The sequence below is a fragment of the Felis catus genome, chromosome E1, assembly GCF_018350175.1.
Source record: "Felis catus isolate Fca126 chromosome E1, F.catus_Fca126_mat1.0, whole genome shotgun sequence".
Lineage (NCBI taxonomy): Eukaryota > Metazoa > Chordata > Mammalia > Carnivora > Felidae > Felis > Felis catus.
Genome location: NC_058381.1, coordinates 6,294,543 through 6,438,721, shown reverse-complemented (window position 1 = coordinate 6,438,721; position 144,179 = coordinate 6,294,543). Strand labels below are relative to the sequence as shown.

The following is a 144,179-nucleotide window of genomic DNA, read 5'->3' as shown; positions in this document are numbered from 1 at the left end:
TGGATCTTGGACTTCCCAGCCTCTAAGGGTGTAAGAGATAAATTTCTGTTGTTCAAGCCACCCAACCATGGTAATATATTATGGCAGTCCAAGTTGAGCAATATTGTCTATAAGTATCTCTGCAATCAGTGAGTAAATGGGAGTCAGAGGATTGTAACCCATGCCCCCTCAGTCCTCCATGACTCATGCCCCACCCCGTGTAAGAAGGACCTATAATCCTCCACTCAACGCCTAACCAGATATTTTCAAGAGCTCCCCAGGGAGAATCATAGCGATCCAGAAGAATGTCATCACACGTTCTTCTACGCCAGACTCCCTCCCTTGCCAAGCAGCTTTCAAAGCTGTGCCACACCACTGTCCCCGTAGCCAAGACACTGAAGTTCGTGCAGAGGATGATAGTCCCCCCTCTGTTCCCAAAGCTACAAAACACCGAGTGCCAACACGAGGCTGAGATCCCTGTAGCCTCCACTGATTCATGGGATACAACTGGGGAGAAACACATGCTCTGGTCATGCCTTTCTCACCTGGGATCCTAAGAAGTTCTATTTGTGCCTTAGGGCTCACTGGGGTCCTTCAGCACCTGCCTGCAGCCTTGTTCGTCTTCATTGAACTCAGACCCCACACCACATCTACCCAGATGTGTTTCAGGTGAGCAAACATCTGTGGGAAGCGAGTTACCCCCACACCAATTTGCCATTTGTGTCCCAAGTCCCTGGTGCCAAGCTCCATGTAGAATAAAAGGCCCAACATCCCTGGGTTCTGGGGCTCTGTTCATGTCTAGCCTTGAGCTACATACGGGGGGCTTTCTGGTGTATGGAAAAGAGCATGCTGAAAATGGCCCTTTTCCCTGTGAGGAAGGCACGTGTGTCTGTGTGTATGCAAGAGCCTCTGGGGCTAGAATCAAGATACATGTCTTCACTGTGCCGCTGCCAGTAAACGTCTGACTAGCACCCCTAAGCGTGACATTTGTTTGTTCGAATGTCACACAATTCCTGGTCCTTGTGGGAGCACAGCAGTGCCGGGCCACTGAGCAGCTGAGGACTCCCAAGCTTGGCAGCCTCTGGGGCATGCTGTACCGTGGCAAGCAGACAGGGCTCCCAGAGCAGAGCGCGTGGCTCTATGGCTGCCCGCGTATGCGCCACGCATGCACGCGTGCGTGCACGCGAGGGCAGGTGAGAGGCACTTTGTCCTCTGTAGACACTTCCATTTCTTCTATGTAATTTAAACCCCCCACGCCATGCTATGCACAATCTTGTCCTGAGGACTTGATTTTCTTTCATGTGGTTCTTTGTGCTAACGAGATTAAATCAGTTCCAATAGGTACTGGTTTAATGGAGATGATAAACTTTTATTGAACTTGAGCACATTAAAATGAAATGTAAGCAATAGGTGATTTTGGCATTCTCCTGGGGTCTCTTCCAATTTGAATAAAGCCAGCATGCCTTCTCTGGAAAATAACAACTCCTAGCCCGGCTCACTTTATGTGCTTAATTAAAATCTATTTTTGTGGTATGAAAAGGAGCTAAACAATGTAATGTTTCTTCTCTTCCGTAGAAGTCCAAAGAAGCTATGTTTTCAACCAGGAGAGCAGAGATGGACGAGTCCTTTCTTAAAAACAGACCTCTACATTTCACACAAAGAGCAGGTAATGTGCTGTTTTACAGCGGCCTGTCTGCTAATCTGTGATCTGTTTTGTCTGTGAATGGGATTATCATGGTGGTTTATTGAAAAAGAGCCAAAAACGATGTAAAGTAAACTGTTTACACAAAGCCACCGGGCTGAAAAATCCAAACTGAGACTCATTTCAGGTCTTAACGAAAATAAACTTTATTATAGTTTCAACTGGACGGTGAAACCTTCAAGGGTCCGTTCAGTGTGCTGAATGTCGGACACGAGACCGTGGCTCTCCGCAGAAGTTATGAAACTGTAAATGTCGTGGTTAACCTCTGAAAGGTTGCCTTTCTCTGCGGCCCTCTGCTTGGATTTTACTCTGGCCAGGATTTCAGCCAGGCTCCTCGGCCAGGCGTCTGTCACTGTGTCTGCCAGTCCCGTAAGTCAAGAGAGGGAGGTTTGGCTCTCCAGCATGGCAGGGGGTAGACGGGGAACTGTCAGTAACCCTTAGCCTTACTCCTCAGGGAAGACATCTTTATGTTTCTGGGATGCATGTGTAGGGGGGGCGGGTGCTGGCAGGGATACACCTGGCCTTTTTCGACCCCCATGGTGGCCTTCTAGTCCAAAAGGGTCAAAGTGATTTTTTTATTAATGTCCACTCTTGACCTTGGTGCATCTTAAATTCTAATCCAGGGCCAAAACATTTCATAAGACATGCTTTGATCTGCTAGAAAACAGACAAAAGACCAAAAGAATAGAAATATCCACCAAGGAAGCCTGACTTGAACACATTGTTTTGTCTCCTTGTGAGTTCTGTAGCAGGAAACCAGACAGAGAGTTCCCGTCCACGTTCACCATATCCACAGAAGTAACTTCAGAGATCACTTCTGTAGTGTGCAGATCAGAGGCTCATGGGAATGTTTCTGGACCTTCTTTTTTTTTTTTTTTTTTTTTTTTTTTTCTTGAGCCTGCTTAATTTTTCCCAGAATTGTCTTCTGGAGCCTTTTGGACTACAAAAAGCCGGTGTCCTTTTGACCTGATACCAATCATCTCTTAACTAACTTCCTTCTTTCCTTCCTTCCTTCCCGCCTTCCTTCCTTCCTTCCTTCCTTCCTTCCTTCCTTCCTTCCTTCCTTTCTTCCCGCCTTCCTTCCTTCCTTCCTTCCTTCCTTCCTTCCTGCCTGCCTGCCTTCCTTCCTTCCTTCCTTCCTTTCTTCCCGCCTTCCTTCCTTCCTTCCTTCCTTCCTTCCTGCCTGCCTTCCTTCCTTCTTTCCTTCCTTCCTTCCTTCCTTCCTTCCTTCCTTCCTTCCTTCCTTCTTTCCCTCATTCACTGGAAGCACTCAGTGTGTGCCAAGTACTGTGTTAGACATGAGTGATACAAAGTAAGATGGTGCTCCTGACCTCAAGGGCTTTCAGGCTAGTTGAGTGACAGGTGGAAAAACAGGTAATTATAATACAGAATGATATATGGTTAAGTAAAGGAACTAAGTATTACAGGAAGACAGGTGCTTCTTGGTCTCCATCTAAGCTCTTCCTTTTCCTCTGACCCTCTGGTGCTGAAGATCCTTTGAATTCTGCACTGGGTCCTCTCTTCTCCTCCACCTGCAGTCTTCCCCTGGACATCTTCCCCCTAACACTCCTCTATCAACAGCTCAGTCCCAGAGCTTTGAACACTTATATGTTGAGGACTACTTTTCTGTCTCCAGTCCTAACCTCTCCCCAGAGCTCCACATTCTTATGGCCTTCTGCCTATTTGACCAGCTCCACCTGAATGATTAAAGAGGCATCTCAAGCTTATGCACAGTCACTCCTGACCTCTGCCTTCCCACAATGCCTGCCCCTCCCCACTCCCCCACTTTCACCATCTGCCCAGTTGGTCTACAAAAAGCCCAGGAGGCAGCCTTGACTCTTCCTTTTCTTCCCCACTCCACACCCAAGCCCCACTGCTTCCATCTCCAAAGGCATCTGAATCTGTCCACTGTCTCTGTGTCCACTGCAAAAATCTACCTTCAATACTCATTGTATCTTGCCTGCATTCCTACAATAGTCTACCCATTTTCCCACTTCCAATCTGTTTTCCTCACTGAAGTCTGTATGCTCTTTTTAAACCCCAACTGGTATAACTCCCCTACTTAAAATCCTTCAAAGGGATGGGACTTCACTTCTGACAGCGATAGCATAACAGGGACTAGATTTACTCTCCAGGATGAAATAACTAAAGTATGATACAAAATATGTGCAACAGTTATCTTCAAAACACTAGGCATGAGGCAATGAAGGATAGTGACAGCTGAGACAAGAAACAAGGTAAAGCCATTTGATTGCCCCAGCTTAATGTCTGCAGAGAATTTCCAGGCCGTGGCGTTGGGACAGGGAAGGCGAAAGCTTGGTAGTCTTGCTGAGTTGAGGAGACATTACTAGGCGTCCAGGAGGCGAAGGAAGCCAGGGCTCAGGGAGGAGCACTGGAAAGGAGAGGGAACTCCAGAGAGAAGCAGAGCATCCTACCTGTGTTTTGAGCTGTGTGCTGCTCAGTGCATACCTGTGAGAAAACTAACTGAGGCAAGGGGAGAAAGAAACACTTGAAAAGATTCGAGAGAAAAATACCTCAGAAGTCACACAAGAATAACTTCTCTTCCAACCACCAGAGTAAAAGAAAGCCTGAAGATGGGTCTCATACCTTGTCTATAGCTTCCTCCTTGAAAACAAACACACAAAACTCCCTCTCAGAGAAACAAAGCCCTAGAAAAAACAAGTTAAACTCAAAATAATAAAGACAAGAACAAAAGTCAATTAAATATAAAACAGAAAATACAACAGAGAATACAAATGAGATCAACAGCTGGTTATTTGTGAAGGTCAATAAATGTGATAAACCTTCTGGCCTGACCCATGGGGGTCGTGGGTGGGGGAAGCATTGGTAGAGATGTGCACATTGGCAATATCAAAAATAAGAGTTGTGACATCACTACAGATTCTACAGATGTTAAAAGCATTGTTTCTTATGAACAACTTCATGTCAATAAACTTGAAACTTAGAAGAAATGGACGAATTCCTTAAAAGATGTAAGACCAACAACACTTGCTCAAAAGGAAATAGGTTACCTGACCACATAACTCTGTATTTTTTAAAAATTGATTTTGTAGTTAAAACCTTCTAATGAAGGAAACTTCAGGTACAGGTGGCTTCACTAGTAAATTCTACCAAATATTAGGAAGAAAGAACACTCATTTGAGCAAACTCTTAAAGAAAACTGAAGAGAAGGAATGTTTCTCAAACCATTCTATTAGGTCAGCATTACTCTGATACCAAATCTAGAAGAAGATGTTACAAGAAAACTATGTAGGTACAAATTTTCTAAACAAAATCTTAGCAAATTTAATCTAACGATATATAAAAAGGATAATAAATCATGATCAGGTAGGGATTACTCCAGGAATGTAATTTTGGCTTAACATTCAAAACAATCAATTAACAGACTAAAAAAAAAAAATCAAAAAACAAACGATCATTTAAAAAGACCAAGAGGAAACATTTGACAAAAGACAGCAGCTATTCCTTATAAAAACTCTCAGTAAAATAAGACTAGAAGGGAACTTTCTTAACCGGATAAAAAACATTTATAAAAAACCTACAAGCCACACACACGTACATACTGTAGAGATGCAAATAATCCTATTTACATAAATTACTAGAAAATGCAAACTAATCTATAGTTACAGAAAGGAAATCAGTGGTTGCAATGAGAGAAGTTTCTGAATGGGAGATTATAAAGGATCACACACAATCGTGAGGGATAAAATCCCTTATCAAGATGATTATCTTCAGCATGATGATAATTTCCTAGGTGCATACATGTCGAAATTTATCAGATTGTACACTTAACACATGTTCAATTTGTTGCATATTAATTATACCTCCTTCAAGCCATTCTAAAAATCCTCCAAAGGTTTTCCATTGCTTTTAGAACAAAATCCAAAGTGGTCTTACGGTCTGTTTCTGGTCCGTTTATTTAGCAGAGTGCCTGGGACACAGTAGCAGCTCAACTAATGAGTTTCCTTTCCCCTCCCCAGTTCCAGCCACAGGGATGGGAACCGCATGGGGAAAAGCATTCCCATGAAAGGGCACGGAATATTCAGAGTATCGGGACAAAATGGGAAAATGTTAGGAGCCCAGTGGGGACAAATGGAAGTCAGACCTGAAAATGCACTTTGGCACCAAGTTGTAGAGAAACTGAGTGACTTGCCATTCTGGATTTCCGTCTGTGAATAACAGCCAGCTATAAAGGAGAGCTGGGGTGGGCTGGGGGAAATTTAGGCTGGAGAGATCTGCAATTGACAAGAATAACCCTAGTAACTACATGAATAGAGAAGTAAAGGGAGGTGAGGGCTGGGGAAGATCAGAAGCACAGGGAAGAGTTAGATTGTTTAAAAACTGTTTAGACACCAGAGATGACGAAGGAGAGAGGTATACCTTCTATCTGGCACCCAAGACCCTCACCTCCAGCTATGTGTTCTGCCTTAGTCATCACCACCTACCTCTTAGGAGATCCCCAAATAACCCTCAGCATCAAAGCCAAGACTGGGAATTAGAACGGAGCTCTTTACCATTGGTTGAAGACAAAATCAAAATAGCAGATCGAGAAAACATTTGAATGGTCATGAACTTTTGGTATAATTTTTCATACCCAGGGGTTACAGATGAGAACCATGGAGAACTCCAATTCTCTGATTAAGGAGAAAGAGAAAGGGGTGAAATGTTTAAAATCCCCAAGGCTACCAAGACACAAAACAAGAGAATTGGCAGCGAAGGTCCGAGTAGTCAAGCCTCGTAAAGAACAAGTGGATAAACTGGTTAATAAGCGACTTAGCACGGGAACAAAAAAACTGTGGGGTTGAAGGTTATGACTCAGGCTTTCCTAGCAACCCCGTTAAACAGGGACATTCCTTAATGACGGGTTCAAATTCAACAAGAAGCTAACTGATAAACCTGGACGTGGCTCACTCTTCCAGAGCAGAAAAAGCGAACCAAAGAGAAGCTCTCGTGACAAATAAATAAAGACACGACTTTGCTGGAATGTACTCCCAAAGGAACTACAAGGGAGACTAAAGTTTTATAAGACTTGCCCATCACAGACTGCTTCCTTTCCTTCAAGGTGGGACTGGTATGTCGGACTAGCTACCACCGGAAGACCTCTGACCTGAGCGAAGCAAGAGAATCACAGGCGAAGCTGGATACAGATACCGATGGCCTGGAGACGCTGATTTCGTAGGTCTGGACTAGATCCGGACGAGGGAATTCTAAATGAGTCCCTCTGCTTATGTGGATACACTGCCAGGTTTGAGAATCAAACAGGGAGCCTCTGCATGGGGAGAGTAAACCAAATGTTGTAAAGGATAGCCTGACTCTTCTTCTCCACACACTTGCCCGAAGAAACAGAATACGCACTGACCTTGCAGATGTGATTCTAAATATATATGATGACATACGTTAAAGGAAGACAGCTTTTTAATGTACATTTTTAATGTAGGCACGGGGCACCTGGGTGGCTCAGTCGGTTGGTTGAGCGTTCAACTCTTGGTTTCAGCTCAGGTCATAATCTCATGGTTCGGGAGTTTGTGCCCCACGTTGGGCTCTGCACCGACAGTGTGGGGCCTGCTTGGGATTCTCTTTCTCCCTCTCTCTCTGCCCCTCCCCTGCTCACTCTTTGTCTCTCTCAAAATAAATAAACTTAAAAATTTTTTTTTATTTAAAAAAACGTTTATCTATTATTAAGAGACAGAGAGAAACAGACCGTGAGCAGGGGAAGGGCAGAGAGAGAGGGAGACACAGAATCGGAAGCAGGTTCGAGGCTCTGAGCTATCAGCACAGAGCCTGACACAGGGTTCAAACTCACAAACCGCAAGATCATGACCTGAGCCGCAGTTGGATGCTGAACCGACTGAGCCACCCAAGCGCCACCGCCCCCCCAAAATTTTTTTTAATGCAGGCATATTTAGATATCAGTTAAAGATTTTTTAAAATTATTTTTAATGTTTATTTATTTTTGAGAGAGAGGGAGAGAGCACGCACACGTGGGCGCCAGCAGGGGAGGGGCAGAGAAAGAGGGAGACAGAGGATCCCAAGTAGAGAGCCCGATGTGGCATTCAAACACATGAACTATGAGATCATGACCTGAGCCAAAGTCAGATGCTTAACCGACTGAACCACCCAGGCGCCCCTAGATATAAGTTAAGAACACCTTTCCCTTTTCTTTCACTCTTAGAAATAGGTTATGATATGAGAAAGCTTTGACTTTGAGACTTGGAGGAACAGGGGGTGCAAAGGGAAGTTCAAGGGAGAGCATTTCCAAGCTCTGTCCCAAAGAGAAGGAGAGAGATGGCTTGGAAAAGAGACCCTCGCCCACTGGGTCTGGTGAGGGGCTGAAGGGAGGCCCCTTGGAACACTGACCCGTGCTTCCCACGGTTGGGAAGACCAACACGGAAAAGGTAAAACAGCCTGCGTGTCCGGGAAGTGACTGTCCTCTTCCCCAATGGAAGGGAATCAGATGTCGGTCCTAAATGGGAATGTTGTCCTAGACTCATTCCAAATCCTATCCGACAAGACCCCTTGAAAATGCAGTGAACCCAACAGAGCAAGTTCCGTGGAGTGAACAGCCAGAAGTCTAAGGGCTGAGTGTGGAGTCCCAGCCGAACGAGACGCCCAGGGGGCCAAGCAGCAGCAAAGTCCGGGGAGGGCTCAGAAAAGCACCAGCTCTAATCCCTGTCAGGTACAAAGACAGCAAAGCCGTCTTGTGACAGGATCAGTCAAGTCAGATGTGTGAGTATTCATTTTCTCTTCCCCTCTTCCTGTCTGGCAAGGTACGTGAACTCGTGTTGGTTAGAGGGCGGTTGAGGTGAACCACGAATAAAGAAAAATGGCTGACGATACCTCCCCCCTTGGTGTCAGTCAGCCCGTCTGATTTGGGAGAGCGAGTTTGGGAAAGATACAACGCCAAGTCAGGTTTGGAGTCTTGATTACTGCACGGGCATTTTAGTAACTGAACTCAGACTGGCATGGGAGCTATAGTGCCCAACCTTGGGTCTTGCTATTCTCCTCCAAAGGCAAGGGCAATTTTGAAGGGATCATCAGGGATAAAATAAAGATGCTCTTTGATTTCGCCTCACTGATTGGTCATGTTCAATGTACAAGTTTATTGTACATCCTCCCTGAACCTTTTACCCCTCCTCCCTTTAAGAAAAACAAAGATAAGGGGGTGCCTGGGTGGCTCAGTCAATTAATCGTCCAACTTGGGCTCCATCATGGTCTCACACTTCCTAAGTTCGAGCCCTGCGTCGGGCTCTCTGCTGTCAGCACAGAGCCTGCGTGCGATCCTCTGTCCCTCTCTCTCTGTCTCAAAAATAAATAAAACATTAAAAAAGAAAAAAGAAAACAAACACAAAAATCATTTGTGGCTCACCATCCACCTCATCTCACGGTTAGAAATCCTTTAGCTTGTACATATGGCCCTGATTCCAAAGCTTCTCTAAGCAAATCAGAAACATAAACAGAACAATGCAAAAAGACAAAGGAGAAGAGATAGGGGACCAGAGAGCTTTCCAAAGGCAAAGGACGGGGTCACTTTCCAAAAAGAGAATGTATGTTTTAAGGGGACCTGGGATTTTCATCGGTTAAGGTGAGACACAGACATGGAAATGAAGAATTTTTTGTAGTCACAGATCCCTAGAAACAGGAGGCCCAGCACGCAGGGCCACACTCAGTCAGCAAAGAGAAAGAGGGGAGGGGTTAAGAGCCATATGGTGGCTTCTGTGGGAAAGAGTGTGAAGCAGTGTGATCTGGCTTATGATGGCTAGTTTGAATCATGTCAGCTGACTCTGGAGCACAGGGGATGGCATGAGAAAACAGTGGCCTTGAAGGTAAAAGCCCCCCTTCCCATTCAAGGGGTGGCTAGGGGTTTGCATTTGGAAGGTGCACTTGAGGGCAAGTTGTTTACCATCTCTAGGAATTGGCTAGCCCTGAAGCAGGGGAGGGGTCTCTCCGGGGTCAGCAAAGCCCCAAGATGTCAAAGCGTCAAAAAGGAGAAAAGAAAGGGACACGGTAATACAACCTGAGACACCATATGACAGAGTCAAATGTTGCAAAGAGGTCAAGGAAGCTGGATCCTAAAACCAGGTGTCAGATTTTCCGGCTGAGTGGCCACTGTGAGCACTTTTAGGAAGCAGTGTGGACACAGTGCTCAAGGCAGAAGGGATAAAGAAGAAAGTTGGTGGTTAAGAAACAGTATCAGGGGCAGAGGGCGCCTGGGTGGCTCAGTCGGTTGAGCATCCGACCTCGGCTCAGGTCATGATCTCACGGTTTGTGGGTTCGAGCCCTGCGTCGGGCTCTGGGCTGACAGCTCAGAATCTGGAGCCTGCTTCACATTCTGTGTCTCCCTCTCTCTGCCCCTCCCCAGCTCGCACACACACACCCTCTCTCTCAAAATAGATAAATAAACTTAAAAAATAAGAAGTATTGGACGCTTAGAGTACTCTGCGTGTATACATAACACTGAAAGAAAGCAAGAAAAGCAGTAAGATAGTAGGATAAGAGAAAAGTGATTTTGTTTTGTTAGACTTGTTTTTGTCTTAGCAGACAAGGGATATAAATTTGCTTGGAGGCAGAAGAGAAGAAACCGGGATAGAGAGAGAGAGAGAGAAAGAGCTGTAAGAGGTTGGCCCGGACTCCCAAGGAACTTCAACCGGCTTCGATTTCTAACAGCGTGCAAGTGGACGTCGGGGCTCACAGTGAGATGATGCACGACTCCAGCCTCTGGCCGCAGACACCTTTGTGAGTGGAGATTGCAATCAACTGGCCCAGACGCAGGGCACTGACACTGCACAGGGCCCAACACGGCTCCTTGAGAACTTTTATCAAAGGTTGTCCTTCAGTGTCTGGTTTCCTACAGTCTTGGGCCCAGAAGCCTCCACAGATTAGACAGAAGACCTTGATTTTCCTCTGCCATGGGAAGGGAACATCAGTGTCTTTATCCATTTTTTTTTTTTTCTGTGTCAAGAATATGTTTATAGAGGTCAAGCTCTTAGTAATCACATCATCCAGAAAAAAAAAAAAATCAATTCGTTTACAACAATGAGGATGTTTTGGCAAAACCATACTGGTGGAATTAAGGGAGCTGCCTTCCAGAACCCCAGCTCCAACAGACTGACTTCTTAGAAGACAGAGTCTTATATTCGTCCTTGTAGCCAACTTCTGATTGATAAATACACCCTCCCTCCCCAGCAGAGTATTGATACTCCATTATACCCCACTGCAAAAATATAAAGTCACTTCTCGATTAACACACATTAAATCAGCAAGTCTAGGTAAGAAACAAGTCTTGTTTGTTCAATCAAGCGTCCTATAAAGATTCACTGTCTCTTTCGTCAAGAAACCACACCGAGCCTGAGGGGAAAGACGGTAAGAAATCTCCTTTGGAATAGGCTCCTACAATTTATGCAAAGCATGTGCCAATGTCATTTCTTTTAAAACTCTGTGGGCCGGTCATTAATACCATGGTCTCCGTTTTACAGAGGAGAAACCTGTAATTTGGAGTTTACGTGATTTGCAGGAAGGCACAGGGCTGGGACATCGTAGCTGGGATCCAGGTGTGAATGGAGGGAACTGGATTAGGAGGTCTTTCCAGAAACACCCTTCCTCAGCTCTTTCACCACGAGGAGAGTCAGTGTGGGGAGAAATGGGAAACGGGCTTGTGAGCTTAACTTCTAATGCTGAGGGCTCTGCTACGATAGGCCTCAGCTCGCACATGTGTGCACACACACACAAACATGCATACGTATACATGCACATGCACACATACACACACACATGCATGCACAGGCACACGTACACAGAGATGTGCACACACACACACATGCATACACATGCACACACAAACACAGGTGTATGGTTATGCTCTCACCTGCACACTGGGCCTCTTCACACATGGGCCTCTGGTGGAAATGGCCCCTAACACCTGCAACCTGACATAGCTAGGTCCAATTGTCTTCTTCTCGGAGGAGATAGAAAAGAGTATGGAAGGGGCATTTCCTTCCTTCACCCATTAAAATTAGGACACCAAGTCAGATCCTCTGACTCAGATCCTGGCTTTTTCAACACGGAAGACAAAAAGAAGTGGCATGTGGGGCCTCTGGTGTCAGGAAATTAACAATCAAGAGAGAGAACAATCCCCCAAAAGGGAGCCCAACAAAGGGGGTCCCAGTCTCTAAACCACATGCTTTAGAGAAAGGAGAGCTCACTTTAGCCTTGACTTGTCGAGAAGGCCTCTGGAAGAGGGCAGGTTTACATTGGTGTGTGGCTCAAACCGACAGAGAGTGCTCATTCACCCTGTTAGGACCTCACCTTCACCAAAAAAGGAAACAGCCACCATGGCCGGCTGCCCACCCTTCATCGGATCTCACTGGAGCTGCGGGAGAGACCCTCCCTTCCCAGGGAGCCCCGATGTATTAGCAGCAAGGAAATTTTAAGTTGGAAGGAACTCTTCTCCTGGGGAAAACTAACCATGACCGAGTCTGGCACAGGGCTAGGCTGAAGCTCTACACATCCAGAGCCCTAATCATCTGCAGGCGTTTTAGGAACCGGTCCTGTGCACTGGATGGTTCTCAGGAAATCAACGGGGAGAGACTCTTTCTCCTCCCCAGGGACCCTTTGCCCTGTTCAAATTTGCCCTGACTAATCGTCTTAGTAGGTGTTGGGTCAGAGTCAGCTAGGGGTCTGACTAAGGTCACTTACTGGCTTTGTTTACACTGCTAATTTTATCATTGCTTGGAAGGCTAATGGTATTATTTATACTTTAACTATGATAAATGTCTAGTTAAAGCAGGGTTGGGGCAAGTTAAAGACCAATACAACAAATCCAAAACTTTTTACACAGGAAATATTAATATTTTTGAGCTCCCCAATCTTTCCAGAATCTTGTACTTGACAAGGAAAAACGGTCCTTCCAGCCCAAAGCTCCTCATGTTCTAGTCTCGGGACAACCAACATCAAAACCCCTGGCCCGTGTCTGGCCGATGGCGCCGATCGAGGCTTGAGAGCTTCTGATGAACCAGCTCCACGGACGATGCGAAGAGCTGGAGAAGTAAGGGTTCAAGGCAATGGCTGGAAAGCCAGTTGTCAGCTACATTTCAGAGCCATCTGTTCCTGTTTAAGGCTTCGAGGGAGGCTTGGACTCTTAACAATCTGTGCAATAGAACAGAGCCTGTCAAGATTTCATGTGCACATAAGTGACCTGGGATCTTGTGAAAATACAGATTCTGTTTCAAGATGTCTACGGTGGGGCCTGAGACGCTGCCTTTTTACAAACTCCCAGGTGATGCTATGCTACTGCTCCACGGGCCACACTTTGAGTAGCAAATCAAAGAGAGCACTGCGGGGTCAGGGGACGATTCAATACATGAGCGGGCATTGGCTTGGGGGCGTCTCCTCAGCTGGACGCACAGGGTTTGCCTTTCCACTCTCTCCAACAAAATGCACTTCTCGATGCTTTCTGAGCGAGCTGCCTAATTTCCCTTCTGCAACAGAGTGCTCACGTTATTCCCAATTATAGACTAGTTTCCTCCTGGCCAATGTGAGTCCGAGAACTGTTTTTTTTAAGTTTATTTATTTTGAGAGAGAGAGAGAGAAACATGAGCAGGGGAGAGGCAGAGAGAGAGAGAGGGAGACAGAGAATCCCAACACAGAGCCCCACATGGGGCTCAAACTCACAAACCATGAGATCATGACCTGAGCTCAAATCAAGAGTCAGACACTCAACCGAGACGCGCAGGCCCCCCTGAATCCTAGAATTTCTGCTCCACCTTCAAGATCTATCTTGAATTTGTGTTGGCATGGGATGAACCAGCTCCCAACTTGGGTGAGGTTTTGCGAGGGGTTTCCCCCCCTTTTTTTCTCTTTATAACTAGAAGTTTGCACCTTAGGCCACCTTTATCCAACGTGTTCCCCACCCCTGCCTCTGGTAACCACCAGTCTGATCTCTTTGTAGGCATCTGTTTATTTTTTCTTTGATATTCCACATATAAGTGAGACCATAGAGTATTTGTCTCTCTTTGTCTGACTTATATAAGTATAATGCCCTCAAGGTTCATCCGTATTGTCACAAAGGGCAAGATTTCCTCATTTTTGATGGCTGAATAATATTTCACTGTATGTATATATAGATATACACTTACATGTTGTGTCTATATATATATATCTATATTGTCACAAATGGCAAGATTTCCTCATTTTTAATGGCTGAATAATATTCCACTACATATATGTATATATGTACATATATAGATAGATATAGATATATATCATGACTTCTTTATCTATTCTTCCATCAAAGGACACTTAAGCTGTCCCAATGTCTTGGCTATCATTTTTTTGGGAAATAATAATTCCAATAGGCATGAGATGATAGATAGCGCGTTGTGGTTTTTATTTGCATTTCCCTAGTGATTAGTGATGTCGAGTTGGGTGAGGTTTTATAACTGCCCTCCCACCTCCCTGTCCAAGTTAACAGGTGAGAGAACTGTAAAGTGGCAGGGCCAGAGTCCTATCTCCAGCCTAGTTCGTGGACAATTATGACTTAAACACAATTTCAAGGTAAAGTGAGATGAGCTGCTGGCTACGTGAACCGTGAAGCCATTGATGCTAAAGGTATTCTGGGTGGTGCGAATGGTCACTGGGGGCTAATGAGAGAGAGTGGAGGAGGGGGCAAATAGGGGTGCTGAGGTTTGGCAACAGGTTTGGGTGCCTGCCATTTAAACCAACTGGGAACTGGTGTGCTGCCTTCTTAGCGGCTGGGCAAACCTCCCAAACTCTGCACCTGAGGGGTGAGGACTGAGCCAAACCCTCCCTCACCCTGCACCTGCCACAAATCTATGCCAAAGTACAGCCCTCTACTTGGACACAATCAAATCCTGCCAGCCCTACTGAAATCCCAAATCTGTGTCTCTTTATTCAAGTATTCTTTGTGACCCTCAGCAGACTCCTCAACTTACCCTGGTCAGGTGCCCAGGATAAGACCATTCATCTTATGTAACCTGAAGCCCATATTATATGATCCTATTTGGGGAGAGAGGAGAGATACTCCCAGGGAGTTTTCTCCTCTGTCTACAGCCTTCGTTGATGAAGGAGGTGGAAACAAGGCAGGGCTCCGAGATGGGGGCCCTGGGCTGCTGGTGGGGAGGTTTGTGGAGATTTAAAGGCCTCAGCCTGCGTGCAGCCTTTCTCCCTCTTCTCTTGTGACCCTGTGGTTCAGCACGGAGTCCCCAACCCCTCTGGAAAGGCTGCCCTCCCTCGCCTTAGGCCCTGAACTCCTCTTCCAGGCTCTCCATTGCTGACCATGGAAAAAATACCTCACAGATCAAGAGAACAATGAATCGGGAAGTGCTAAGTGGTGGCTGTGTGTGTGTGTGTGAAGTTCATCGTAGCCTGTTCTGAAGAACCCGCACACCCTTTGAGCCCACACTCGCAGGGACTGATTGGCCCGGTGCTGTCCTGGCCTGAGGGGAGTTGTAGTTAAAATTCCAGACCTCTGCTGTGCTAACTCACTTGGGAACCCCATTACTAACACCAGATTCTGGGGGTAGAAGACTGTTTCCAATTCCTGCTGGATTATAAAGCAGCCACTATCGGGGACTCCCAGGAAGCAGCTGCAGTCTGGTAATGGCTTAGGTCATGAGAGCTTTTGGAACCACAGAGCCCTGGGAATTGATACGCACCCTAGGCTTTCTCGGAGATGTGTTATGTCTAATTGTAAGTCCTCCTGCTGCCCCAAATGCCAGACCAGTGGAGGAGATGGTTGTTTGCTCTGGCCTCTTGGGAGGTCCCTCATGCCTCCTTGGTGACCTAAGCACGAGAACCCTCGTGTATTTCACTTACATGAGTCACCATTTGGGCAAAAGAAGACATCTCTTCAGAATATAGAAGCAAACCCACTAAGAATCCAAATTAATCATAGAACATGTATTTGTTCCTTAGTGTTCAGTAGGAAAGTAAACATAAGCCAGAGAACTGCATGACAGTAGGTACTCTGCTTTGTTGAGAATCACGGAAAATAGTCTGGCCAGGATGCTCACGAAAATCAGTCAAAATGCAAAAGTCGATTCCACAGCAAAATGATAAATTCAGCATCGGGCTGCCCACATCCTTTACATTTTCCACAGTCAAATCGTGTCAGCCCCACTGAAATCCTAAATCTATGTCTCTCTATTCAAGTGTTATTTGTGACCCTTGACAAACTGGCATGCCTGGTTCCATTCTCATTGTGATTTTTTGGATGTCTGAATACTCGAGTAAATGGGACCTTTTCCCTGTGACGTTTTCCTAATGTGATTGCTTTATTATAATGGTGTTGAGATTAAAAAAATTTTTTTAATGTTTACTTTTGAGACAGAGAGGAAGGGGCAGAGAGAGAGAGGGAGACACAGAATCCGAAACAGGCTCCAGACTCTGAGCTGTCAGCAGAGCCCAATGTGGGGCTCAAACTCATGAACCGAACCATGAGATCATGACCTGAGCCAAAGTCGGACACTCAACCAACTGAGCCACCCAGGCACCCCATGGTGTTGAGATGTTATAACTGACCACATTACTGTGGTTTCTTGTCAAGTCTCAAATTTTTTAAGTGTGTCTATGATTCCTTACATTTTGGTAGTCAGGTAGATTTATTATTATTAATGTATTAGTTAAGACACTGAGGTTCAGAGAGATTGGGTGGTTTTCCAATATACTACTAGAAAGTGACAGAATGTGGGGCAGTCTTTATACTAGAGGGGTCATCAATCCCTTGAAAGTTTGAAAAGAATTTGCCCATAAAAGCGTCTAGAATTGACACATTTATTACTGGTAAGATGTTGACTTTTTTCAATTTGTCTCTTGATTAAATATTTACTTGAGATTTTCTACTTCAGTAAACTTTTCTAATTTATATTTTTCTAAAGTTTGCAAACTTACTAGCTTCGGGCTTTGTAAACATTTTCATAATATTTTATCTATTTGATATCTGTGATTATACATCTCTTCTAATACCTAAAGTTATGTTTTTGAATGATCTCGGTTTTTTTAATCAGACAAGCTGAACTTTTTTTAACTATTTATTATTGTATTATTTATAAATCCCATTCCATTAATTTCTGTTTTTAGGCTATTTATAAGTATTTCATTTTTACTGTTTCATTTTTCCTATCCTACTCTTATTTTTTTCTCATTTTCTTTTATTATTTTTCCTTTTCCCATTTCTTGAGTCAGACTCTTTTTTTTTTCATTTTGCTTTGTCTACAAATGAAGGTATAGCATTACGATTTTTTTTTAATAACGTTCTGTTAGCCACTGCCTATACGTTGTACTTTGTACTGTTCACATTATCACTGCTTTCTAAATACAGTTTAACTGAAGGATTAATGTTTCCTTTCTTCCAAGAACTACTGAGGGCAGTGAACTAACATTTCCAGATGACAGGGATTATTTTATTATTACATGTTGGTTATTTATTTCTAGTTTTATAGATTTGTAATAAGAATGCAGAGTTCATACAATTTCTGTTTAACAGACAGCATGTTGTCACCTTATCACATAGCGTAGCATATTAAAACCACTTTATTGGTAGTATTTAAATTCTCTCCATATCCTTTTCCCCCTTTTATTTGATTTACTGATGACTACAAGAGATATGCTAATGACTCACAAGTAGCTATGTATGGCAATTGTTCCTGCAAACTTGAAACAGTTTTTTGATTCATCTATTTTAATGTATCGGAGGCCCAAATATCCACGATATAAAATATTTTTCTTGTGGACTATAATCATCAATAACAAAAATATTTGTCTGAGGTGTTTTTTGCCTTAAATTCCACTTTTATGTTAATATCAAGTGTTTTTACTTGGCTTGTATTTACATAATTTGTTTTATCACTGCCTTTATGCTTACAGTTTTATTTTAAATTATTCTATTCCAATAATTTTCAGAGGCGAATAGTGCTAAAGGGCTTAGTTTTTTTGTTTTTTTGTTTTTTTTTTTTACTCAACCTCTCTCTTACTCCTTTAAGTCCCCAGAAGCAACTCTTTCAAAGGGTTCCAGCCTTAATGGCCGTTGTCATTTAATCTAAACTTCTGAGTACTAGAAATTCTTTTATCAATTTCAGACACTAACTGCTGGTTCCCTATTATATCGCTCACTTACACCCTCTTTTCCCTTTTCTTCATTCTCCCAATATAGTTACGTTTCAATTTTTTGTTAAATCCGTATCTAGTGTTTTTATTATTAGAACTACAGAAATGCTGTTGACCATTAAACAGATCTTGTACAAATTTTGGTTATTCCTCAAGTTAATAATTGCTTCCATTTTTTTGCTTGTTTATTTCTGCCAGGCCCTCTGGTTATCTGCCCGTCCAGGAACACTTGTGAAACAAAATTTCACAGCTTGAGTTTTTTGAATCACCAAGTGATGTGAATTTGAATGGTAAATCCACAGGAGTGCCGGCTTGTGGTTCGGCTTGTGGTTCGGTGCTGCCTCCCAGAGCCAAGGTGACTTTCCTTGCAGTCCCTGGGGGTGGAGACTGTCATAGGTTCACTTCTGTCACCCTCCCTGTAAGGATGTGACACTATAGTGAAAGGTCTCCTACTAGACTTTCTACCTTAGGTAAGTCCTAGGTTTGAATTTTGTCCTGCCCCGCCCCTCCTTTCCCACCCCATAGATACAGATTTACCTACCACCCTCCTTTGCTGTTGAAATCATTTGTCTTTGGTTCTGCTTTTCACCTTCACATAGTACGGTAAACATGTTTATATGTATATGTGTGTACACTTACATATACATATTATATACATACTGTGTGTGGTATGTGTATGTGTGTGTGCATAAGTATAGAATCGCGGACTGGACATGTACCAAATTCCTGGTAATATTTGTCTCTGAAGAAGAAGGAAGAATGAGAATAGCTGTTTTAGTAATTCAGGCCTGACAAGGACCACTAATCAGTATCAGCAGGAATAAAGAAGATGTAAATATAAGGACTATTTGAAAGAAATAACTTGTAGGACTTGATGGTACTTCACACAAGAAATGAAGAGGGGCGCCTGGGTGGCGCAGTCGGTTAAGCGTCCGACTTCAGCCAGGTCATGATCTCGCGGTCCGTGAGTTCGTGCCCCACGTCGGGCTCTGGGCTGATGGCTCAGAGCCTAGAGCCTGGAGCCTGTTTCCGATTCTGTGTCTCCCTCTCTCTCTGCCCCTCCCCCGTTCATGCTCTGTCCCCAAAAAAATAAACGTTGAAAAAAAAAATTTTTTTTTTAAAAAAGAAATGAAGAAAGCAGCGTTTCTAGCTTGCAGATTGAGAGAGATAATCGTGATGCCTTTTGTTGATACTAAAAATTTGGGAATGGACCTGATATTATGGTTTAAAAAAATTTTTTTTATGTTTGTTTATTTTTGAGACAGAGTGAAACAGAGCACGAGTGGGGGAGGGGCAGAGAGAGAGAGAGAGGGAGGGAGACCCAGAATCCCAAGCAGGCTCCAGGCTCTGAGCTGTCAGCACACAGCTTGACGTGGGGCCAGAACCCACAAACTGTGACATCATGACCTGAGCTGAAATCAGACGCTTAACTGACTGAGCCACTCAGGCGCCCCAGAATGGACCTGATTTTAGAAAAATAATCAAGAATTTAGATACATTTAAATTTGAGTTACACCATTCAGTCAAGAAATCTTTTTAGAAAAACAGTATTATGTTAGTTTCACGTGTAAAACATAGTGATCTGACATTTATATACATTATGAAATGATCGCCACGATAAGCTGTTACCGTCTGTCACCATACAAAACTATTACAGTATTACTGACTATATATTCCCTATGCTGTATTGTACATGCCTGTGACTTATTTCTTTTGTAATTGGAAGTTGGTACCTCTTAATCCCCTTCCCCTATTTCATCCAGCCCCCTACATCCCCCCACTCTGGCAACCACCAGTTTGTTCTCTGTATTTATGAATCTGTTTGTTTTGTTTTGTTTGTTCATTTGTTTTTTTAGATTCCACATATAAGTGAAAACATATGGTATTTGTCAGTCTCTGTCTGACTTATTTTACTTAGTATAATACCCTCTAGGTCCATCCATGTTGTCACAAATGGCAAGATTTCATTAAAAAAAATTTTTTTTAACATTTATTCATTTTTGAGAGACAGACAGAGTGTGAGTAGGGGAGGGGCAGAGAGAGAGGGAGACATAGAATCGGAAGCAGGCTCCAGGCTCCGAGCTGTCAGCAGAGCCCGACGCGGGGCTCGAACTCACGAGCTGCGAGATCATGACCTGGGCTGAAGTTGGACACTCAACTGAGTGGGCCACCCAGGCGCCCCAAGATTTCATTCTTTTTTAATGGATGACTGATATCCATTGTAAGTATACACCATATATTTTTTTTTAATTTTTTTTTCAACGTTTATTTTATTTTTGGGACAGAGAGAGACAGAGCACGAACGGGGAAGGGGCAGAGAGAGAGGGAGACACAGAATCGGAAACAGGCTCCAGGCTCCAGGCTCCGAGCCATCAGCCCAGAGCCCGACGCGGGGCTCGAACTCCCGGACCGCGAGATCGTGACCTGGCTGAAGTCGGACACTCAACCGACTGTGCCACCCAGGCGCCCCTACACCATATATTTTTTACCCATTTGTCTATCAATGGGCACTTAGGTGGCTTCCATATCTTGGCTATTATAGATAATGTTGCAATAAACGCAGGGGTGCATATATCTTTTTAAATTAGTATTTTTGTTTTTTCAAATAAATACCCAGAAATGAAATTGCTGGATTGTATGGCAGTTCTATTTTAACTTTTTGAGGAACCTCAAATTTTTAATTTTTGAGGAACCCCCATACTATTTTCCAGAGTGGCTGCACCAATTTACATTCCCCCCAACTGTGCATGAGGGTTCCCATTTCTCCATATCCTCTCCAATATTTATGATTTCTTGTCTTTTTTTTATACTAGCCATTCTGTCTGGTGTGAGGTGATATCTCATTGTGGTTTTGCTTTGCATTTCCCTGGGGGTTAGTCATGTTGATCATCTTTTCATGTGTCTGTAGGCATTTGTATGTCTTCTTTGGAAAATATCTATTTAGGTCCTCTGCCTACTTTTTAATTGGATTGTTCGGGGGTTTTTTTGTGTTTTGTTTTTGTTTCTTTACTCAATTGTATGAGCTCTTTATATATTTTCAATATTAACCCCTTATCAGATATCATTTGCAAATATCTTCTCCCACTCAGTAGGTTGCCTTTTTGTTTTTGCTAATGGTTTCCTTCACTGTGCAAAAGCTTTTAAGTATGATGTAATCTAATTTGGTTTTTTTGTTTGTTTGTTTTTCTGCTTTTTTGCCCTTGTCTGAAGAAGCAAATCCCTCCCAAGAAAATATTGCCAAGTCCAAGACTTTATAGCCTATGTTTTCTTTTAGTTTTATGGTTTCAGGTCTCACATTTAGGTATTTAATCCATTTTGAGTTACTTTTTTATACAGCATAAGAAAGTGGTCCAGTTTTCACAACACCATTTGTTGAAGAGACTGTCTTTTCTTCATTGTAATTCTTGCCTTCCTTGTCACAGATTAATTGACCACATAAACACGTTTGTTTCCGGGCTTTCTATCCCGTTCCATTGATCTCTGTGTCTGTTTTTGCTCCAGTACCACACTATTTGGGTTACTATAGCTTTGTAGTATAGCTTAAAATCAGGAAGGATACTTCCAGCTTTTTTCTTCTTTTTTAAGATCACTTTGGCTATTCAGGGCCTTTTGTGGATCCATACAAATTTTAGGATTATTTGTTCTGGTTCTGTGAAAACTGTCGTTGGTGTTTTGATAGGAATTGCATTGAATCTACAGATTGCTTTCAGTAGAATGGGCATTTTAACAATGTTCATTCTTCTGATCCATGAATGTGAAATATCTTTCTACTTATTTTTGTCATCTTCAATTTCTTTCATTGGTGCCTTACAGTATTCAGAGTACAGGTCTTTCACATCCTTGGCATGTTTATACCTAGGTATGTGATTCCTTCTGATTCAATTATAAATGGAAATGTTTTCTTAGTTTCTCTTTCTGATAGTGAATTATTAGCATATAGAAACGCTACAGATTTCTGTTTAGTAATTTTGCATCTCACAACTTTACTGAATTCATTTATTTAGTTCTAATGTTTTTTGGTAGAGTCCTTAGGGTTTTCTACATACAGCATCATGCCATATGCAAATAGTGACAGTGTGACTTCTTTCTTACCAATTTGGGTGCCTTCTATTTCTTTTTCTTATCTGATTGCTGTGGCTAGGACTTCCAGTACAATGTTGAACAAAAGTGGCAAAAGTGGGCATCTTTGTCTTTTCCTGATCTTAGAGGAAAAGCTTTCAGTCTTTCACCACTGAGTATGATGTTACCTGTGGGTTTGTCATTTATGGCTTTTATTATTTTGCATGTTTACTCTATACCCACTTAATTGAGAGTTTTTATTGTAAATGGGTGTTGAATTTTTCGAATGCTTTTTTGGTATCTATTAAGATGATCATACAGTTTTTATCCTTCATTTTGTTAATATGGTATACATTGCATTGACTGATTTGTAGATATTGACCATCTTTTCATCCCTACAATAAATCCCATTTGATTGTGGTGTTTGATCCTTTTAATGTATTGTTGAATTTGGTTTGCTAATATTCCATTGAGGATTTTTGCATCTGTGTTCCTCAGGGATATTGGCTTGAAATTTTCTTTTTTTGTAATGTCTTTGTCTGGTTTTGGTATCAGGGTAATGCTCAGCCTGTAGAATGAATTTGGAAGCATTCCTTCCTCTTCAATCTTTTGGAATAGTTTGAGAAGGATAAGTATGAACTCTTCTTTAAATGTTTGGTAGAATTCGCTTAGAAAGTATAGTCTTAGGGGTGCCTGGGTGGCTCAGTTGGTTAAGAGTCCAACTCATGATTTCAGCTCAGGTCATGATCTCATGGTTTGTGAGTTTAAGCCCCATGTTGGGGTCTGCACACTGACAGGGTGTGGCCTGCTTGGGATTCTCTCCCTCTCCCTCCCTCTCTACCCCTCCCCTGCTTGCATGTGCTTTCTCTCTCTCTCTCTCAAAATAAACTAAAAAAAAAAAAAAGTCTAGTCCTGGACTTTTGTCTCCTGGTAGTTTTTATTTATTTTTTTAGCATTTATTTTTTGTTAATTTTTCGTTTATTTTTGAGAGAGAGAGAGAGAGACAGAGTGAGCATGAGGGGGGAAGGGGCAGGGAGAAGGGGGCAGAGGGTTCAAAGCAGGTTCCACACTAACAGCAGTGAGCCCGATACAGGGCTTGAACTCATGAACCATGAAATCATTACCTGAGCTGAAGTCAGATACTCAACCAACTGAGCTACCCATCTTGGTAGTTTTTGAAGTACTGATTCAATTTCATTACTAGTAATCAGTCTGTTCAGATTTTTTATTTCTTCTTGATTCAGTCTTGGAAGACTGCAGGTTTCTAGAAACTTATCCATTTCTTCTAGGTTGTCCATTATTAGCATATAATTGTTTGTAGCAGTCTCTTACCTTCGTATTTCTTTGTTGTCAGCTGTAACTTCTCATCTTTCAGTTCTGACTTTATTTGGGCCCTCCTTTTTTTTCTTATGTATCTTGCTAAAGGTTATTTTATCTTTTCAAAAAAACGGCTCTTAGCTTCACTGATCTTTTCTAGTTTTGTTTTGTTTTAGTTTCTATTTAATTTCCACTCTGATCTTTATTGTTTCCTTCCTTATACTAACTTTGCAGCTTTGTTCTTTTTCTAGAACTCCTAAAGAGTGTAAGACATAAAAGAACTAGAAACCTTTGCTCTCTTTGCTTGGGATTTGATGAGTTTCTTTAGGGTTATGTTTGGAGTCATTTCTTTGTATTTTTTGTGTATCTATTATAGGTTTTTGATTTGTGGTGACCATGAGGTTCATATACAACACCGTATGTGTATGGCAGTCTACTTTAAGTTAATGGTCACTTAAGTTTGAACACATTCTAAAAGCAGTACAGGAGAGCTGGCAGACTGTAAGAACTGAGACTTTTTTTTAAAGCATTGATAGCACAAACTCACTTGATCTGAGACCCAACATAGAAGCAGCGGATGCAGAAGTGGGCCGATGTGAAGATTTACTGACTAATTTTAGGTCGTGTGCCCACAGAGGCAGGGATCTGTAGCAACTTTCTCCAGTAATGGACACACTGGTGGGCACCATTTTTCTTACTCTATATGTACCTACCTGGCCTGACACTGGTGGGTGTCACTTCTGACACGCTCCATCTACTTTACTAGCGCTGCTCACCCTGCCCTGGTGTTTCCCTGTGGACCCGCTCTGCTCAACGCACCTGCCCCAGCAGGCACCTCTCCAAAAAAACTCCTATCCCGCCACACCTGGTGGGCAGTCTTAGCCTGGACTGGCACTGGACTGGTGCCCCTGGCGGAAGAGCTGTTCTGCTGGCCTTCAGGTCATTTTCGGAGAGAGATGTTCCATATATAGTTGTGGTTTTGGTGTGTCCGTGGGAGAAGGTGAACACAGGGTGTTCCTACTCCGCCATCTTGTTCCCAACCCAACAAATCCTGATGAGCACCAATGTATACTCAGGGCCTAGCACAGTTTTCCTGAAATTATTAATGGAATGGTCAAGGGTATAAGGTACTAGGTGGGTGGCTGGGCACACAGAAGTGAACCAGGAAGGTCTATACTCATGGTCTATACTCATGGACTTTTGGAGCTTAAGAGAATAGAAACAGCTATTATTAGGATGCATATAGATGTGCTGGATCCCAAGGTTCCTGTAGAGTCCACTAACGGGGGGAGGTGGCCCGTTTGGATAGGCTCAAGGAAGGCTTCGGTGTGGAAGACCCCATTAAACAGAAGTTGAAGGAGACACAATCTGCCCCACCTGGTCAGAGGCTCTCTGGAAAAGACTGAAGCCTTGACCTAAGCAAAGCAGGTGGGAGAAATGGCCACCAGGTAAAGGAAACACCTGTATGAAGACCCGGGGGCAAAAGAGAGCAGGCAGGTTCCTGGACCTGAGAGTGCTGGGTAGAGCTGCAGTGGGGAAGACACAGAGGACAAGGACAGAATGAGCTGCTCTGGAACCTTGACTCAGCTTTTCCTGGGGCACACCAGACTTGGGTTGGGTAGAGGGTCCCTGCCAAATATAGCAGCACTTGAATGTCTGTCTGGATGATGATTTATAGAATGAAGCTCAGCCCTCCTGAGGTCAGAGTCCCTGTGAATAACAAAATGTTTTGTCCCACTGTGCGAACACTATGCTGGACGTGTTCTAAAGCTGTCGTTGCCTTGTCAAAATGATGGGAGAGGAAAAGAGCAAAGGAGGAAAAACAGCTGGAGTCAGTTACGCTTAAGATACATATAGTTTGGAAATAAATTATCTGTCAAAGTGTGTTTTGTTTCTTGCTTATTCCAACATGTTTGAAAATGTTTGAATTGTTTGGTCGAGGCCAGAATTCTCTAAGGATCAGGCTTTCACTTTACTGCATGTGTCTGTTAATACTTAGCGGCCCTTTTCTGCTTGGCCTCCGATGGTCTGCATCAAATAAAGTAAGTGACTAACCTAAGCCATGATTGGTGGAGGCCCTAGGTCACCAAAATAAACTAGCACAACTGCCATGTATCCAACAGCAAATACTGCTTGCTTCACCTTCAGAGACAACGCAGAATCTTACAATTTCACATCACCTTCCTGTTACTACTGGGGTCACCATTAACTATCGCTCAGATTATTACAGCGTCTTCCTAAGTCGTCTCCCTGCTTCTCTGCCCTTGGGTCCCCCATGGTCTGACCTCAGCTCAGCAATCAGAGATTTATTTAAAAAGTCAATCAGATCCTATCCCTTCTCTGCTTATAACCCTCCTTAGGGCTCTTCAGAGAAATAGAACCAACAGGATATGTGCATTCATAGAGACTTACTTTAAGCAATTGGCTCATATGATTGTAGAGGCTGACAAACCCAAAATCTGCAGGGTGGGCCAGCAGGTTAGAGACTCAGGGAGAGCCAGTGTTGCAAGTCCAAAAGCCATCTGCTGGCAAAATAGTCTTTTGTTCTATTCAAGCCTTCGACTGATTGGATGAGGCCCACCCACATTATGAAGTACAATCTGCTTCACTCAATGTCCAACAATTAAAACGTAAACCTCATCCAAAAACACCCTCAAGAAAACATCAAGAGTAATGGCTGATAACACATGTGGGCCCTGTGGCCCAGCCAAGTTGACAGACACAATTAACCATGACTTCTCCTAACAATGGCTCCTCATGGCTGGTTATTAGCCCTGGCTGCACATTAGAATCACCTAGAGGGCTTTAACAACCACTGATCACTGGGTCGCAACTTCAGAGAGTCTGGAGATCATGGGGATTTTTAAAAGCTCTGCAGGCAGTTTTAATGTGCAGAAAAGTTTGAGAACAATTGTCCTACATAATTGGTGCCTTTCAATATTATGACCTCCTACTCTCTTCCTCAATGGTTTGCCTGCAGCCACACTGGCCTATTCTTTGAATCCTCTTAACACAATACACACACACACACACACACACACACACACACACACACACACACTATCCTTCAGAGCGCTTCTCAAATGACATCTTAACTCAGATCTTTCTTCACCACCCCATATAACACAGCAACCCCACTTCCTACCCTGGTTTATTTTTCTCCATTATGCTATTACCACCGAAAACACTATTACATTTACTTCTTTAATTTTTTTAAATATTTATTTATTTTTGAGAGGTGGAGAGAGAGAGTGTGAGCAGGGGAGGGGCAGAGAGAGGGAGACACAGAATCCAAAGCAGGCTCCAGGCTCTGAGCTGTCAGCATAGAGCCCAGTGGGAGACTCAAACTCACAAACTGTGAGATCATGACCTGAGCCCAAGTCGGATGCTTAACCGACTAAGCCACCCAGGTAACCCTACAGTTACTTCTTTATTGTTTTTATGTCTGTGTCTCTTCTGCTAGAATTGAAGTTCCACGAGGAGAGAGACTATGTTTGTTCTACTCATTGCTAAATCCCTATGGCTGAGAACAATGCCTGGTATCTAGCAGGGGGCTCAGTAAATATTTGTTGAATAAACAAATGAGTGATGGATAATGTGTAAATGTTCTTCCATCATAATTCAACTTTCAAATGTCCTAGAACATCTCACTGTTATGCATTTGAGCCCATTTTTGCTATCCCCAGTGGAGAGTTTCTCACATAGGGCAGGTCGAAACATTCAGGTTCTTTGGACAGGTCAATAATTTGGTTCCAGTCAAAATAAGATGCCGTGCCTTCACAGGGAGTAGAATGGTGGTTACCAGGGATGGGATGGAGGGGGAAATGGGGAGATGCTGACCAAAAGACAAAGCTGTATTTATGCAAGATGAACATATTCTGGAGATCCAGAATACGGCCTGATAACTACAGTTAACAATACTGTATTACACGCTTGAAATGTGCTAAGAAGGCAGACCTGAACTGCTCTCACCAGAAAAAAAAAGAAAGAAAGCAAATGGTAACCGTGTGGGGTGATGGTTATGTTAATTAGCTTTATCGTGGGGGACCAGCTCACAGTGTACTTGCGTATAAAAACATCATGTTGTACACCTTAAATAAACACAATTCTTACTTGTCAATTTCCTCTGATTAAAGCTGAGGGGGGGGAAAAAAGAAAAAGAAAAAGATGCCCTGCTTTCAAACCCGAATCCTCAGCTAGACCCCTATTTTAAGCAGAGGCAGGGGCTGGATCAGAGAGGGGTGACTTCTTTATTTCGGTTACAGTTAAGGAGCGCTGTCTTCGTTAGCCCTAAAGGCATACATTCCCATTATGTAAAAAAACAAAACAAAACAAATCACTTGTGGAGACCTAAACTAACCAGCAGCTACATTTTCACTTTACTCCATCCAGTGTTGGGAGACCCCCCTACTGAGTGGGTGTGGCTGCTATGCTGACCCAGGAACCCAGCTCGCTCTCAGAGCTGAGAATCTCCCAAAGGCAAGATCCTCCAGTTCTGCAACTTTATCTCCCTGGAGAAGGCTCTCACTGGACATTTGTTAAATTTACAAGTCACACTATTTAATTACTTCAAAAGCTCTCAGGAGAGCGTTGGAAAAAAACTAATCTAAGGCCACCAGTTACGGCCAGAACTAGAGCTTTAACAGAAGTCTCTGGACTGTGTCAGGTTTTTCCCCCTGCCTCTTCACAACACAAAGGAAACTTCTAGGCTCAGGGAATTCCAGAGCCCCCCCCCGCCCCGCCATCTCCTTTTCAGTTTATCCTGGGAGCATTTTCTTAATAAAACACTTGCACAGAATCCTTGACTCGGGTCTTCCAGAGAACCAAACCTAAGACATTTAGCACAGTTGCTCAGACCATTTTTTTCTGTATGAATGAAGAAATACACACATGATTCAGTTTCCTTAAAATGCAATCCCAGTGTCACCTTGTATTAAATTATTGTATTAGGAAAACTAGCATAAGTGATAATATATATATATATAACTGAGGAAGAAGATACTTTTTTCACAGGCTGCATATGATTAGAGGCACCTTTCATAGAACTTCAATTCTTGGGACTTAAACTTCTCTTTGTTCTTCTGGTGCGTTGGGTAGGAACTGCACGGTCTATCAACTGTCTTTATTGGCACGAGAGAATTATCCATTCTGAACTCATAAGACATGATACTTTCTGAAAAGATGGATTCATAGAAGTCCCAGAATAACATGCATCCAAGACACCTGCCTTTGAACCCCTGCTCCGTACCCCCCTGCTTCTTTGATCCCCTTTGGTTCCAAGACTTAAAGGAACCGTACTGTCCCTCTTTCCCATCTCAATGTCTCCCGTAGTGACACTTTGGCTCAAGTCAGGTAAACCTGTGGAGGATCCAGAATCAATCTCTGTGTGAGTACATTGATATGACGTGAAGACATTGATAATACATGGAGAAAAATGGCTGAAATTCCAGAGATTCAATGTGATAAAAGAGTAGGGAGGAAAAAAGTGAGTTCTGGGCTGGACCCTTGAAGGAGATGATGTGGATAAATGTAACAATGAGAGGGAGATAATTTTTAAAACTAACAACCGTACGGGAGTGCCTGGGTGGCTCAGCCGGTTAAGCGTCCGACTTCGGCTCAGGTCATGATCTCGTGGTTTGTGGGTTCGAGCCCCACGTCAGGCTCTGTGTTGACAGCTCGGAGCCTGGAGCCTGCTTCGGATTCTGTGTCTGCTCCTCTCTCTGCCCCTCCCATGCTCATGCCCATCTCTTAATAATAAATAAACGTTTAAAAAGAAAAAAAAAACCTAACAACCATACAAGCAAGGATTTGAGATGCATAAGAGTGACAGGGAAATTGGGCTAGCACAGAAGATGAAACAGCTAGAATTACCCCAGAGGTTCATTTCTGCCCTAGCATTTCACTCCTCCTCACCCTACATTGTTATCAACTACTCAATTCCAGTCTCAAGTCCTATCTCGGCACTCCAATTAAAGTCGTATGGGTTAATGATGATCCTGGACACACAATTAAAAGACCTAAACATAGCCTTCAAAAACTGAGTCAGGAAGAAATAGAGAATGTGAACAGATTGATTATCAGCAATAAAATGGAATCGGTAATAATAATAATAAAATTCCCAACAAACAAAAGTCCAGGACCACACGGCTTCACAGATGAATTCCACCAAACATTTAAAGAAGAGTTAATACCCTTTCTTCTCCAACTATTCCAAAAACCAGAAGAGGAAGGAAAGCTTCCAAATTCTGGGCTTGTAGACAAAGATAAAGACACTACAGAAAAGGAAAAACCAGATAAAGACACTACAGAAAAGGAAAACTACAGGCCAATATCTCCGATGAACACAGATGCAAAAATACTCAACAAAATACTAGCAAATCAAATCCAACAACACATTTAAAAAGTCATTCACCATGATCACGTGGGATTTATTCCAGGGATACAAAAGTGGTTTGATATCCACAAATCAACCAATGTGATACATCAAATTAAAAAGAGAAATAATAAAAAAAACATATGATAATATCAATAAATGAAGAAAAAGCATTTGATAAAGTACAACATCAATTCATGATAAAAAAAAAACTCTCAGGAAAGTAGGTTTAAAGGGAACATACCTCGACATAATAAAGACCACACATTAAAAACCAGTAGCTAGCATCATACACAATGGTGAAAAACCGAAGGCTTTTCCTCTAAGATCAGGATGTTCAAAAAGACAAGGATGTTCACTCTCAACACTTTTATTCAAAATAATATTGGAAGCTGTAGCCACAGCAATCAGACAAGAGAAAGAAAAAAGACATCCAAGTTGGTAAAGAAGAAGTAAAATTTTGACTATTTGTACATGGCATGATACTGTGTATAGAAAACCCTAAAGATTCCACCAAAAAACTACTAGAACTATTAAATTCAGTCAAGTCATGAGATAAGAAATTGATATATATATATACATATATATATGTGTGTATGTGTGTGTGTGTATATATATATATATATATATATATATATATATATATATATATACACATATATATCTGTTGCATTTATATACACTAATAATGAAGTAGCAGAAAGAGAAATTAAGAAAACAATCCTTGGGGTGCCTGGGTGGCTCAGTCAGTTGAGCATCTGACTCTAGATTTTGGCTCAGGTCACGATCCCAGGGTTGTGGGATTGAGCCCCGTGTCAGGCTCCATGCTGAGTGGGGACCCTGACTAATATTCATATTCTCTTTTTCTCCCCCCATCCCCACCCCAGCTCACGCATGTGCACTCTCTCTCTGAAAAAAAAAAAAAAAGAGAAAACAATACTTTTTACAATTGCTCAAGAATAACAAAATACCTAGAAATAAACTTAACCAAGGAGGTAAAAGATTTTTACTCTGAAGACTATAAATTATTGGTGAAGGAAACTAAAGATGACAAATAGAAAAATATTCCACACTCATGGATTGGAAGAACAAATATTGTTACAACGTCCATTCTGCTCAAAGCAATCTACACATTTAATGCAATTTCTATCAGAATACCAACAACATTTTTCACAGAACTACAACAAATAATCCTAAAATTTGTACACAACCACAAAAGACCTTGAATGGCCAAAGCAGTCTTGAGAAAAAAGAACACAGATGGTGGTATCACAATCCTGCATTTCAAGATATATTACAAAGCTGTAGTAATCAAAACAGTATAGTATTGGCACACAGACACACGGATCAACAGAACACAATATAAAGCCCAGAAATAAACCCGGGATTACATAGTCAATTAATATTCGACGAAGGAAGAATATACATATGGGAAAAAGACAGTCTTTTCAACAAATGGTGCTGGGAAAACTGGACCACCTTTTTACATCACACACAAAAATAAGGTCAAGATGGATTAAAGACCTAGATGTGAAACGTGAAACCAGAAAATCCTTACAAGAAAACATAAGACAGTTTCCACATGAGGATCTCAAATCCCTAAAACAGATAAGCATGTCTACACTTTGAAATGAACGGATCAATATTCCTCTCTTGGCTAAATTTCTGGGAATGACAGGTTTCAATCTCCTCCAACTTGATAATTAATTACACTAGATTAACGGAGTCTAGGTAAGAGCCCCCAAAGCATTTCTTCCAATTCAGAAGTATGGATGGCTGTTTGAGTATTCTTAAATGCATCAGACAGAGGATTCTACTCGCATCCATATGATCTGTATGCAGACTCTACCCCCAGATTGTAAATCTATACCACACTAACCACATCACTGGGGACAGATCATTTAACTTTTCTGAGCTTCACTTTTTTCTTGTAAATGAAAATAATGATGCCTACCTTAGATATACTAGTAAGTGATTTAAAATCTTGGAAAACAGCACAATTTTTGGACTATAGTGGTATTCCCACAATGTTAATTTCTTCATGGTCTGGAGATAATAACATCTGCCCTGCCTTTCCCCCAAGCATTAAAGAAGAATAATATGGCCAAACAGGTATAAAAGTATTTGTATGTGACACACAAATTTGCACCATCATGATTATTACATTCCTAGATTGTGAGTGTTGACGTTGGTGTATTGGATTAGGATGAGGTCTGTAGAAATGATAGTAAGTTAGCTTCTTTTGTTTGTATTTTTCAAGTTCCAATAACAAAGAAGGCTACCCAGAACTGGTTTAGACAATGAAATTAAGTCTTTTCACAGAGGACATTTTTGAACAGATGCCAAGTGACAGAGTTTGGACCAGGGGATGAGAATCCATGAGAAGTGTCCCTGATACTGGGCCCTGCATCTAACATCAAGAGTTTGATTGCTTGGTGTACTTTGGGTATCTATGGAACTACCACAACCTTTTCTTTGGGCTGAAGCAACGGTCCCCCAGCAAATATCCTCTCAGCAGCCCCTGCCTGCACCACATGGTAAAGCCCTAGCCAATGGTCCTGGTCACTTACACAGATGTTTTCTCTCTCCCTCTCTGTTCCCTGTCCCATTCTGGCTTCCAAATTCATTTCATTTTCAGATGAGAATCGTTCACTTTCTGAAATTTCCAGGATACTAAAGGAACATTTTTAAAAGGTTTAAGTCAATTAAATTCAAGAAACATTTGGGACCACCAACTTGGTGCCAGACACTGGTAAATCATCCTTGGCCAAAACATCTTTGGCCAGGGTGTATCACTGATGGCACCCAACAGCCTGAGAGAGAACACTCCATAAAAATGTAGACTTTTCTATGTGGTGATCACCTCCTCCCACTAGCTCAGAAAGGCCTGGTTGACACAGAATATGTGAGTGCTCCACATGACTGACACACAAGTAAGTTTTTGGCAGGAGTCAGTACTGAGAAGAGGCCAGACCAAACGCTTCAGAGGGCCTTCCTTCTCCTTCCACTCCGCAGGATGGCCGGATGTCCCAGAAATGTCCGATCTTTTAGATCCTGACAACCTAGTGCAGTGGGTTCAGGAAGCATGGTGCAAATGCAGGAGATGATTTTTTTTTCCAGAGGTACACAGGCAGATGTTCTTTATTTCAATAGTTATATACTTACTTTAATATGTACGTAAAAATTATTACTAGTACATTAAGCTAATTTGATCTTTAATATCACTACTTAGAATCAAGCTAAGAAAGTTCTTATGTTTCTACAGAGTCTACTTAAGGAAAAAGATTAAGTAATCTTATAGACGGCACAGATGTAAGAAATCATGAAGGTGGAATGTGAATGGAATATGAATAGAGAACCACTCTATTTGGTCAAAAGTTGCAGTATAATGGCATTTTTCAAATAGTCTCTTCAGCTGATATACAAATGGAAATACCTATATTTATGGTGATTGTATAGGCAACTTTTTAAAAATGCCTTGATTTAGGGGTGCCTGGGTGGCTCAGTTGCTTAAGTGTCTGACTTCGGCTCAGGTCATGATCGCAAGGTTTGTGGGTTCAAGCCCCGCATTGGACTCTGTGTCGACAGCTCAGAGCCCGGAGCCTGCTTCAGATTCTGTGTCTCCTCCTCTCCCTGTCCCTCCCATGCTCATGCTCTGTCTCTGTCTTTCAATAATAAATAAACATTAAAAAAATTTAAATGTCCTGATTTCAAGTATTCTGTGGACTGTCCCCATATATTACTGAAGTGTCCTGCACACTTTACACATTTTAGCACCTAAACCAGTTCTGAGACAGATGGATGAAACAAAATACACATCCTTAAAAGACTGTGTCCCCAGAATTTTGAAAATGTAGATGCATGAAGCTCAGAAATGTTGCTGATGAGGGCTAGAATCTAGGCTCATTCTAATTGTGCATGTGGCAAAGCTTCACGTACTCGTTCTGGGAGGTGAAAGGTGTCTTAATACGTTTTCCTTCATAAAATAATTGTCCGCTTTACCTTACAATAACAAATTATGGTCAGTGTATCAGCAAAATATTGCAAAAACCCTTCCATGTCCTTAAATGTGTATCAAGAGCACACCGATGCCTCTACCACAGGAGTATACCATGCATAATTTAAGCAATCTGTTCTGTTGATGTCATTTCAATTTTACATTATTATAAACAGTATATCATCAAAATCTTTGCACCCTTATTTATTTCCTCTTGATAAATCCTAACTGTGGAATTTCTGCATCAGAGCATTCTTTGGTAGGGCTCCCTGGGAAACAGGCTGAGTACCATTTGAGTGTAGTCAGATGGTTTGGATACCCTCAAAATCAACACCTGTTAGGTGTTCAGGAAAGAAGGAAACAGAGCTGGAGACAGGGAGTTGTTCAGCTCTGACGCACTCATGAAAAAAGCCTCATCATATCTCATAGAGAGCTCTGGACCTACAATGGCCCTTCAGAATTACCTCATCTTGAGGCAAGGATGGTGGGCCCACATTAACCAGTCAGTGGATGCAGGCTGCTCTCAACTGGGGTGGCTCTTTTTGGCAGAGAGCAGTTTCCAAAGAATGACTCAGCTGAGAGCCAGCACAGTGTCCAACAGCCACAGCTGGAGACCATTGAGGACTCTGTCTGAGTCCTGCAGAGGTACTGGGTTCTGGGGATGGGGATCTGAGCTGTCCACCACAACATTATGGGCTGGAGGGATGATGATATTTAAAAATCTTGCTGTTGGGGTGCCTGGGTGGCTCAGTCAGTTAAGCGTCCAACTTTGGCTTCAGTCATGATCTCACAGTTCATGAGTTCGAGCCCCATGTTGTCTGTGTGCTGACAGCTCAGAGCCTAGAGCCTGCTTTGGATTCTGTGTCTCCCTCTGTCTCTGCCCCTTCCCTGCTCACGCTCTGTCTCTATTTCTCAAAAATAAACATTAAAAAAATTTTTTTTTAATTTTTGTTATCTAATGGCTCACCCAGAAGGTTCTATCAATTCTCATTGTCATGAATTCATGTAAGAGAATACCCTTTTCCCTGTTCTCTTATAAAGTCTGGATATAAATATTCCCTTGGAGCACATAGTAGGGAATCCTAACCTACGAGCAACATCAAACCCACTCTTCACTGTCATTCCTTAATGGTGGATTTGTGCTCTTACCTCGCTAAAACAAAAATTATGAGCATGAACCCCAAATGGACCCTTCCTTCTGTTTCCTGACAGTCATACAATATTCCACCAGTTCATGGTCTTCCTCATCCTCACAGATAAGTATTTTCTATGTCTCAGTCTTCTCAACATCCAACGCCATGACCTTGGGTCCTTCTACACTAAGAAAAGTGAAACAATGAGAAAAAGCTTTCAGAAATTCCCACCCAAACATCTCCACATCTTCTAGAATCATTTTTGTTAAAATGATGAACTGTGCTTGTTCTCATCCAAGGCTGACTGTCACTGGGGATTCAGACCCAGTGCTTCTTAGCTACAGTAGGTAGGCTATCCATGCAGCAATTCTCCTCCAACTCCTCCCTTTCTATTCCCTAGTGGATCATTCCCATCAGCAGACAAATTGCTATGATTTCTCACAATGAAAGAAAAGGCTCTCTCTTGACTCCATGTTCTGTTATTCCATTTGTCAATTCTTCTTTGCAGCAAAATGACTCAAAGCAGTTGTTTCTACTCCTTGTCTCCAATTACACTCCTCCAATTCCCTCCTAAACTTGATCTCATCTGACTTCATATACACAACTTTGTCTTGGCTTTCCTCCTTTTTCTCTGGCTACATTTTCTCCAGCCCCCTGTTGGCCTCCTCTTCTCCCCTGACTTATAAACGCTGGAAGGCCAGAGCTCAGCCCTTGGAGCACCTCTCTTCTCCCTCTCCATCCCTCCACTGGTGACCTCATTTGGTCTCATGGCTCTGATGCAAAGCAGTATACTCAAGATTCCCACAATTATGTCTCCAAGCCAGGTCTCACCCCTAAACTCCAGGCATAGGTCCAACATCCTACTTGGCATCTCTTATCTTATGTGCAATATTCACTTCAAACTATAAATGTCCCAAACTGGACACCTGATCTTCCTCATCAAATCTCTGCCTTCTACTGACTTCCCCACCTCACCTGACAGCAACTCTCTCATTCTAGTTGCTGACGCATGCTGCACATGTCTCCTGCTCTCATATTCACATCCATTCTGCCAGAAGGTCCTGTGGGCTCTACCTTCAAAGTATATCCCCATCTGTCTGCTTCTCATCACATCCACTGTTTCCACCTTGGTCCCAGCCAGCCTCATCATCCATCTTACAGTTGATTCTAAACTACGCAGCCAGAATGATGTGTCTACATGTAAACTGTTAAACTACTCCTCTGCTCAAACCCTCTGATGACTTCCACTCTGTCTCGTGGCAAAGCCGGAACTGCTTATGGTAATCCACAAGGCCCATGTGATCCAGTCCCTGCTTCCCTCAACTTCATCTCTGGCTACAGTCCATGCCCTTTCCCGTGCCCACTCCAGCCCAGCCACCCAAGTAGGCTTCCTCAATGTTCTCTGACCACGCCAGACAGCCTCTCCTAGCAGGGCCTCAGAACTAGCTCTTCTTTTCTTTCCAGACAGCCACTAGCCCTACCCTCGACCTCTTTCGAGTCTTCATTTGAATGTCGCTTATCTAGTGAGGACTACAAGGACCTCCTCACTTCAAATGGCAGCCCTGCAGTGGACACTTCGTGTGTCCACACCAATGGCCGCAGCCCACTTGGATTCAGCATACTTCGGAAACATTTCCGGCACCCCATCCGGCACCCCATGCCAAGTAATGTGCACCTGTACCTCTCTCTGTTGCTACTTTGGAGCCACAGAAGATCTTTCTTTCTATTCAGACACAACCTGAAAATTTAGAGGAGTTAAAACGTTCCCAAAGCACCCCTCAACCAAGGAAGGATAAGAGCCGCAAGTCCCCCAGTTGGCCAGAGGACAATTCTGGGTGTGTTCTACATGGTTCCTCAGAGGACTCCCAGGGGCAGCTGAGCCCCATTTGGGGTAATGATTTCTTTAAGGTGCGTTTATTGGCCTGTCTTCCTACACTGGGTCACTTTCTCCACTCCCTAATTGTGTTTGCTGGGATCACCTCCCAAATAAACTATCCACTTCCAAGTTCTGGTTTCAGGCTTTGCTGGGGGAGAGCCCAAACTAAAATAAATCCTTCCACTACATTCCCGAACCCCATGCTTAGCACTAATTTTGTTCCCATTTCACTCTTCAATTTCCTACCTACCGTGTACCTTAAGCATTTGTTGTTTCTTGTCACTCTATTGCAACAGAATATAAGATCAATGAAGACAGCAAATTTTGTCTGTTTTGTCCACTGATCTATCTTTAGCACATAGAATACTTCCTAGCACATAGTAGGCGCTCCAAAAACCTTCGTTGTATGTTAAGCTCTCTTGCCCATTCTTTAAGAACAAGAACACCATCTTCTAACAAGATGCTAGACAGACATTAATTTAAACCTCAGATCTACCACTTTCACTTATTGCTGGGTGATCTTGAGCAAATTAACTTCTCTGAGACTCAGTTTCCTCATTGGTAAATGAGGACAATGATGTTTCCTTTGCCATAAATGCTTCATCATTTGAAGAAAGCACGTAAGAAAGTTCCAGCCCAATAATGCAAGTTCCCTTCCCTCCTCTCAACCTGCTCCCCTGGATCACTGAATCGTGTTTTAAGGGAGTTAAACCCATGACTTGGCATCTTCTCCCCTACCCCTGAGTCTTGACTATGTGAAGATTCCTCTGAAGCATCTCCTTACACCCAGCAGAGGTCAGGAAGCCAGGCTTCTTTCAATCCCCCAGTGAAATGCCAATTAGAAGGACATTACCAGCAGGAAGAGCTACTGGAGGAAACCACACACTTATTCCAAAACAAAGATCACTCCGCATGTCATAAAAGCTCAGAAATGTCTTCCAGATGTTGCATACTGGGCCTGCACAGATGTTTCCGATGTCAAACCATAAATGTTGGAAACATAAAACATTTGTGTCCCACAGATGTGGAGATGTAATTATACAGTGAATGTGATAAATCTTTGGGTAATAAAAGACCACAAACTGGCCACATTACACTTTTTTAAATTGATTTCCGCCGCCCCCCACAATGGAGTTCTACTGGTATGCTTCGTGGTTTTTGTTCTTAAATTTGACTGGGAAAATTACAGGGGGGAAAGTTGGCTTTCCATAAAAAGAATATATTGACAACAGTTCTGAATCCTTCTGGTTTGAAGTCTACACAGTATTCGAAAGCTAGGAAGCAACGTCATGACTGATGATGGATCGCTTCAAGGCTTCCCCGCTTGAGTCAGTGTTGCTCCATGGGAGCGCTGACTTATGCACAATGATTGTCTAATTGAACTCTCTGGGCGCACTGGGGATAGAATCCACCATGAACTCAACACCGCCGTTCATGACTCCGTGTCACAGCAACTCCGTTTCCGACATCCGGAAAAATCAGACCTTTCATCACCTCCAAGTATATAAATATCTGTGTGTATCAATGAGAAAGAAAGAGACTAAATGTAAACGTGGGTTTGCGTGCCCTCATACACGCACACTTGAGCACACACACATAGATACACATGCACAGACACACATTCGCACTCACACCCACAAAAACACCCAAGCACTTCACATAGAGGCAGAATAGCTAAAGAAGCATATCCAGCATCCACACAGCAGGATAAGGCAGGAAGCAAATACAGATATTACCATGACCGAGCACATTTTCTCAGTGTGCTCAGTGGAGTCTCTTTACTCCAACAGACGTGCTTCTCTCTTATGGCTAAAACACCGTGTTTATTCTTACGTGCTTTTGTTCAAAAATTTTTATTATACTAGTAGCAGAAAAAGATACCCAAACTTATGAGACCCATTTCTACCCTCAATAAGAGGTCAGACTATAAAAGGAAGCACGTACTGAAGAGAAGTACAAAAATATTTGCATAGCTAGGAAATGTGTAGAAGCTTGATCTCCATCGTGAATTTTTTTAACTTTTATTAGATTTAAAAAATAACTTATGCACATAATTTTATATTTTTAGCTTTATGGAGGTATCACTGACAAATAAAATTATAAGATATTTAAAGTGTACGTCCTGGGGTGCCTGGGTGGCTCAGTCAGTTAAGTGTCCGACTTTGGCTCAGGTCATGATCGTATGGTTTGTGGGTTTGAGTCCTGGGTTGGGCTTTGTGCTGACAACTCAGAGTCTGAAGCCTGTTTTGGATTCTGTGTCTCCCTCGCCCTCTGCCCCTCCCCTGATCATGCTCTGTCTCTCTCTCCCTCTCAAGAATAAATAAACATTAAAAAAAAAAAAAAAACCTTCAGAAGTGCATACAAAACTCTTTAAAAATGAAAAAAAAAAGTGTATATCCTGATGGTTTGATATATGCCTGTAATGTGGAGGGATTCCTCCCCCATCGAGTTAATGAGCACATATATCACCTCACATATTTACCTGGGTTTTGTTTTGTTTTTTGGTATGTATGTATGTATGTATGCATGCATGTATATATGTATGTATGTATTTATTTTTGGTAAGCCCATTTAAGTTCTACTCTCTTAGCAAATTTCAGTTATACGTAGTGTTATCAACTACAGTCACCATGTTATACATTAGATAAAGAAGATGTAATGTGTCCATACAATGTTGTATTATTCAGCCATGAGAAAGAGGGAGATCCTGCCATTTGCAATGACACCAATGGACTTGGAGGGCATTACACTGAGGTAAGCCAGACAGAGAAAGACAAATACTACATGGTATCACTCACATATAAAATCTTAAAAGAAAGAAAGAAAGAAAGAAAGAAAGAAAGAAAGAAAGAAAGAAAGAAAGAAAGAAAGAAAGAAAGAAAGAAAAACAGGGTCAAACCTATACTTTCGAGTCAAGAACAGGAACCACAGCTGTTCAGTAAATTTTCTTAAAACCTTGATAATAATTCTCTTCTTTATTATAGGCAGTTATGTGGAAGGAAAAGAGAAAAGGAGATAGGGAAGAGACACGCTAAGACATAATAACAATAAAATGGAACCGAGGTTGCACTGGGCATGATGGTAAGCACAGCAAAGAGATCTTCCCATTGCAATAATTGTAATATCCAAAGCCCAAAACCAACTCGAATGTCTACTGGAGACAGAATGGCTAAGTGAATTACGGAATGTTTACTCAATGGAATATTATGCTGCAATGAAAATGAAGGAGTGAATGAAAAACCTACATGTGTAACTAGGGGTGAATTTCACAAGCAAATGCTACACAAGGGAAGATGGACAGGAGAACATTGATGTAAGCTTCAAAATCAGACAAGATTAATCTGAGGTGTTGTAAGTCAGGGCAGGGGTTATCATTCAGAAGAAGGTTCAAGATGGCGATTGGAAGGGCTTGCAAGTCAGGCTCTTCAGGTGCTGGTGATATTCTATTTCTTGATACAGGTGGCATTTAGATGGATATTTTTATTTTGTGATAATTCATGAGGCTGTACACGAGGATCTGTAGGCTTTTCTGAATGTACGTATACCATAATAAAAATGTTTATCAGAAAACCACCACATCAGTCCTGTCCCTTTCAAAATTATCTTCTACTATGTCTGCGGGCATTTTTGAGATCAGGTTTCCTGCATGTTTGTATCTCCTGGTGAATCACTGATGGCTAGCAGTACCAAACCATATTCCCCCTCTTTGATACACAGACAGAGCCTGCCAGCTACAGACTATGTTTTCCCAGCTTCCCTTGTAGCTTTTACTGACATTGGCTGGTTTTCACCAATAACTAAAGGGATGGGCACCTCTTCTGGTCCAAGGCTTTGAAGAAACAAGACAGGTATGCTCCCACCACACTAATTTCCCTTTCAGCAGCTGGATACGAACAATTGTGACATCCTAGAGGATGCCAAGCCCTAAGAGAGAAGCCTGATTACCCCCTGGAGAAGAGCTATCGCCTGACCAGGAATATCTAGGTAGCGTTGTTACATGAGCAAAAACAAAAACAAAAACTTCTATGCCTAAGCCACTGAATTTTGGATATCTCAGTGAATTCTGGACATTTCACTGTCGCTTAGCCTACAAAAACAAACTCTTCTGGTGTTTCTATGGGAGGGGGGAATTAGAATTGTTTTTCCTTTTTCTCTTTTCCTTCCTTTTCTTTCTCTTTTCCTCCTCTCTACCCCCTAGCACACCCTTCATTCTCTAGTTCGGTTTGATAGTATCACTGCAACTGCACTATTCTAAGATCTGATTTATAACCTAATTCACAGACTCTTCAGTCATGTCTAATTTGCTATTAAACTCACTGATTGAACTTCTAATTTCATTCATTTTACTTTTTCATTGCCAGAAGTTCTATTTGGCTCTTTCTTGAAGCTGCTAGGTCAGGATTTCAGACTTTCTTATACCCAGACAATGATTCTCACCTTGCCTTTTTTCTTAGAACATAGTAGAGAGAATTGGTTTTATCATTGCCACCTGGTAATTCCAGTATCTAGACAATTATGAGTCTATGCCGCTGGCTGTTTCTGCTGCTTCCTTATCATGGTGTGTTATTTTCTTGTGTGCTTAGTATTACTACAAATGCTCATTCTCCTTAGAAAATTATTTGTGGGGGCGCCTGGGTGGCGCAGTCAGTTAAGCGTCCGACTTCAGCCAGGTCACGATCTCGCGGTCCGTGAGTTCGAGCCCCGCGTCGGGCTCTGGGCTGATGGCTCGGAGCCTGGAGCCTGTTTCCGATTCTGTGTCTCCCTCTCTCTCTGCCCCTCCCCCGTTTATGCTCTCTCTCTGTCCCAAAAAATAAATAAAAAAAAAAACGTTGAAAAAAAAAAAGAAAATTATTTGTGGAACTTCTTTGAGGCAGGGATGAAGGAAGAATTGTGTCTCTCTCACGCACCTGAGGACACTACCCAGTTTTGGACAATTTGAAGCCGAATTAGCAGACCACAATTGTTTTTAACCATCAGGGATACTGGACATGGATGATGTAGTAAAGGAAAAACATGTTTTTTCCTACTACCCCCCTGAGTTTTCCAGCTATGGCCCTAGAAACTGAACTAACAAAAGACAGATTAAAAAAAAGGAAAACCAACCGAAGTTGATTAGCATGTGTGTCTCAACTCATTTGGAGACAAAATTCCTCTCCAAGTAGGAGCCTGTGAAGCCAAAAACATTATGTGCTTCCAAAATATAATGGTCAGACAGGCATAAGGTGCCTGGGTGGCTCAGTGAGTTGAGCATCTGACTCTTGAATTTGGCTCAGGTCATGATCCCAGGGTTGTGAGATCAAGCCCCGTGTCGGGCTCTTCACTGAGTGTGGAGCCTGCTTGAGATTCTCTCTCTCCCTCTCTCTCTCTGCCCCTCCCTCACTTGTTTGCCCTCTAGCTGTCTCTCTAAAAAACAACAACAACAACAACAAAAAGATAGGGACACCTTGGTGGCTCAGTTGGTTAAGTGTCCAACTCTTAGGTTTGGCTCAGGTCATGATCTCATGGTTTGTGAGTTTGAGCCCCACATTGGGCTCTGCACTGACAGTACAGAGCCTGCTTGGGATTCTCTCTCTCTCCCCCTCTCTCTGCTCCTCCCCACTTGTGCTGTCTCTGTCTCTCTCAAAATAAATAAATAAACTTAAAAAAAAAAAAAAAGATAGATGTCCCCATTCCAAAAAGGAGAAATAGGAAAGAAAGAGGTGACAGGTTCCAAGCAAAACCAGCCACTTTGGCTTGATATTCTGCCTTCTAGACCAACTAGGATAGAAACATCATCCAGAGAGCTCAGTGGGTGCTCCCCCCACCATAGCTCTCTACAGCAGCCCCACCCACACCACCGAGGCTCTTGCTGGTGGCCCTAGCCCTGCTGTGCTCTCTGTCAGGGTGAGGGTTCTGTCCCTCAGGCTCCACCAGGTGGCCCTGCCCCAGGGCTCATCAGAGGATTTGAAACTGAGGTGCTGGATGTATCTCCAGCCCGGGGTTCATGCACTCTGGGCCTGTGCTGGCAGTAGCTCTGTGGATCTCTGAATTGCCTTTCCCATCCTTCCTCCCTTGTCTCGAAGAATTGCATGCATTCACGGCAAACGGTTCTATGACTTGGGTGTGCAGGATCTAAGAATTCAATAGTCTTCCTTCATTGCTCCTGTTTTCTCTGTTTCCTGTAGTCCCAGCTGCTCCTGTTCTCCTGGTATAATAGCATCTCTATTCCTGGCTTCTTCTGGAGACGGCTGATTGAGTCAATGGGTCACACCCACACTAATCTCTTTATCAAATGGTCAGTTGGCCACATCCTGAAGTGTTCTCTTCCAAACATACTTTCTCATTTTTTTGTAATATGGACAGGCTAAGAATTTCCCAAATCGTTAAGCTTTGCTTTCTTTTTGCTGAACAATTCTGTCTTCAAGGCATTTATCTTTTCCCAGTCAGCATGGGCCGAGCTGCACTTTCAACACTTAACTTAGAAATCTCTTCAGCCAGTCTCTTCAACAAATAGTGTGGGAAGAACTGGACAGCAACACGCAAAAGAATGACACTGGACCACTTTCTTACACCTTACACAAAAATAAATTCAAAATAGATGAAAGACCTAAATGTGAGACCTGAAACCATAAAAATCCTAGAAGAGAACAAGAGAACACAGGCAGTAGTTTCTCTAACACCGGCCATAGCAACATTTTTTTATATATGTCTCCTAAAGCAAGGAAAACTAAAGCAAAAATGAACTATTTTGACTACATTGAAATAAAAAGCTCCTGCACAGTGAAGGAAACAATCAACAAAACTAAAAGACAACCGACAGAATAGGAGAAAATATTTGCAAATGACATACACGATAAAGTGCTAGTATCCAAAATATATAAATAATTTATAAACTCAACACCCCCCCCCCAAAAAAAAAACCCAAATAATCCAGGAGCACCTGAGTGGCTCAGCTGGTTAAGCGTCCGACTCTGGCTCAGGTAATAGTCTAGTGGTTCCTGAGTTTAAGCCCTGCATCAGGATCTCTGCTATCAATGCAGAGCCTGCTTCGGATCCTTTGTCTCCCTCTCTCTCTGCCCCTCCCACACTAGCACACGCACGTGCGCGCTCTCTCTCTCTCTCTCTCTCTCTCTCTCAAAAATTAACATTTAAAAAATAATAATCCAATTAAACATGGGCAAAAGATATGAACAGATATTTTTCCAAAGAAGACATCCAGATGGCCAACAGACACATTAAAAGATGCTCACCATAACTCATTGGGGAAATGCAAATCAAAACTACAATGAGATTTCATCTCACACCTGTCAGATGGCTAAAATCAACAACACAAGACACAACCGGTGTTGGAGAAGATGTGGAAAAAAAGGAACCCTCCTGTACTGTTGGTGGGAATGCAAAATGATGCAGACACTCTGGAAAACAGTATGGAGGTTCCTCCAGAAATTAAAAATAGAACTACTCTATGATCCAGCAATCGCACTACTGTGTATTTACCCAAAGAACACAAGACACTAATTCAAAGGTATACACACCCCCCAATGTTTACTGAAGCATTATTTACAATAGCCAAATTATGGAAGTAGCCCAAGTGACCATCAGTAAATGCATGGAGGGGCGCCTGGTGGCTCAGTTGGCTAAGTTCCTGACTTCAGCTCAGATCATGATCTTGATGAAGTTTTGAGGTGATGGGGGTCGGGGGTGGTCCAGAGCTTATAGCCAAGAAAGAACTTTTGAAGATGTCTTTGGTGCCAAAACAGGATTTTATTAAAGCATGGGGACAGGACCCATGGGCAGGAAGAGCTACGCTGTAAGTGGGGGGTAGGGGGGCAGTGTTTTATGGACTCAGGGGATCCAGAGAGAATTTCCAAAGAGACTTTCACATGCTAAAGATTTACTGGAGGGCTAGCTATTGTTAGGCTAAAGTTGTTTTTCCCTCCAGCAAGGTATTAACATTAAGACAGTAGGGAGTTCCTAGGCTACCATGGGATTGCCTTTTCTGGTAAACTGGTGGAGACTCTTATGAGTTTTACTTTTTTTTTTTTTTTTTTTTTGTCCTTTTTCATTTTGTGGTAGCTGGGAGGGTCCAAGGAATATCATACATGTCCCACCTGGGGGTGGGGTGGGGGTGTGCTAGCTTGTGCTTTGCCCCTCAGCCTGCCTCATGCTCCCTCATCAATCTCACAGTTCATGGGTTTGAGCCCCACACTGGGCTTTGCACGGACAGCATGGAGCCTACTTCAGATTCTCTGTCCCCCCCCCCCCTCAAAAATAAACAAACATTACAAAAATAGATTAATGGATAAAGAAGAGATAGTGTATATATATATCCAATAAAGTATTACTCAGCCATAAAAAAAGAGTGGATTGCCATTTGCAACAACATGCATGGATCTGGAGAGTATAATGCTAAGTGAAATAATCAGAGAAAGACAAATACCCTATGATTTCACTCATCTGTGGAATTTAAGAAACAAAACAAACAAACAAAAGGGGAAAAAAAGGGAGGGAGAGAGACAAAGAAACAGCCCCTTAACAACAGAGAACAACAGAGAACAAACAACCAGAAGGGAGCTGCACTGGGGCATGAGGTAACTCTGTATGTTAACTAAATGGAATTAAAATTAAAACTAAAAAAAAAAAAAAAAGGAAACTCACAAAGGTTTTCAAGAAAAAAGAGAAAAAGATCTCTCTTTAGCTAAATACCCAACGTCATGCTCACAAATTCTACCGTCCACAAAACACTGGAACACGAACACGGGTCAGCCAAGGTCTCTGCCCTTCTACAACAAGGACTGCCTTTTCTCCGGTGGTCCACTCACAGGTTCCTCATTTCCATCTGACCCTCAACAGAAGTGGTCTTTATCATTCGTACTCCTACCGGCGTTCTGTTCATGACTATTTGCATTCTCCAGGAAGATGGACTCTTTCCCTCCAGCTCTCTTCTCTAAGTTCACGCCACAGTGGCCGTCAACGGTCTGTCCGCTGCACTGTAAACTTTTCTCAGCATGACCTTCAAAGCCTTCCGCCTGTGCCAACCACCCAGTTCCAAAGCTACCTCCACATCTGTAGGTATTTTTTCACAGTAGCACAATTTTCTGTCTCAGTTCAGCTGCTATAACAAAGGACCACACTGGGTGGCTTGGACAACAACATTTATTTCTGGCAGTTCTGGAAGCTGGTGAGTCCAACATCAAGGCACCAGCATATCTGGTGTCTGTTGGGAACCTGCTTCCTGATTCATACATGGCCAGCTTCTCATTTTATCCCTACACATGGTAAAAGGAAGGCAACACAGCTCTCTACAGGGTCCTCTTTATAAGGGCACTAACCCCATTCATGAGGGCCCCACCCTCATGACCTCATCACCTCCCTAAGGCCCCAACTCCAATTACCATCACGTTGGGGTTAGGATTTCAATGTATGAAATTTGGGGGGGAACATATTCAGTCCACTGCACATCTACACAGGAAAAACTAGGGACTTCTTACTTCCATATATAGTGAAAAGTGTATGTTTGATTATGATAGTCGAAAATGAAAGTTAATCACTAGCAGGATGGAAAAAATACAGAACTTTTAAATGGATAAGAAAAGAGGAGAATGAATGGTACATAAAATCAGCTTAAAAAATCAAAATAAATAATGGGGAATCACAAAGTAAATTAAATAGTGAATATAAAGATGAGCATAATAAATTTAAGTATCATTATGTTAAACTGAATGGGAACAGGATGCATATCCCATCAAATGAGCCTGTCATCCTGAGCTAAAAAGCAAAACCCAGATATATGCTGTTTAAAGAGAACACTCCTAAAAATGGGGGAAAAAATCTGTTTAAAATAAGGGGATGAGCAAAGAGATGTCAAGCAAATACAAACAAAAAACAAAAAGCAAGAATGACAATATTAATATTGGACAGGGTGGGACTCAGGCTTAAAAGCACTGAACAGAGTAAGTTGGAATGTTATATAATAATCAAAGGGCAACTTACAAAGAAGAAACAATGATCATAAACCTGAACAGTCCATAAAAACATAGCACCTAAGTATGTAACATTAACTATCAGAGACCTAAAGAATCTTTGATTTAAAATAAAATCCTCTAGGGGCGCCTGGGTGGCGCAGTCGGTTAAGCGTCCGACTTCAACCAGGTCACGGTCTCGCGGTCCGGGAGTTCGAGCCCCACGTCAGGCTCTGGGCTGATGGCTCGGAGCCTGGAGCCTGTTTCCGATTCTGTGTCTCCCTCTCTCTCTGCCCCTCCCCCGTTCATGCTGTGTTTCTCTCTGTCTCAAAAATAAATAAACGTTAAAAAAAAAATTAAAATTAAATCCTCTAAATTTTAAATGTGTCTCTTCCAAAAGCAAACAGTTCCAGGATACAGAAAAAAATAAGGTTTTTGGACACAAAATAATTAAATAATACCTGAAGATATTTATGTATATTTTTTTCCCCTCACATCCATGGACCCTTTACAGAAATCAATCACACACACCAAAAACGCTTCACAAATTCAAAGAGACAGAGGGGTTTCAGGTCATTTTCTCTAATCATAACCCCGGAAAAGTATAGATAAAAAGTGCTGAAAAACTTTTACTACTTGGAAATGAAGAAACACTCTTCTAAATAACTCTTGGATCAAAGAAATAGGAAACCAAAATTGAAATTATAAGCTAGTTAGATTTAAAAAAAAAAAAAGCAAAGAACCCATCATCAACATATGTATAGCAGTGGGAGCTATCCTCAAAGGAAAATGAATAGCCCCAAATGCTTTTATTACTGCAGATAAAAATTAGAGTTAATTCATTTTAAAATAGAAATAGAAAGGTAATAAATAAATCAACAAGTTTAATCTTGGGGGTGGAGGGGAATATAAACAATAAAAGAGGCAAAATTCTGACAACCCTAATCAGGAAAAAGGAAAACAGACTAACAAAAGTGAAATTAGCATCAAGAAATGAACACAATGGGGGTGCCTGGGTGGCTCAGTCAGTTGAGTGTCTGACTTTGGCTCAGGTCATGACCTCAGGGTTCATGGGTTCGATCCCCGTGTCAGGCTCTGTGCTGACAGCTCAGAGCTTGGAACTAATTTGGAGTCTGTGTCTCCCCCTCTCTCTCTGCCCCTCCCTGACTTGTGCTCTCTCAAAATGAATAAACATTAAAAAACAAAAGTTTTTAATAAAAAAAAAAAAAGAAACAGAACACAAGGCACACAGAAGTAAATACAAAGAGTATAAGCAATCAATCATGAGATGTCTAAAACTGATGAAATTTACAATATGGAAAAAATAAAATTACTGAAAGGAATCCGCTTCCCCTCCCCGAGCAAAACAAAACACAAAACAAAACAAAACAAACAACAACAACAACAACAACAAACCCTGAAAACTTCTCAGGCTGAAGGGAATTGAAAAGGTCTTCAAAGAATTTACCATCTAACAAGGTCCAGGGCTAAAAATGTATCAAGGTAAGAGGAGTCAAGGTATAAAGACTGAAAACTTAGAATGCATAAACTCTTCAAAGTTCTAATCCACTGTCTGAAAGAAAAAAAAAATATATATATATATATATATATATATTATAAGCCAACATAACGTATAAAGGAAAACAAACAAAACCAAGAAACAAAAAAAACCCAATAAAGTACTCAGAAAAAGAATTCCTAGGAATACTAAAAAAAATAGCCTTCTTTCAACTTAAGTAGGATTTAGCTAAAGGATGCAAAATGATTTGATAAGAAGAAATCCAACTATGGGAATGCAAGCTGGTGCAGCCACTCTGGAAAGCAGTATGGAGGTTCCTCAAAAAAATAAAAATAGAATTACCCTACGACCTGGCAATTGCACTACTAGGCATTTCTCCACGGGATACAGCTGTGCTGTCTCGAAGGGACACATGCACCCCCATGTTTATAGCAGCATTATCGACAATAGCCAAAGTATGGAAAGAGCCCAAATGTCCATCGTTGGATGAATGGACAAAGAAAATGTGGTATATCTATACAATGGAGTAGTACTCGGCAGTCAAAACGAATGAAATCTTGCCATTTGCAACTATGTGGATGGAACTGGAGGGTATTATGCTAAGAGAAATTAGAGAAAAACAAGTATCATATGACTTCACTCATATGAGGACTTTAAGAGACAAAACAGATGAACATAAGGGAAAGGAAACAAAAATAATATAAAAACAGGGAGGGGAACAAAACAGAAGAGACTCATAAATATGGAGAACAAACTGAGGGTTACTGGAGGGGTGGTGGGAGGGGGGATGGGCTAAGTGGGTAAGGGGCACTAAGGAATCTACTCCTGAAATCATTGTCGCACTATATGCTAACTAATTTGGATGTAAATTTTAAAAAATTAAATTAAAAAAAAGGAAGAAATCCAAGTAGGTAATCTAATTAAATGCATCACGCACTTTTTTCGGCAGTGGTTAGACCACCGTTAACCTTAACACCTGTCACTAATAAGAGGGAAAAAATGAGAAATGAAAGGATACTTCCTCAATATGACAAATTGCAAAATGCCCCGTAAGGACTACTACCCTCACGTTCCTCAGTAAAATCCTCTGCCTTTGTGTTGAGCACCCAATAAAGTGTTTGCTCAGGTGAACTGAATGCTGAAGAAAGAGTGACTGGATGGCCCAGGCAGTCACGGCACAGGGTTTCAGAGGAGAGAGGCTCAGCAAGGCCACACTGGTCAGGGATAGGGGAGAGGTCAGCTTTAAGACATTTACAAAGCAAAGAGGAATGCCTTCCCCAGCAGGAATGGGACAGTTCTGAAACCATTCTTTCCCGGGTGGGCACAGCGAGCCCCTGGAATTTCTCTTGGAAGGTGAGATGTACTGTGTTACATCTTAGGGATACTCATCTGAAAGGAGAATGGAAGCAAAACACAGAACCTACAAGCAAGATGAGCAATTAACAGTCTATATTTAATGGCTGAGGTCAAGGCCAGCAGTGGGAAAGGGTGGGAAGGGCAGGGGGTAAGGGGAGGAAGAATGAGCGGTCTAGGCTCTGGGGAAAGGCTACAGTTTCCCCCCGACTTGGGCCCCACAGCGAACCCAGCACCAAGTCCTCCTGACCTTACACCCTACATGTCTCCCAAAACCCAAGCCCCTTCTCTTTGCCGCCCTCACCGGTACCCTCTCCCACCTAAGCTTTCTCAACTGCACCTGCCTGGAGGACTTCTCAAGTGTTTTCCACGTCTACTCCAGTCCCTAAGACCCTTTTTTCAAACCAAAGCTTGGACGATGTTCAACTGAAAACATATTCTGTCTCTAGGTGTCTCTCTCTGCCTCTGTCTCTGTGTGCGTGTGTCTCTCTCTTACACACACACACACACACACACATTCTCTCTCTCTCTCTCTCTCTCTCTCTCTCAATGAATATTTGCTGAGTTCTAGACATTGGAAATAGCAATTTTGATTTTCCTTCCCTCAAAGGGGTTCTTTCTAGTAGGTAAGTGAAAAGCAGGATATGTCAGCTCTGGGTAGCTATAATGAGCAGTGACCATGCAGGGGAGGTAGGAGAGGAGGACAGGGGGAGGCCCATTCTTTCAGACCCAATAGCCAGGGTGGCAGTTGAACTTCTATGGGTGCTAACTGCATTTTTACTAAGGCTGGAGGCACCGATGGATAGCAGAACATCCACCTTCACGTTCTGAGAACTTTCCAGGCTCCCAAGGGGTCTACCTGGTTTGGGGAAGATTTCTAAAGCTGCAGCTTGATTTCAACCCTCCAACTCCATCTATGCTCTGGGCACAGAGGAGGAGATGATAAAATTCTTCTTAGGATCAAGTGATCAGGTTTGCCTTGCTAATTTTAGAATGTTAAAAAATGTTGGACCACAAGAATAGAAACTATATTGGAAACTACATTCTCAAATAGACCCTTTTTTAGGTAAATAAAAGTCACTTGGCTCTTAGTGACTGTATTACACATAGTTTCCTCGGATTTTTCTAGTACTGAACCCTTTGGAAATATATATAACTGGCTTAGAAAAATAAAATGTGGCGCGCTCTGTCTATCCCTTTGTTGTTGTTGGTTTTTCCACTTCTAGGAGCTTTTATAAACAATTCTCAGGGCAATTTAAATTAAGTAGAAAGAGCCTCCAGCCTCTAGACTGACCTCAGCTTTAATTCTAGAAAACTTATCACAGTCCAAAGGAGAGCATTAACCCACAGGGTTAATCCATGGGCATTCCTTGTCCCCCATTAAAACCAACTTTTGCCTATAGGTACGTAAATGAAATATGAATTTGGACATTTACTGTGTGAATGTCTCAGGAACTTTAAAAAATTACCCTATTGTACAAAAAAAGGGGGTGGGGCCTTTTCTCAGAGAGTTGGCATTGTGAAATGTAGACAACTTTGCAATAAAATTCAATATCCTGTTTTTATAGGCTATCCCCAAAAAAAGATCCTTTGTGAAGGATTTTCAAGTTCCAAGAGAAGAACCTTAGTAAAATGTAGGGTTTGGGTAAGGAAAAAAAAAATGGAAGAGTTGCGTTAAAACTCAGTAATAGCATTAAATATAAGGAAGTCTGGTCTATACGTCTATAAATTTCCCTTGAAAGATGGGAAATAAACACCAAAAATGCCAGGAGTTTGAATAAAGATGAATGCAGATGATGACAAAGATTAGTCACCAGTGGAAATGCACATAGAAGCACACGGAAGGTTCTGAGGCAATTTTTTACAGATATGCAGCATTTCATAGAACAAACGTTACCTAAAAAACAGGTGTGTTTCTCCACGATGTGTGGAGAGGAGCGGTCATTTTTTTCTCCATTTTAGAAGCAGATCATTTTCTTGATTTAGAATTTTCTATTACTGTTTTATCAGTAAAAAAGTTATGCCAAAAACAATTTGAATCAGCCATTGTAGAAGACTCCAGAACCGGTACAAAAGGACTGCTTTGGGATGGGTTTTTTGGGTTTTGTTTTTGTTTTTTTAACGTCAAACAAGCCTGCTTTTTGGGGTGAGGAACATGTTCTTGACTGTGGTAATGACTGCACAATTCTGGAAATATCCTCAAAGCCATTCAACTATATGCTTTATATGAGTGAATTGTATAGAATGTGATTTGTGGATCATTGACAGGCTCCAACTGAAGTGGTCAGAAGTCAAGGCTGGGCTGTGAGAGTTTCGAGGAACGGAGGGGGGTGTAGGGATGGGTTTTTAGCAGAGTAGACATTCGGATGGGTCAAGTGGGATGCAGGGACTGAATGGGGCCTTCATCACCCTGACCCCCTCCAGCTTGTCTGCTTCTGTTTCCTGAAGGTCTGCTCACTGTCCCCCTTTCCACAAACTGGTCTTCCTAGTTGCCAACGTGTCCTGATTGATCTTGTCTCTCTTATTTGTATATAATATTGAATTGGATTATGGAAGTAACTACTACCTATAATATTTCTTTTTTAAAAGCTCTTGATTCCCAGGGTGCCTGGGTGGCTCAGTTAGTTAAGCAAGCATCTGACTTTGACTCAGGTCATGATCTCACAGTTTGTGAGTTCAAGCCCCACGTTGAGCTCTGTGCTGACAGCTCGGAGCCTGGAGCCTGCTTCGGATTCTGTGTCTCCCTCTCTCTCTCTGCCCCTCCCCTGCCCTCGCTCTGTTTTTTCTCTCTCAAAAATAAATAAAAGTTTAAATAAATAAATAAATAAATAAATAAATAAATAAATAAAGCTCTTGATTCCCTAGCTAAACTTTAAAAATCTTTTATCACTTTGGTTTTTTGTTTGGTTTTGTTTTGCTCTAATGAGAAACTACATTGCCTTTTTTTTTCTCTCGCTGGGCAAGAGTGAAGTGAGTGCGTGTGCGTGTGCGTGTGTGTTTCAGGAAAGCTCGATTGTAGAACCATGCCATAGTAAACATCTCAGAGCTTGGCTTTTTTTTTTTTTTTTTAAATCTACAAGCAGGTTATGTCAGTTGTGGAGTTTAGTCAGGAAAACTGAAACAGGCCATTGTCTTGATTTAAAACATGTCAGAATTATTTGTGGGCCTCGGATACTTGTCAGGGACTGTGAATATTTGAGCTTGGGCCACATGAAATTCACTTCACATCATACTCAAACTTCTTAGACATGATTCCTCCTTAAATAGGACCATTCTTTCAAAATCCAGAGTGCAAACTCAGAAAACCGTCTCCAGCAAAGGGAGAGTACTTGCAAGGTCAAAGAGACTCAATGTCATAGACATCTATGGTAGTGAACTTGCTTTGTAAATCTCTGCCATGTAAATGAAGTCACTGAGCTTACTGGAAAGTGTGGCTAAAACCCCCTATTTTGTAAGATTATGGTAGATTTGTTGGAAGGGTAATGAGAGACTCTCCTCCTGTCCTCCCTCCCTCCTCCATCCAGAACAAACTGGCTCTGGGAGAAGCCCTCCCCATCATTTCATTAAGTCCTTTTCTTTTTTTTCTTTTCTTTTCTTCCTTTCCCCCCCGCCCCTCACCCCAGCATGAGCTCATTGCTTTCAGTTAACTAGTAATAAATGATTTGTTAGCAGCAACTTACATCATTGCCTTATAAATAACCACCAACTGCTACATTTGACTTCCTCGAAATGTTGACTCAGATGCTGGATGCCCACGAGGGTACCGGCTCTGCAACCTTTCACTCTCTCAATGCCAGACAAGCTCACAGAGCCTGCCCAGGAGATGGGCGGCACCACACTGCACAGATAACGGACCACTTCAGATAGCGTCGCTATGCCCTGGGGAGCAAAGACGAAAGCAGGATGGACCATGTTCCTGGGGTCATGCGGCCCCCACAGGTCTTCCCCCACTGATTCCACAGTGAGTGAAGAACCTCCTGTCCCATGATCAGAGCCCTTCATGAGTGGAGTCCTTACAGGCTGCTCTCAGGAGCCTCCAAATGTAAGAGGCAGTTTCCCACTGTCAGTTACTCAGGTGACAGTGTCATCTGTCCCACACAGAGCAGTAAGAATGCCCCTCCTCTCTGCCTCCTGCTTGTGAGGAAGAGTAATTGTATCTGCAAAGCAAGTGCTAGGATTGGAGGGTTTAAGAGGGCAGCATAGGGCTTTCTGGCTTAATCTGATCATCTGATGATGCCCACGCTTTATCAGAAAGAATTATTTTTTAGCTCAAATGTAAAGAAAGGAGGCTGAGGGGCACCTGGGTGGCTCCGTCGGTTAAGTGTCTGACTTTGGCTCAGGTCATGACCTCACAGTTTGTGGGTTCGAGCCCCGCATCAGGCTCTGTGCTGACAGCTCGGAGCCTGGAGCCTGCTTCAGATTCCGTGTCTCCCACTCTCTCTGCCTCTCCCCCACTCACACACTCTCTCTCTCAAAAATAAATAAACATTAAAAAATTGAAGAGAGAGAAAGAGAGGAAGGAAGGAAGGGAGGAAGGGAGGGAGGGAGGGAGGGAGGGAGGGAGGCTGAAAGCTGAAAGATCTGGGCGTGATGTCTACTCTTCACTAACCAAGGCTCTCAGTAAGCTTACTCCAACTTGGTAAAGGCACACAAGCCCCTGACAGTTTTCCTCAATACAGTCAATTCAGATCACCTAAAAAGCCTCTCTTTACCTGTCTCACAGCCTTGTTGGAGGGATCAAGTGAGAGCACAAACGTGCTCTGAAGCACTGTACAAACGTTACGTATGTAGACCACTCACCCGCCAACCCAAAGCCATTCCCAGCACATGGGTGTAGGACGCCTAGCCCTGGATTCATATCTTCTACCCTGTAGTAGAGTGAATTATTCACTCCAATCCCTTACCCCTTCCCGCATCCATTTCCTTCACCATATAACTTTGCAGTTCCTCCAACTGAAGTCACAAGATATTTCCCTTAGGCTGACCAACCCATCCTGGTTTTCCCAGGACTGAGACACTTCCCAGGATGTAGCTTTCAATACCTAAGACCAGGAAAGCCTGTGGCAAACCCAGATGGGCTAGTTAGAATAAAAGACTTTCCTGCCTTTTGTTACCTTCAAGCTTGGCCATGTAACTTGCTTTGACAATTAAATCACAGCAGAAATGACACAGCACTGTTTGAGATATGCATGGGTGATGATATTGTGAGACCCCTCCCCTCTGCCATTACTATGAGAAGAGCATCCTTTTCCAGAGCAGCTGCTGCTCCTTCCAGAATGAACATGTGCAAAACAGACCTAAGCACAACCAACAGGAAGAAACCAAGCCCAGGGGGACCCTTCTAGATATAGCTTCAATCAGCCAACTCCAACTGACCCACCACTATGTGAGTCAGAATCAGTGGTGGTTGTTTTAAGCCACTGAATACTGGGGTGGTTTGTTACAAAGCAAGAGCTGACTGATATACACATGGTTTCTTTGATCCCAGACCATCTTTTGTTTTCTCTACCCTCAGTTACGAGTCCCACATTCTACCTCAGTTGGGGAGGGCAGTTAAGTCCTACTTTGGTGGCACAGACCTCTCAGCAATCCCCTATTGTACAGAAGGAAAGTGGCAACCTGACAATTACTTGCTTTATAAAATAGTAGGAAGAACATTATGCATGGGCAAGTGAAAACACCGAAGACACTAATTGGTGGTATAATATATCCCCCTCAAAAGATGATCTGGATATTAGAAATTGACATGTCAAAGGAATAAGCTTGTGATTTAAAAACAAATTCAAGGGGCACCTGGGTGGCTCGGTTGGTTAAGCATCTGACTTCAACTCAGGTCATGATCTCGTGGTTCGCGGGTTCGAGCTCTGCATCGGACTGTGCTGACAGCTCGGAGCCTGGAGCCTGCTTCGGATTCTGTGTCTCCCTCTCTCTCTGCCCCTCCCCTGCTCACACTCTGTCTCTCTCTAAATAGTAAAAAAAAAAATAAAAATTAAAACAAAAATCAAAAAATAAAAATAAAGGATGGGGGACACATACCTGGCACTCCCATTCCATATCCCTCTACAAAGACCTAAGAAATACAAAATATGGGAAATTCTTCATGACCACTAGAAGCCGTAAACAGAAGTTGTCTGTCCCTGAAATGTTCATTCTCTCAGATTTTCAAAATATCCCTTTTTCCTCCTACAGTGCATACAGATTTCTAAAACTTGTGCTTCACTTCTCTTAAGTATCACTTTTGTGGTGCCAATTTTAGCTTTCCTAAAAAGCAAATTCTTAGAAGTCTTCTGATACATAGCAAGCACACAATACAACTAATGAGTATGGCTATGTACTTATTAAAATCAGGCCTTGAATGTATATGAAGTAAGTTGTTGAGATGTTCACGACATAGAGAAAAAGTAGGTGATAAAACACTCTGATCGCATTTGGGGGAACTACCCAAGTGTGCACACAGACGCACAGTCAAGTGAAAATAATATATGGTTATCACCTGCAGCTATAAAAGTATGTCATATACCTTTTCACAAAAACTATGCATTTGTAGTACTGGGGAAATAAATTAAGAAAAACAAAGCACTCTATATTTATTTTTTTAATTTTATTTGAAAGAGAGAATGTGTGTGCAAGTTGGGGGTGGGGGGGAGAGAGAGAGAGAGAGAGAGAGAGAGAGAGAGAGAGAGAGAGAGAGAGAGAGAGAGAGAGAGAATCCCAAGCAGGCTCCAAGCTTAGCACAGAGCCTGAATGTGGGGCTTGATCCCATCACCTTGGGATCATAACCTGAGCCGAAATCAAGAGTCAGACGCTTAACCAGCTGAGCCATCCAGGTGCCCCAAGAAAACCAAAGCATTTTATTTATTTTTTTATTTTTAATTTTTTGATGTTTACTTATTTATGAGAGAGAGAGAGAGAGAGAGAGAGAGAGAGAGAGAGAGAGAGAGAAACAGAGCACAAGCAGGGAAGAGGCAGAGAGAGAGGGAGACACAGAATCTGAAGCAGGCTTCGGGCTCTGAGCTGTCAGCACAGAGCCCGACGCAGGGCTCGAACTCACAAACCGTGAGATGATGACCTGAGCCGAAGTCAGATGGTCAACCGAGTCACCCAGGCACCCCAAAAACAAAGCCATTTTAAAGAGTTAAAGCTTAACCTTCTGCTCTACTCTTCCCCATGACTCCTAGAGGCAGGGAACCTTCCTGCTCACCTGCCAGCTGTGCCCGGCCAGGTCTCTCTCTTGAGCTCCCTTTTCCTCAACCTCCCCCAAGCGGTCCTTGTGTGGTCACTCCACAGCTAGACGGGGCTCAGAGATCAGGCTCCCTCAAGCTCCTAGATGGGATTAAAACCCTCCAGCAATAGCTAAACAGCCTCTCTCATGGGACTGGCAGGTAGAGATTTTCCTGGGCGTGTGCGACATCCATCTGAGGAATGGAGAATCCATTGTCAAGAAATCAAACCAAGACCTTTGTCTTCCAAGGAGTGCGTGTGTGTGCACATGCGTGTGTTAGGATCAAGTCAGTGTCATAGAAAATTGTTAACATTGGCTTTGTTTCTGGGTTATTGGAGCCTTAACAAAGGAAAAAAATCTGTAAAGGCTCAGCTTCATTGTGTAAAGACACACAAATTACAGGCACTTATGCGATCTGGTCACCATTCATTCGTAAAAGCGTTCCAGCACAATAACAATTATCCATATTGTTAAATATGTGGATGTTGCCAGATTAACTGTGCTGTAAATTTTAATTAATTGCAACACAAAACTGTTGGCTTGGGCTCAGTCATCATGATCGGCTGTTCTTGAAGCATTACCATCCGCTCCCATCTCTGAGGATCTTCACAGAACATTGGTCAGGGCGGCATGATGGGTCCAAATGCACTTAATCACTCTTGGCGTGATTATCACTACGGGTACCAGTCTGGTAAATTTCCCCAAATCTTAAATAACAAAGTTATAGTAATTCTTAAAAAGCTAAAGTGCATCTCTTATTGTTTCTGACAAGTCTCCCCATTCCTTATTGTTCATTTTGCACCAATATACCAACCAGATGGCTTATATTCATCTTATTTACACTATTTTTTCCAGCCAAACAATATTAATCCAAAAGTATAAACTGATCCATGTAAACTTCTTGCTGCCCAAGACCTACAGCAGCCTGTTCTCTTGTTTCTTGCTCCCGGTTGGGTCACCTTGTGGTCCTCTGTCCATCTGTCCAGACTCTTCATCCTCAGACCTGTTTCATCCTTCTCCAGGGTCTATGCCCCTTTCCAGTGAAGCCTCAGTGGGTGGTCCTCAGAGCCCAGGCCTGGAACCTTCTCTTCTGCAGAACGTTTCCTTGTCTTGATGTGGCTGTTAAAAAGACTGTTTGCTGAAATAGAATCACCCACATGTATAGAAGTCCTGACCCAGCAGATGGATGACTGTGGAACTTAAATGGCCCAGAATGGGGTCTATTTACTGACCCCATTAATATGTAGCTTCATCAATCAATCACTGCATATTTGCTGAAAGGCTAAGAGGTGCCTCATGTTTTGCTCAGATTCTTGGGAATGCTACAAAAGCAGAGGTCCTACACTCGAGGGGCATAGAGCATATACATAGTTGGAAAGGGGGGAGTTGATGTGGGCAGAGGAATCTGTAAGAAGCAAATAGAGAAAAAAATCACACACACACACACACACACACACACACACACACACACACACCTCAGTTGGGGCTACTCTGGGTACAGTAAGATGCAGGGCAGCCAGAATGATGTGAGGGCAGCAGGTCAAGAGAAGACAGATCCGACTGGACTCTGAAAGATAGATGGCTAAGATTCAGACAGGAACCCGAGAGGAGTCTGATCTCATAAAAGGTGAAAAGAAAACCACGGCAGAGTCTCTGGGAGAGGAGTGTTACAGGACACACTGAGGATTCTGTCTTCAAAAGGTTTCTCTGGTAGTTCTTTATACCATGGTGGAGGGGAAGAATTAGGGAAGGCAGCGTGAGACACGTCCCTACTGGGAAAGCTCCCAAGCCTGGTGTCACTAACCTCCTCAAACTCTGTCTCTAAGCATTCGTGAAGCAATGTGATTGGGGTTTTTACAAAACACCACACAACATAGGGCTTTGGCATTGAAAAGGGGGCAGGAGGCAGTCCTCCGCATCCTTCATGTTCCCAAAGCTAGTAGGTGAATACACCTCATTTGCAGGGAAGATTACTTATATGAATTGTCCTTTTAGGGACTCTTCCATGAATTTTCTTCACTGAAAAGCCATCTCGGGGTGCCTGAGTGGCTCAGTCGGTTAAGCGTCTGACTTCAGCTCAGGTCATGATCTCATGACCTCTGTGCTGACAGCCTGGGGCCTAGAGCCTGCCTTGGATTCTGTGTCTCCTTCTCTCTCTCTCTGCCCCTCCCCAGCTCACACTCTGTCTCCCTCTCAAAAATAAACAGTAAAAAAATTTTTTTTAAAAAGAAAAAAGAAAAACCATCTCAAGAGTTCCCCAGCAAAAGATAACAGGGATTTCAGGGATACAAGGGAATAGGATTTTCAACGTAACCAACGTTGCTTGTAGTTAAGAGACATCCATGTAAACCTAAATCCAAGCACTCCCTGATATGAAGAGTAGAGGGAAGGAGGAACCATTTGAAAAAAATACGCCACCGAAGAAAATATAAGCAAGAGAGAGAGAGAAAGAGAGAGAGAGAGACATAATATAGGAACCCCTCGGGAAACCAGATAAAGATAAAACACTGATCAAGATGATGACACATTGCTGACACTTCACTAAGTAGAACTGCTGGGAAGTGGATTTTTTTCCCCTCCTGTTAGCTGTTCCTCCTAAAGCTAAGGAACATCCTAAAATTGTTAAGAATTCCAGACCCTCAAACAGGTAGCTCTTCTTGCTAATTAGGACCCTCCTGCATCTGGCTCTCTCTTACCCGTCTGCCTGTATCTCCCACAAACCCCAAGCCCCACCTGACTCTATCATCCATCCAACCAGGTTTCTCCCATGGCTCTACCTGTGCTCTGCTTTGATCTCCAACGCTCAGCTCCCCTCTTCCAAAGCGGCTTACTCACTCTATTCTGCCCATCTAAAGCAGTCCCACTGAGGTCCAGCTTTCTCAGGAAGTCACCCCAGCCTGCCCACCACAGCCGACGCTGGGTGAAGGCATCCTGCCTCAAGGCACAAAGAGCACATGTTCCAAAGATCCCAGTACTTTGGAGCTCAGCATCAGTCTTCATTCAGTACCAGTCCCGTGCATACATCTCCCGAAGGCATCACTGAATAGGTAAACAGAGACAAATAAACCTTGAACATTGAACAGTTGTGAGTTTGCTGGGGTTTGCGAATCTTGCACACGGTTTATTGCCAAATGAGAAACTGAACTAGGTCCTTAGTTAAGCCCGCTTCAAATCTACTACACTGCTCTTTGCTCTGGATTTAGAGAGAAGCTATAAGAAAATATGTCCTTTCTTTCCCCTTCAAGAAAAGCAACAGTCAGGTGGCCAAAGACTATTTGTCAAGGACTGTGGTGAAACCTTAAGAGCGAACATTACAAATCAAAGAAAACGGGGCCCTGTGATAATGCAGCAACTTCAGAGGGCTGCAGGATGCTACGACGCGGAGCATTCACCGACCACTGGGAGGTCAACCAGCAAACACCGGGAAGTGGAGCAGACGTAGAGGAGATTTTGCCCAGCCTGCGAGCAAGGGCCTGGAAAGAGAGAGGCTTGATAAAGAAGGCCTCGTCAAGAGGGAGAGAAGCATTATGTCAATATTTAGACTACCCCAGAGAGACGGATGGAACCTGGAAGAAGATGCAGATTTGTGGTCCAGAAAGAAAGCTCTAAGCCACCCTCAGCTCGGCAGGAAAGGAAGCGAGCGGGCTGGTCCACACTGAGGCCCCAGGCTACCCTGAACGAGGTCAAGTAACAATACCCTGGGGTGAGTCTGCACCTCCCGGACCTCCTCCGACTTAGTACAGTCTCTTTTGGCCTCGTAACTAGCAAACTTCACTGTCTTTGGAGAAGATGCTTGGCTCATGGAGCTTAAGATACTGCAACTTGGGGTTTCCCTGGAGCTGTTTCCTCCTACAAGTATCTGCGAAGAGTGTAAACAGCAGCCACTGTATCTCGACCCTGGTATTAACGCTCCAAAAATTCTTCTGGCATCTTCAATTACGGGGTTGGTACCAAAGAGGGCTCTGGGTGGCACGTGCCACAGCATCCTCAGACGGGCTGGCTGTTGTCCGCAGAGGGGCCAGGCCTCCGAGCAAAGCCACACAGGCTGGCCACCCGGGGCAGAGTTCTGTAAGAACGAGCCCGTGATGAAACCACTATAAATCTCTGTTTAAAAAACCCTTGTTAAGTTTTCTGTTTTGTTTTGTTTTGTTTAAATGTTGTTTAAACATCTTCGGTCCTGGAAGAGAGGCGAGGCCTGGGTCCCTCAGTTCTGAGGAACTTCTGGACTACAGCTGAGCGTGTCCGATGAAGTATGAGAATCTCAATAAAGAAAACATTAAACAGAAACTAAGTGTTTAATGTAAAAACCTGGCAGCTGTGTGTTCATTTTACTTAGTATCTACCTGCCGAGAGACAAAGGTTTTCCCTTTGTTTTGGTTGGAAAATTCCTCTCTTCTCATTAGAAAAACACTGTCAGTGAGGTTCATTTTTTTTTCCCCCAGGATAGAGACACATCTCCCTAAATGTTATGTGTCCTATTTGGGCACCTCGGAGAAAATATGCAGGCCATCTCAGGGAACACAGGAGCATAATTAAGGGACAATTAATATCTATTCTGACTTAGCCTTTATCAGTCGAATGGGAAAAAAGCATCCACAGTTAAGGGAGAAAAACAAACCATATACAGGCAGCTTTAAGGATAAAATCAAAACAGTGTAAAACCTTCATGACCTTGAAGGTCCAAGCATGACCTTGAAGGTCCAAATCAGAGTCAGTGCCAAGAACAGCATCCAGTGTGCACAGAGTCGGTAACTGTTGAATGAAAGAGAGGTTGAAGCTTGGGAATAAAATAGGTGATGTCATATTTTATTGAGGACCCACGGCAGGAAAAAACAGGGAAGCGTTCCCTCATCGTGAGATTAGGACTGCGTGAGGTTTTTGGAGAACGCTACATATACCTTCACACATAGAAACGCTTCCCAAATGCTTTCATGTTGAGGCAAAAACAGGGGATACGAAAACCACGACGCTGGGTTGGATGAAACGGAATCCATGCAAAGGCAACCAGCCCAGGACCTGAAGCCATACTAGTCACTCCAGGAGCTAAGTGTCCTGACAAGTCTCTTGTCACCTCTTTCTGGACCCCGGTATGCCAAGTTCACTGTCTGGAAAGCCCTAAAATATGGTGGGCTCTCATGTCTCTGCTTTTAATTTTTGTAGCGGTTCCTCCTTAAGGAAACAAGTTACAATATCTGGGTGCCTGGGGCCGCATCACCACTCGACGGGGGCTTCTCCTAACTGCAGACAAAATCTCTCAGAGGAAATAAATTATCATGAAGCCAAATCTAAAATCGTACCTGCCCCAGAATTATTCTAGTAATTTCTACCCGCCCCACCCCAACCAACCAATTGGTTGAACAGAACATTTTTACCAAGCAGAACATGAGGCCACTTCTACTTGTGGCTTTCTATTTCAGCCTGAGTTTTTGTGTTGGGGGCTCAGGCCATCACTGGCTCATGCCCAAATTAGCATCAGGTTTTGTTTTTTTTTTTTTTAACATTTATTTATTTTGGGGAGCGTGCAAACGGGGGAGGGGTAGAGAGAGGGGGACAGAGAATTAGAAGCAGGCTCTGCGGTGACAGGCTGACAGCAGAGGGGCCGATGTGGGGCTCGAACTCATGAACCGTGAGATCGTGACCTGAGCCGAAGTCGGAAGCTCAACCGACTGAGCCACCCAGGTGCCCCAGCCTCAGTTTTAACAAAGATGTTCACCAAGAACCAGCCTCCTCTTCCTCTGGCATCCAGCCTGGCCTCGTTTCCCAGAAGCTTTCTTGCAGTTAACCTGGTCCCTTGGCTGGGTTCTCACTGACGCAAAGCGAATGCTGATCATGGGACCGCGTCTTAAAAAAATTAAGAAAAAGGCGTGCCGTCTCTCTGCTCTCTATAGCATGGGCTCCATTGAGATGCCAGGATGGGATGTATCTGGGACCTTGAATCACCATGTGGAGACATGGCCCGCCAACCAGTAACTGTCACGCAAGTGAAAGATAAATTTCTACTGTCTTTGAGCCTTTGGACAATCTGGGTTCTGTCCAGCAACTATCTAATGCAACTCCTCTCAGCCTTGGATCTACAAAGCCCCACTCTCTGAGCCCCTTCCAGTAATTCCTTGCTCCCTGGGCCTCTCACACAACAGCATTTTGTCCACAGTATGTCCTGGACCCAAGAGCCCAGTGATCGGATGGGCCACAAAGGGTGACCGCCACAGTCACCCCTCCGTTACCTGGGCCAGACCGAAAGTCCCGGCCTCCTGGCTCCACGGACTGACAGCTTTATCCGAGGCCCATTCAAATGAGTGGAATCTCCCATCTGCTTTATTGGCCGACACCATAAAACGTCCTGACCTCAAATGAATTTTATGTATTTCTACAAACATAACATTTCTTGCCATTGTTTAATTTGAGATGTCTCGGGGATTTATTAATAGTTTCATAAAGATATTTTCTGTTTTATCTGACTGAAGTATTTGCCTAGGATAAAAAATATTCTTTTTTCCATGCATTTTTTATTCTCTATTTGCTCTTGGCATGCATGAGGCATTAACCCCACGCTTGACTCAAAGCCCAGGTAGAAAACTCATTCCTAGGAACACAAAGCGAGCAGGTCAGGCCCCAGAAGAAAGGAAATGAACACAAAAAGATGATTGTTTTTCATAGGATCATGGTAAAAATGAAAATCCTTTAGGAGCAAGCTGGAAAGAGGGATGGGGATCACCTAAGCCAACACTGCTCACGGGGCCGGGCATCACACGAGAGCCTGTTAGAAATGCATATTCTCAGGCCTTCCCACCGACCTCCAGAATCAGAATCTGCCTTTTCACAAAACCCCCATGGGATCTGTGAGTATATCCAACTGTCAGAAGAACTGGTCCAAGCAGTACAAAGACCTGGCTGTATAATTCGGCCCTTCAAATCATTTCCTATCGGTCACCTTTAATTTGAATAAGGAAAAAAAAAAAAACCAAGGCCAACTCTCAATACAGCTTGACTGATTCCACCCAGGCTTAACACTTTCCTGACGCACAGGTCTAACAAGCCTCCCTGTGAGAAACTTACATTCTGCATCTGCACATTAAAATTACTTCCATTTAAAAATGCAAAAGGACTAATTGAATGCTGGAGGAGTCACTGGTTTCCCATCTCTGTTGTCTAGGGGAACTGGAGGGAAGTGTGGATCAGAGCTGGGGGGGGAGGGGCAGGGGGTGGGACAGGAACTAATCTTTGGGGACAGAAGAAAGGAGGGAAGAGAACAGTGTTAAGCATATGTCTTTCTAGTATTTTTATATGTATTCTTAAATGGCATAAGGTGTGTGCAAAGTGGGCTTTCTTTTTTTTACTTAACAAAGAAAAGTAAATTTCCCCTTATTAATAAATATAATATAGCTCAAAGAATATAAAAACACAAATTCAGAAAGATATATGCACCCTTATGTTTACTGCAGTATTATTCACAATTCCCAAGTTGTGGAAACAGCTCAAGTGTCCACGGACAGATGAATGGATAGAGAAGATATAGATAGATACAAAAAGGAATCTTACTCAGCCATAAAAAAGAGTGAGATCTTGCCATTTGCAACAACATGGATGGAGGCTGAGGGTCTGATGCTAAGTGAAATAAGGTAGTCAGAGAAAGACAAATACCACATGACTTCCCTCATAGGTGGAATTTAAGAAACAAAACAAATGAACAAAATTAAAAAAAGAGACAAGCCAAAAAACAGACTCTTAACCACAGAGAACAAACTGATGGTCATCGGGGGGCGGGGAGGAGAGGGGGAGAATGGGTCAAACAGGTGATGGGGATAAGAGTACACTTATCTTGATGAGCACTGAGTAAAGTACAGAATCGCTGAATCACTATATTGTACACCTGAAGCTAATATAACACTGTGTTAACTATATTAGAATCAAAATTTAAAAAATAAATTTTATATTATATATTATATTTATATTAATATATATTAAGAACTAACACATTTTTAATTAATATACGGCATGGATTTTCTATGATTTCTTACTCCACATCCTAATTAATGCTGGAGCTAACTGGTAGTTCTTCACTATTCCAAAAAAAGGCCCCACAGATCATCAGCCTTGCAGATAAATGTCAGTCCACATCTTAGATTTCTCCCTTTGAGATAAATCCCAAGAATTCTTTATACTGAAACTTTAAGGCTATGTGAAATTTCCTTGTTTTGTGATACGAAATGGTAATCACGTCATTTTCATTTTGTTTAATGTTTATTTATTTTTGAGAGAGAAAGAGAAAGTGCAAGTCGGGTAGGGACAGAGAGACAGGGAGACAATGAATCCGAAGCAGGTTCCAGACTCTAAGCTGTCAGCACAGAGCCTGACGTGGGGCTCGAACCTACGAACCGTGAGATCATGACCTGAGCTAAAGTCGGCCACTTAATCAACTAGGCCACCCAGGCACCCCGTAATCATATTATTTTTAAATAACTGCTCTGCCACCATAGATAACCTGTAAGGGTTTATGACATAACCACATACTAAGCTCCTTACTGACTTTTACTTACTTACTGTACATCTGTAATATTTTCATTTCTGATAGTGCAGGTTCACTGATTTGTGGGTTCCCCCCCCAAAAGATTCTGGGCTATTTTGTCAACCTCTTAGAAATATTAGACTTCTGAGAATTACAACAAACATACCAACTAATTGAAGGTAGACTATCAATATCAGACCTTCCCATCCGGAAATGTGAGATCTCTCAGTGCAGTGGAATCTTATATGTCACTTGATAATAATGTTCAGTCCTAGTTTTTGTGTAGACTGGACATTTCTTTCTTAAATTTAATTCTAGAATTTTTTGTTGTTGTTGGCTTATTTACTTATTTATTTGCTATTGAGAATGAGATTATTTAAGACTTTCTGCTGACCTATATAAAAGCTACTAATTTTTTGTACATTTTGTGACTAGCCACCTTACTAGATTCTTATCACAAATGTCATCACTTTCCATTATTTGCTTGGGTTTCCTGTAAATTACCTACAAAGCAAGGACAATTTTGACTCCTCTTTTCTAATATTGAAGCCTCTTTTCTTTCTTCCCTCTTTTTTTTTTAATTCTTATTTTGTCTTTTACATTTTCCCCGTACTTATTTGATTTTGGCTTAAAAAAATAGGATTTACAAAGGGGTAGGGTATGGGTTAATGATGTGTTTGTTTTTCAAGTTTTACTATTAGGATTTTGGTATTATTGGGAAGATATCCATTTAGATAAGCTTTGAAACCACTGCATTCATGTGGAAATTTTCTATTAAACACTTGAAAGAATTTGTCCAAATGACATTTTGGTTCAGAACTTTGACCACATGTAAAGTGTCATTAATGGCCTTAGTCCAGTTATCTCTGATCTCAACTTGAGTCGACACAGGTAGATTCTAACTTTCGAATCTGGACAACCAAGATTTAAAAAAAAATGTTTTTACTGTAAGCATAATATATTTTAGTTTCCTCCATCTGTAGCTTATTCCCCTTTATTATAATATTGTAAATCTGTCTTTTCTCTCCTTTCTTATTCTCTTACTGCTGTCCCTTCCCATACTGCTTCTCTAGCTCTGTCTTTTGAGTTTTTTTTAACTGACCATACGTTTCTTACACTGATTAGAGTACCATCTTTCCTATTTAAATGGATTCTGGCACCAATTCCAGTGTGTGTGTGTGTGTGTGTGTGTGTGTGTGTGTGTGTGCGCGCGCCTGCATGCGTGCGCACATGTGTGGGTCCCTACATCACCAAGCAATTCCCCAACACCAACTGGGTGTCCTACAATTCAAGTCAATTCTAACACTGTCTACCCAGAGATAGGTCCCATAGGTTAAGGGTTCGGTCCCACAAGACTGTCCCCAACACCCTCCCCCCACTTCAGACATCAATCACCAAGACCTGGTTATCACCTGTGCTTCCAAACAACTGGGTAGAGATTGGAGGTTCCAATGATTTTGCCCCAACCCCTCTCCTTGGGTCCGATGAATTTTCAAGAATGGCTCACAGAACTCTGAGAAATATTTTCTTTACTAGATTACCCATTTAGTATAAAAGGGTACAACGCAGGAACAGCAGCCAGATGGAAGAGATACAGAGGGCAAGGTATGGGGAAAGGGTGGGGAGTTTCCATGCTCTCTGGGTCCACCACTCTTTCCGAACCTCCACATGTGCACCAACACAGAAGCTTTCGGGACCCCTCTCTTAGGTTTTTATAGTGTCTGCATTACATAAACACAACCGATTAGATCATTGGCCATTAGCAGTCAATTCAACCTCCAGCCCCTCTCCCCCTCCCTGGAAGTCTGGAGTAGGGGAGATGGGTGTGGGAATTGGAGGGTAGGACTGAAAAATCAGCCCTTTAATCCTGCAGCAACCAGCCCCCTTCCTTAGGTGCTTTCCAAAGACACCTTATTAACATAACAAAAGACACCTTTATACTGGTCAACAATAGGAAATTCCAATTATTTTAGGAGCTCTGTGCCAGAAATGGGGACAAGACCAAATATATATATAATATATATACAATAATTATTATTATCATAAACCACAGTATCACTCAGTTCAGTTTTTAAATGGAATGTTTAGTATTCTTTTTCTTAAATTTATATACATGTGTGTATGCATCTTTATCTCACATATAGTAAATGTATATTCTCTTAACATTTTTATAAGAGAAGGATGTCATATTAGAGAAGCTCGGACGTCAAGAGAAGGCAAGAAATCCTGCTGCGGTTAGAAATCAAAGAGGGGGCAGGAGCCAGGGGTGAGTTTGTTTGTTGTTGTTTTAATAAGACAAGGGTGACTAGAGCATGTGTTTATGTCATGGTTAAGGAGCCAGGAGAGAGGACGGCTGAAGATACAGGTGAGAGATGAGGATCTCAGTGGTGTCTGTTTTCTTATGTGAGCTGGGGCCAGTCACCCTCCTCTTGAGTTTATTTGTAAATCGGGGGCCGTGATGGCTGTCTTATCTTCCAGCACTGTTGTAATCAGCAAATGGCATATTTTAAGAGCACGTGCGTTGTGAATGGTAAAGCATGACACGTAGTCACTAACTACGGGCCTTACTGGGTTGGGTGAGCCGCCCACCGAGGGTCAAACTAAGAATTCAACTATATAAATGAATGCACACCTAGGACTTGCCTATGGTTTTGCCATAGCTTGCTTGTCCCAAATTGCGAGTCTCTGTTATTCCCAAATAAACCCATTTTTGCCATTAAGATAAAAAATTAATTAACTGATGCACAGTGGATCAAAACACCTAACTCGCAGAGTCAGGAGTTTTACGCGGTCTCCCAAAGCATAGTTCTCACGACCGGATGGAGCTGTTGAGTTGAGCAGAAAATATGGGTGATGGTGGGAAATTCTGGCAGTCCCTATCCCAATCTTATCTGCTTGAAAGGGTGCCCTGACTCAAGGACTCAACTTATCCAGACTTCGAGACAAGAATTTCTCCATCACAAGGATGGGAACATCATCACCATCTTATCCTGCTTTCACTAAAATCTCAAGTAACTGTACACAATTTGGCTTCCCCTGAAATCCTGCACACAAAGACAGAGCAGATGCTAACCATGCCAGTTTGAGGTTTTCTAGTTCATCTTACCGTAATCACCTGCTATGACCAGCGAGCCCCTCTCACTGTTCCACGTACCAGGAATACAGTAACAGAGCCACCATGTTACCCAACTCCAAGGGCACCACCAAAATCACAGTCTATGTAAAAATGGTACCCTCTGAGGGGCTCCTGGGTGCTCCAGTCGGTTAAGCGTCAGACTTCAGCTCAGGTCATGATCTCATGGTTCATGGGTTCAAGTCCCACATCAGGCTCTGCGCTGACAGCTCAGAGCCTGGAGCCTACTTCAGATCTTCTGTCCCCCTCTCTCTCTGCTCCTCCCCGACTTGTTCTATTTATTATTTGAAAATAAATACACTTAAAAAAATGGTACTCCTTGGAACACAACTAAACGGCAGGGGCTGCTGACAAAATTCAGTGTTTCCTCTTCTTCCTTGGCCCATAGTCTGGATACTTTCCCGAGCCTCCTTTGAAATTAGGTGTGAGTTCTAAGTAATGCAATGAGGGTGCGAGTGATGTGCTCCCTTTCAGGCTTTGTGCACACAAACCTCTTAGGCATGCTCCTTTGTCTTTTCCCCATTTATTCCTGGCTGAATAAGTTTCACAATGACCTTGAAAACCATGCCTGAAACCAGAAGGATCTGTGTTGTCTTGAATCACTCTTGAATGACTCCAGGGACCAGTGTTTTCATTGGCTTCTGCCCCTCACTTGTTACATGTGCAAAAAAACGACCTCCTGTTGTGTTCGGGCCATCATACACTGTTTTGATGTAGTCTCTGCAGAGGGAACGACATCTTGAGCAATGAAGCTGAGACCCAAACCTCGAGAAGGAGCCAACCGCACAAAGACTTCTGGGCAGGAGGGAAAGCGGGGAAGCGTGTCAGGCAGAAGAAACAGCAAGTATTGAGGTGAGGGTGATCTTGGTGTACTGTCTTCCACGGAAATCCACAGGTGTCCTTCCAGTTTTATTTACTGATCTCAAAAAGTTCTACTAATGTGACTCAGCCCCTAGGAAAGATTATTTAGTATACTGACAAAATTAGGATCCTGAGGCCAGATTCTAGACTACGGTGTGCTACTCACTTAATTTTAGCTTTATAAGGCCGTTCGCTAGACTGCCAACGTCTCACTGTGTCCCGTATCTGATCTTCTCTTGCAGTGTTCTTGTACTAAAACTGCTAGGACCAAGAACACAGACATGCTGCGATGCTGATGCCTACGAGCTCCTCTGGGTTTCCTGAGCACTCGATGGAGGTCACACAGCATTTTGTTTCCCTCGTCCAGATTTTGCTGAGTCACTATGCTCTTATCCCGGCCGCTGCAAGCCCATGATTGGTCTTATGTGTTACATGGTCCAATGATCTCAGAACCAAGGTTGTGAATCCAAAATGCAAGGCAGCAGAGAGGAGCAGTGGACGGATACGTTTTTCCACGTGGCCATGATCAGCCTTTTCTACGGCACCAGAGTCCAGGGCACTCGTACAGATGCAGGCAAAGCCAAGATTTTTACATACTATCTCCCTGGAGATCTCAGCAGGCTTTCATTTGAAGGAATTCAGAGAGAATTTTCCCAGTTTTCTATTCTAGCTCCCGAGTCCCTGCCTCTTAGCAAAGATAAATCTCATGGAAAACACACGCAGACCATAAGCTGAACCCCCAGGAATGACAGCACAGAGCCAACCACACTTAGGGCCTCAGGCAAGCTGCTGGGGCCAGGGCTCTCTAGACAGAAGGGGGCTCCCAGGGAAGTGGGAAGATGGCCGTGTCCGGAGGTGGCCCCAGCCACAGTTAGGAGCTTCCTGTGATGCTTTCTCCTCTTTTAAGCTTTCACTGTCAAATATTAGCAAGCATGTACAGACCACTAGCCTTACGGTCTCTTAGGGTCCTGCCATCCTACAAAGGTAAATTCAAACGTCATCTCCTCCATAAAGACTTCTTGAATTCTACCTGTATGAAGGAACCTCTTCCTCTCCTGCGATTCTCTGCCTATTATTTAGCTTTATGGCATTGAACATTTTTACATAGGTCTTCAGTGGTTGTTTTCTTCCACTGGCTTGGCAGTTTCTTGAGGATAGGAACTGTATTCTGTGGTTCTTGGGCCTGATATAATAGGCATTCCAAAAAATGTCCAACTAAATTAAAATATTTACAAATTTGGTCCTAGAGAGCTATTTAGTCCATTAAAAGATAGCATTTTTTAAATGTTTTTTATTGATTTATTCTAGAGACAGCAAGAGAGAGAGAAGGGGGGGGAGGGAAGGCAGAGAAAGAGAGGGGGACAAAAGATCTGAAGTGGGCTCTACACTGACAGCAGTGAACCATGAGATCATGACCCGAGCCGAAGTCAGCCGCTGAACTGACGGAGCCCCCTGGGTGCCCCCCCAAAATAACATCTCTTAACCAATTTAAATGCCAACACAAAATCACTTCCTAATTACTAGGCAAAATCTCTTGTAATTTGGTTATTTTTGTTCTAAATATTTTGCTTTTGTATACAGCGCTGCAAAGAATAAGCATGTGGTTTTATCTTCGTGAACAACCTTAATGATTTCTGCAAGTGAAATTCAAAACACCCAGGCTTTAAAATCTATATTGCCAAATTGCCCCCAGGAAGGTTCTAGTAATATACAATACCATTAAAAATGATTAAGAATATATGGGTTTTGGCAAAAACACTGAGAACTATTATTTGATCAAGACTTTGTCAATCTCATGTGCAAGAATAAAGTATATTTTGGTTTAATTTGCACATGTTGACTAATGATGAAGTTAGATTTTTTTTTTCTTGTGTGGTACTATACCAGTTCTTTTGTGAATTGCCTGTGTCCTCTGCCTGGTATTTCTACTGGAATATGATGGGGAGAAAGGCTATCTGAGGACTTCAGATTACTGTGAGAATCAAAAGACTTTTATCTAGATATCATATGCTTTTGTTGTACCCTAAAATGTCCAGCTGTTAAGAAGGACAATTCCATTACAATTCTTTAGGTGGCAAAAATCAGAAATCCAATTCAAACCTGTCAAAACAAAAAGAACAAAAAAAAAAAAAAAAGGAATTCACTGATCTCTGCGATGTAACAATTTAAAAGAGACATATATCTGGTCATTCACATGACAAAAATACATTTCTCAGATATATTTGGTCTTCATCCATAGTTTCTGAAAATGTTTTGAAGCCATAAAGGTCAAGTGGGTGTCTTGTTATTAACGAAGGTGTTTGGATCCCACCTAAGGGTGGGAGCTGGTGGCTGGAAAGATCAACCATGTGATTTAAGGGTTGGAACTTTCAGTCCCACCCCTGACCTCTGCTTAAATCGCTCAGTGGCCAATGACTGAGTCAAATGTGACTGTATAATCGAGCCTCCATAAAAACCAAAGAGGACAGCTTTTTGGTCCTCTGATTGGACCACTTCCACACGTGGAGAATCAGAACACCTCTATATACCGCCCAGCCAGGCCCCAAGCTCCAGGAGGTCAGAAACTTCTTTGTTCTGGACCTCACCCCATGTATCTCTTCATCTGCTGTTGATTCATAACCTTTAATAAGCTGGTAAATGTAATTAACTGTTGCCCTGAGTTCTGTGAGCCACTCTAGCAAATTAATTAAATCTAAGGAAGCAGTCATTGAGAACTTCACTATTTAGCCAGAAGCACAAGCGTGGGGCTTGTGAATGGCATGGATGGGGGGCAGTCTTGTAGGATTGAACCCTGAACCTGTGGAATCTGATGCTGTCTCTGGCAAGGCAGTATTAGGATTAAGTTGAACTGAATTGAATTATTGGACATCCTGCTGGTGTCTAAGAACTGCTTGGCATTGGGGGAGGGGATGAACACACCTGAATAGGGTCTAGAACCCTAAAAGAATCTGTAATAGAAATGCCCAGAACTCTCCTAGTTTCAGGTGTGGGTTGATCAAGAGTCTCAAACAATTCCATAAGACCCAATATTTCTCTCCCAGTTGGCTAGGCCTTCTGCAGATTCCACATGAGGAGCCTTTTTAAAAAAAAATTTTTTTAATGTTTATTTATTATTGAGAGAGAGAAAGAGAGACACAGACCATGAGCAGGGGAGGGGCAGAGAGAGAGAGAGGGAGACACAGAATCTGAAGCAGGCTCCAGGCTCCGAGCTGTCAGCACAGACCCCGACGCGGGGCTCGGACCCACAAACTGTGAGATCATGACCTGAGCTGAAGTCAGTCACTCAACCAACTGAGCCACCCGGGCTGTCCCCACGTGAAGAGTCTTGATGGTGTCCATAGCAAGAGCCATGTCTCTCTCTCCACAGTCCCAGCACCATTCTCATTGCAATTCATTGTCTGTCGTGGTTACCCATCCCTGGACCAACCATATGGCCAGGGGTCCGAGATTCTGTGTGGTTACATTTGAGTGTAATGTCCGCCCCTAGAGTAGAGATGGAGTCAACTCCACTGCAACAGCACATTGGCCCAAGAGTTGCACAAACAAAAGTACCCTGAACGAGTGCTGGGCCATCAAAGCCCAACAAATGTCCACCATGGCAGCTTCTACAAGTAAGTTGTAGAAGCTCAAGTTTAGGGATTAGTAAAGAAGAAAGAAAAGAGTAATAAGGGAAAGAGATTCAGTGCACTCACAGGAAGAGCACTGCACGTTGGCTTGCCATGGAAAGAAATCACGTCAATCCAGAAAGGGTGTGTCAGACATAGACAACCTGGTAAGACTAAAGGAGAAGAGTGAAGATTACCACAAGAGCAGTCTGTGTGGGGCTTCAACAGGGGGGAAGAAGAACAGGCTGTGGTGTTGAGTGCCTACATTTTTATCAGGGAAGGACTCTGAGTGATGATACAATTAAAAGTGTGGCTTCTAGAGTTGGTACACAGAGTGGGAAATGAAGCCCAGAGACCTGGGATGATGACCAATGTATTAGAAGTGACCAAGAAAGAACATAAGGCGAAGCCGGGGTATGAACTCAGTGAGGAAAGTGATTCCAACTTCAGAGGACCAACGCCAAGGATACCAAGAGTCATTTGCATGGAGGAGGGACTTCAAAAGAAGCCAGGGGTTTAAGGAACTTTGGTATAGCATTTGTTTTTAATATGAGGAACAAAATTTAAGAAGATCATTTTCTTCCCTCTCCAACTCGCACTGTCTCTCTCTCTCTCTCAAAAGTAAAATAAAAACATTTAAAAAAATTGCAAAAGGGGTACCTGGGTGGCTCAGTCGGTTAAAGGTCTGACTTCAGCTCAGGTCATGATCTCGTGGTCCGTGGGTTCGAGCCCCACGTTGGGCTCTGTGCTGACGGCTCAGAGCCTGGAGCCTGCTTCACATTCTGTGTCTCCCCCTCTCTCTGCCCCTCCCCCACTTGCGCGCTGTCTCAAAAATAAAATAAAAACATAAAAAAAATTTTTTTAAATAAAAAAGACCATTTTCTTCTGCCCCACAAAGAGAACAAATGGAATAGAATGAATGGAATAAGTAACTGGAATTAATAGGAAAAAAATGAAGAAAACCAGAAACTATAAATAAAGTTAATATAACAACCTCTATAAATACATTCTTGCTCTCCTTTTTTCTCTCGTCTTTATAATACATAAAATTGGGATGCCTGGGTGGCTCAGTCGGTTAAATGTCCGACTTCAGCTCAGGTCGTGATCTCACGGTTTGTGAGTTTGAGCCCCACGTCAGGCTCTGTGCTGACAGCATGGAGCCTGCTTTGGATTCTGTCTTCCCTCTCTCTGCCCACCACTCCCTTCCCCCATTTGTGCTCTGTCTCTCTCTCTCTCAAAAATAAGTAAACGTAAAAATATATAAATACATACATGAAATTTTAAACAGTAACAATCATAATGATGTATTACTGGGTTTGTAACATGGACATGATAGGTAAGACAATAACAACACTAAAGGCAGGGGAGAAAATAAAGCTATACAGAAGTAAAGTTTCTCCATCTAATTGAAATTAACTTAGTGTAAATCTGAAGTTAATTCTGGTAAGATGTATATTGTGAGCCCTAGAGCAACCATTAAGGAAATAACTCACAATATTAAAAAGCATTAAAGAAATTTGAATGTCACACTAGAAAACAGGAACTATGAGAGAGGCAGAGTGGCTATACTAATATCAAACAAAATAGGGTTTAAAACCACACACACACACACACACACACACACACACATACACGCACACACACACACACATACATACACACACACAGACAAATGTTACCAGAGATAAAAGTGAATAGTTTATAATGTTAAAAGGGCTAATCCATCAGGATACAATTGTAAGTTTATATGCACCTCACAACTGAACAAAAAAATCCAAAAAGCGAAAACTAACAAAATTGTGAGGAAAAATACACAATTTAACAACAAGGGCTGGAGATTTCAATATCCCCCTCACAATAATCGATGAAACAACTAGACAAAAGATCAACAGGGACACTGACAAACTGAACACAATAAAACAATGAGACCTAACGAACATGCATAGATTACTCTTCACCCACCAGTAGTAATATATGTAACATTCTCAAGAGCACATGGAATGTTCTCCAGGACGGACCATATGATAACCCATAAAACAAACCTCAATACATTTAAGAGGATTAACATCGATCGAGTATATTCTTTGACCACAATGGAATTAAATTAGGAGTAAAATGGAACTCAATTCAATTCAGAGCTTCTATAAGAGAGGACTGTGTTGTATGGGGAATGGTACATGTCACAAAGGAAAAGCAATTCAGTCAAGGTTGGGGATGGAAGAAACTCAGTGGAAGAGGTATGGCATATACAGCAGGGTCTCCTAAACTGTGACCCGTTCAGGGGCTTCAAGAGTGTTAACATGCTAAAGTTTCACATGGAACTACAGAGAGTCCACAAATTTAGGAGATTTTTCAGAGGGACCTATTATCCCTAAAAAGGTCAAAAATCTCCAATGTGCTTCCATAGGTCATGATAAGTGCAAAGAACAGAAGGGCCCCTAGAGAGGGAGGGGGATGGAATACTAAGCTGGATAAGGAATCAGAACCAGAGTGGGGAGCAGAGGGAGTTTGTGCTGAACGGTGGGGTGTAAATCACGGGATTGGAGGCAGTCGGGAAGGGAGGATACAGCACAGGAAGATTTTGGAGTGAAAAAAGTCCTCACGCCAGTGAACTGTATGACCACTGAAGATTCATATGAGTCTTCACCGTGTGCTTTGGAAAACACTACCGTCTACAGTTTCCAGTGGCCATCACTCAGTATCAGCAGTGGGTCCCCAGTCAAGGAAAAGGCCCGGCCCAACAACCCAGCTATTATCTAAAATGTCCCTTTTTATCTTGACATATAGAAGGTGAAGAAAGGTTTAGAATATTTATAAAATGTCAGTAATAGAATCTGAAGCACACAAATGAAGACATGGAAATTATTTCCAGCCCTTTCATCTCTGAGCCAAATTTATTTTTTAAACATTCAAATATATAAAACTTGGAAGTCAGTTAACGTCTTGGAGTCATGAAATCTGTAGGACTGTGCAGGCCCTCCATGTAAACATGTGTCCAACAAATCACCGAGCCCAATTTTCCAACCGTTCGATCCAAGAAAAGGCTTACAGCAGCTTGCAGTCAGTGGTTCCCTGAAGGGTGCTGGGCTTCGGGGAGAGAGAGGCATTGCCAAGCCATCTCCCCAAACTATGCCACGACATTTTAATGTCATGCATGATGTTTTGGATCTTGGGAAGCACTTAATTTTATTTATCGATCTTCGGCCTTATAGATTCGACCTTGGTATTTAGCTTGGTAAATAGGCAGGACCAGCTACATAATTTGCAGGACCCAGTACAAAGTGAAAATGCAGGACCCTTGTGAAACAATTACTAAGAATTTCAAGATGGTGGCCCTGGAGTGTTCATTCAAGTGTGGCGCCTATATGACTGCCCACCCAGATCATAAATGCCTACCAACTCTGGCAGTGTGTAAAGGACAGGAAAGCAATTCCTCTAGGTCAGATTTTCTTATATTGTTACTTATATCTTTTGTGATTTCATTTTATACTAATACTTCCATTTGCCTGGAGTTTGGTATGTGGTCTGAAGTACAGACGACAGCTGATCCTTGAACGGTGTGGGGTTGGGGGCACTGATCCCCTACATGGTTGAAAATCCACGTATAACTTTTGACTTCCCCCCAAACTTAACTACTACTAGCTTACTGCTGACTGGAAGCCTTACTGATAACATAAAGTCAATCGATGAACACGTGTTCTGTATGTTATTATATATCTAATAGATAATATTCTTAAAATTAAAAAAAGAAAATGTTATTAATAAAATCATACAGAAGAGAAAATACATTTACAGTACAGTACTGTATCTGTGGAAAGGAATCCAGGTGTAAGTGAACCCATGCAGTTCAAACCCATGTTGTTCAAGGACCAACCGTACATTGTATTTTCTGCAGTGGCTAGGCAAGTGTCCCGACATCTCTTCCTACAGACGTGAAATGCCACCGTTACTATGTTCTAAATTCTGCCCTCACTATTCTTTTCCTCTCGTCTGTCCATTGTGGTACAGGTTCCATGCGGGTTTTATTGTACTCCTGTAAATCATTTTGAAGTTTGGCAAGGTACGTATGTGCCCCATCATTCATTGGCTCCCGAATTCTCTGGTTTTCCGTTATCCCTGCCAAACTTTAAAATCACTTTGTCAGGTTAAAAAAAAAAAAATCCTTCCTGTTTTAACAGGAATTTCATCAACTTGACCAATTAATCGAATAAGGGTCCGCATCTTTATGACTGCCTCAGGCTCATTTACTTTCAAAGAATAGCAATGCTGCAAAACTGCCTCAAGCGATAATCTATTTAGTGTTAAGTGTAAAAACAGAAATAAAGAAATAAAAAAACTCACAGGAACCCAGACAGCTCATTAAGGCCAGTCTTCGTGGAGAGTGAAAGGTGATCTGAGCATTGGAAGGGGCTTCCAAACCCAGAGAGATTTAGCGACTAGTTGTACATCAGATCTGTCCTGCCATGGGGTGGCTCCCTTCCTAGTTACACGCATGTACCATCCCATTCATTTTGGTTTCCACTTACTCATAGCTTCTGATTCCCCAGTTCCTGCTCAGTTTCCACTTCCTCTTACTCACAGCTGCTCACTGGCCTTTGCTACCCTGTGGCTCAGAATTTAATAGCACAGCTTCATATCAATACCTTTTAAAAAAATTTTGTAATGTGTATTTATTTTTTGAGAGGGAGAGAGACACAAGAGCGTGAGTGGGGGAAGAGGAGAGAGAGAGGGAAACGCAGAATCGGAAGCAGGCTCCAGGCTCCGAGCTGTCGGCACAGGGCCCGGCACGGGGCTCGAACCCATGAACCGTGAGATCACAACCTGAGCCAAAGTTGGACGCTTAACCGACTGAGCCACACAGGAGCCCTGTATCAATGCCTTTTTTAAAGCGACCTTCTATTATGGCAAGTGATACCAATCTTCCATTATGACAGTGAAGTCAAGTGTCCTTTGAAATTCACATGTTTAAGTTATAAAAGCAACGGGCTTCTTTTTTCTTCTTCTAGAAATCCTGCAACGTAGGCATTATTATTATCATCCTAAAGCCGAGAACGTAAGCAAAGGTGAAGGAGTAACGCTAACAGCTGGTATCTGCTCGAAGGTCTGTCTTGCTTCACAGCTGCAATCTTTCCCATGTACTCTGCCGCTCTAGAAGAAATCTAGGGTATTTCTTTAGATGTTGTGGTTTTTGACACGGTGATGATGAGCAGGACGCATAATGCTGCTTAATATTATGACGATGCATACCTCTGCTGTCACCAGCGCCGTGACTGGTCTCCCTCCTGCTTCCCTTAATGCTGCTTGTATAACTCCCAGTATTCGAGCAGGGCGGAGAAGGGGTGGAGAGCGGGTAGAGGAGGGGTGGAGTTCTGCAGTTCTGATCGTTCTGAGAGGAGACAGGCATCATTAACTCTACCCGGTTTGATGGATTTTTTTCCCTGTGTTCAACTTATCCTGCTGAAGGCATCAGTAAACCAAAGTATCACACAGACACAGTTAAAAAAAAAAAGAAAAGATAAAAGAAAACTACACAAAGAAAAACATTAATGACTGAAGCCTGGAAATCACTGGCTGGTCTAGGAGAGATCCATGGAACGAGAACTGAGAAATGTTTGGACCCTTCCCGGACGTTACCCCCAACAAGCTACGCAACTCCATACGAATCATTTACGCTTTTCTGTGGCCCTTTTTTTCCCCTCACCATCCGCCAAATTTGGGCTAATGATACTGCCGGTTCCACCTCCCAATGAAGATGATCTGACCAGGGAGCAATGACCGACCCGCTTCAGAAAGCCCAGCACGCGTGTGAGGGCCGGAGGGACGGGCTGGGGCGCGTTGGTGGCGGCACAAGAATGGTCGTCCTCCTGTTCCACACCTAAGGGGCTCCTAAGGATGCAGCTTGCAGCTGGTCTGATGGATGCCCGCCCTCTATAAGCAGGAAAGTTGTCCTCCCCAGAATATTTTTTGTAAGAACTGTGCAGGGCCGTATGACAGCCTTTACAAATTAATTAGTGTAACTCTCCCTGGGGAAGTGGATGTGGGAGAAGGTCACGCACCACTGGCCACTGCACCATGCTAGACACAGCATGGCCACAAGGTCAGCCATGTGGCCCCTGCCCTCAGAAAGGTCCTAACTCAGTAAAGAAGGTGAAGTACATGGGGTGCCTCAGTAAAAAAGGTAAAGTCAGTCGGTTGGGCGACCGACTTCAGCTCAGGTCATGATCTCACAGTTTGTGAGTTCGAGCCCCACGTGGGGCTCTGTGCTGACGGCTCAGAGCCTGGAGCCTGCTGAGAATTCTGTGTCTCCCTCCTCTCTCTAACCCTCCCCTGCTCACACTCGGTGTCTGTCTCTTAATAATAAATAAACATAAAAAAATTTTTTTTAAACGTTTATTTATTTTTGAGACAGAGAGAGACAGAGCATGAATGGGGGAGGGTCAGAGAGAGGGAGACACAGAATCCGAAACAGGCTCCAGGCTCTGAGCGGTCAGCACAGAGCCCGACGCGGGGCTCGAACTCACGGATGGCGAGATCATGACCTGAGCCGAAGTCGGACGCTTAACCGACTGAGCCATCCAGGCACCCCTAAAAAAAATTTTTTTTAAAAAGAAGGTAAAGTACATATTTTAGACTATCCTGTCAGAAAAATGGGACGGGACATGGTGAAGGAATGGGTTAAGTGTCATCAGAAGTCAGAAGTGGAAGACAATGGCTCTGGGTGAAACACATCGTGGGTCAACTAGATCGCGGAGGCGGAACAGGAGGAAAAGTCCTTCTGAGAACAGGGATACCAGAAGCAAAGGTGCCGAGAAAAGGAACCCCTGAGCACCTACGGCAAAGAAGGAAAGTTCAGCGTCACAGGAGCAGAGTGCTGGAGCGACGGAGGAAGGCTGGATCCCCACGGCATGGACTTTGGACACGGGCTGCAAAGTTAACTGATCATCCAGGTGAAGGTGTCTGACTGGGGGGATATCACGTTCAGCGATCTGTTCCAGAGAGATCAGGGTGCCAATCACACGTGGGATGCATGGCGGAGTGAAGGTGTAGGAGTTAATACCAATGTCAGCAAGACGTTTCACGAGGGGATGATGACTAGGTGGAAAGCAAAAGCGATGGCAAGCAGCAAAGGGAAGAGGAAATTCAGGGTCTTGGGGGTTTTTTTACTCTTCCAAGTTGGTCTTCACGAGTGGATACTCCCCTCCCTAGGTCCTGGATGAAGAAAACAGCAACTCTTTCCCAGAAGCCACAGTTTTATGTTGTTTATCCCAGAGAAGGCGTATCTGCATCCCCAGTATTGAATATGCGTCATCAGAACCATAAGGCCAAACCTCTGTGGAACAAGTTTCATCGTCCAAATCCCCTTCTCCTTCACTAATGCGGTGATGTGATTTGCACGACAGCCACTGGGTCTACCCAAGCTTACCAGCCACCACCCTGCAAACCTCCTGAAGGGTGCCTGGCTTTGATTATCTGGGGACAAAAATAATCTCAGCTTGAAGAGAGTTCCCAGTCACAACTTTCTAAATAACAGACACCAGAATATCCAATACTCTAAATAGATGGTGTCCCCCCCTTCTTTCTCCAAGAGGCAATGGACAAACGTCACAGGGCACCATGGTGCCAAGAGTACATTACGCTTCCCAGATGCACGGACTGACATACTAAGCAAACTATTTATGAAATTTCTTTGGAAGAGTCAAGGAAAACAACAGCCTGGCCCCCCGCCCCCACCAGCACCACCACAGTTAACTGGAGTAGATCTGCTCACAGTGACAGGCATGGAAGACTTGAGTGCTAGGGTGTGGTTTGGTCCAGTGGGATTTGGTATCTGTCATGAGCTGTGATTTTTCTTCCCCAGGCTCCAGATTTTTCTTTCTTCCCATGTATCTTAAATAAGTGGCTACGTTACTGTTGCCAAAATGGATACGAGGTTCCCTCTGACCTCTTCCCCCTCCCAGTAGCCACAAGGAGCCGTTATTCTGTGCAGGATCCAGGACAAGTACATACAGGTCCTCACCTCCCCCAACATCCCAACACACACACGCGCGCGTGCGGGTACGCACACACACGCCAGTGACAGACATTTAATAACTCATAGATGCTGTGGTCTCATGAGAAAAAGAAAACTTAATCAAACAGTATTTTATAAGAGATACTGATTGCATAAGTAACTAACCACTATCTCCCTTGCCCCCAGCTTGACTCTTTGTAACCCTTTTCCCCCTTATGGCTGCTCTCGAATAAGGGAATGGGCACGAGGTTATGACTTGGTATGATTTTCTTTGGGAACGCATCCTCTAAAGAAAGGTTTGTCTGGATTCTGGGTATCCCAGGATCACCCTACCCTCCACCTGCCAGTCACCCCCTTGGGAAACCAACCTGTCAGGTGAATGAGAGATAGGACAGGTATCTACTAACAAACAGGCAAAGGGTCCCCGGAGGAGCTACTCCCAGGGCTGCCTCCTTTCCATCACCTGCACCTAACTCCCAAGGGAAGGGAGGCACCTGGAGCATTCTGTATGCCTGGTTGCTTAACTTCTACAGAAACTTTCCTGCAAAGGGCTTAAATTTAGTACAAAAAAAAAAAAAAAAAAAAAAAACAAAACCACCCCTATACAAACAAGATAATATGACAACAGTGAAAATGAATATAAGGAATGGAAAGAAGAGAAATTTATCATCTCTTCGGGGGCTGTCTTGTCCGACACTCCCCCTGCCAGCATCGTCACTAAGCCTACGCTTTATTTTTTTAAGTATGTGAAGTTCCTTTGAACTTTGTTTAATCCAGGAGCCCTTCCCTGCCCTAGAACCCCACACTCCATACCCTTGACATGTAACTTACAAATCGTGTTAACCATAAACGTAGAGTCTATGAAACACTTCAAGAAACAGTGCTCTAATAATCTTTAACTATCTAAAGTTATTCACTATTGAGGGCACTAAACCCTAACCCTCATCCTGCACAAAAGCAGGCCTCCTTTAGACACCAGAATGCCAGAGAGCACAGACTTAGCTCTAAACCACCACTAGAGATGCTGTTGTCTTTAACTTCTTTTAGTTTTTCATGTTTTTTTTTTTTTTATTTGAGAGACAGAGAGAGAGAGAGAGTGTGTGTGTGTACGAGCAGGGGAGGGGCGGAGGGGCAGAGAGTGAGTGAGAGAGAGAGAGAGAGAGAGAGAGAGAGAATCCCAAGCAGGCTCCATGCTGTCAATGCAGAGCCTGATGTGGGACTTGAACTCAACAACCCATGAGATCATGGCCTGAGCTGAAATCAAGAGTCGGATGCTTAACTGAGTGAGCCACCCAGGTGCCCCTGTTGTCTTTGCTTCTAACCCATCCAGCTAGTGATTATCATCCTGTACAAAGAGAATCCATTTTTATGCATAGAGACATGTAAAGAATGCAGTATCTGATATATTCGCACAAAGAAAGCCAGACTCAAAATCAAACCTAAATAGGACTATAAGAGTCAAAAGACCAGTTTCAGAAACACATTCTCTCTTTCCACAGTTCTACATAAATGTATGTGACGCACCTTTTCCATCAACCTGTTATTCCCTACTTCATGGAGTAGTGTGAAAGTAGTCACTTGTCTCTATTAATAAAACCCACAAGATGCACATGTATAATATAAAAACTTTTAACTACAGAGAAATTTGGTAAATATAAAAATTTTAAAGTACAAAGAAATTTGGTAAATATAAATAAATCTTTCACCATCATGGAAGATTGAAAATCACATCCCTTACAGACACAAAGTTGGGAGAATTTTCCAGTAGGAGTATTTTTTTTAATTAAAAAATTGTTTTAAGTTTATTTATTTTAAGAAAGAGAGTGTAAGCAGGTAAGGGACAGAGAGAGGGAGAGAGAGAGAATCCCAAGCAGGCTTCATGCTGTCAGCACAGAGTCCGACAGGGGCCTCTAACTCAAAAACCATGAGATCATGGCCTGAGCTGAAACCAAGAGTCAGACACTCAACCACCTGAGCCACCCAGGCATCCCGTCCAGCAGGAGTATTTTTTAAATTATGTCTGTGACCTCCTGAGAGACGGCCAATGAGCTGCACAACACAGGGGAATAAGTGTATTCTTCTAACCTTCATATGTAACCTCCAGGGTCTTCTAGCACAAGGAAGTGGGGCTAACTGCATGAGTGACTGTGTGAGTTTACACTTCTATTTGTTCCAGTGCTGATCTTCGAACTGTCAATACTGGGGTTCCCGGGTGGCTCAGTCGGTTGAGCACCCAACTCCCGGTTTTGGCTCAGGTCACGATCTCGCAGTTTTGCGGGTTCGAGCCCCGCATCAGGCTCCGCGCTAACAGTGCAGAGCCTGCTTGGGAGTCTCTCTCTCTGCCCCTCCCCTGCTTGCACGTCCTCTCTCAAAATAAATAAACTTAAAATTTAAAATAAAGTAAGATTTACAGATGATTTTCCAACAGAAAGAAAGAAGTCAGAAGACAACGCGCTACTGTGGCACAGATTACCTTACGGCAGTTAACCAATCCCAGGAAACAAAATGCCATGTCCCAGTTACCAATCCCAGGGGAAAAATCCCAACGTTTCTGCCCCCTGCATCTTGGTATCAGAGTCTCCAAGGAGCTCGATGCTGCCAAGCCCTGGACGGAACGGTGCTTTGTTTCCACAGAGTACACACAGTAGGATCAGCTTCAACAGGAGGCATCGGTGCCCCGAGGCCGGCAGGTCTCTCCCAGCAGGTGACACAGGACACTTTGCCAACACACATCCCTCTCATGCCACAGTGGATGGAGCTCTGTCCCCTCCCTGAGGAGGAGAGATATACACACTGGGGCTGGCTGGGTGCCATGAGATATGTGTGCCTTAGGCAGAGTGAACGAGCACCCCTCGAGCATAAAACAGGGAAAAATAGCCCCACACAAGGCACTAAGCCCAGCACAGGCTCTGTGGGCCATTTATCTCTTGGTAAGGGAGAGTTCCGAGCTCCAGGCCCACTCTTACAGTTGAGTGGGGACTGATCCATGCACGCACAAGACTGCCTTTTCCGACAAATATCAAGCTTTGAATGCTGAAAGAAAATAACTCTCAACCCAAATGACCACCCTCTGAAAATACTCTTCCCCCAAAATGCAAAGATGAGATAAAGAATATTGAAATAATCTGTCATCAATGGGACTATTTTAAAAGGAATACTGAAGGAAGTTCTTGGGGGGGGGGGGGCGCATGGAAAGGAACTAATCCCAGAGGAAAGCCCAGAACACAGCAAGGAATGAAGGCCAACAGAGTGTGTATGTGGGTAAATCTAAATGAATATTTTCTGTACAGTACAACAATAATAATGCCTTATGGAGTTTTAAATATGTATAAATTAAAATACATGAAAATACCATAAAAGAGGAGGAACCTTGTGAACAAAGCACATAAAGAACCAATTTCTTTACACACTTATAAATCAAGAAAAGACACTTTTGTCATTGAGAATAAACACTAAAGGAAGGATGAGTGTGCATTTGTGTGCATGTGTATATATAATTAACAATTAATAAAGGAGAAAAAATGGAGTACAAAATGCTGATATGACCACAAAAAAGAAAACAAAGGAAAAATAACAAATCCACAATCAAAATGGGAGATTTAAATGCACTTCTCTCAATAACTGATAGAACAGATTTTAAAAAATGTTAAAATATGGAGAATTTCAACAAACTTGACCGATTGATATATGTAAAACACTGAGTTCAACAACCACAGGACACATATTTTTCCAAGGTCTGCTAACCCATAAAGGAAATTCTAATGAACTCCAAACATCTGAAGCCAAGCAAAATATGCTGAGTTCAGTGGAATTACATTAGAAATCACTGTACAAGATACAGAATAACACCTCAAATGCTTGGAAACTAAGCAATACTCTTATAAATAACTAATGTTATTTAGTCAAGAAGAAATAGGAAAGGAAATTAGGAAATATGTGTAATACAAGATTGTGAGGGTATGGCACGTCAAGAATTAAGACTATTGCTAGAATGGTCCTTGCTGGGAATCATAGCTGTAAAGACATATATCAGAAGAGAAAAAGGCTGACTTATGTAACCATCTCAAAAACATAGGGATAGGGGCACCTAGCTGGCTCAGTCAATACAGCATGCAACTCTTGATCTTGGGGTCACGGATTCAAGTCTCATATTGGTCATGGAGCCTACCCAAAAAAAAAAAAAAAAAAAAAAAAAAAAGGACATTAAAACCAAGAAAGGTAGAAAGAAAAAATATATATATATATATATATATGACTAGAAGAGGAAAACTGATGAAACATATAACAAATGTAATATAATCAAGAAAGTCTAACATAATACTGGACCTCAAAAGGGAGGTATCACTATGGATCCTACATATAATCACAGAACAGTAAGAGAATATTTTCCAACAGTTTTGTGCATATGCATTTGAAATATCAGACAAGTTACACTCTTATAAAAATGCAATTTACAAACTGGCATAAGAAGAAATAGAAAATCTAAATAATCCTGTATCTATTAAAAAAATTGAATCCATAACTTGAAACATCTCCACAAAGAAAACTCCAGTCTCAGAGAGCTTCACTGTCAAGATCCCCTGAACATTTAAGGAAGAAATTAACTATGTTAAACAAAACTTCTAGGGACTAGAACAAAAAAGGGAACACTTCCCAACTGATTTTATGAGGCCAGTGTAACTGTATTACCAAAAAACTTGGCAGGGAAACTACAAGTAAGGAAATCATAGTCGGAGATCTCTCATGAGCAAAGTTGCAAAAGTTCTAAACAAAAGGGTAGCAAGTCAAAATCAGCAATATAAAAATAACACATCACAGCAAAGTTGGACTCATTCCAACTCCTAAATGAGCCAGTTTAACATTTCAAAGTTAATCCATGGAGTTTACAACAAATCATTTGATCATCTGAAAAGATACAGAAAAACCATGTGATACGTCTCAATATCCAATCATGTAAAATGCAATAAACTAGAAATAGAACATAATTTTCTCAGTCTGCCTAAAGGTATCTATAAGACAATCTACATCAAACATAATACTGAGTAACAAAATACTAAAAGCGTTTCCCTTCATATTAGGAACAAAACAATGGTGTCCCCTCTCACCATTTCTATTGAACATTGTACTAAAGGTCCTAGCCACCACAACAAAATAAAATAAATATTATTGACAGACAGCAAGACTATGTGTATAAGAAATTCAAAAGAACCTACAGATATATCATTAAAACCAGTAAGCGAACTGAGATTACTTAGATCATCAAAGTCACTAGTTACAAATTCAATATGACAAAACACACTGTATTTCTATTTATTAGCAATGAAAATGAGAAAATTAAATGGTACGGTAACATAACAGCACCAAAAAATATCAAATGTCTGTACATGAGCCAAACAGAAAATGTAAAAAGCTACTCAGAAAATTACAAAATATTATTGAGAGAAATTAAAGGCACTCTAAGTAGTAAAATAAACGGATATACTATGCTCATGGATTTAAATGTTCAGTATTCTATACGGAATATGTATATTCTGTCCAGACTGAGCTAGAGATTCAATATTCGATACACCAGCAGGTGTGTGTGTATACTGAACAAGGTGATTCTAATGTTAAAGGCCAGGACAGCCTTTTTTTTTAAGTTTATTTATTTACTTTGAAAGAGAGAGGGTGTGAGCTGGGGAGGGGCAGAGAGAGAGAGATGAAGAGAGAGAGAGAATCCCAAGCAGGCTGCACACCGCCAAATGTGGAGCCCGATGCAGGGCTCCAACTCACTAGCTGCAAGATCAAGACCTGAGCTGAAATCTAGAGTCGGACGCTTAACCGACTGAGCCACCCAGACACCCCAAGGCCAGGACAGTCTTGAAGAAAAGGAACAGGGTTAAAGGGTTCACACCAGATGTCAATGTGTGCAATACGTAGAAGAGTATGGTCTTGGTGCAAAGCTGAACAATATAATGGGTGAAAGAAACACATAAACATACATATCACACACACAAAGAGAAGGAGAGAAACACTCGAGTTATGACAACAGTAACACTCCATAGCAATGGAGAAAGGCTGACCTTCTCATTAAACAGGTGCTGGGTCAACTGGATATCAATACGAAAAAATGCACCATTAACCTCCATCTCATACCATGCATAAAAATATATTCAAGAGGGATCTTAGGTCTAAATAGGAAGAGGAAAAGAATAACTGCTTTAGATTCCTTAAACCAGATGCAAAAACAAATTCCAAAGTAAAACCATGACAAGTGGGATTCCATGAAAGTTAAGAATTTCTGCTCATTGATAAATACCATAGGAGAGTAAAAAGGCACCTGGAGAATGGGAGAAGGTATTTGTAGGCAGATATCCCATGAAACATATGTCCAGAGCGCATATTTTTTTTGAAAACCTTCAAGTCAATAAGAAACACATAAACCACCTCCAAAAATGGCCAAAAGATTTAAATAGGTTCTTTGCAAAGCAGGGTATTTAAATGGCCAATGTTCATATGAAAAGGCCCTCCATTCACTCCCCTTCAGGGAAAATCAAATTGTGTCACAGTAAGCAATCACAACATACCACTGGAGTAGTGACATTTGAATTTTTTTTTATTAAGTTTGTTTATTTTGAGAGAGACAGAAACAGTGCTAGTGGGGAGGGGCAGAGAGAGGGGGAGAGAGAGAATCTCAAGCAGTTTCCACACTGTTAACGCAGAGCCCGACGTGGGGCTTGAACCTGTGAAATCACAAGATCGTGACCTTAGCTGAAACCAAGAGTCAGATGTTCAACCGACTGAGCCACCCAGGTGCCCCAGTAGCGACATTTCAAGGACTGGCATTAGAACAAAACGGAAGTATAAATCCCCACAGTCACGTGGGAACACTCTTTTGCATTATCTTCTAGCGATGAAAACGTGCAACTCCTCTAATCTAGCAATTCTCCTCCTAGGATAAACATGTGTTTTTGTGCCCTCCCCCCCCCCAAAAAAAATGTATAAAAAAGTTTCTGGCAATCACAGTTAAAAAACTGAAAGTGTTCGTCCACTGCAAAAGAGATGTGCCGTGAGTTGCAATCTATTCACACAACAGACAAACAGCATTAAAAACAAATGAACTACAACCACGTGTAACAAAAAGGAAGATTCCTACCAACAGAACGGAGGCAGAAGCAGCAGACATTCAACACTTGTGGTACGATTTTGTTCATATGAACTTCAAAGCTAGGCCAAGCCTATCAATGGTGACATAAGTTGGGACAGTGGTTTGGTCGCCCCTGGAGAGGAGACGGTGGTAGTGACTGCAAATGAAGGTGACGAGGTTGGACGAGAGGAGAGCAGGGTCAACGGACGCAGAACGGCTCACCCCGGTGACACCGGAGAGACCCTTCACGCAGGCACACCTCACTCTACTTCTCTGCACCACTGACTTTCTCAATCCCATGAGACTTCAGCTGCAAATGAGTTGTGGACCTTTGGACCAGTCTTTTTTTTTTTTTTTTTTAATGTTTATTTATTTTTGAGAGAATGTTGAGCAGGGGAGGGGCAGAGAGAGGGAGACACAGAATCCGAAGCAGGCCCCAGGCTCTGAGCTGTCAGCACAGGGCCCGATGCGGGGGTCGAACCCACAAACCGCGAGATCATGACCTGAGCTAAAGGTCGGATGCCTAACTGACTGAGCCACCCAGATGCCTGAGAGCACAAGTCTCGACCTCTGACTGGAAGCCACCTCTTGCTAGAAATGGAAACCTGGAAAGATGGTTTCTCTGCATGCATGAAGGTGAGGACACAGTGAACCACAGACCACTGTTAGTAGACAGAAGATTTTCAATCCAGCTGCGTGAAGGTTCTATGCTTCTATGGGCCTCAGTGTCTTTATCTTTGAAAGCAGAAGTCTGGATAGGGATGGGTCTAGTTTGGGATGTGGTCTGGATTCAGTGTGGCTGCAGTAAATTAACGTTTTCTTCACCGATATACCTCCAAACCTGTCCCATACCTCACTTCCTTTCCCTTGAATAAGCAACTCAGGCGGAACCGGTAGTCTCTTCCAGGTTTTCCACAACAGGCTCATTTTTAGATATTTAAAGCCCAACCCAAACTAGTATGACAACACCTATCATGCAGCTACATCAAAACATCTCCCCCTGTGTAATGGGGAGGATTATGCTTCCCCGAAGAGAGACGTGTTGAGATCCTAACCCTCAATATTCCAGAATGCGGCATTATTTGGAAATAGGGTTGCTGTAGATGTAATCGGCTAAGATGCACTCATGCTGAGGGAGGGTGGGCCCCTGGTCCAGTGCGCCTGGTGTCCTAAGACACAGGGAGACGACGCCAGGTGGTGGTGGAGGCAGAGACGGAAGGGAAGTGTCCACCAGCCAAGGAATGCACACAGTTGTTGGAGACGCCAGAAGCTGAAACAATGGAACGGATTCCCCCTAGAGCCTTGGAGAGATCACTGCTCCGCCAACATCTGAACTTCCAACTTCCGGCCTCCAGAACAGCGGGAGAATGGATCTGTGTTGTCTTTAACCACCCAGTGAGTGGCTCTTTTCAAAGCAGCTCTAGGAAACTAAGGCACCTCCCTGCGGCTCAGGCCTATTCTGCCATTCCTCAGACCAACGACCAACAGCAGGGAAAGGGAGTGAACACTCACAAATGAAAAGCGGTAGCCTTGTGGATGTCTGAGTTTTCATGCCACGCGTTTTCACAGAACACCGCGTTCGTTTCTTTCTTTTTATTCATTTATTTTTGAGAGAGAAAGCACGACTCAGGGAGGTGCAGAGAGAGACTAGGGGAGAGCAGAGGATCTCAAGGGGGCTCCCGCTGACAGCAGACAGCCTGATGCGGGGCCTGAACTCATAACCTGAGCCTAAGTCAGACTCTCAACCGACTGAGCCACCCTGGGGCTCCCGGTGCATTTGTTTCTAATGCATTCCTGCCCTCCTGCCCAGGCAGTCAGGCCCCTGGTCACTGGAAAGAGCACTGTCAGGGACCTGGACCAGAATCACACGGGAACTGATAGACCTTGGGCGGCAGGAGCCAGGAGCCTTCAGGTATTTGGTTCATTCTCCTGGTGGTTCTTTGGCTCCTGAATGAGAAAGTGAGTTTCAAACCACGGATGGGGTCAGAGGGTCCTGACCCTGGGGTATAACGCGCAGGGGGACATCTCATTAGATGACCCAGATGAGGGACTGGTGTTTTATTTTTTAATGGGATGGGATTCCTACAGGCAGCCTCAACTGGGGGACCCCAAGAAGCCCGGGGGAGAAGGGGAGAAGGCCTGTGAGCCACAGGCAGCTTTGGTGGTGAAAAGAGTTATTTTGCAAGAGGAATCTAGAGAATCAGAATCCTGGCAGGGATCTAACGGCAGATTAAGTTGGAGAACTTTACTTTTAGGTGAAAGAAAGGAGCAGGGAGGCCTGTTTTTTGTTTTGTTTTTTTTTTTCTGGAATTTGCCAAATATGCTCAGGGTGGGGGTAAGGTGGCTTCAGTTTAACTCAAAACACATTTCCTGAGTGCCTATTAAGCTCAAGACTCTACACTGAGGCTTAGCTACCAAAGGATGATACCGAGGGATGAGCAGATACAGCCCCTGACCCTGAGATGACCCTTTCCATCCCACAGGAGAATGCGAATCATATTTCTAACTCAGGATGTGAGGCACAGTGAGAGAACCACCATTGCCGAGGTAGGGACAACAGCTCCTGCTCATACTGAGTGCTAAGCCTGTGCCAGGCAGGAGGCTATGCAGTTTATGCCCATTAATTCCTTTTATGCTCACCACAACCCCCTTGTGCTACCGGGATCCTCATTTGACAACAGAGACCAGAGAGGTTAAGTTACCTGCCCAAGGAGCACAGCCCAGCAGGCAACCAGGCGGAGACGTGAGTATCTGTGGTCTGTCTCCTGAGACCGAGTGCTAAATACTGAACTAACTCTCTCAGAGTATTGCTTCCGGCTGGCAGGAGTAGAGGGGTTGGGATGGTCCCAATGGCAGAGAATGTGCCCTGCGAGGCACTTGCAGGCAAGACTAGGTAATACGGGTCCTCCGAACCGTGCACGAGGGAGGGCCTCCCTCTCCACCTCCACGACCGGGACCCTAAGTGTCACACCCTAAGGCATTTAGACACAGTCTGCCTTAGAAGAAAATAAATAAATGATCAGTTGCCAAAGTCCCTTTTATCTCCGAGACCACGAATCCGTGAGGTGTAGAAAGCAAAAGCCACGGGGCCATGAGGGAGTCTCTCTCTGGTCCCTCTCCCAAGACAGAGAAAGCTGAGAGGTCAAGAGGGACGTTGTGGAAGCTTCTGTAATGGATGCAGCTGAAGAACACATCATCAAAGCTGCCACTCTCACTCTGACTTCAAGCGACCCAGCCGGTATCAGAAAGTTGTGAGTTTCTGTTACCCCTGAGCATTCTACTTCGGGGCTCACCCTTCCCGGTGAAGCGTTACACGGACCAACTTTTTATGTCAGAGCATTCTGTTGGGTGTGTGGCAAGAACAAAGGTGACGTCACCTGGTTTTAGAAGCGCGGGTCCAAGCCGGTGACAGAAATGCGTCGGTGAGGGCATTCTGAAGCTAAACACCCAGAAGGAAAGACACAGAAAAAACAAAACAAAAAGACACAGAAAAAGTAACACAGAAGATGTGACTCCCCTTCGGTGCTGTTTGGTCTGAGACCGGAGCCCTGGTTTGACGAGGGGAAGGGAACCGTTAGGTGCTTGTTTTTCCTACTGGATCAAGGGTCCAGTACCACCATAGGGTTGACATGAGCTCCAACTCTTTATTTAGTAAAACGAAAGCTCCAGGAACATTCTGGCAGCGGGAGGCATGAGTTGGTTCCTCCAAACAGAGCCCTCTGCTATTTAGGGACTCTACAAAACAGAAAAATGTGTATTACCAAATAACTATTTAGAGAAAATATTGAGGAAAAAAAAAAAAGATCTAGAGAGAACTGTTTGTTTTAATATGGTCTGTTTACAATGCATTATTACGGGACTGCAGAGAGTGTGTTAAGGGAACAAAAATGCATTTGCATATTTTCGGGGTCAAAATAGCCATGTTCAGACAGCACAGAGCAACCTCTCCTACACTTATTTTCCTTCTCTCTCTTTTTCTGGCATTTGATAGATTCTAGAAGTTCATCTAACTTGACCTTTGGCTCAACTGCCATTATTGCTATGAAAATATACTCTCAGACGAGGCCTCTTTCTCAAGTCAGGAGACGGTTTCTCTAAGCCAAACGGTTCCCAAACTTTTATCCGCACCAGAAATTCCCAGAGGGTTGGAGAAAGGATATATAGGGTCCCCTCCCTAGATTTTCTGATTTAGGGGGCCTGGCGTGGGGACCCAAGAATTTCCTTCCTTACAGGTTCTCTGCTGATACAGCTGAGGATGGTTCTGGGACCACACCCTGAGACACGCCGGCCCACGTGCGGCCCAGGACTGTGCACCAATGGACACACTGAGATGATCCGGACCGGAGAGAAAGGCCGTCTGACCGTCCTCGGGAGACAGGCCTCTTCCTTCTCCTCCCTGACATGAAGCTCAATGGGATAACAGGATCTAAGACAACCCTCTTGTGCCCACGAAAGGGCAACGAAGACAGCAAGGAAAACAGAACCGAGTTAGAGATGAAGGCACTCTGATTTCTGCTAGCGACACTGGCATCCCTGCTTCAAGCTGAACCCCGGCCTTACCAGGCACGTGAGTCGGCGAATTCGGTTTTTCGCTAAAGTAGGCTGCGTTATATCTATCGTTGGCCAGAAAAGAATCCTGAATCGGCCACCTGTTTTCTGGACGTTTATAGCACAGGGTCCTTCTGCCTCTTCTGTTCTCCCCTCCCTCACTGCTGCCACGGGAGGGCCTCTGGGACAAAGTCATGCTCCCGAGTCTACTCTCTCTTCACCTAGTTTCTTTTCTCAGTAATTCACCCAACTCAGGAACTTCTCCCACACACGCTCAGCGGTACCCAACTTTGAACTTCATTTTTCTGGCTGTGAGAATATACGCGTCTGTACACATGTCTGCTTCACTCCCTGGGTTGCCCACACTCTGAAGCACAACACCATGCAAATCTATGCCAAACACAGAACACTGAATATTACCTTACCCTGATGAAGTTGAAAGGCTCCAACCGTGACGCTTTGCATTCTTGAATCAATCTATTTGGTCAAAAACTAATAAAGTTAGCTTTTGAGTATCTCTGGGTTTTCTATAATCGCGGTTTTATGATTGATCCAGAGAGCCTCTCATTTTATTATTATTTTTTTAATTTTAGGAAGCGAAAGAGCACGTGAGCAGGGGAGAGGGGCAGGGGCAGGGAGAGAGAGAGAGAGAACCTGAAGCAGGTTCCACCCCATCTCACGACCCTAGGATCATGACCTGGGCCCAAATTGAGAGTCAGATGCTCAACTGACTGAGCCACCCAGGCGCCCCTGAGACCCTTTTAAGCCAAACTCTATTACTAACAACATCCTGGCACATCCTAGAATTTGGGATGATTACCCTAGCAATCACGCCATATGAATAGGTATCCACGAAAGTGTAAGATCCCAAGCACAGTTATGTTATACCCTGGAGGGACTTAATTTAAATGCAGAACTCAACTGACGGCCAGTAAATCATTAAATAGGCATGTCCTTGGTGTCCACAAAATACGTGAAATTCTAAGGACGTGGTGGCATAAAAAATATCGTCCTTATCGTAAGGAAAAAGGCAATGTAATAAGAAAGACAAGACCAAAATACTAACTGGACAATTGGAAAGTAGGGAATAAAGGCACTACTGTTATTTTTAAACAATGTGCCAAAGCACATATGACCAAAGCAGCACATTCTTCAAATATTCTAGAGGCTGCCATGGTTTACGTTGTAGCCAACCCACCACCATTCGTATCTGCGGCAGACACAGTTGGTGGCCTACCCCATTCACACCTCACCCGTCACCAGAACCCCCGCTTGGTTTTGGAAGGCAATGTGCTGCTATCTAGGCTGTGGATCGCGACGGGTCTGATTCACATGCGACACGCCTACCCCTTGCTTTCCCAGAACTCTTACAGATGGGATGGCAGAATGACCAAGTTCCAACCAGTGACACTAGGGCCAGAGCTGGTTGTCCTGATAAATGAGGAACACGCCAGCACAGCTCCTGGCTCGTGTGTTTTCCTCCAGCCTTGAACATACAAAAGGTGCCTGAAGACACACACCAGCCATCCTGTGACCCTGGGGCAGCCGTCACTGAGAGAAGGACCGAGAGATTTGCAGCCAATGCCAGTCCTGACATCACGGAAAAACCGAAGGCCTGAAACTTCTTAACATGTGAGAAAAAATGAATCTGTTTGCTTTCAACACCATTAAGTGGATTTTTAGATTACTTGAAGCTGAACACAATATTGTAAGTGATATAACTGCAGAGTCTTATTTTTTTATTCGGGGGCACCTGGCTGGCTCAGTCGCTTAAGCATCCCACTTCAGCTCAGGTCATGATCTCAAGGTTAGTGGGTTCGAGCCCCGCATTGGGCTCTGTGCTCACAACTCGGGAGCCTGGATTCTGCTTCGGATTCTGTGCCTCCCTCTCTCTCTGCCCCTCCCCCTCTCGTTCTCTCTCAAAAATAAAATAAAATAACATTTAGAAAATAATTCTCTATTCATCAGGCAGATCCAGGAAACATTCCCCAAACTTCAGTCCACATCTCTTCATGCTGTTGCCAGAACGTATATCCTCCCTCAACGTAAGGGCTGAGGCCACAGCCCTTAAAACAATTTTACAAGAAAACTTTGAGAGATGTTTTAACCCCTGGCAAGTTTATGACAATGAGCACCAGGACTAAATGGAACACCACTCCTTAGGTTAAACTATTTGTTCATTTGAGTCTATCTCATATGTGTTATGACTAAAACCAAACGCGGCTTAAAGCCCTAATAGGGAGATCTATGACTGTAATTACTAATTACCTTCTTAGCTTTCCTTCAGTTTTCAAGAAAAATATTTAATTAGCTTAAAACCATCTGTAAGCGTTGCTGAGTTAAAATTCGGACTCTGGTTTATTTTCATTCTCTCTCACAGCAAACGCTGAAAATCATTTTGGGGTTAACGTCCAGGAGAACGTGTGTTTTAAGCTTTCACCGGAGATTCTAAAATTTCACCAGACGAAGCCGGTTTGATGTTCTGTAGAATTTGTCACACAGTTGTGTCCTAACCTCGTGGTTCTGTTTATTAGTGCAGACACTGAACGCAGTCAGATATTTTGGAAAATGTGAAACGGATTTCACGGATATCACACCCCACACGCCCGTCAGAGCTATCACCAGGGAATCATGTTTCAAATAACAAAACACAGCAAAAAAAAAAAAAAAATCAGGGTTCTAAAGACAAAGAATAACCTTCAATAATTTCTGGAAGCAGTAGGGTCGTATGGAAGCCTTCAAACAACCAGAAAAAATAGCGGGGTGTTCATCTGATCACAAGGCACAGGATGCCAGGGCGCAAAATTAAAAGAAGAAACTTTGGAGGAAATGAATAAACATGACTGCATTATGAAAATATTGAAATTTCTGTGTAGCGAAAATTAAGAATGAATAAGAAACTAGGAAAACAGCATGTAACAAATCATTAGATGAAAACAACAACAACAACAACCCCACGATATGGTATTATAATCGAGGAAAGAACCAGGCAAGGCCACGAGTGTGAATTGTGGCTGAGAAGAAGAAATACAAGTTACCAACCAGCATCTGCTTCATAAATGCCAAACACCGGGGGAAAGGAGCCAACAAAGAGCTCCACCCTGTACAGCAGAGGGAAACGATTAAGGTATAAGAGGTTTAGATAACACCAGCTGACGCATGGAAGGGTTGAATCACTGTAGTGCACACCTGAAACGAATACAACCCTGAACCAATTTCAATTAAGAAAAACAAACAAAAAAAAATTTAAGGTATAAAAATCTTATTTAAATTACATAGTTAACTACTGGAAGAACTAAGAAAAATAATACAGCAGTCCCCACTGACCCATGGGGAATCTGTCCCCAAGTTCCCCCCTCCCCCACCCCCCAGGGGACGCCGGAAACCGCGGAGAGCATCGAACCCAGCACGTACTACATGTCTTCCCATCGGGACATACCTGTGATGAACTTGAACTTACACATCAGGCGCAGTAAGAGATTCTCAACAGCGGTAATGAAATAGAACGCTGGGGCGCCTGGGTGGCTCAGTCCTGTTAAGCAACTGACTCTGGGTCTCGGCTCACGTCATGATCTCGCGGTTTGTGAGAGCGAGCCCCCCTCCCCTCCCCCACCTCCAGCAGTGGGCTCCCTGCTGACAACGTGGAGCCTGCTTGGGATTCTCTTTCTTTCTCTTTCTCTCTCTCTCTCTCTCTCCCTGCCCCTCCCACATGTGCATGCACGCGGGTGCACTCTGCTCTCTCTCTCTCTCTCAAATAAATAAATAAGCTTAAAAAACAAAACCCTTAGAACAATTGGCTGTTAAACAAAAAAAAAAAAAAAAGAAAGAAAAAAGTTGTGTGAATGCGGCCTCTCTCTCAAAACATCTCATTGGCCTGTACTCACCTTCCTCTGGTGACGGCGCAGGATGACGTCCCCTCGTCTCCTCTCGGGGCCGAGATGACGTCAGGTAAACGACCAGGCCCCTATTGACCGTCTGCAGATTCGTCAGAAGGAGGATCCGCGGCTTCCGGTTGGCAGTGACCCGAACCCACGGAAGGGAAAGTGCGGACCGCGAATCTGCAGATAAGGGTGAATTCGTGTAGAATCCGCTGTGCTTGGGGCGGGCGGGCGTCGCAGGACAGGAGAGAAAGACAGGATGAGGGACAATGAATGATCGCTGTCCTCAACAGGAGCCAAAAGCTACTCTCTAAAGAAAGAATTAAATATGTAATGTAAAAGTATGGTTCTAAAAACAAGCGGTGGAAAAACAACAGAGAAATGGATTCGAATGATCAGAAGGAAAACACACACAAACCCATGCAAAAACAAAAAAAAAAAACCTTAAAAAGCAAGAATAGAAAGCAAAACAAAAAGCAAGAAAAGATTTTAAAAGAGAAGCAAGCTCCCCCCCGCCCCCCATAGGAGTTCTCTCAGAATAAGGAAAAATGCATTCAGTAAAAGATTTTAATTTACCTCCCTCGGTTAGGGACATATGAAGTGGACAAAAAAAAAAAAAAAATTACTAAGGATATGGATAACATAACGGTAACAATAGAAAGCTAAGACAGACCTAATTGCCAAATATCCAATTCCATCATGTGGAAACAGGAAATGGATATTTGGAAAGACTCGCAAAAACTGACCACAAAATAGCCCACATTGAAATCCTCATCAAATTCCAAAATGTATGGAAGAAGTACTTAGGCCTTCAGACCTCAGTGCAATGAGAGGAAAGTTAGCACAATTAAAATACTACCAAACCACGTGTTTTTGTCGGGGTTTCCCCAAAAGCAGAATCTGAGAGGAAGACTGCTGCACATAGTTTATTTGGGAGACAGGACAAAAGGAAGGAAGAGGGGAAAGGGAGACAAAATTAGCATGTGAAAAGAGGGAAACAGGAGATCTCAGATTTCCTGAGGACCCTCTAGGAAATCACGAAGAATGTACCTCCGAATTTTCCCATCCAGGGAAGATAACCTGGGTGTTTATCACTGACTCCTGTCCCTCATCTCTTGCAGGCAGCTCCAGAGAATATTCTCTCTGGCATTGCCAGCTGTCCTACATGCCCTGGGCCGCTAAAGGAGAAGTTCCTTTAGGCAGAGAAGGGGAAAGCTGTGACTGGCGTCCCAGATGGAAAGCTCCCGATATGCACAACTGTCCCCCAAGTAAACACAGAGGGAGGCAGAGGGGCTACGTGCTGGACACAGCAGAAGGGGACTCCCCGTGAGTCCTGCCTTTGTATAACTCCCTCCCCTCCAGTACTCGTGGAACCCGAGCAGACTCCAACCAACACAACACCACAAGGGGATGGGAAGCCACTCTCACGCTGAGGTTTGGTTAGGTTACGTTTTATGAAAAAAGATGAAGGGGGTTGCAGGTATAATTAAAGTCCCAGGTTAGTTGGTTTTGATTTAGTCCAAAGGGACATTATCTTGGGTGGGTCTGACTTAGTAAGGTGAACATGTTTTTTAAGTTGCTTTCTTTATTTTGAGAGAGATGGATTGAGCACAAGCAAGGGGAGGGGCAGAGAGAGAGAGAGAGAGAGAGAGAGAGAGAATGAATCCTAAGTAGGGTCCACACCAGCAGCACAAAGCCAGACCACAGGAAACTGTGAGATCACTACCTGAGCCGTAATCAAGAGTCAAACACTTCACTGACTGAGCCACCCAGGCGCCCCCAGGAAGGTGAAAAATCCTTAAAAGGGCAACTGCCCCATCCCAAAGGCAGAGAGAAGTCCCTGGCTGACCTTGAAGAAGCAAAAGCAAAGTTGTAAAGTGTCTGGAAGGTGAGCTCTCTGCCAGCTGACACGGTGACTGTGGCCTTGTCAGACCTCAACAGGGATCAAGGTCTGAACTCCTGAGCCACAAAGGCTAACAGTACCTGTTGCTTTAGGTCACTAAGTTTGTGGCGATTTCTCATACAGCACAGAAAACTAATATGGGATGTGTGATATCTGCAGCATCCTTTTCATTAGAGAGTAAGTCCTAACACCTGACCCTCGGGTCTAGGAGTCACCAAAAGTGGGAGTGCAGATCACAGATGTTAACAGCAGTGAAAACAGTGGGGCCCCTGGGTGGCTCAGTCGGTTGAGCGTCCGACTTCGGCTCAGGTCATGATCTCGTGGTTCATGAGTTCAAACCCCACATCAGGCGCTGTGCTCACAGCTCAGAGCCTGGAGCCTGCTTCAAATTCTGTGTCTTCTTCTCTCGCTCTCTGTCCCTCCCCCACTCGTGCTCGCTCTCTCGCTCTCTCTCAAAAATGAATAAACATTAAAGAATTAAAAAACAAAAGAAAATCTGAATGGAAAAATACCATAAACAAACTCAGAAGACATACGATCTAGCAAGATTACGACACGTACCCCGTGTCCCAGCAATCCAACTCGCTTACATATGAAACGACGTATGAAATGATGCAGTCAATTCACACTGACATTCCATTCAATGAATGTTTGTTAACAACCTACTATGTGTCAGTCCTGTTCTTATTGCCGAAGATAAAGCAGGTAACAAAATCCTTCCTCTACTCAAGGAAGGGAGTAATTTTGTCTTGAAGGAAGGAAATAACTCTGGGTAAAGGAAAACCATGAAAAAATTAAAAAGACCAAGGGGCGCCTGGGTGGCTCAGTTGGTTAAGCGGCCAACTTCAGCTCAGGTCATGATCTCACAGTCCGCGGGTTCAAGCCCTGCATCAGGCTCTGTGCTGACAGCTCAGAGCCTGGAGCCTGCCTCGGAGCTTGCCTGTGTCTCCCTCTCTCTCTGCCCCTCCCCTGCTCACACTTTCTCTCTCACTCTCTCTCTCTCTCTCTCTCTCTCAAAAATGAATAAATGTTAAAAAAAATTAAATAAAAATAAGAGACCAATAAATTCTGGTTCATACATACCTTGATATACTATAATGTTATTTTAGAAAGTTGGGGCACCTGGGTGTCTCAGTCAGTTAAGCAGCCAACTTCAGCTCAGGTCATGATCTCACAGTCCATGAGTTCGAGCCCCGCGTCGGGCTCTGTGCTGACAGCTCAGAGCCTGGAGCCTGCTTCGGATTCTGCGTTTCCCTCTCTCTCTGCTTCTCCCTTGCTTGTGCTCTGTCTCTCTGTCTCTCTCTCAAAAATGAATAAAAAACATTAAAAAAAATTAGAAAGTGAGGCAGCACTTTCTGTATTGATATAAAAGATAGAGCAAGGAAAACAAACAAGATGTAAAAGCATATGCCTAATAATTGCTGTTTTTGTAAAAAAAAAAAAAAAACAACAACAACACACACACACACACAGGACACACAGAAGCTAGTCTCTGGGTGTCTGGGAAATCAGGGTGGGAAGGAGACATATTCTGCTACATATCCTTTTATACCTTTGGAATTATTTTCCATGATATGCATTAAATATAAAATAATGCATGAGACTTATTACCAAACACATAAACAAATAGAAATGGCTGGGTGTATATGCCCCAACTAGTGTTACATCCGAGTGTACTATTATACTAAATAATAGCAAATTTTAAAACTATAAAGAAAAGGAAACGTAAGTCTACAAGTATAGAAAGTGCTCTGTGCTTCTTCTTAAATTCGTGCTTGCAAAATTCCCGTTCAACTCCTAGCCACATGTTTGGGTTGATTCTCTGATCTTCCTTAGGTCAATGTATTTCCAGGATCCATGTGATGAAGTGCAGTCATAGCCCACACAAGGCCACTTCATCGTCACCATGGGGCTCCAGCAGAGATCAGCGTCCTGGGCTCTTTATTTTTCCCCTGCGTCTCAAAATGACCAGAGTAGACTTGGGGGCCACCTGGGCTCCTCCACTATTTCCAAAACCTACTGGATTACCTTCTTCCCCATAGACCAGCCCCTTCCCTAGCTCTCTAATAAGTTTTTAGCAACGTCATTAGGACTCTGTCTATTTCTAGTGAGTCCTTAATAATCATCAGGTAAATCGCTCTTATGGACTGAATGTGTCTCCCCCAAAATTCACACGGCGAAACCATACCCCAGGGTCATCGTATCAGGAGATGGGGCTTTGGGGGAGGTAGTTAGGGTTAGATGAGGTCATGAGGGTGGGGCCCACACAACAGGAGTAGTGTCCTTATAAGAAGAGACCCCAGGGAGACCTGGGTAGCTCAGTCAGTGAAGCATCCCACTTGGGCTCAGGTCATGATCTTGTGGTCTGTGAGTTCAAGCCCCGCATCAGGCTCTGTGCTGACAGCTCGGAGCCTGGAGCCTGCTTCGGATTCTGTGTCTCCCTCTCTCTCTGCCCCTCCCCCACCCGCACTCTGTCTCTCTCTCTCTCTCTCTCTCTGAAAAATGAATAAACATTAAAAAAATGCTCCCTGTTTCCCCCACAAGAGGACACAACACAAAAGGTCATGTGACAAGGGGTCACGTGATCACATAGGAAGACGGCAGGTGCCTACCGGCCAAGAGAATTTTCAGAACGAAACCTACCTTGCCAGCACCTTCCTCTTCTCAGGCTCCAGAAGTATGAGAAACAGATTTCTGTTGTTCAATCCACCCTGTCTGTGGTATTGTGTTAAGGCACCCTGAGTTCACAGATACAAACATTTTCACTAATTTCACCACGTAACTGTCCAGAGGGGCCAGGCCATTTTGAAACACTGGAGAAAGAGTGTCGTGATGGTCGCACAGCAGTGTAAGTGAATTTAATGCCACTGAACTATACCCTTAAAAGTGGTAAAAATGGTAACTTTTGTTATTTATTTTTGTGTCACAGAAAAGAAAAAAGGCATCAAACTCATTTTCTCATTTTAAACGCAGTTACCCCACCCCCGACTTGCCCAAGAGACAAACATGTCTACAGCCTCCCTGTGGAAAAGGATACTATAGGAAAGATGCTCATCACATAGTTATTTAATGTTTGAAAATAGAACTTTGACAAAAAAAAAATGTAGGCATGGGGTTGCAGGGTAAATGAACCGTCACACTGTAAGTTAATAACCCCCAGGAATCCTGGAGGCTATTTTAAAACATGGTATTAAGAGCCCTGGAAGAATCTGTGATGAAGATGAAAAAATACTAGACCCTTGGAAAACAAAATTCCCAACTCGTCCGCTCCCAAAGGCAACGATGCTCCATCAGCCCCGGGCTTTGGAAACACAAGGAGAGAGAGAGAGAAAGGGAATGTCTGGACATGGAGAGTTTGCAGTAGAAATTGGAGGAGCAGGCAGGACATAAAGAGCGTCCGAGAGAAAAGTCACCTCCTGGAGCCTTACGGCACCCTATGCCCCTAGCTTGCCAGGGTCCACTTGAAATGAACTAGCCAAAGGCTGGATACCTTGACCTTTCAAGTGACTTACTGAATCAGGTGTTTCTATGTTTAATATGGATGCTTTCCCGTTCTTTCTGGCACACACGTGCCCTGGGATGTCAGAGACCCTAGCCCCTGATGAAAATATCTGTTCCGCAATGTGTCCTTCTCTGTATCATTGCTTCCGAGAGGTAGACTGGAGGAGTATGCAGTTCAGAGGGCAGATGGAGGGCCACACTTGCCCTGCAGTCCCCAGAGGGCTGGGTGGCTACCGTGCAATCCGTACTGGGGACATTTGGAGTACAAGTCGCTGTTGGCGCTGTGATCTCTGGCAGGACATCGGCTTCCCTGGACCGCAGCGTCCCCAGCTGTGAAATGTGGATGATACTGAATGGTGCCCCGCCCCTGTTGTGTGGTTAGGAGGATTCCGTGAGCCGATGCGCTTAGGAAGAGAATATCCTGAACTACCCACCTTTGTGCCTCCCTTTCTCCCACACTGCCCCCCTCCCCCTGCCCCGCCGTGGTCAGCCACCAAGGGAAACAGCACTGTTACAAAAATGAGGACCAGACACCGTCAATGTTTGCAATATTGGTTTCCAGGCCAGGTGGCTCCAGGAAGCCTTGCTTGGGGTAGGGGAGGTCGGTAGGAAGGAGGAGGGTTGTGTCAACAGGGAACAGCTTTGTACAACGCACACGTGGGCAAGGCATGGGAGATACTGGTAGACAAGACCATCCTAAGCTGGTCGGGCATCCAGGCGAAGTTGGATCCCTGTTATCGAGTCTGGTGGGTGAGGACAGGTGCGATGAACTTCCCATTCCTTACCACCTCCCTACCCGTTCTGAGGCTGGGAATTCCAGAAGCATGCTCCCGACAGGTCCTGCAGACGGAGGAAGCAGGAAGCCCCACTCTGAAGTGGAGAGGCGGGGCTGGTGAGTGCAGGCTTTAAGTGACACCCAGTCGACACAAACTTCACGGCTGGTTGGTTCCTTCCTTCCACCTCGCTTGTGCAAGGTTCGCAGACTGTTTGTTACACCCCTTCTCATTAATCATAGAGCTGAAGTGCTACTAACTTCAGCAATCTGAAACGATGTCCGGGGGCGCCTGGGTGGCTCAGTCCGTTAAGCACCTGACTCTGGATCTCCGCTCAGGTCATGGTCTCACGGTTTGTGAGTTCGAGCCCTGCATCAGGCTCTGTGCTGACAGTGCAGGCCCCTGCTTGGGATTCTCTCTCTCTCCCTCTCTCTCTCTCTGCCCCTCCCCCCATTTGCGCTGTCTCTGTCTCTCTCAAAATAAATAAAGTTTTGGGGCGCCTGGGTGGCTCAGTCGGTTAAGCGTCCGACTTCAGCTCAGGTCATGATCTCACAGTTCGTGGGTTCGAGCCCCGCATTGGGCTCTGTGCTGACAGCTCAGAGCCTGGAGCCTGCTTCGGATTCTGTGTCTCCCTCTCTCTCTGTCCCTCCCCTGCTCACACTCTGTCTCTCTCTCCTTCGAAAATAAATAAACATTAAAAAAAATTTTTAAGTAATAAAAAAAGGGGGCGCCTGGGTGGCTCAGTCAGTTAAGCGTCCGACTTCAGCTCAGGTCATGATCTCACAGTTCATGGGTTCGAGCCCCGCGTCGGGCTCTGTGCTGATGGCTCAGAGCCTGGAGCCTGCTTCAGATTCTGTGTCTCCCTCTCTCTCTGCCCCCTCTGCTGCTCAGCTCTGTCTCTCTCTGTCTCAAAAATAAATAAAAACATTAAAAAAATTTTTTTAAATAAATAAATAATTAAAAAATAATAAAATGACATCCAACGATGCTTTGTGTCATCTAGACAAACCTACTATTGATTCTGACTCAGAGCCTTCACCAGCTGATTAGCCACCCTGAGGGCGGTTGAATAGCAATAATTTGCTCTGACATGTCACAATACTCATGCTAAAGTATTTTAGTCCAATAATACTAATAATAAAGCCACTGCTTAGACGGAATGGCTGGATGAAAGGACAAAATAGTCATTAAAAAGCTATCATCCATTAAATGCTCCCCACATGGTAAGTATTACGCAACCCATCTACTGTATCTTATTTAATAACTGCAACAACCCTGAACTGTGAACTGTGTGGGTTTATCTCCATTTTACAACTGAGGAAACTGAGGCATGGAGAGGAGGTAACAACCCCCAAGGTCACCTAATCAACTGGAACTAGAGCCATGATTCAAATCTAGGCCTGCCTGACACAATTCAAGGCAAGAAAGGCATTTTTGCATCTAAAACCGAGCAGCTTGGATTTAGATCCTTGACCACCTCATCTACAGAGGAAACGCATTTTTCCACCCTAAGTAGAAAAATGTGCAGAAATCTCCAGTATCTCAGGTATGAGAGGTTGAGGACAATTGAAAGGGTGATTCAGAAATGCAGACTTTGGGGGACACCTGGATGGCTCAGTCAGTTAAGCGTTTGACTCTCGGTTCCGGCTCAGGTCGGGATCTCAGGGTTTCATGGGCTTGAGCCCCGCATCGGGCTCCGTGCTGGCAGCATAGAGCCTGCTTGGGATTCTCTCTCTCTCCTCTCTCTCTGCCCCCCCTCCACCCTTGGCACTGTCTCTGTCTCTCTCAAGTAAAATTTTAAAGGGATTAAAAAAAAAAAGAAATGCAGACTTTGGGAGTTTAAAGGTCTCCCATTTTACAAGAAGCTGGAGAAATGGAAGGGAAATACCAACGATGCAGAAGAAACTGGCAAAGCTTCAGGACCAACCAGGTAAATGAGTGTATTTTCAACATGTTTTGTTTCCAACTGCCTCTGGCAATTGAATGCCTGTCACGGCGTGATGATTGGGGGGGGACACGCTTTTCTCCCCTGTCCACTGAGGATGGAGACGAAGACTAGTTGTGCATTATGTGCCCCATGGGACAACTACGAGAAAAGAAACAAACCAAGAAATCCAGAAGAAATGATTGCATGCATTCAATCAAAAGGTAAGTAGCATCTACCACAGTCACGTGATGCCAGAATTTCCCACCTACACGGCAGTGTATTAAATGCATTGACAGGTCTAAACACCCAGCAAGTAGAAGGACATAGGACGGACACTCCCCCTGAGCCTGAGTGGGGCAAGGATCGTGGGAGAGATGATCCTTGAGTAATCCTTGAAGAATGTGCAGGGGTCAACAGGTGAGGGGGGAGGGCCCGTGAATGAAACATACTACAGGATGTGGGAAGATGACGGCCATAATATAGACTGGCCCAGAAACTGACACGCCCTGGGTTCAAATCTAGAAAGTGTAAGCTATGGGGCTGGAGAGGGTGGGTTGGGGACCTGGTCGTGGAAAGATCTCATACTTATGTGCCATTTCTGCAAGCCTACATTTCTTAGAAACAAAAAGAGCCTGCCCTAGGGGTTGAGGGAAATTAGGTGTTTATGATTAATACCCAGTTGAGGCTCCCTCTCTCCGTGGACTTAGAAGTCCACAGAAGGAGCATCAGGAAAGGACATACCTTTAGAGCTGTCTGCTGTGCTGATGCCCAGAGAAACCTCAGTGAGACCATAAGGTGTTCAGAGGGTATCTTTCAGGGTTCAATGACTTCCTGCCAAGAAAGCCCATGGCACTCTTTAATGCACTAGAGTGTTTCTGTGCAGGGATTATAAATCATGGAGGCCGGGTGGGGGGGGGGGCATTTCTCTCCAACTCACCCACCATGGTGCCCAGCCCTGTGCAAGCCTGCAATTGGGCACAGCCATGCTGATGGTAACGACCAAGCCGAGTGGACAGTGAGTAAATCAATTCGCATTAAAATCTGAGGTTTCTTTCTTGTTTTTAATCCTCTGCTAACTGCCCCGCAGGAACAGATGTTGTTATTCTGAGCCTGGCATATTATAGGAATGACTTAACAGCGTCCTTGCCAGCTCATTGTGTTTGGGGTTTGAAGGCTTTGCACTGTTTCCTTTTCTTTTTTTGATTAAAACGTGGTGCCAAAAACCATATAGAAATCAGAGACCGCGAGCCCTCCAAGACACTGCCTTTGCAGGAGCACAGAAGTTTCTCTGACTAGCAGTGCCTGCTCTCTCTCTGCCTTCCCCCCCCCCCCCATGCTTCCTTAGAGCTGGCTCCTACCTTGTTCTCCTCTGGTGCAACTTGGTGTTGCTGTGCCTAACTGGCAATGACAAGGGTCACATAAGTGGGGAGGGGGGGCTGGACTGCTACACCACAGCAGCCTGGAAGTATGGGGCCCAGGTACGCTTCTCAGCAGAGAGCTTCTGTTTGTGTAGGAAACACCAAGGTCTCTCAGGCTCTGTATAACCCCTGCCGTTTTCTAGAAACATGCAGCCCTCTCAGGCCACCTCGGGCATTCCCAGTTTTAACACAGATGCAAGCAGTGTATTTCTGCACCGAAAGAAAAACGGAAATCAACCACACTGGCATAATATAATTGGGCACAGACAGCTCGGCTGGGAGGGTGACATTAGGGAATGGTGGAGACTGGGCTGAACCATAGTGAGTTTCTCGTCTGAAGTGGGCAACCGCCATCCTGCGTTAGCCAGGTTTTGCTTGGTGGGACTTGCGTGTCGATGGTGCATTAACATACTTTCCCATTGTTTTTGGAGAGAAGCCAACATTTTGTATTTTTAGGGGAAATGTGCTGGATTTTAAATGCTGAGTTTTTTGTTTTTCTGTTTTTTGTTTTGTTTTGTTTTTTGTTTTTGTTTTACTGGGAAGAAACAGACAAGGTGGCTATGGGCTGGAGACGGCCTCTGGGTCTCTGATGTTTTTTGCAGATGAGAAAACTGGGGTCTGGAGAGATGGATGGACCTTGCAGTTCCAGAATGAGTAGGAAGCAAGCAAGAACAGAGCAAGCACCCTGGTTAGGGTCCTGCCCCTCAGTCCTGTCTTTTCCCAGCCACTACTGTTGAGTGACTATTCCTACACATATTATATACCCTACCCTATAGTATAGCCCCTTCACGTATATATCTTTTGTATTGTCTGTTGTTCCTAAAATGGTGTTGGGTGCATAGTACATGTCCACAGCTAATGCTTGGATGGCAGAGGGATGGAGGGATAAATGGGTGAGTGGATGGATAGATTGGTGAAAGAATAAAGCAAGAAAGGAAATAGCAGTTTCTTAATCATGAGTATCACTCAGCCAGGGGAAATGGATTGACACAGGAATGGGGAACCCTTGGGGCACCTGAGTGGCTCAGTCAGTTAAGTGTCCAACTCTTGATCTTGGCTCAGGTCATGATATCACAGTTCGTGGGTTCAAGCTCTGCCTTGGGCTCTGTGCTGATGGCACAGAGCCTGCTTGGGATTCTGTCTCTCCTTCTCTCTGCCCCTCACCTGCTTGCGTTCTCTCTCTCTCTCAAAATAAATAAATAAACTTTAATTTTTTTAAAAAATGGAATTGGGATGGGGCGCCTGGGTGGCTCAGTCGGTTAAGCGTCCGACTTCGGCTCAGGTCATGATCTCACGGTCCGTGAGTTCGAGCCCCGCATCGGGCTGTTTGCTGACAGCTCAGAGCCTGGAACCTGTTTCAGATTCTGTGTCTCCCCCTCTCTCTGCCCCTCCCCTGTTCATGCTCTGTCTCTCTCTGTCTCAAAAATAAATAAACGTTAAAAAAATAAAAAAATTTAATTTAATTTAATTTAATTTAATTTAAAAAAGGAATTGGGAAACCTTAAATTCTGGGTTATTTTTATCAGCTTACTATCAGCTTCATTCAACCAAATTAAGTGATATTCATAGAGTTTCGTCAGAATCCGTATCTGTCCCGACCCCTTCCCCCACCCCAACCATGAAATGACTGTGATTCATTAGTGCATAAGATGATGTACACAGTATGTTTCCTGTAACCATGTTCGAGGGAAAACACTAGAAACAAAGTGAATACAGCTCAATAGAAGAACGTATATACCGTATTACATCTACACAATAGATAAAAATACACAACCAATGAAAACAAGAAACTAGAGTGATCCCTTTGACTTGGAGGGAGTTCTATAAGGCATAACTGAGTGAAAAGAAAATCAAGACACCTGGGGCTCCTGGGTGGCTCAGCCGGTTAAGCCTCTGACTTTGGCTCAGTCATGATCTCGTGGTTCATGAGTTCGAGCCCCACATCGGCTCTGTGCTGACAGCTCAGAGCCTGGAGCCTGCTTCTGATTTTGTGTCTCCCTCTCTCTCTGCCCCTCCCCCGTTCATGCTCTGTCTCTCTCTGTCTCAAAAATAAATAAAGGTTAAAAAAATTTTTTAAAGTATTATTTAAAGAAAGAAAATCAAGATGCAGAAAAGTGTGTATACTGGTATACCAATTTTTTATTTTATTTATTTATTTATTTACATTTATTTATTTTTAAGAGACAGAGTGAGACAAAGTGAGAGTGGGGAAGGGACAGAGAGAGAGGGAGGGAGACACAGAATCTGAAGCAGGCTCCAGGCTCCGAGCTGTCAGCACAGAGCCGACGTGGGGCTCAAACCCACAAACTGTGAGATCATGACCTGAGCTGGAGTCAGATGCTCAACCGACTGAGCCACCCAGGCACCCCACCAATTTTTAAAAATCCAACCCCCTAATATACGTATGTGTTTATTTGTGTGTGTGTGTGTGTGTATAATCTGTTTTGAATTATATGTGTACATAGAAAATATGAAATGTATGCATTAATTTGTTAATATAGATTACTTCGTTGTGAGAGGCTAACAAAGGCAAGAGGGTGCAAAAAAGTAAAAGCAAAAAAAAAAAAAATCTTTTCCAGCCACTGAAGAAGAAAAGGGACCAGAAAAATGAGATCCGTTACAAAGTATAATGAAATTTAGATTGTTTTTGTCATACATCTGAACAGAGTCCTGTACACTCTGACCCAGCTTTGTATTTTCAGGTAATCAACCTACGTCATTCTATTTTATGTTAAAGATGCAGCGAGAGGGGCGCCTGGGTGGCTCAGTCGGTTAAGCGTCCGACTTCAGCTCAGGTCACGATCTCGCGGTCCGTGAGTTCGAGCCCCGCGTCGGGCTCTGGGCTGATGGCTCAGAGCCTGGAGCCTGCTTGCGATTCTGTGTCTCCCTCCCTCTCTGACCCTCCCTCGTTCATGTTCTGTCTCTCTCTGTTGCAAAAATAAATAAAAACGTTAAAAAAAAAAAGATGCAGCGAGAAAGTCACATAGATAATGGGCCATGCTAATAGGACTTTATTTTATGGACGTGCCACTGTTTTCAAACATCAGTGCTCTACTGTGTCCCAGAGATGCAAAATATGCCAGTTGCTTGAAAAAGAAGATACTTCACTTAATGCTTGTTTATTCACTCTATAGGATTACGACTTCCATCCATATTGTCATGTCAGTGCCCTTTGGAACACCCCCTTGGCTGGGCTTACACTCTGTTTTACCCTTAGCCACCCCCTCTTGCCCCTACCGGCCTGGTTCAGAGCCCCACCCCTATCCTGACTCATCTTCCTCCACCCTGCAGTGCCTTTACACCTTTACTCTGCCTGCTCATTTGTTCCCCTGTTTCCTGACTCAAAACCCTTGTGCCTCTGAAACATCCCTGACCTCATCAATTTGTGAGAACTGAGGTCTCATGTTATTTACTTGCCTAAATCACAGTGCTTGTGTCCCGCAGCTGTGTGGCTGGCAGGGAACTGTTATGCCCAGAATTCGTGATCCCCAAAGACCACTAGGGAGCCGAGTCCGATGCAAAAGCAAAGAGCCTTTATTCGAGCTAGCTCGAGCTCAATCCCCTACCTGCACCGACGCAGCGGTGAGATACCAGGGAAAGAGAGCGAGTTTCAAAAGGACAAAGGTTTTATTGGGGCCTGGGGGCAGTTGGTGAGGTAATGGCTATGGCCTCAGCCGATTGGCTGGGGAGGGGTCCTGGGGAAGGGTCCGGCAGGTGAGGGAGGGTTTACTCGAGGGGAGGAGGTGTGGTCAAGGTGAAGGACACAGAACAAGATGGAGTCAAGGGGAGGAGGTGTGGTCAAGGTGAAGGACACAGAACAAGATGGAGTCAAGGGGAGGAGGTGTGGTCAAGGTGAAGGACACAGAACAAGATGGAGTCAAGGGGAGGAGGTGTGGTCAAGGTGAAGGACACAGAACAAGATGGAGTCGGCTGGCGTAGGCCCGCCCTTTCAGGAACCCCATCTTTGTGGTGAGGTAGCCTCCCCAAATATTGTCTGATTGGCTTAAATTGGGGGTTCCCACAGCTCACAGCTTCCTTCTTGGATTCGATTAATGTGCTAGAATGGCTCACAGAACTCAGGAAACCCATTAACTCACTAGATCACCAGTTTATGATGAAAGGAATACCCAGATGGAAGAGAGGCAGGGGAAAGGTATAGGGAAAAGGTGAGGAACTTCCATGCTCTCTCTTGACCGTGCCAGTCTCCCCAGATCTCCATGTGTTCACCAGCCTGGAAATTTTCCATCCCCCATCCTTTTGGGTTTATTCAAGAGACTTCATTACATGGGCATGACTGATTAAATCATTGGCCAGGGGTTTAAAGTTCTGACTTTCTCATCACTGGTTCCCCTGACAACCAGCCCCCATCCTTAGGTGACCTGGGGACTGTCCAAAAGTCATCTAATTAACATAACAAAAGACACCTTTATCACTCATCACTTGGGAAATTCCAAGGATTTTAGGAGCTCTGTGGCAGGGATTGGGACGAAGACCCAATAGAGATGTGTTTTTCTAAATCCCAATAACACACGTCATTTTCCATCTTTAACATAAAATAGAATGATACAGGATATTACATTAAAAGAAAAGTATGGCCTGGTCGAAGCGCGCACAGTACTAGTCATAGGTGCAAAACAAAAACAAAAACAAACGCAAACAAACAAAAAAAACGATAAATAAAAAAACCTAAGTATGCTTTGTAATTGATTTCATTTTGCTAGTATCAGGATGGCCAAGGAGGGGAGTGTGTAGCATCAGTTGTAGATTTTTCCAGAACTGGCAATATCCTCTTGCTGCTAAGTCTCCACTTAGACCCCCATTGCCTTAGGGTTAGTTCCCTTTCAGAGGCTCAGGTGGATTGTTTTCCCCCCTGCAGTTTTGGCTTGTTCTGGGCCCTCTTCAGTCTGCCAAATGTCTTTCAGTGGGATTAGTGTCTTTCTAAATTCCTAGAGGGAATCCCCAAGCCTTCTGCAGATGAGTCAAGGTGGCCCCACTCCCAGCTTGGTTGGGATCAGAAGGATGATGGGGAGCCTGGAAGACGTATAAAAGGAGATGACTTCCCTCCCCAGGGATGTCTACATCCTAGTTCCCAGCCAGCTAAAATACCCATTTACCCATCTCCACCCAAATCAGAATCCTCAAGCATATGAAGAAGTCCTGCAAAGTAAATATTCCACTTAGAAGGCCCATATTTGGGGAAGATTCTCACATAATCTGTAGAGACCTAGTGAAGTGAGGTGGGCAAAATGAGGGAAAACAAGGCTCTAGCTGTGAAAATTCTCTGTATTATCAGTACAAAGAGCAAGCTTTCATGTGGTTTATACACCTTCGTGAGATCATAGATGTTGCCCCATGAAATTGCAGGCTCAAACACTTGGTCTATTGAGTAATTCACACACTTGTGCCTTTCACCCCAAATCTTATGACCCTATTGTTCACCGAAGGCCCTGAAATCATCTTAAATTACACTGGAACATAAACACTTAACAAAGTTAAAACTGGGCAATATTGGAGTCCCAAGAGTTATTAATATGTCTAAAGAAGAACACCATATAATGAAAATAAAGTAAGAAGAACATAAATAAGGAATACTTCTAGAGTATCAGGCACAGCTGAGCAGGGAGAGTCATACAAAACATCACACACCAGCCTGTAAAGATCACTTTCTCTGGATCTAACCTACTTTCTCTGGAAACTCTACTCTTTGGAGCGTCTTTTGAACCTTATGGCCTAAAATTCTCAGAGTTTAAACAGTGTGTTAACGAATAACCAGCAAAGTCCCTGAGAAGTTGCCTGCATGATCATTCACTGATTAAATTGGGAAAACCCAAAAATGTACCTAACCACAAAGATTCAAAATCCCAAACGCCATACTCCTCAACCACCAAGAGAAGGAAACAAGACCGAGAAGCAAATGTAATTCTTTGTTATGCAACCTTGGCCAAAGTATCTATTTTATAAACTGTTAACCTTCAGATAAGAGAATTATGAGCAATAAAGAAGCCTGGGGAATCCCCGAGGAAGTCATTTGCTAGGCACCTCTCCGAAAATTGTAAATGTAGCCAAGGCACAAGATGAGAGGGAGTTGTGTAGACGTAAGCAAAGCTCGCAATGTTGTTGTCTTTTTTAATGTTTATTGATTTATTTTGAGAGAAGGAGAGACAGAACACAAGCAGAGGAGGGGCAGAGAGAAAGAGAGAGAGCATCCCAAGCAGGTTCCTCACTGTCAGCACAGAGCCCGATGAAGGACTCAAACTCACAAACTGTGAGATCATAACCTGAGCCAAAACCAAGAGTCAGAGGCTTAACCGACTGAGCCATCCAGGCGCCCAAAGCTCGGGATGTTTTCCTGAGAATGGAATGCTTCTCTGACTGTGACCATGAGAATTCTTGGCCAAGATGGGGGTGCCCAGGGGAGTCCCTGGGCTAGGGGGTGGGGGAGGGCACTTGGACTTGGGGCTTTGATGGATTCGTTGTGCCAGACCTCCCAGCTCCTGGAAACATAGTACCGCCTGTACAGAAGCAGTAGGTTTCCCCATGCCTTTCTCCACCACCATCATGGGCAAATCATACAGGGGATGGACTTCACCATCTCTAATTGCTGCCCTACTCTGCAGCTAGAGACAATATGTGGCTTTGGCCTGCAGGTTATGGTCTGTGGATCCTTGAACTATAGATGGGATAAATGTCCAGGCACTTAGCTTGGCACTGAAGACCACCCACTCTCATATCCTAATCAGCTTTCATAGTCTTACAGACCACCATTCTTTTCAACAAATAGTGCTCAAGCCCCTGTTCCATTGTGGGCACTGTGCTAAGCAGTGGGGATGTGCCGAGAACAAGTCACAGTCCCTGTACTCGGTGGGGAAGCCCCTGTCCTCAGGGGCTTACTGTTTCTTGCTGGATCAAATATTAAACACACCTTGTATGATACTATAATGGTGGAAACGTTCGTCTAAACCCGCAGAATGTACAAGGCCAAGAGTGAACCCTGATATAAACTATGGACTCCGGATGGTGATGTGTCAATGTAGTCCAGCGGGTGGAAGAAATATACCCATCTGATGGGGCATGATGTTGGTAACGGGGAGGGGATGCATGTGTGGGGACTTGAGGTATGTGAGAAATCTCTGGACTTTCTGCTCAGTTTTGCTGTGAACCTGAAACTCCTCTAAAAATTATTTAAAATTTATTTACTTATTTTTAAGTTTATTTATTTATTTTGAGAGAGAGATAGAGAGCGCGCACGCACAATTGGGGTAGGGGCAGAGACAGAGGGAGAGAGAGATTCCCAAGCAGGCTCTGCACTCTCAGTGCGCAGAGCCCAACATGGGGCTCAATCCGACAAACCATGAGATCACGACCTGAGCCGAAATTGAGAGTTGGATGCTCAACCGACTGAGCCACCCAGGAGTCCTTAAAAATTATTTAAAAATTGAAAAATCAAGATTATCAACTGCTCACTCATTTCACTGATAATAAATGCTATGAAGAAGACTCACACCAGGCTATTTCTTATTATTATCGGTCTACCTGCTTGAAGTACAATCTCCTTTCCTATTTGTTTATTATTCAGTCCTTAACCCCTTTTTTGAAACTCAGCAAAGGTTCCATTTCCTACCCCAAAGCTTCCTCAGTTAATTGAGGCTGGGGACAGCAGCAAACTGGAACACATCCCCATGGGCTCACTATCCCGTCCTCGAGAATTCCCCCCTCTTGAACTTTAAGAGTACTTACTGGATGTACTGTCCACGAGGTCTATAGTATGAACTAACATCTTTGATGCCAAGACCCTCACGCTCTTTGCAAATGAATTGTAAGAGGTGGTTCCTTCCACACTGCATCTGTTCCTCAGCCCCTGATAGAAAAGCGGGAGAAATGTAACAGGAACATCAAGCAGGAGTTTGACTGTTCAAAAGCAACAAATAAGTAAATCGTCGACCAAAACTGACGTCATAAATACAGATGGAGCGTAAGTGAATTTTAAAAGTGGATCAAAGGAGACACAGCCATCTAGACCAGGAGCCAGCAGGCAGTCAAGAAAAAAGACTGTGTGGGCCACACGTGGGTCTCTGACACATCTCTTTCCTCTTCTCCATTTTCTTTTTTTTTTTTTTAATTTTTTTTTCAACGTTTTATTTTATTTTTGGGACAGAGAGAGACAGAGCATGAACGGGGGAGGGTCAGAGAGAGAGGGAGACACAGAATCGGAAACAGGCTCCAGGCTCTGAGCCATCAGCCCAGAGCCTGACGCGGGGCTCGAACTCACGGACCGCGAGATCGTGACCTGGCTGAAGTCGGACGCTCAACCGACTGCGCCACCCAGGCGCCCCGTCTTCTCCATTTTCTTTAAAAAAAAATGTAAAAACTGGGGCACCTGGGTGGCTCAGTTGGTTAAGCGTCCAACTTCAGCTCAGGTCATGATCTCGCAGTTCGTGGGTTCGGGCTCTGCTTTGGGCTCTGTGCTGACAGCTCGGAGGCTGGAGCCTGCTTCGGATTCTCTGTCTCCTTCTCTCTCTACCCTTCTGCCTCTTGTGATTTGTCTCCCTCTTTCTCTCAAAAATAAATAAACATTAAAAAAAATTGTTCATGTAAAAACCATTCTGAGACTAGAGAAAGCAGGCCATGGGAGCCAGAAGAAAGCTGTCAGTTATCCCCATCTGTTTAACCCGAGAGGGCTCCGGGAAGGATGCGGTGGTATTTTGAGCTCTTGAGTGAGAGCCGAGACTTGGCCTGCCCGTGAGGTAGCAGGGGAGCAGAATGACCTCATGGAAAGGAGCCGGGCTGAGAATCACAGTCCTGGCTCTACCACTATCTGTGTGGCTTTGGCCAACTCGCCCCTGTGCCTCCAGTTAACTTCTGTGAGTTATCGCCATGAAAAATGAGCAGAAAAGCAACCCATGGCGAGAATAAGATGAGATCATATCAGAGCGCTTTGGAAACTGACAAGCACCCCAGTAAGACCTTGATAAAATGAGTAAAAGCCAGAAGTGTAAGCTAAACTTGAAAATTCCAAATTCGAAATGTCACATCACTTAGCTAGCGAGAGAGGAGGCAAAACCTGAGAGTCAAATATGATTCTTTATTTTACAGCTTTGGCGCAAACAGCTATTTTATAAGCTGTGAGCCTGCAGAAGATAATAGAGTTGTGAGCAACCAAGACAGCCAGGAATCCCTGCAGAGGATACACAGAGACCATCGGTATGACACCAGAGGTATGCGGAGAAGCTCTAACCCCACAGAAATCCTTCCCTTGGCAGTCTGCATAAAGGATGCCCTGCATCCTAGACTTGTTCTCTGCTCCTCCAGCCCCCAAGGCAGGGATGCTGTCACAGGTGTGGTCTGGGAGGGCAATCTGCCGTACTGCACACAGGGAAGAAGTATAGAAAGAAAAATGGAGCCTAGACCCAGACCAACTTCTGGCTTACAATCCTTGGCGTCTAATTAGCAGGTCCTGAAATAGCCCCTTTCCTCTCTCCTCGTCCCAGAAAAAAAATACTGTCACAGAAACAAAGAATTGCCAAAGCCCCCCTTATCCCCCCAAAACTTAATAATGGGAAGATTGGAACAGTCTGTCAGTAGAATCTGAAAAAGCTATCTACTAAGAAGGCTGATGGAGTGGATTCGGACAGACAGCTGGTGATGTACCCATTCACGTTTGCTGCATGACACACAATGAATGCCATCAGTCCAAAGGGTGGTGAGGAAGTCCTTCTGACCTTCCTTCTATTGGTAGTCTTACTTGGAGGATGGGTTGAATTGTGTCCTTCAACCCCAAAAAGAACACATTGAATTCTCAACCCCCGGGTACCTCAGAATGTGACCTTACTTGGAAACAGAGTCTTTACAGAGGTAATCAAATTCACATGAAGTCATTAGGATGGGCTCTCATCCAATATGACTGGTGTCCATATAAAAGGAGAAATTTGGATACAGGCAGACACACAGAACAAGGAAGACAAAGTGAAGAGACAGGGGAATGTCATGTGAAGACTAAGTAATGAAGTGATGTAGCTCCTAGCCAAAGGTTGCTGGCAAATCTACTAAAAGCTGAGAGAGAGGCCTGGAACAGAGCCTCCCCTGCAGCCCTTGGAAGAGGCCAACCCTACCCACACCTTGACTTCTGGTCTCCAGAACTGTGAGACCATAAATATCTGTTGTTCAAGCCACCCAGTCTGTGGTACTTTGGATGACAACCCAAGGAAACAAATACACTCAGGTACTCAAGGCTCGTGATAATGGCGGCTCTCTTTGTTGTGTGAGGAACACCTTTCTGAGGCAAAAAGTACCCCTCCTCCAATGTCATCCACATACAGCAAGAGGAATTCTGAGAGCATACAACCTGAGCCAATCTGGCTACTGTACAATTTCCAAGTTCTTCTTGGTGAATACCAGCAAGATGCAATGGCTAGGAGCCTGCGAGGCTCCAGGTCTGCCTCCCACCCCCAGTTCCTGATATATGTTACAGTGAAAGCAAAAGTCTCAACTCAAATCCTAGCACACATGAAAACATGTATGAAGGAGCAAAAGTACCAACAGATAGACCACTGAGTGAACTCCCCGCCCTCTGGGACTCAAGGCAAATATTATGATTCTAGAAGCAGAATTCAGCTAAAGACCTTGTCTGATCAGGTGATGGAATCTTCCATCAAGGATGGACTCAGATCCAAACCAAATCCGGGTCTTGGAGGAACCACTGAAAAACTGCCTCAAGGCATACAAAACCTGACGTGGAAAATAAACCCATCAAAGCAACTGAGGAAGTTACTAATGCATCACCTCCTGAAGAGATGTTCACCCAGACAGTTTTATTATCAAGTCAGTTGAAACTTTCAAGGACCAGATAATCCCCCTGCATATAAACTGTTCCTGAATAGTAAAAAAATAAATAAATAATAAAAATTTAAATGTTCACTGCAAGTAAGGGTCATCTTGATATGAAATGCTCACAAAGATAGCCCCCACCAGAAAAGAACTATAAACCAAACCCATTATGAACACAGATCTCAAGACACCAAATAAAGGAGCAGCCAATTGAATTGAATCATATATTAAAAGGTCATCCAACATAATCAACTAGGGTTATCAAGGAATGCAGGAGTGTTTTAATATTAGGAATCCAATGAGCAAAATACATCAAAGATAGACATGTAATCATTTGAGCAGAAAGTAAAGAAACACCTATGAAAATGCAGCACATATTCCGAATAAAAACTCAGAGAAAAGCACAGACAAGAAATGATCTCCTCGACATGGCAAAGATAATTTCTCTTCAGTAAGTCGGAACTTAAGAGTCGAACACTGGACACTTTCCTATCAGAATCAGAAGAAAGGCAGGAATGTTTGCTCTCACCATTATTATTCATCTTATGGAAATCTGGCCAATTATATGAGATACAAGATGGAAATTGATTATAACCATTGCAACGATGCAAAGTTCTTAGTAGAAATATGATTATATACTTAGGAAATACAACAAATAACTACTTAGCTGTTAAAATGTGAAAGCTTAATAAAGTGCCCAGATGATACACATGGATACAAAAATCTGTAGATTTCCCATATACTGGCCACATGTACTTACATAACATAATGAAAAGGTTTATATTCCCAATAACCAAAAAATGCAAAATATTTTTTGAGCCCAACAAGATTCTATATGAAGAAAACTAGTAGATATTACCCAAATCTATGTAAACGGTGGCTTTACAACCCTTCCTACAGACACCTCCCACTTCCCGCAAGTGTCACAAGAGAAGGGGTCGTGTCTGTTTGGGGTCTTAATTAGACCCTTAATGGATAAAACAGCACATGTACATATTCATCAGCTGTTCCTAAGTTATGCATTCTTAACAAACAATGCCAAAATCTCAGAGGCCACAACAAAGCTTTGTTTCCCACGCACATGACATGTTCTTGACAGCTTGTGGTACACCACGCTGACTTTGTTCAGGGGCTCGGACAAAGAAGTGGCCCCTATTTGGATGAGCTTTTCTTACAGTAGAGAAGGAAACAATATGGATTAAGCAGCAACGTTCAAAGCATGGCACTCAGATATAGCATGTATCACTGGTGGTCACATGACATTAGCCATAGCAAGTCAAGTGGCACTGATGGACCTCTTTGGGGTGGGAAAGAATAATCCTCTTGCAGGGAGGGGCACGCATAATTTTAAATGATTTTCAATAAATACATATTAGGTGTTCAATGGAGATCTATGGAAGGCATCTTCAGTGGATATACCCTGAGTAATTAAATAAAGGGGGGGTGCCTGGGTGGCTCAGTCGGTTAAGCATCTGACTTCAGCTCAGGTCATGATCTCACACTCCGTGAGTTCAAGCCCTGCGTCGGGCTCTGTGCTGACAGCTCAGAGCCTGGAGCCTGCTTCACATTCTGTGTCTCCCCCTCTCTCTGCCCCTCCCCTGCTCATGCTCTCTCTCTGTCTCAAAAATAAATAAAAACATTAAAAAAAATTTTTTTAAAAATAAAGGAAGGAAGGAAGGAAGGAAGGAAGGAAGGAAGGAAGGAAGAAGAAAAATGTAAAAACTCACATAATAACAATCATCAAGATTGAACTAGTGTTAGAATATGGTCAGGGGCGCCTGGGAGGCTCAGTCCATTAAGTGTCTGACTCTTGATTTCAGCTCAGATCATGATCTTGTGGTTCACAAGATTGAGCCCCACATTGGGCTCAGTGCTGACAGCATGGAGCCTGCTTGGGATTCTCTCTCCCCGTCTCTTTGCCTCTCCCTGCTCATCTGCTCTCTCTCTCGCTCTGTCTCTCACTCTCTCTCTCTCTCATACAAAATAAATAAATAAACATTAAAAAAAAAAGAATATGGTCTGAATTTCCCCTAACCTAACACCAATCAAAGCAGACTTAGTAAAATTAAGCCATGCTTTGCTCTGGAACATACCTGTCCCTTGCAGTATCTTAGAGAACACAGCGAAAGAAATGTTGAAAGATATTTCATTGATCCCACTGATGAAATAGAACAAAAGACGGTTGGAACCACAAGGAGAAAGTGACAAAACCACAGTTACAAGGGGAGTCATTAATATAACATCTCCAGGTTTCATCCACTAGGTAGACCCAACACACATAGACACACATGTGAGGAAAAGCAAAGTAAAAAAGATGTTTTCTACACCTGAAACTAATATTGCACTGTATATTATCTAACTGAAACATAAATAAAAACTTTAAAAAAAGATGTTTTCATATGATTGATTTAATAGACGTACAGCAAGCTTCAGATAGATTCAGAAAATACATATTCCTTTCAAAAGCCTTGTAACATCAACAAAAATGGATTATGTATTAGGTCACACAGAAAATCCTGACAGTTTTCAATAAGCAGAAACAATGCTGACCGTGTTCTCATCTTCTGTAACCACAGGGTAATAAACTCAGAAATTCATAACAGAAGAACAGTAGAAATGTTCGACTCTCTTAAATAACTCTCAAGACAAAGTAGAGATCAAAGCTGCAAGTATAGACTATTTTAAAAATTACAACAGGGGCACCTGGGTGGCTCAGTCGGTTAAGCATCCGACTTTGGCTCAGGTTATGATCTCCCAGTTTGTGAGTTCAAGCCCCATGTTGGGCTCTGTGCTGACAGCTCAGAGCCTGGAGCCTGCTTCGGATTCTGTGTCTCCCTCTCTCTCTCTGGCCCTCCCCTGCTCACGTTCGTTCTCTCTCTCTCTCTCTCTCTCTCTCTCTCTCCTCTCTCTCAAAAATAAATAAAAACATTTAAAAATTTTCTTAAAACTTATAAGAATAGAATATGTAAAATATAGGAGCTGTGACCAAAGATATAGTAAGGAAAATTAGTAGCAATGAGATTTCATTATTAAGCAGGAAAGACTGAAAGTATGTGAACTAAGTATTCAATAAGCTGAAAAAGCCCAAGAAAGTAAATCTAAAAAAATGTAGGTGGAAGAGAGAGACAAATATAAAGTTATTTTTAAAAATTTATTTAGAAAACTAAGAAGCATTTAAACTTATCAATAAAAAAAACTTTGTTTCGGGGCGCCTGGGTGGCGCAGTCGGTTAAGCGTCCGACTTCAGCCAGGTCACGATCTCGCGGCCCGTGAGTTCGAGCCCCGCGTCAGGCTCTGGGCTGATGGCTCGGAGCCTGGAGCCTGTTTCCGATTCTGTGTCTCCCTCTCTCTCTGCCCCTCCCCCGTTCATGCTCTGTCTCTCTCTGTCCCAAAAATAAATAAACGTTGAAAAAACAAATTAAAAAAAAAAACTTTGTTTCTTTTTTATTTATTTTATTTTATTTTATTTTATTTATTTTTTAATTTCAATTCAAGTTAGTTAACATACAGTGTAGTCCTGACAAAAATGAATTCGAAATGGATGAAAGACCTAAACGTGAGACAGGAAACCATCAAAACCCTACAGGAGAAAACAGGCAGCAACCTTTTGGACCTCTGCCACAACAACTTCTTACTTAAAAGGTCTCTGGAGGCAAAGAAAATAAAAGCAAAAATGAACTATTGGGACCTCATCAAGATAAAAAGCTTCTGCACAGAGAAGGAAACAATCAACAAAACTAAAAGCAACCAATGGAATGGGAGAAGATATTTGCAAATGACATTACAGATAAAGGGTTAGTATCCAAAATCTATAAAGAACTTACCAAACTCAACACCCCAAAAAACAAACCAAAAAAAAAAAAAGAAAGAAACTTGTTTCTTTTTTTGAAATGGTAGAATAGAACCAATGCTGGACAAGCTTAACTGCACAAAAAGAAAATCATTAAAGCCCACTTATTAAATACGCGTATATTACTTCTGTATCAGGAATAATGAGTAGAAGTTTAATTTTTAAAAAAGCAAGAGCAAACACACAAATATGAAGCATGAGGAACATAAAAACCAATGTAACCACACTGTGAAAAAGATTATTTAGAAGTTATAAAGATACTAATATCTTTATGCTACTAAATTTGAAAAGTAATAATTTTCTCAGAAAAAAATTACTATTAAAAATTTCCCAGCAAGAGGCCAAAAAACTTAAACATACCAATAATGATGGAAGTGGCTGTGCATGTGTTTAACAACTCATCCCCAAGAGGCATCAGGTGCAAATAGTTTTACGGATGAAGTGAAATTTCAAACTTTGTAAGTGTTCAAGGAACAAGTATTCCGTTCCAAAATATTAAAAAATAAAACATGGCGTGCGTCGACATTTACTTAATGGAGGTGGCATAACCATGTCACAAAATTCGCAATTAAAGTTCACTGAATGATGCACCCAAAGTGCTCTGCAGCAATGTGGGTGGGTCCTTAACACAGAGGGCTTAGTGCAAAAAGTAAAAAAAAGAGCACAAGATCTATAACAAAATAAATTAACAATACATCCATCATGGAGGCAAGGCACATTTTCAAAGGACCCAGGCAAATAAAAGCACTTGTAAAATGTTACAATACTTGTTTGTGGGGGAGGGGGGACAAAAGGCGCAGGAGAGTAGGGGGAGGGGGATAAACGGGAATAAATAAACAGGTAGACAAATAAATAAATACATGGTGACATCTGCCACAGACCAAAAGTAAGGCACCTGAATAATTCAACCCTCTATACCAGGGTTGATCCAAAAGGACAAAGAAAGGAAAAAAGAAAAGGAAAAAACCAAGAAAACTATAGACTGAATCTCCCTTATGAATATGGCTGCAGAATGGGAAACACTGACAAATATAATACATACACAGAGGCAAAGTAGAGTTTGTATAGAAAGTATGGCTGGGGCGCCTGGGTGGCTGTCGGTTGGGTATCTGACTTCGGCTCAGGTCATGATCTCACAGTTCGTGAGTTCGAGCTCTGCGTTAGGTTCTGTGCTGACAGCTCAGAGCCTGGAGCCTCTTTCAGATTCTGTGTGTCTCTCTCTCTGCCCCTCCCCTGTTCACGCTCTGTCTCTGTCTCAAGAATAAATAAACATTAAAAAAAAAAAAGAAGAAGAAACCATGGCTAAATGTTTAAAATCCAGTAAGATAAAAAGAGAATATAGAGGGTGTCCTTGATAGACCTTGGACCGATAGACAATATCATACAGAATGGTTAAACACCAGAAGGATTTCCATTAAAATCAGACACAACATTAATAAGATATTCAATATCAAATCGGCACACACATGGAAAACTAAAGAGAACCAGCTGAAAATCTATTAGAATTAATAATAAGTAGTATAAAAAATCCAGTTATCAAAGTATGGATAGCATCAACATGTAAGTTCTTTCAAATTTATGGCAACGTTAACTGCAAATTCAATGTTAATTCTTTGAAGAATGGCATTAGAGAGAATTCATTTTGAAGATCATAAAGAATCACAAACGGACAAGATTTGGGCAAAATACCACATAATTGTAATTGTATTTAATTGAATTAAAATATTACAAATTATAAACATGCTAGATGCCAAAACATTCTAACTCACAACTATGAAAATAATAATAACCTCCAAAACAGGTCAGTGCCAAAGAATAGAAAGTCTAGAAACAGCTAGGTAGATCGGACAGTTGGGTACCGTATTTCTTGACTGTAATATTTCTGATATCAGGATGTGACTCAAGAGTTTTCAATCGCTCTGTTTTTAAATGAGAGGTGACTCTCACAGCCCACTTCATCTGAGAATCAAGGAAATAAATTACATGATATTCCAAATCAGCTGAGAAAGAGAGGACAGCAAATTGTTCTGGGACAATAATTTTTAAAATTTTTTTTAATGTTTATTTTTGAGAGAGAGAGAGAGAGAGAGAGAGAGAGAGAGAGAGAGCATGCGCGCCCAAGTGGGGGAGGGGCAGAGAGAGAGGGAGACACAGATCCGAAGCAGGCTCCAGGCTCTGAGCTGTCAGCACAGAGCCCAACGAGGGGCTCGAACCCACAAGCTGTGAGACCTGAGCTGAAGTCAGATGCTTAACCGACTGAGTCACCCAGGCGCCCCTGGGACAATAAACTTTTAAGAAAAAAAAAAATGTAAAGGTTAAAGTCTCTCCTTATGCCATACATCAAAATAAATTCTATATAGTCTAAAAAATTTTGCAAAAAAAAAAGAGAGAGAGGGAATAAGACAAACAGAATGCAAGCATCCTTATTCTCACGAAACTGAATTATCTACCTGAAGAGCCTGGAGTAGATATGAGCCAATTTTTAGCCTCCTAGCAACTGACCACGCCCCCCAATGATAAGAAACTGTCAGTATGTGACACAGAAACAGAGTCCCTCTTTCCTCTGCAGACACCAGATAGCGCCCAGTAATGCTGGGATTGTGAAATCAACTATCGGTATGCCCATAAAGTAAACTATTGCCCACCCCTCCAAATCAGGTTTTGTAAACACCTAAATGCCTAAGAAAATGTTCAGAATACCATGTTTGGCTAAAAATGTGGGATGTGATCAAATTTTTAAAATATATACCCGCACATGCAAACACACACACACACACACACACACACACACACACACACACACACATATGTGCTCCTATCATGTAAAAAATGAAAGGAAAAATCATAAAAACATAAACAGCATTTGTGACTGAATAGCCGGGTTTGGGGTGATTCAAATTGCCTTCAACATTAGTGTCTAAATGCTACCTGAATCTCGTCCTCATCTGCCCACACCTGAATAGATCAGAGAAGTGACTGACCAGCTGGCCAACAATTTAGGGGAGAGCCTGTGCACCAAGCTGTGCTTAAATCGAGGTAAGAGTTATTAGGTGACTAAATCAGATTCTCTCTCTGAATAGTCGGAACTGAGAAATGTCACACAAATGGGATTTAGAAAGAATGGCCCCGAGGTAGAAGGGGGCCCGTGTGTGAGTCACAGCAAGCCAAAGCTATAAGAAATGAGAAACCTTGTGTGAGAAGAAGCTAGCAGGTAGAGAAAAATTGACGTTGGTTATCAGTGGTGGGAAGAAAAGCAGACGGAGAGAAAAACAACACGTAGAGACTAAAGATCCATGAACTTGAGCTGCTTCAGATCCTATAGATGCTTTGGATGTCATACCAGACCTGAGACCCAATACAATCGTGGCTATTGTTCTTAGATGCTTATGAAACATTTTTCTTTTGATCTTTACAGTTATAAAAAAAACCAGTTTACAACATAGGAAAAGAGTACCTTTGTACAAAAAATAAAAGAATCTATACACTCACTAAAAAGACAGGAAACTCTCAAAAGTTAATGTTAACACTGGTTATCTCTAACATTGGTAATGGAATTATAATTTATTTTTTCTTCTTTACACTTTTGGCATTTTTTGAGTTTTCCACCACGAACATATAGTACTTTTATAATCATTTGTAAAACAAATAAACGCTATTTTAAATGGCATGTGTGTGAATATATTCTGTTGACCTCACTGTGATAAAAACCTTCATAAATTTCACCACTAGTTTCCTTGCTGAGCAAAGACCAAGACCTTTGCTGATATGCATCTATTTCCCACATTTTTTACAACAAAATAACCGAGTGTAGTTGTTCTGGGCCAAAGTCTGTATCCAAGGTCAATAGATTTCCCCTGCTGTGACTGAGTGGATCCAACATACTTAGAATGATCACCCACTGACTCATCCAGTAAGCATTAGTGTTCTGGAACAGGAAATATGTATCCATTTGAGCATGGAAGGCATCTGTTTACAGAGTAATCAGCGTGCCCTAAGAATCTTTGTTAAATAATGCTGTAGAAATAGGGCTTCACATCAGAGTATTCCATGTGACGCTTTACCGCTTTCAGGCGTTGAAAGTCCTTTCCTTCAGAGCTCTTTCTCACTCCCCTCTTCCAAAGAGGAGGCAGAACCCCAAAAGGAAAATCCAAAGGAGACAAACTCAAAGCATGTACTCCATGTGCAAGTAGGGTTCAAACTCTTTCTCATGCTCCAAAAAATGGCACCGCCACCCTGCTTAGACCCAATCCCAAGTACCTCCAGTGTGACCCTGACTTTCATCAAATACTCTTCTCTCTGGGGTGAGATGGCTATAGCAGAAGCTTGTAGACAGTCTTAAACTAAAGTATGTGAGATCTTGGGTAAGACATTGAACCTTTCTGAGCTTCAATCTCATCTTTCAAGTGAGGGGTTTGAACGAGCAGTTAGGGGGTCCCAGAATGTTCCAGCAGCTCAAAGATCTATGAAGAAGAATCTATAAAAAGAAGCAGGGCCTACCAGGGAGGACACAGATGCCATGATGCTTCCCAGAACTGCTGTCTCTGGGAATATTTGAAGCAACCCGAATGACATTCCTCTAAACACAGATACCCTTTCTTCACCACTCAGGGAAGTGGTTCCTTGTGTATCTTCCTCGTCTTTTATCCGCAGATTTGCTGTGGGAAAGACACTGCCCATGACCTGGGAGTTTGCTACATTCAACCGACCCTCCAAACTCTGAGTTTTGATCTTAACGAAAACTTTTGATATGTGTTTTCAAGACACAGCTAGCAAAATAACTATCTGGTTCTAAAAGTCCTGAACTTTAAAAGGCTTCTCAAGTACCAACTCATGCTCCAAAGATAAATTTGAAAGGAGTGGAGTCGAAATGAATCATAAACATGTGGATTAAATTTCCCACAAGTACCCAACCTTTTGAAAACTGAGAGAAATATGCTTGGGGAGAGAAGAAAAAAAAAAAAGGTCTTAATTCTACAAAACTCAAAATCATCTCTAAAAGAATGAGACATTTGCCAAATGCTTGAGTAAAGGGGGTAACGCGTCAATTTAATCTCCTTTGATCTGGTCTGCAGAGTCGGGATAATCCAAATGGCTAGTCGCTGTATTTTGCAGATTCTTGGGAACGGCTGCGATCATGAGGTACAACCTTGGGGTCCCCGACGATGCATGCTGTGAGCCCACCCTGCTACGTGGTGCCCTACTCTCCTCATCAACCCAACTCTCAGCGCTGTCAGGGTCAGATAGAGTCCAGATTTCCAAATCCAAGGTCATTAGTGACGACATAGGAAGGTGATACAGCTTTTCGATTTTAGGAAATGCTCCATATCAATACCATGCACAAAAGAAAGAAAAAAAAAAACACATCAAGAATCTTAGTACCCATTCTCATCAGGTTCCAGACACCTGAAAATCTGGGCTTTCATTGCAATTAATTTTTTTCCCTATAATCATTCCCTGAGACCTTATTCCTCCCTGCCCCCAACACACACACACAAACTATCTTCATAACTTTATTTTTCCCCTACTAGCAAACTACCCATAAGAACTTCCCAGAGTCTGTCCACATTCCCTTCAAGCACTCACTGCCGAACCCGTCCCCCTGAAATCGGACTCCTGCGCCAAATACTTCTCTGCCATTCTCTTTACCTCTTGGAAACAGTAAACCCTTTGAACCACCGTCTACCCTTCGAACCTCTTTTCTTCCTTGCTTCTGGGATGGGACATTCTCCTGAAATTCCTCTTGTTGTTATTCTGTTTCTGTGTTTGCTGTTTCCCTGCTATCCCATCCATCCCACTTCCGGGGAGAGCCCCTGATGGCCAGCACTGCCTACCCAGGAAATCACACACTGTTTGCCCCAACCTTCAAGGGTCTCTGTCATCTTGCCCCAGCCCATGTCTCCTACCTTACTAATTAGTCTTTCCCTGCTGTGGTTTACTCTCTGTCTAAACTGGACTCCTACTGCTTTCCCTGCCTGGGGAGTTCCTATCACAGTAGGCTTACAGTTAACTCCCATCGGCACTGGGCAAAAGTCCTACCAGTTCACCCGGATCGCCCTTAAATGCCAAGAACTTGATCACTATCAGTTTGCACTCTCCCCCAAGAAGAGCTAACACCCACAAACTCCAGCACACTGCATTTGGTATTTTCCCTCGTTTACAGCTCTTATCATATCCCATATCACAGTTATTTGTAACTTGTTTTTTTTTTTTTAGTATATGTGCTGCCGAAGCGAGCACAACTTGTTTTCTTTTTTTAACTCCCTTATCGTAGAGAACGCTCCCAGGAACAAGAACATTGGGACTTGTGTTTTTGTATCCCACCAAGGGCCACACCTTGTGCTTTGCACACAGTGGGTGTTCGTTGCAAGAAGAGAGTCCCTTCAGAGCATCGTCCTCCTCGTTTGCAAGATTGGCAGGTTTCGTGAAATATGTTTTAAAGTCGCTACCAGGACAAGAGTTTTAAGATCTACTCCAGCCATCCCTGCCACAATTGGAAGCTGGATCCCAAGTGGGAATGCAGATATGAAATGGCGTAACAAGGTAGGAAAAAAAAAAAAGCATTGAGATTTGAGGTCCACTAATAAATATTTCATAAGGATTGCCCCTGTCTTTTCATACTGGCACAATAAAGCAGGCCTCTCTAAAATTAATTGTGCTGTTTTGTTGAATGAACCACACGCTCCAAGTGGACAGGGCAAGATAAGGTGAGACGGATCCCATTCCCTGCAAAGGCCACATCTCTAAATAGCCTCAAATCGATTTCCTAAGAATTAACCTATAAAAGTTGTTTTTTAAACCTTCCAGATAGACCCAGTCTATTTTATAAACACTTTCCCAGATTTATGTCTGGCCTATAAAAACGAGGCTGGGCCTTCGGTGGAGGGCAGGGAGAATCATATTTGGCTCCCGTACCTCACAGCTACACTATAATACTATTTGCTAAGCCAGTGCTGGGGGCTCTTCCTTCTAGGTAAAACTTCCTTATAAGGAGGTCTTTTTTTACACTTCAATAACTAACCGCACTTTGGAGAGCATCCAAGAGGGATTGTCCATATACCTAGCTCTATAGCCAAGAGAGATATAGTGACGTCCCAGTTTATTTACACAAAGCTTTGATAACCAGACTCGACTATTCTTTCTCAGCCCAAGGCTTATAGTGCAGCCAAAAGTCTGTGAGGAGCAGATACACTTGTAAAACATCGAGTTTGGGAGCATTCGGGAAAACTGTCACCTGTAAACCTGCACACGCGTGTCCTGCCTGAGTCATTGGAGTCATAAGAATAAACTTGGGAACAAAGATGGGGTAGTAAGCGTAAGGACTCCCAATGAAGCCACGGTGACTGCGGTGTTGAGGGAAAGTAAGCCTGTCCCCTGCTCCGGGTCCCTGTGAGGATCCTAACAGAGGACATGTTAGGGGTGGGAAGACAGAGGAAATGTAATTGATAGGACAGATGTAATGTAACTGAAGTCCCTTCACTGGAGATTTTTTTGCTTATATTATGGCCTGCCTTGTTCATTTAGAAAGCTCTAATCAGTAACTGTGAACCCTGGGAATACCTGTTTTATTGAAGTAGCTAAGCAGAGAGAACTTGACCCCCACAGTCAGCAAAAAATAGGGTCAAAACCGAAGCTCTATGTCCAGATCCAGATGGTGCAACCTTTTCCTTCTGCCCCCTAATCCTGGAATAGGCAGAAGAAAATAAGATAATTCAAGATTGTACTGAAATACAAGACCTCAGGAGGCCCGAAGTTAGTAGAAAATACTGGAAGGGAGAGACAAGACTTAGGCAGCAACAGAGGTGCACCCAGCCTCCTATTCCCCATGGCCCCTTCCCCACAAATGTCCTCACTGTCTTATTCAAGTGTTGAGACCATAGCTAACCCTGATTTTTCACTTGTTCTCACCCACGAGGAACAATCACATCATGCCCACCTCCCTACGGGTCACAGTCCCCTCCATGTATCTAAGCCAAAGGACCCATTATCCCTGGAGCTTCCCCCTATATTTTGGTATTTTCTCCAGTCTCATCCAATCCACCAACCTTCTTAACATTATCTTTAGAACTCCCAATTTCTAGTCAAAAACTCTCCTGTGTCCTCAATCTCTTCTCTGAAAGCCCTTGTCTCTTCCTCACCCAGTTGAAACCTTGGTCTCCACCAAGACTATGTTGATATTTCAAAGACCAAAAAAATCTTTTTCAAGACCAAAAAAAAAAAAAAATAGACTAGGAATCTTCCTTTATCCCCTTGTCAATTTCAAAGTACTTTTCCTGTTTCAAAATTCCAAATATTTTATGGAAAGGCATGGCAAGTCTCCTACCATTCTTGTCCTGCTATTGCTCTGGTTCTATGTCTCTAATGTAAAGGCTTTGCCCCAAAATACTCATAGGAAGTGTTTGGGCATAATGAGAGGTGTGGGTGATTTTAATTTTCCTCTTTGTAGGGGGATGGGAGGGAGGGGAAAGTGGGTGATGGGCATTGAGGAGGGCACATTTTGGGATGAGCACTGGGTGTTGTATGAAAACCAATTTGACAATAAATTTCATATTAAAAAATTTTTCCTCTTTGTATTGACCTATTTTACTGAATTTATTATCCTTTATTATTTCTTTTTTTTCCAATGTATTTCTTCTATATATAATTTCTTCTTTCTTTTGGTTTTCTCTTTTGCTAACTTTCCAAGTTGAATGACGAATTCATTCATTTCTCAATCTTTCGTGCTTTTCCTTTTATATAAATCTGAATCTCATATGTTTTGGCACATATTGCAATGATTATTATGTGATTCTAGTTATTTCAGAATTTCCAATGCACTTTAACCACTCCTTGTAAATGTATTTATTTAGTTTCCAAAGAACAAGGGATTTTTATTTTTAATTTTTCAAAATTGTGCGCTGTGGTCGAGGGATATACTCTGTATGTTATCAATTATGTGGTGTGTGTAGTCAGTAAACATAAGGGTCCTGTGCACTTTTAAAAAAATGGGGAAGGTTGTGTCCAGGAATATGTATTTTGACATGAAGTCATCTTTGTTAATCATGACTTAAACATTAAGTCATCTTTGTTCATCATGTTTTTCATATCTGGTATAGCCTTCCTAATATTTTGTCTTCTTTTTCATTAGTGTCTGATACAGATATTTAACATCTTTTACTATAATTGTGAACTTGTTACTTTTTCTTTGTAGTTTCGTCATTTTTTTCCCCTTATATATTTGAGTCTAGATCATCAGACTAGGATTGCTGCATCTTGTGGATTTTTTCACATATCATTCAGTATACTCTTCTTTATCTGTATCAATGCATTTTGCCTTACAATTAATTTTGTCTAAGAATATCACTAACCAAATTTCCTTTTGTTCGGTGTTGTACTGATACCTGTTTTTTTCTCCTCTTAATCTTCAATCTCTTTTCTCCTCTCCTGACTTCTATTAAATGGATTAAGCATTTTTCATTTTCCTTTTCCCCTTTAGTAGCTTGAAAATTACACCTTATATTTCATTCTTTTAGATACTTAAAACACATACTTGACATTAAAAAGGCAGTCAAAATCTGTATCTTCCAGGTCATGAAACAGTCCAATTCTGATCTCCCTCCTCCCATCTGCCATCTTATTGTTTAGTATTTTAATTTCTCTTTGTTTTTAACCCTCTCTTCCAAATTAGTCTCTCGTTTATAAATGAATGTTTATCTGGAGTAATAAAAATGTTCACCAATTTCTTTCATTCCATTGTAACGCCAATCCCTCTCCAATCTTCTGTGTTCAATTTTCTCCTTACTGATAAACACATTTTAGTGGTTATTTCAGGCAATGGTCAATAAGGGTTCTTTTGAAAATGTTTTCATTTGGCCCTCACTCTTTAAAAAAAAATTTTTTTTAATGTTTATTTATTTTTGAGAGAGAGAGAGAGAGAGAGAGAGAGAGAGAGAGAGAGGCAGAGTGTGAACAGGGGAGGAGCAGAGAGATAGGGAGACATAGAATCTGAAGTGGGCTCCAGGCTTCAAGCTGTCAGCACAGAGCCTGACATGAGGCTCAAACTCACAAACCACAAGATCATGACTTGAGCCAAAGTCGGACACTTAACCAACTGAGCCACCCCGGTGCCCCTGGCCCTCACTCTTGAATGATACTTTTAGCTGGGTATAGAATTCTACGATGGTGGTTCTTTCCATTAGTGGACTGCAGGTAAAAATACGCTGCATTCTGACATATATTGTTACTTATGAAAAGTCTGCTGTCAGTGCCATAGTTGTTCCCTTGAGAATATTCTTTCATTCTCTGACTATATTTAGAATTTTTCCCTTCCCAGTGTTTTACAGTTTTACCCCAATGTATCTACATATAAATTACTTTTTAATCCTGCTTGGGACTCTATATATTATTTTAATCTGAAGATTTATATTTTGTTTTGTTTTTCAAATCTGGAAAAGTCTCTGCCATTGTTTTGTTTGTTTGTTTGTTTGTTTGTTTGTTTGTTTTAAATACCACCTCTCCTCTCCACTATTTTTTTCCCTTTGGAACACCTATTAAACACATGCCAGGCCATCTCATTCCAAGTGTTAACTTCTTTTTTATAATTTCTATCTCATCCTATCTCTGTGCCCCATTGAGACCTCAGATTGGTCTTCTAAATTTTTTTAATGTTTATTTATTTTTGAGAAAGAGAGATAGAGTGCTAGTGGGGAGGGGCAGAGAGAAAGGGAGACACATAACCCAAAGCAGGCTCCAGGCTCTGAGCTGTCAGCACAGGACCCAATGTGGGGCTCAAACCCATGAACTGTGAGACCTTGACCTGAGCCGAAGTCGGACGCTTAACAGACTGAGCCACCCAGGCACCTCTGTCTTCTAAATCTAACTGATCCATTATGTTTCAGGGTTTTTTTAAGTCATTATATTCTTCACTTCTTTTTTTTTTTTAATGTTTATTTATTTTTGAGACAGAGAGAGACAGAGCATGAATGGGGAAAGTCAGAGAGAGACACACACAGAATCCGAAGCAGACTCCAGGCTCTGAGCTGTTGGCACAGAGCCCAACGCGGGGCTCGAACTCACAGACTGTGAGATCATGACCTGAGCTGAAGTCGGATGCTTAACCGACTGAGCCACCCAGGCGCCCCTGTTCTTCATTTCCTAAAGTGAATCAGTTGTTTTTCAAAATCTGACTGATTTGAAGAATGCCTTTGTTTGCTTTATACTCACTCCTTTCCTTTTAATAATTTTAAACATATTTATTTTATAGTCTCTTTCAACTTTTCCTATCTTTTCCAAATACTGTCATATTATGTCTCCTGTTTCTGTATTTGCTTCCTCAAAAAAATATTTGAATGCCTGCCAGGTGCCAGGCATTGTTCTTAAGACTTGAAATGCATCAGTGAACAGAACCAACAAAATGTCCTGTCTTCATCAGACTCACAGTCTAGTGAAAGAGAGGCAATATATAAGCTATGTGAAATATAGAGTATGTGAGATGATAAAGTGAGGGAGAAAATAAAGCAGGGAAGGTGGGGACAGGAATGGAGGCTATAATTTAAATGGGGCTCTCATGGACGAGAACTGGATAAGGAGGGGAACAAGAAAACAAGCCCTACAGTTGTCAAAGAGGACACTCCTGGAAGAGGGGACTATGAGTGTAAAAGCCCTAAGACAAGACTATTCCTTGCCTGTTGGAGTAAAAATTATGATACCAGTGTTGCTGGAGGATAGGGAGCCAGATGGACAGTAGAAGGTGAGGTCAGAGGAAGGCCAAACCTGACATCAGAGCCCCTGGAAAGACCTTGGCTTTTAACTTATGTGATACTGGAAGCCATGTGAGGGATTTGGTCAGAGGAGTGACATAATCTGATCTGTAATGTTAAATGATAACTCTGGCTGCTTTGTTGTGGATAGACTGAAACAGGTCAGAATCAGGAAGACCAATAGGAGTTACTGCACTAATCCGGTTGAGAAATGATCATGGCTCAGACCAGGATAGCGTCTATGGGGAGTAAGAAGGAGTCATATTATGCATACATTTTAAAGATAGGGGCACCTGGGTGGCTCTGTTGGTTAAGCATCTGACTTCAGTTCAGGTCATGATCTGGTGGTTTGTGAGTTCAAGCCCCGTGTCAGGATCTGTGCTGACAGCTCAGAGCCTGGAGCCTGCTTCCTATTCTGTGTCTCCCTCTCTCTCTCTCTGCCCCTCCTTCTCTCATGCTCTGTCTCTCTTTCTCAGAAATAGATAAACACCCAACTCTTGGTTTCAGCTCAGGTCATGATCCCAGGGTCATGGGATCGAGTCCCACATTGGGCTCCATGCTGAGGTGGAGCCTGCTTGAGATTCTCTCTCTCCCTCTGTCCCTCTCCTCCACTTGCACTCATGCTCTCTGTCTCTCTGTCTCTTTCTCAAATAAAGAAAAAGAAAAAAGAGCCAACAGAGATTTGCTGAAAAATCAGATGTGGATTGTGAGAAACACAGGCATGATTCTCTACCTATTAATCAATCATTCAAAGATGACTCCAAGGTTTTGGCCTGAGATGTTGAAAGGACGGAGTTACCAATTACAGAGGCAGGAAAGCCTCTAAGAGGACAAGGTTTGGGGGAAGATAGGGAGTTTGTTTTGGATGCACTGTATTCATTATCCATTGCAGCATAAAAAGTTGGCCCCAAATTTAGCAGCAGGAACAACAAACCCTTATTATGTCTCAGGGTCTGAGGGTAGGGAATATGACCTCAGCTTACATGGCTGGTTCTGCCTTGGGATGGCTCACCAAATTGCATTAAGCTTCGACCAGGGCTGGACACATGACCGGGGCTGGTTCACATGCCTGTGATGTTCGTGCTGGCTGTTGTTCATGAGGCCTCGGTGCCTCACTACATGAGCTACCTGAGTGTCAACACCTGGCAGGTGGCTTCCTCCAGAGCAAGAGACCCAAGAGAGAGTATGGGACAGCAAGAAGCAAGAGGAGCCCAAAGAAAAGCCACGATGTTTTTACAACCAGAAGGGAAATAATGTCTCTCCTGCCATCCTCCATTGATCCCACTAACTAGCCCCCAGTGTGGCATGGGAGGGGCTGCTCAGGTTACAAATGCCAGGAGCCCAGATCTTCTGGGCCATCCTGGGGGCTAGGTGCCACACACATCACACTCGAAGTTCTTCTCTGATGCCTCAGGGCAGCTCTCTTGAAGGTCATCTGGACTTGAGGACCATCTGGAGTTAAGAGGAGAGAGAGGTTCAAGCTGGTGACCTAAATGTGGAAGTCAGCGCATAATGGGAGTATTTAAATAATACTGTATGATATCACCTACACAGTGGGTGGGATTTATCATTTTCTTAAGTATATATAGACGCTCCCTCATAGTGTACCATTCTTCATCACCCCCCTGTGGACACTGTGCCACTAATTGTGTGAAACCAACCTGATGGAGCAGTACTGGGTGTGCTTATGCTGTAACCCTGGAGGTTCCATTCCTTCTAGAAGAGTTTTTCTGTTAATTTCTTGGCTTATTCTTCTCACACCAAGTAATCTTCTATCGCTTACATTTACATGGTGGTACAAGCTTGGGGTTTGACCTCCAGGTGCAACTGCCTTGCTGCTTCCCCAGAGAGCAGCCAGAGAGGTTTTTATAAAGGAGGGGCCCCTAGAGGCTCCAGGCTCTCCACAGGAAGATCTACTCCAGCTGCCCTTCAGCGGGTCCCACCCATCCCTCCTGTCCCTGCATGGGGGGTCAGTACTGTATGTAGGGCTCACAGTGCCTTGCCACTTCTACTTAATGTTCTGGCCTAGATCTATCTCTTCATTTCTGTCATCTTGTGACTTCCTCCTCTTTCTTCTAACTTGATTAGGGCTTACAAAATATCTTTTTTAATCATGCATGCAGAATTTTTATGCATTTGTGACACAAAAGGGATCCCTTGTCCAAGTCAGGTAGATCCACCAATTTGTTGGCAACACCTTCCACGCACTGCTTTTCTATTAGGAAAAGAATAATAATACATCTAAAACTTGTTTGTAGGAGGCTTGATAAGACACTTTGGGGCACCTGGGTGGCTCAGTCAGTTAAGCATCCGACCCTTGATTTCAGCTCAGGTCATGATCTTGTGGTTCGTGGAATCGAGCCCCACATCAGGCTCTGCACTGACAGCTCAGAGCCTGCTTGGGATTCTCTATTCCTCTCCCTCTGTCTCTGCCCCACCCCTGCCCTCGCGCCCTCTCTCTTTCTCAAAAATAAATAAACTTAATAAAACCCACTTTCTATTTCTATCTATTAAAATTCTACTACCCTATCTTCCCCCATGTAATTCCCAGACACTATCCTAAATGCTTCTCACCCTGAAAAGTGGCACTTGGGTGGCTCAGTTGGTTGAGTGCCAGACTTTGGCTCAGGTCATGATCTCACAGTTTGTGGGTTCGAGCCCCACGTCAGGCTCTGTGCTGACACATCAGAGCCTGGAGCCTGCTTCAGATTCTGTGTCTCCCTCTCTCCTCTGCCCCTTCTTGGCTTATTCTCTCTCTCTCTCTCTCTCTCTCTCTCTCTCTCTCTCTCTCTCTCTCTCTCAAAAATAAATAAACATTAAAAAAAATTTTAAAGTCCCATTTCAAAATTTATCTCCTCCTAATCCCTTCCTTTCGTTAATCTAGAAATCATAGTGATTCTCTCTTCTGAAGTCATTAGAAAAAGAAGAAAAGCCTAGAAAAGATATTTTAGCCCTTCTGTAGAACAGACCTTTTTGCTTTTTCTATTCAAGTCACACGTGTTGAAATTTCTTCCATAAACTGTACTTACCCAAAACTCTACCTTTTTTTACATAGCTATAAATGGTAAGAACCAAAGTTTCTTCTATCAGAGCTTTGAAGACAAAACACAATGAAGAATAGTTTAATCTTTTATCCAGCTGAAAAAACTTTCTTCTTGAGGATCATTAGGGGGCAAATGATCTTTTATATTCAAATCATAAAAAAAAATTGTAAATCTATTTGAATAGTTGGCATTGACTTAGGTAATGGGGTAAAATCTCAAAGTCCATTTACAAATGGCAGTAACTAAACATGAGACCTGATACATACCTATGAGCTTACCTCCCGAGCCAGCCAATAATTACTTTTCAACAAAACCATCTTTTTAAAAAATGAACCTCCAAAAAGGAGGCTCTGTCATCTCTGCAGAAGTTTGGGGGTGTGGGCAACCTCCCTCTGTGGCCCTAATGCAGCCAGCAGCAGCCATGAAGGAGGGTCCCAGAGTTCAAAACTGTAACTTAAGGCCCTCCAGGCTGCAAACACGAGGAGCAGAATCAAGCTCCCACCCAACACGACCCCATTCCACTCCAGCGGCCTCACTACCACAATCTTCCCTAGAGCGCATTCTGGTCTGCCTCCCCGTTGAAGTTGATAACTGCAGGAAGTCCAAGGCTCTCCAGGGCTTCTTCATCCCTCATTGCATCTCCACTCTGGACATCCTTGAGCCCAACCCCATCTCTCACACTTCCCCACCTTCTTACACTCACCCAACTCTAGCAAATTCTCTACATTCTGAACCTTCTGAACATTCCCATCCCCTTCTTGCTGTAACTAAAACCTGGCTCACCCCCTAGGACACAGCCTTCCTTGTGGCCCTCCAAAGTGTTAATTAAGCACAGTCTCCTTCACACGGTTCATGCTACTGGACCTGAAGGTGGGGTTATGTCCTTCCTGCTCTCCCAGGCTTTTCTCAAGCCATTTTCCCTCTCTCCTCCCTAACACCCAACTGAAAAGCTCATGCCTACAGATTTTACCACTGGGAAAGTCGTCATGCCTCAGTCTTCCACAGACTTCTAAAACTCCTGGTTATTGCACCATCTAGGTGGGTGGTCCTTCCAAAACCTTGGTCTCTCATACCCTTATTCTCCTTGCCTCCACTTGTATTGTCCTCTGCCTTTTCTCAGCCACCCACTTTGTGGCTGTATACCTGGTTATTACCTATAACTGCCCCCACCCTCCACAATCCTAAGTGCTTCTACCTGATGACTCCCTCATGACTGCCATCTACTTCTCAGTTCATTTTCCCCAAATCCAAGAATCCTGAGACTCCACCAGGACCTCAGTCCATTCATCCAGTGAACTCTCTTCTGTCCCTCACGCTACTCGTGCCCTTACTTCCCCTTTTACCTGGCTTAGATCCTACAGTCCACCATTACAATCACATACTTGCATATTCCCTCAAGTCCTTTTCTTCTTTTCTCTTTGCTAATTGCCCTCTTCTCCTTCTCTGAGTGTTAACCTGTGCATTTGAACATGGCTGGAGGAAAACATCCCATCATGATGACCAGAGTCACCTTCAATTAATGGTCACCTGTTTCAAGTGGGTGCTTGGTGTTGTTCAGCCATCCACCATACTTCCCTAAACCAGTCGTGCTCCCGTGCGCCCCAGGGACTCTTTCACATCATCACTTCTGTCTTCAAATCCTAAACATCTCCCTCCATTCTCTGCTAGTGCCCTTGCTTCTAATTTGTCTGACAAAAGAAACAAGAACCAAATAAAAAAATCCTTCTGTACACTCTTACCACCCCATTTACCAAGCTACTTATATCTGTACCCATTTAAACCTCCTTCCCTCGCCTACTTCCTGTTCATTACGGACTAATTGTCTGTACTCCTGAATATATCCAATCTTGATACTGGATCCCACAACTTCTCACCTACTCAAAGCTGTAACTTCAACAATTCTGCCATCTCTCCCCATCATTAATTTTCCCTCTCTACTGCGTTGCCTCCATTAGAATATAAAATGCTATATTATCTTCCATTAAAAAAAAAGAATCCCTCCCTCGACCCTACATTCACCATCACCAACACTTATGCTTTCCATAAAGGTAAATTGTTTTTAAGTTTATTTATGAGAGAGAGAGAGAGAGAGAGAGAGAGAGAGAGAGAGAGAGAATATATGAGTGAGTACAAGAGAGAATAGGGGAGGGGCAGAGAGAGAAGGAGAGAGACAATCCCAAACAGGCTCCTCACTGTCAGCTCAGAGCCTGTTGCAGGGCTTGATTTCATGAACCGTGAGACCATGACCTGAGCCAAAATCAAGAGTCAGATGCTCAACTAACTGAGTCACCCAGGCACCCCACCCATAAAGGTAAATTCTTGAAGGAATCGGAGATACTGAGTAAGGGCAATCCCTCACCCAGGCCCTATTGCCCCTGCTATAACCTGGCTTTCTTTCCATTTACTCCCCAAAACGCCCATATAACAGCCACTCTGGGCCCACATTACCAAACATCATGGCCAGTTCCCAGTGGCTGTCGTGCTGGCCACAGATTCCCCAACCCCATCCCCAAACACTCTCTTCACTTAACTTCATGGAATCCACTCTCCCTGGTTCTCCTCCTACCCTTCTGCCATGCATGTTTCATCTCCTTCACTTGTACTGCTGCTTCTCCCCAGCCTAAATGCTGGAGGACCCAAGGGTCTGTCTTAGAACCTTTCTCTTCTCCAGCTCTGTTTGTTCACTGGATGATTTAATCCCAAACAGGGCTTTATATACCATCATGTTTGACAACTTCCTGAACTCTAGATTCATCTCTCTGAACATCTACTCGCTATCTCTACTAGGATGCCCCCAAATCATCTCGAACTCAACACATCTTAAATCAAATTCTTATTTCTATGCCAACAATAACTTTATCTCCCCATTTCAACAAATGGCAAATCTATCCTGTCAGCTACAGAAGCCAAAAGCCTAAGCATCATCCTTCAACCTCTTCTTGCTCTTTCGGCCCATATCCTACTACCTCTACAATCCCATTCACTCTTCCTTGAAGACATGTCCTGAATCTGACCATCTCTCCCTTCCCCTTGTATCACTCCAGCTCTGGTCCAGGCTGCCATTAATTCCCTGAGCAATGTTGCCACCCCCACCCCTCCACCCCCGTTTCCAACACGCCTCCTCTGTCTACAGTGCAACAGAGCTGTTGGAAGAATCCTTTCAATGACTCTCTAGTTTCCTTACAGGGAAAACCCCACAATTTCTTAGATCCCATTTTTGTCTCTCTGTCTCTCACTCTCTCAGCTGGCTTCCATCACTTGGACCTCCTGTTGTTCCTGGAACATGAGCAGCATTCTCCCTTTCTGGACTCTGCCCAGAAAGTGGATATATGTGCATGGCTCACTGCCTCAATTTCTTCATGCCCACAGTCAAATGTCACTTTATCAGGCCTCACCTGACCACCCATATAAAGCAGCAGCAAACCCATAGCCCTTGTTATGGGTTGAATGGTGTCTCCCCAAAATAGGTTAAGTCCTAACCCCCAGTGAATGTGACCTTGTTTGGAAATAGGGTCTTGGCAGATGATCGAGGTAAGATGAGGTCACTGGGGTGGGCGCTAATCCAATATGCAATATGACTGATGTCCTTCTAAAGAGGGGAAATTTGGGGCACCTGGGTGGCTCAGTCGGTTGAGCGTCCGACTTTAGCTCAGGTCATGATCTTGCAGTTTGCAAGTTCGAGCCCCACATCAGGCTCTGTGCTAACAGCTCAGAGCCTAGAGCCTGCTTCAGATTCTGTGTCTCCCTCTCTCTGCCCCCCACCCCCACTCACACTGTCTCTCTCTCTGTCTCTCTCAAAACTAAATGAACATTTAAAAAAATATATTATAGAATGGAAAAAAGGAGAGAAAGAAAGAAAGAAAGAAAGAAAGAAAGAAAGAAAGAAAGAGAAAATTTTAATTCAGAGACACAGGGAACGCACCACATAGAGATTGGAATTACATTGCCACAAGTCATGGAAAGAACAGACACTGGGAGAAACAGATCCTTCCCTAGCACTGTTAAAGCAACAGAGACACTGTCAACCCCTTGATCTTGGACTTCTGGCCTCCAGAACTGTGACAATAGATTTCTGTTGTTCAAGCCACTTAGTCTGTGGTCCTTTGTTACAGCAGTCCAAAGGAAACTAATGCAATCACCCCAGATTTCCTTCTTTCTCTAGACCACACAACCATCTGATCTGTATTGTATTATATGTGTTTATTGACTGCCTTCATCAAGAACTATTTCCTTATAGAAGACAGGAAGAACTATATTCTCTGAGATAAAGATAGATTAGATATAGATATAGATATAGATATAGATGATATAGATATAGATGATATAGATATAGATATAGATATTCGCAGAGCTTCAAAAGTTGCCGGCTACGTTCCCAGAGCCTCAAAAATTGCCTACTGCTAGGACACGCTCAATAAATATTTGTTGAATGAATAAATAAGGGAATGAATAAGTTCCTTAATCAAACTTTAGCTGTCTCTATGAGGAGCTCAGCCAAGCACTGTGACTTCACTGTGAATAAGACAAAGGAAATGTGTTTGGAGACAGACACACATTCTCTCTTACACTTCATATCCACCCCAGACTCAATCTTTTTCTAAAATCCTTAATAATTAGCCTGAGGATTCTTCCCCCGCCCCAGCAGTCATGCTTCAATTATCTTTCCTTCCAGACTAGACCAATCATTTCCTTATCGTATGAAAGAGAATGAGACCTGAGAATTCTTATTTTTTATTCTACATTATGTCCCAGGGCATTCGTGAGCCAATTAATCTCAATGAACTTCCTTGTCATTGCTCTTAAATCTTTAACTGGCCACTCCCCCAACCAAACTGCTACTCTCCCCATGCATATTGTGTGTGTTTAAAGTGTTTTCCTCAGTGCTTCTCCCCTCTTCATAAAAGTTTAGCTTTGCCTGCAAATTCTCCAGCCCCTTAGTTTCTTAAATCCCCATAAGATTACTGGATTAAGATTCAAAGATGAGAATCTGGTAAAAAGAAATACTCTGATATAAACTTGATGAAGAAAAACAGAAAGATTGCCAGTCTTTTCCCATAACTGTTTCTTCTCAACTGTACTGCAAGTTTGCAACTTGGTTCATACCATCCAAAATCTCTGGGAAAATCAAATCCTAAACCTAAAAGGACTCAGAGAGTGTCAAACTTTTGGGACACCTGGCTGGTTCAGTCAGAAGAGCATGAGACTCTTGATTGTAGGGTTGTGAGTTCGAGCCCCTACTCACTCACGTTGAGGGGTGGAGATTACTTTAAAAAAAATAAAATCTTAAAAAAAGAGTCTCAAACTTTAAAGTCAACACAATGAATGTCAACTACCATACCCCTGTTGTACCAGCAGCTACTTGGTGAGTCATATGTTTACCAGTTTTCTTTTCTTTTCCTGGATGAGAAATCAACACAAAGGGACACAGCTAAGTCAAGCTGCCCAGATGTAAGAACGACCATGGCTGAGGAATAAGAACATTCTGGGGCACCTGGATTCTTGGAGGGAGTGTGGTAGTTTCTAGAAGAAAACCAGTCCCTAGCCCTGAAGAGTAAATTTCCCTCTCTCTTCATGCCTTAAGCTTCAATCCTATCTTTCTGGCTGATTAATGTTCCCTTTAGGAGGAAACACAACTACCAAACAAGGCAATAAAAAATTGCATTCAATAGTAGCATTATTTATAATGACCAAAAAGTGGAAGCAACTCAAATGTCCATCAAGAGATTAATGGATAAGAAAAATGTGCTATATACACACAACAGAACAGTACCTGCCTTAAAAAGGAAGGAAATCCTGGGGCACCTGGGTGGCTCAGTCAGTTAAGTGTCTGACTGAGGTCATGATACATGGTTCATGGGTTCAAATCCCACATTGGCCTCAGTGCAGAGCCCACTTTGGATCCTCTGTTCCCTTTTCTCCCTGCATCTCCCCCACTTGTGCTCTCTCTCTCTCTCTCCCTCCCTCTCAAAACTAAACATTAAAATTTTTTTTAAAAAGGTGGGGGGAGGAAATCCTGACACCTGCTCCAACATAGATGAACCTTGAGGACATTATGCTGAGTAAAAATAAGGCATTCACCCAAAGTCACAAAAGGACAAACATTGCTTGATTCCATTCATATGAGGATGACTCTATCTAAAATAGTCACATTCGTAGAAACAGAAGATTGAATGGTGGTTCCAAGGGCTTCGTATGGGGGCAGAGGGGAAGGGGGAGTTATTGTTTAATGGGGACAGAGTTTCAGTTTTGCAGGATGAAAAGATCTCTGGAGGTAGATGGCAGTAATGGCTGCACGAAAAGAATGTAGAATGTGGGGTGTCTGGGTGGCTCAGTCGGTTAAGTGTCCGACTTCGGCTCAGATCATGATCTTGCGGATTGTGAGTTCGAGCCCCACGTGAGGCTCTGTGCTGACAGCTGGGAGCCTGGAGCCTGTGTCAGATTCTGTGTCTCCCTCTCTCTCTGCCCCTCCCCCACTCATGCTCTGTCTCTGTGTCTCTCTCAAAAATAAATAAACACTAAAATAAATAAATAAATAAATGGTAACAATGGTAAATTTTATATTAGATGTATTTTGTCACAGTTAAAAACAATTTTTTTAAGTTGGGTTTAGGAAAAAAACAACAATCAGTTCAGATCAGGAAGCGCAGAAAAGATACCATGAATCTATGAATGAGCTTACATTTTGGCATCTCAAGCACCAAAGCAAGAGTGTGGAAGACTTTTCATAGTAGAAGTTGGCAGTTTCCCCTCTGAACCAGATTCCCTTCCAAACCTCCAAGGCATCCAGGGGCTCCCTACGTGAGCTCTCACATCTATCGAAGGAGTAATGCCTCCATTTGGTCTAAGAGAGAATATGAATCAGGCCTAAATGGAAAATTCTGTGGCCTCTATAAGCCACAATAGAGCCCTTGCTTGGTCCCCTGATTTCCCTCCTGCCTGGCCCTACTATGCAGACTTTTCTGAATTGTCCCAGGTGATCCCTTCCAAGAACTCCAAGGTCTAGCAAAGGCTAAATGTGGCCCTGCTTAGACAACCAAAAGGAAAGCATAAATGGCAGATCTCTTTTTGGTAGAGAGCATGGTTATCCATGCTCCAGTCTATAGGGGGAAGGGCAGCCTGTCCTCTGGAGAGAACAGTTAAGGGGTCCTTGTGGCATGAAGGCCAGAGCTGCATGCATGAAGAGCCTCACTGTTTACCTATCAAATCTCAAAAGGCATTGCTATTGTGCTTTAGGTTTATTGGCTTTTCTTGCTTTTCTTCTTGCTTCTTCTTGAGGGCAGTAGCTGAAATGAAAAGAGTGTTCACCTGATGATGATGATGATGATGATGTAGCTGATGATGATAGCGAGCGTTTATTGACCACTTACTATATGCCACGATTCTGCTAAGTGTTTTACATACATTGCCTCATTTACACCCCATAATAATATTAAGAGGTTAGCTGCTATTATTAGCCCTACTTTATAGATGAGAAAATAGGAAAGTTAAATAATTTGCCCAAGATCATACAGCTGGTAAGGAATGGATTTTTAGCCAGTTTAGTATGGTTGAAAATTTTTCTGAGCTAGATTTCCTAAGCCAGAAGGACAGTTTCCCTAGAGCTAGTGAGCCCTTTCCAACAATATCATGACCATCTCCTTATATAAGGTTGCACTGCTAACCAACACAGTAGAGATGACTGATTAAAGATGGCTGTGGAATCATGTGTCCTGGGTTCAAGCCCTGGCTCCGTCACTGAGTGCCCTGTTTGTCTCTCAGGGATCCCATTCCCTCATCCATAAAATAAAGATTTAAATAAAAATTCATGGTAATGATCGAACGTGACAATATATGGAAAGTGCTTGGCATATGTTGAACAATGATTACATGTTAATCGTTAACTTTACTCTTAGTGGGGCCTGCACATATGAGGAATGGCACCGTAGACTCTGGCCAAGAGAAGCTCAAACAGGCAAGCTTCCAGGACCCAGAAGGTAGATTAAATCAAGACTCTGGTCACCGAAACACCTCAGTACTCCAGAGAGGTGGGCATCATTATTTACTAGGTTCTGGTGATATAACTTACAACATCTCAAAATGGGAAACCAGTTGGATTATCTCTATTACGTGAGAAGGCAGTCAAACAGCCCCACAGTTCTGCACAACGCCAGGGGCACCATTCTTAGAATAGAGCATGCCCTGTAGTCATCTATGTGGACCACATCTGCTGGACAAATCTTTGCTCACTTTCTTCTGTGGCCCATTTGTCCCCAAGGGCTGATTGCCTTGGGGAAATCAAGACGGACCAGAAACTAGGTTTTGGGTCCCAGCCCCACAACGGACTGTCTAAACTTCACCTAGTTCTTTAACTTCCCTGGGCCTTGAATTATTAATCTTTACAAGAGAGATAATCATAATTGTCACATACAAGTAATGGAAGGATTAAGTGAAATGACTATGTAATACGACTCATAAGAGTCTGGTAATAACATTAGTAATTCCATATGAGTCGAAATTTTTGTTGTTATTCCACTTAAAAATATTTTTTTTTTTTAGTTTTTATTTTAGAGAGACAGAGAGAGCATGAGTTGGGGGAGAGGGACAGAGAAAGAGACAGAGAATCTCAACCAGGCTCCACACTCAACACAGAGCCTGATGAAGGGTTTGGTCCCATGACCCTGGGATCATGACCTGAGCCAAAATCAAGAGTCAGATGCCCAACCAACTGAGCCACCCAGGCACCCCTGTTATTGTACCTTTTGATGCAAGATCCATTAGCCAGAAGGATTCTAACTAAATGATGCTCAACTCAAAACAGGTCTTGTAAACTGTCCATCCTGACCTTAGGAAAAGTTATCCTTGTAAGAGCCCATCTTTCTCAACCCAAAGCTACCCTCTTAATTATAATTAAATAATGAATAAAATAAAATCACAAAATAGATTATG

At 43.2% G+C, this 144,179-nt stretch overlaps 1 long non-coding RNA gene across 1 annotated transcript; it reads right to left on the bottom strand.

The window, feature by feature from the left end:
• Positions 1–37,663: 37,663 nt before the first annotated feature.
• LOC111557827 lies at positions 37,664–95,985 on the bottom strand. Its single transcript, XR_002738192.2, has 2 exons — positions 95,841–95,985; positions 37,664–38,088 (listed from the first exon to the last, which is right to left on the bottom strand). It is a non-coding gene; the product is annotated as an uncharacterized LOC111557827 (long non-coding RNA).
• Between the last annotated feature and the right edge of the window lie 48,194 nt (positions 95,986–144,179).